This window comes from Tasmannia lanceolata, unplaced genomic scaffold (assembly GCF_043159265.1).
Source record: "Tasmannia lanceolata isolate RefF3 unplaced genomic scaffold, GAP_Taslan_0.1 ptg000006l, whole genome shotgun sequence".
Taxonomy (NCBI): domain Eukaryota; kingdom Viridiplantae; phylum Streptophyta; class Magnoliopsida; order Canellales; family Winteraceae; genus Tasmannia; species Tasmannia lanceolata.
Genome location: NW_027518683.1, coordinates 31358211 through 31488280, shown reverse-complemented (window position 1 = coordinate 31488280; position 130070 = coordinate 31358211). Strand labels below are relative to the sequence as shown.

The window sequence follows — 130070 nt, the reverse complement described above, 5'->3', positions numbered from 1 at the left end:
CAAACAACAAACTTTGGAATTTAGTACCTTATAAATAAAGCAAAAAGCTTTAGAATAAATCAAAATGAAATAAATATCACATACACACATTCAAAAGCATCAATAGAACCAAATTTGAACTGATGAATTAAGTGTGTGAAAACGGCATGACATGAAATTCACAAAACCCAAAAGGAAAAGGAAAGAAAAAGGAAAGACAAAGAAAGAGTAACAAATGGTTCACTGGAAATTTTTTGATAGCATTAAAATAAATATCCATTAAAATGAAGTGTTAAATGCAATAAGTTCTCCTCCCCCCCCCCCCCTCCAACACACACACACACACACACACACACACAAAAACCCAAAAGTGTAAATTCCTGGCTCCGCCCCTGAATGTAATCTACATGAAGTGGAGGGCCTGTGGGTTTTCCATTTTGCGATTTTGGAGCAGTGAACCAAATGACGATGAGTCTCTAGGAAATTGAAAAACTTTCAACTTTCAACAAGTTCAATCACTTCACCAAACATTCTGAGTTTTTCAACGCGTAAAAATTATATATAACTTGAACAATCTGATGTTTCAATTAAGGAATTTAGCCTAGATGAATTTAAATGGATAAGATAAGCTATATGGCCGGTATCATTTGATCTTCTCACCACTAATATGACAACGGCAGTGAAGCTCACTCCCATTACAATGTTCCAAGTGACCCACAACCCAATACCACCAGACTGCAATACATACCACGCACTATGAAGTTGGATATCTAAATGAAGACATTGCCTGAATTCACTACTCAAGGCTATATTACAAATTTTAGTCTGTCTAAGGGGAAAAAACAATGGAAGAAAAGTAACTGCAATGAAGTAGAAATAGAAAGCCTATTACCTGGAAAACTTGGAAACCCATTTTTAGCTATTGCATTACAACCTTGATCAACGGTGGACACAGTGCCTACGGTAAAAGTTAAGGAGGATATACTTTAAGTATGTACAGTAAGGAGATTCTTTGTTTCTTCTCCACTAAATTTCAACTGGAAATCGAAACTAAACTTTTAACATAAGCCAATTACAAAAATTACTCAAAAGTAAGTACTCAACTTACATAAGAGAATTAGAAATTAATAGATTCTGAAAATCAAAAGTAAACCTTTAACAAAATACTTATTATCCATCAACAAAAATGGTGTGTTTAGCATTTTTCTATTTAGTATAGACATGTCAGGCATACCCACCACGGAGGCACATATAGCATTGGGGGGGGGGGGGGGGGCAGCATCGTCCCCCAATGACTTGCAAAATCCCTTTCAAGATGCATGTACAACCCCCAATGACTTGCAAAATCCCTTTAGAGGTGCATGTACAGCCATGGAGGTAGTTTAGTGCCCCCCCCCCCCCCAAAGTGTAAATTCCTGGCTCCACCCCTGCCACCAAACTCAAAACCTAATTGTGCCCAAAATCCGGTAAGAGAAAACACTATAATATGCTTAAACACAGAGAACTGCCTTCGAGGAATCATCTTAGCCAGCAAACACTTTCAAAAAGTACAGAGAGAAACATAAAGATTTCGTTTTCTTTTGTAGGGTAGAAACTGAAAATTCCATGTGCAGTAGTGTAATACTAATGTGAAAACCATGGGTGAAATATGTTTCATTATTAGTTAATTTAAAAACTCTATGACATATTTGGCTTATATGAAAACAAAATGAAAGGGAAAAATTTTCTTTAAAGTTTTCTTCCACAATTTAGAGAAAAAATGAATTTTTAATGGTGATTTAGAGTAAAATGATATGTTTCTAATATAAATTGAACGGTGATGGTGGAACTTAAAATTTTTCTAGAAAATTTTCTCCTGACCATACTTTTTTTTAGAAAAAAACGATTGCAATCCAAATAGGGTTTGACCTCATTGAAACATATATTAGAGGCTTGCATTTTTAATTGATCCAGACGGTCCATTTTTCTTACTCTGGATCTCTCAATAAACACAAAATCCATTTTTCTTACTTTGGATCTCTCAATAACCACAAAATGCATGTCCATCGTGCAAACCAAACATCTACTAATTTTCCTTTTCTATTGTTGAATGTGAACCGTTGATAATATTTGGTTTATGTTGCTACATTAAATTGAGGCGTTTATATTTTGGGAGATGATATATTCACTCCCCTGCATTACGCATGCGCTCCCCTTATAATGTGATTTGACGTGAAAAGTAGGCAACTTTAACGCTTTTTGACGTCAAATCGTGTTCTGAGGGGGGCGCATGCGTAATGCCGGGGGGGGGGGGGGTAAAAATATCATCGCCCTATATTTTTTGTACTTAACTTTATGGCCGGGAGCCAGAACATGAATGTCGCGTCATGAGGGTCCACAACATCAACACTTTCATCGACCATTTTGCATGTGCCAAAAAAACAAAACAAAAATTCTAAACGAAGGTAATTCATTACTTAACCAAGTGTATTCGATCAATTCATTCCTGCATGCTTCTCAAGAGAAGGAAAAATGTAACAAAGTTCATATACAACAAACTCTTGATTGAGATAGGCAAAATGTAACAAAGTTTGTATACATCAAACGCTTGATTGAGATAGGCATTAAGGCTTCTGTGGGGGATTGTCGTTTGAATATCTAAATAGAAGCAAAATAACCCTTAGCATCAAGTGATTTCATAAACAATATCTCATTAGGGAGAGTGATGTTAGCACCATAAATGTATATCCTATACATGGTCAATAAGTGTGACAACCCGTATATGGCAAGTCAAACAACCTTATAGTTCATAAAACAGGTATATATAGAGAAAGAATAGAAATTTTGCAATAATAAGCGTGTTACCGGAGTTGGGAACATTGCCTATTAAATTCGAAATTAAAATTTTAAAAGAGGAGAGATTTTCTGTGTGTGTGTGTGTGTGTGTGTGAGAGAGAGAGAGAGAGAGAGAGAGAGAGATTTTAGGATGAGCTTATTAAGGATATAATAAAAAATTAAACCCAGCTTACAAAGAGAGATATTTCAAAAAGACTTCTTATTCTATCACAAATAGGAGTCTTGGAATTCCCGGATTTGTTTTAAAAGTTATCTTTTTTTCAGAATAACTTCTTAGTTTACCACGAAGATGAGATTTACTTGGAATTTCTAGTATAGTTGAATAGGAAAGGCAATATCCTGTGATGATTTTTTGCTAGTTTTTTGGTTTTTAATTACTCTGTGACTTTTGTTTTAGAGACGTTTTATAAAACTCAATGAATAGAGAGAACCGTAGAAAAGCTTGAAATACACGAGACAACAAATGATATTATGGAGTTTACAAACAGAATAGTATAAGAATCTCGTAGGTTGCATCATACTTCCTGTTTTTTAAAGCATAACACTTTTGGACATTTTTTAGGTGATCCACCCTGTTCATTCGTTGGGTCCTGTGGGGCGCGAGCCGCCACGCTCTCTCTTGGTCTCTCGTACCCATGCGAATGACGTGTGCATTTTAATTGGTTTTAATTCATCTTTTATGTGAACTTGGGATCACTAAGGCAATCCGAATTCCACACAAAAGAGACTGACAGAGTCGCCACCTAGATGTGGGATTTAGGACCCAAAATTAACCAGAAATCTAGACTCGCTACCTGGTTACAAGAATGGAAGGTATGGGGATTTGTCCACCACATGCACCATTCCTGCCCGATAATCGGTCTTCCATTCCAAAAGCTAACTCTTTTAAATTCATTTTAAATGGCTCATTCAACTCTCTGTTAATGTGCGAACTAGGTGACATGCATCCTAATATCTAATTTCAATGTGAATCCTAAATGTGTATCTTGATTTCTTAATTTGTCTGGATTCAATCTAAGTGAACGTTCTCCTAAAATTCTAATTTCAAGGAAATCCTACATATTTTAATTAAGAATTCATAATAAAATAAATATACAAACCCCACATTTGTTGTGGAGCCGACTCGCGGTTGGTATGCCATCAGACATCCAAGCTGCCTACGTACCGAAGCCTCACTGGGATCAGAGTCGACGTAGTTCGGTGCACCTAAGCTAAGCTACATATGCCTAACTCAACTAAGACACCGACCTAGACGGATTTGACTGTTTCAACAGTTTTAAGATGAGTTATTTAATTCAAGTTGAGGATTTTATTATCCTAGGATTTCATCTAAGATGCTATATGATTCTTATCTAAATGCAAGTTGTTCCTTAGACTAATGCAGGTTAGCCTACATCCTAGTTTACTAGGCTTGTCCTAGAGAAAGATGGGGTGACTAGTGTAACTAGACCTATGGCACGGTTGCTATACATAGCAAACGTACGTGATGAGGCTGGACTCCTAACTCTAGGACTCCCTAAAACCTAGGACACGACCTGACAACAGTGTTCCTAAATTGGGCTCTAATGGTTCTTATGACAGAAACCGTGATCCAACGGTTCCGAGAGACACGAGATGAATCGATTTCAGTTCTTGAAGTTAATTAATTTCAGATTTCGAGGATTTTCGGTTTCTGGACATTTAAGGAATACCAATGGTTCTAGGATTCACCAATTTCGGCCCAGAATAGCATCCAAGGAAGGGAATCGTGCGCTCTTTCCTTGCGTAATTTAATACCTAGGTTATAGCATCTTATTGCCTGGCATATCTCAGGATTTCCGTGGACAGTAACCTCGGAGCCAACAACATGCTATAGCTTAAATATTCAAATCGTCAAAGATCGAGTGCAATTGGAATACGATTATGGATGCACTAGCCATTTTTCCAGGGAAATCTAAAGATCTAAGATTTCTATTTTAATAGATTAAGGAGTTAATATGTGACAGAGATTTAAGGTTCTTTAGAGATTTTCAGATGAATTTCAATTAATTTCGATATTTTAATGGATTTTATCAATTTTAAACATATGAGTGATTTTACAAGTGAAACTATTGCAAACGAATTTGAAATGAGTTGAAACTTCTACAGCAGCAAGATATGATGAAATGTAGCTTACTGAAAGATTTTTACAGATTTTTACATTAAGCTCAGATTTAATTTAGATTTAACAATTAATTGATCAGATTGCAAAAATAACACAGAAACTACTAGAAATAGAAATCTAAATTCAATGAAATTTCTACAGTAGTAAGATATAAGTTAAAATAGCATGTTGTAAGATTTTCATGAATTTTAGAAACTATTTACTATCAATTTCGGATTTTTTAATTTTCAAACCATTATGAATTAACACTACATCCCATATGAAACAAGATTTAAATCACTTGAAAATTTTACAGCAACTAGAGATATGGAATATAAGACTACTGTAAAACTTTTGGGAATTTTATCTGTGATTTGATGTCTGTAAAAATTCTCCTAAAATCTGATAATTTTCAAAGAAAGCATAAAATAATATACCAAACCAAACCCAAAAATTCTCAAAAATTCGTGGTAGAATGCATCAGCATTATATTATTTTTCCACGAAATTTCATTAATTTTGAAATTCGTTTAGTATATATTTTATTTTTCTTCGTCGAAAAGATATTTTTGAAGAGTTTTCTATTTTTAAAACACGCTTTTCGAGAACATTACGATTCCGGAAAATGTCCTCCAACCTTGTTCTGATGTGATGAACACAAGAAAAATTTAAAATTCCAAAAAATAGATCATCCTGAGATGGCTATTTTTTCGAATTTCGTAATTTCTCAGCCAATATTTTAAATAAAATTCTACTCTTCACTCAAATTCTAAAAAACCGTTGATCCAATGTCCGATCCGATTCGATAGTTATTTTACTCTATTTAAGTAGAACATCATATTAAATTTTGGGACGAAACGGATTTGAAACACTCATGCAGATCATGATGTTTAGTTCACACATTTAATATTAAATTAAATTTAATTAAATGTTAAAAACCATGCAAAATTCATAAAAAATACCAAACAATCTTGGAAAAATCTGAGAATCGTGTACCTACCTGTAGTCGAGATCCTCGCCGCGTCCAAATGCCGAAAACTCTGAAAATCACGCCGACGGGCAATCCGCTCGCCTTCTTTCTTTCTCTTTTTTTCTCTTTTTTTTTTCTTTTCTTCCCCACTGTGGAGCGAGAGATTGATAGGGAGAGAGTGGGAATGGTGGAGAGTGAGAGAGAGACCGAGAAAGAGTGAGAGAAAGGCCGAGAGAGAGTAAGAGAATTGAGAGAGTCAGAGAGATGGTGAGTGAGAATGAGAGAGTCAGAGAGATGGTGAGTGAGCGTGAGAGAGCAGAGAGGGATGAGTGCAAGAGATGGTGAGTGAGCGTGAGAGAGCAGAGAGGGGTGAATGCGAGAGATGGTGAGTAACAGAGGGAGAGTGGGAAACGACCGAAAAACAGAGGCCGTGAGATGGTTGGTCTGTGTAAACACAGACACTCTGTTTTTTTAAAAAAAATTCCGTTAGAGAGAATATGGGTGAGAGAGGTGAGAAAGTGGAGTGAAAAAGAATAGAGAGATTGAGAGAAAGAGAGAGAGAGATGGAGAGGTGGGTATATAGAGAGGGGAAAAAAGAGGGTGAGGCGATGGGGAGAGAAAGAGAGCCGATGCTCTGCTTTTCGATTTATTTATTTATTTCTGAGCTGTTCTTCTGGGGACAAAACAGAGCCAACGTATATCTTTTTCTAACAGAGAGACGAGAGATGAGAAGGTGAGATGGGAGTCTGGAGAGCTCGAGAGAGAGATGACTTGCTGTAGAGAGGAGAGGGAGAGAGTCGCTGAGGGGTAGAGAGAGAGAGAAGTTCAGAGAGAGCTGACCCCTCCTTCCTCCTCCCCTTCTTTTTTTTCAAACAATTCCCACCCAGCCAATCTCTCCTCCCCCTCTCCTCATGGAAAGGAACCCTTATTCTCTCCTCCTCCTCTGGCGTGCCCAATCTCTTCGCACATATCATCGGCATTTTTCTCTAAAAACAAACCCTTCTAATTCGCACCTCCTAAGCTTCCTTCTGGCTCTTCCTCGTAATAGAATTGTAGCCAAAATATTCTTTCTATCTTTAGAAAACATGCCTTCATTATGGAGAGCTTCCCTGATCTTGTGTTGACTATCCAAGAAAAATTGCCCATATCCCTAACTGCTACTTTTTTGCCAAGAAGAAAACAGCAGCAACACTGGCGAGTTTCTTAAATTCATATTCGGCTGTTGCTTTTTCACTAAAAGCTTTCCAAATCAGCCTCCCTGCTCGGCATTTCCCTCATTAGCCCACGTAGGTCCCATCATCGCAAGCAAGTAATTTAGAAAACACTATTTATTTTAGCCTACGACACGTAAACCACATGGACGCGGACACTACTGCGATAGTCTAAGGCAGACAAGGATCTCAACCACTTAATTGCGAGTGGGTCCTACCCTTTCCAATCCAATATCAGCCCATGACTTTGATATCCATAGCCCATCTTGATTCATATCAGAAACAGCCCGCTACTTCAATTCTAATATTAATAACCTCCTTTAATCGCAACCCATTTTCAATAGACGATCACTACCCACCATCCCCGTTAAATGAATGGTTCGGATCACTCCATAATGCAGACTGCAACATAAATTAGAATGCACCCCTTAAATCATTTCCTAAGGCAGATCAAACCGTTCACTTTATTGGGCCACTATATAAGTGGGTAATCTTATAGATCATTTACAGGATGATCCAAACCATCCATTTCAATGGGCTGCCGTATAAAGGATTCGCGCTCCTCTAATTCATTGTCACAAGCTGATCTCGGCCGTCCAATTTATGGGTCTCAATATGTATGGGATGTGCCCCTCCAAATTAATTTCGCTCGCCGGATGATCCATACCATTAACTTATAAAGTTATGCCCAAAAATCATTTCCGAGAATTATCCGAATAATTTAACTTGATGATCGCAACAAAATTGGTTGTTAGAATGACTTCTCTGAGATCTTGACCGCTCCCTTGATGGACATCCTGTATACACTGGATCGAAGTAGGCTTGAAACTCATTTTTCATTAAACAGTATACGGGCCCCTCCGTTTGATCCGAATCTTAAACAAATGTTCAATGCGGGCCCACCGAATGGGTCCAAATTCTCCCCTGGTTTGAATTCTTCTGAATATCCCCTCTCAATATTTAGCGAAAAGGAAAACGCGGAACATTGCGGAAATGATCGGAAGATCGAGAAAACATACGAGGCGGACACGGGAATAGAAAACACTGAAAAACCGACAGCGGAACACTAACTTCTTTGTTGATTACAGCAGAGCAAAATGGGGTGTCTACAGGTCCAGGCAGATAAGGTGTGTCAAGAAAATCTTCTTCGGCCATAGGATGATCCTAATTATTCCTATTGTAATTGGAAACTCACTAGACGTGTCGTCCTATGAAAATGATTTTTGGGGCACAACCTATTTACATTGTGGCGATGGAGCGAATGCCCCAGATCCGATCCCATCGAATGCTCTAGTTGGAAGGTTAGATTGAAAATAGATCATGACCTAGACTCAGATAGCAGATTATGAAAAGTATGCTAAGAAACAAAATCGGACCCACAAAAGATCCAAACAATCATGATCGAGAGATAAGGAGATCCCATCCAAAATGGGTAGGATGTCCAATATTAAGAGTGTTGTATGTGATTTAAGGGGTTGAAAATGCAAGAAAAATGAGCGTTTTAGGAAGTCTTTAAAATTAGGTAAGGTGCACAGAAGTTGCGTGTAAATCGTTCTAGTATACATGGGATAAGTTTATAAAGATTATCTTTAAGTGCCAAAATAATCTCTTCCAAAATGTGAGTAACAAATTCGGTGGAAATAGGATTGCCACGTGGCAGCACCACGTTGTGCAACATTCAGTTTTACTTATATATAATAAAATAATAATTAAATTAGATTAGATTAGATTAGATAAGAGGAATAGGATTAGCATAGGAAACTTATGAAATGTTTTGTATAAATATATATTGGGAGAGGTATTAGGGAGAGAGGGGAGAGAATATAGGGATAGTCGATTGAGTAAACTAATGAAAGTTTTATGGGAGAGAAATTGTCGGAAATGTTTGAGTCTTTTGTACTTATCACTTTATCGTGGCATGATTATAAATGCTACATGCATCTTCTAATTTGCTAAGTCTACTTTTTTTTTCATGTTTTTTTTCACATTGGCCACTTACAGAATGCTTCTTCTATATCTCGCTTTAGCATTTTTTGTTACAAATTTTCTTGAAGCTTCATCTCCATCCCCATCTCCTTTACCTCAATCTTCATTCAATGGAGCTCCTACTCCGTCAATATCACCCTCTTTAGCTCATTCTCCATCAATCTCACTTCTCAATCTCCTTCTCCATCACCATCACCATCACCATATCAGAACTATACTAATTACGTTTGCAATCCACAGCATTTTGCTGACTTATGTTTAGCTATTTCATCTTTCGCACTCTGCGACAAGTCACTTTCCTATGATATTAGGGTGAAAGACTTGATCAATAGAATGACAGTATTAGAGAAGGTGACACAACTTGGTGATAGGTCATATGGGGTGCCTAGACTAGGGATTCCCAAGTACAATTGGTGGTCGGAGGCTTTGCACGGTGTTTCCGACATGGGTCATGGTACTTTTTTTAATGTTAGCAACTCGCATGCCACCAGCTTCCTGAATATTATTCTTACGGCTGCTCTATGGAAAGCAATTGGAGAGGTAAGATTTTGATTCCTACAATTTTTTTTTACTTTTATCTTATATTATATCTATAAATATTGATTTTGATTCATACAAACTTTTCTTTATCTTGTATTATATTTATAAATATTGATTCTGGCATCATATCGAAAAAGAGGAAAAGATTTTGATTCAAACAACTTTTCTTTTATCTTGTATTATATCTATAAATCGAGCTTGTATTATATCTATATAAATCGAGAAATTATATCACCCTTGGTATCTCCCTTATGTTTCATCCAACAGCAGCCTCTTAAAAAGTGAGCGGCCCTTTATCAAACATCAAGGCTGTCAAGGGACTTGACTTCACCATATAAAAACTCTTATATTCTTACCTCTTTTTAAAATTTTACAAGATAGTAACAAAATAGAGATAAAAAGAGTCAGCTAAATAGGCTTATTTATATAGTCCCACCTCTTAATGTGGTGAAGATAAAGCTTTTAGCAGCAGTTAGTTTTGACGTCGGTATAGTTTTGCTTTTAGGGGCGGTTAATAACTATGCTTTGCCGTTTCTTTTTTTATTGTTTTTTTAATACCCATGGTTCCGAGTTCTGACTGCCCTTAAAAGCAAGAATAGATTTAATAAAAAAAAACTAATAACTATGTTTTTTATGGCTGCTCTAATTACTGGTATTTTAAGTTACTTACTTATAAAAGCAAATTGGACGCCACTAAAAGCGAAAATATATTTTTAATAGTGAAAACATATTCTTTTATTTTTCTATTCCTTCGGTCTCAATGGATATTTCAAAAAAAATTATTTGCTCATATAATCTATTATACAAATTGTTGTGAAGGTATATATATGATATTTTGCAAACAATGATGATAATATATAGTTATATAAATAAATTTTTTTATGGTGCCTGATTCGGCATGCTGGTGCAAATGGCACCACCCTCGATATTTGATCCAACAACAGCCGCCTTTTTCATCTTTTCAAGGGGCTGTTGTTGGATCAAATATAAAGGGCAGCACTCTTTTACAGGAGCATGCCAGATTGGGCACCATATAACTTCTCATATAAATAATATAATCCATATCTTTTGAAGAATACTTTGTTTTAACCACCTATTCACAATTTATTTTATTTATTAATATTTCTTTCTTTTTTGTAGGCTGTTTCTGTTGGGTTTAAGTCCAGCCCAATAAGGGCTTATTTGGAATTTGTTTTAACTAAAGGGACAATATGGTCTTTCTATACCTAAAGCATATCTCTAAGTGTAGTCATAATCTTTGGCAACTAGAAAAAGGAGGAGAAATTCGCAGGAATAGGGTTTATGCGCCGCAGTGATCAAACCGATGATCGAAGGTCGATCCGTAGTCCGATTGAGCTGATTTATGGATAGCAGGTTTGTGACATCTTGATCTACATTGTAAACGGTTGGATTGTGATTTAGAATTCTCTAAATCAGGTTTCTGGGTCGTTTACGGACAGCATATTTTGGGTGAGATCTTCACCATTTTCTTCACCTTTTTTCTTCTTGTTTGGAGTTGATATTGTTGCTCTATCTTCGCTCGTATTTGTGGATTCCATTATTGTTGGAATGGGGGATGTTTATCTCATTGATGATGTTGAGAATTAGGTTTTGTACCTAAAGTATTATAGTGGAGATTTGGGTGGACTCCGAGAAAGGTCCCATGGTTTTTATCCTTCACGTTGAAGGAGTTTTCCACGTAAAAATTCTCATGTTGATTGTGGTTGTTTGTTGACATTTTTTGTGGTTAGCATACTTCCATTGTTTGTGTTCAATCGTTTTCTCACAAGTTCGATGAACGCGGGAAAGGGTTTTTTCCCAACATAGTGATATCAGAGCATTCGGGTTGTTTGCACACAAAGTATTTGTGATATTGCTTGAGAAAAGCAAGGTTGTTATTGACTTTGATTGAACGATGGAAATGAATTTGAATAGAATGATCAGCTTGAATGAAAGGAATTATCATGTTTCGAGGGGTAAAATGGAAGACCTTCTATATGTGAAGCGTTGGCATCTACCAGTGTTCGGCGATACAAAACCTGACAACATGACCGATGCCGATTGGACTCTTGAGCATAAAGTTGTGTGCGGGTTCATTCGACAATATGTGTATGATAATGTTTTGAATCACATCAGTAAAGAATCACATGCCAAGACTCTATGGAGCAAGCTTGAGTCGTTGTATGCGTGAAAGACCGGCAACAACAAGATGTACTTGATAAAGCAATTTATGGGGTTGAAATATAGAGATGGACAATCTATATCCGATCACTTGAACGAGTTTTAAGGAGTGATAGACCAACTTTCAGCCATGAATATTAAATTTGAAGATGAGGTACAAGGGCTTTGGTTGCTTGGTACTCTACCGGACTCTTGAGAGACATTTCGTATGTCGTTGAGTAATTCTGCTCCAGATGGTATTGTCACCATGGACTTTGTTAAGAGTGGCATTTTAAATGAGGAAATGAGGAAATGAGAAGAAAAACTCAAGGTTCTTCGTCCCACTCTGAAGCTTTGGTTGCCGAAAGCAGGGAGAGAAGTCAAAGTAGAGGTCCAAAAGGTAAACACAAGAGCCGAAGTAAGTCACGTTCATGGCAAAAGGATGTAGAGTGCTATGAGTGTGGCAAGAAGGGCCATATTAGGAGAAATTGCTTCCAGCTGAAAAGAGAAAAGAAAATAGTAGCGACAACAATGAGAAGAAGGATCATAATGATAATGATCGGGTCTCCACCGCCACTGAGGAACTTGTCATTGTATGTTATGATGATAATGTTAATTTTGCATGCAATGAGACGAGTTGGATCATTGATAGTGGAGCTTCGCTTCATATCACACCAAAGAAGGAGTCCTTTACTTCCTATACGCCAGGGAACTTTGGCACATTGAAGATGGGTAATGATGGCTTGGCCAAAGTTGTAGGTGTGGGAGATGTGTGTTTGGAGGCAAATAATGGAACAAAGCTGGTTCTCAGAGATGTCAGACATGTACCAGATATTCGTTTAAATTTGATTTCAACTGGAAAACTTGATGAAGAAGGGTTTTGCAATACCTTTAATAATGGACAGTGGAAACTCACAAGAGACTCATTAGTTGTGGCTGGAAGAAAGAAGGAGTCTTCTTTATATTTGTTGCAGGCCAAGATTTCCAAGGATATATGTAATGTCGTGGGAGATGGGAATGCAACTGAGTTGTGGCACAAGCGACTGAGTCATATGAGTGAGAAAGGTATGGGCTTATTGGCTATGAAGAATTTACTCTCTGGAGTGAAGAGTGCAACACTTGAGAAATGTGCACATTGCTTAGCTAGGAAACAGAGAAGAGTTTCATTTCAAAGTCACCCTCCTTTGAGAAAAGCAGGTTTATTAGAATTGGTACATTCAGATGTTTGTGGTCCAATAAAACCTGTAACACTTGGTAGTGCTGCTTATTTTGTTACCTACTTTGTTACCCTCATTGATGACCATTCCAGGAAACTTTGGGTTTATGCCTTAAAGACGAAGGACCAAGTGTTAGATGTATTCAAGCAGTTTCAGACTTCAGTAGAGAGACAGACAGGAAAGAAGTTGAAATGCATCCGGTCAGACAATGGTGGTGAGTACATCGGACCATTTGATGAGGACTGCAGACAGCAGGGTATTCGACATCAGAAGACACCTCCTAAAACACCTCAATTGAATGGCATAGCAGAAAGAATGAACAGAACATTGGTTGAGAGAGTCAGATGTCTGATTTCATATGCCAAATTGCCAAAATCCTTTTGGGGTGAGGCTTTAAGTACAGTGGCACATGCTATTAATTTATCCCCCACTGTTGCTTTAGATGGTGATGTGCCTGACAGAGTTTGGTTTGGTAAGGATGTCTCTTATAACCATCTAAGAGTATTTGGTTGCAAAGCATTTGTCCATGTTTCGAGGGATGAGAGGTCCAAGTTGGACATCAAGACGCGACAATGCATCTTTCTTGGTTATGGTTCTGATGAGTTCGGCTACAGACTTTACGATCCAGTTGAGAAGAAAATTGTGAGGAGTCGAGATGTTGTTTTTGTTGAGAATCAGACCATAATGGATATTGAGAAGATAGAGAAGATAGTATCCAGCGATTCTGATATGTGGGTTGATGTTGACTCAGCCCCATCCATCGAGATACAGATGTAGTTGCAAGGTCAGGATGACGTCGATACTCAGTATGATGTTCAGGATCAGATTCCATATCAGGTTCAGGATCAAACTCAGAATGACCAGCAGAGTGCAGATGATAGTAATGCTCAGGCAGATGGTGTTGTTGATGTTCAGCAGCATGCACCTACAGTTCCACCAACTACTGGTTTGAGGAGGTCTACTAGAGACCGACATCCATCCATTAGATACTCTCCTGAGGACTATGTGCTACTAACAGATGCAGGTGAGCCTGAAAGGTTTGAAGAAGCAATGGAGGATGCGAACAAGAAAGAATGGGTTGATGCGATGCAAGATGAGTTGAAATCGTTGCATGACAATCGCACCTTTGAGTTGGTGACATTGCCTAAGGGCAAGAGAGCTTTGAAGAATCGATGGATTTATAGGTTGAAGGATGATGGGAATTCTTCACATCCTCGATACAAAGCTAGGCTGGTCGTTAAGGGTTTCAGTCAGAAAAAGGGAATTGACTATGATGAGATCTTCTCGCCCGTAGTGAAAATATCTTCAATCCGGGTTGTCTTGGGTTTGGCAGCTAGTCTTGATCTTGAGGTTGAGCAAATGGATGTGAAGACCTCTTTCCTTCATGGTGATTTGGAGGAAGATATATACATGGAGCAGCCAGAGGGTTTCAAAGTGAAAGGTAAAGAGAACTATGTTTGCAAGCTAAAGAAGAGCTTATATGGGGTGAAGCAAGCGTCGAGACAATGGTACAAAAAGTTTGAGTCTTTTATGGGGGAGCAAGCCTATAAGAAGACAACTTACGATCATTGTGTCTTTGTGAAGAAGTTCTCAGAAAATGACTTCATCATTTTACTGCTCTATGTGGATGACATGCTTATACTTGGCCAGAATGCTTCAAGGATTGAAAAGTTGAAGCGAGATTTGAGTAAGTCGTTTCAATGAAAGACTTGGGGCCAACTAAGCAAATTCTTTGTATGGGGATCAGTCGTGACAGAAAGGCCAAGAGGATATGGTTGTCTCAAGAGAAGTACATAGAGAAAGTACTTCAAAGATTCACAATGGATAAAGCTAAAGTGGTGAACACGCCACTTGCTACACCCTTCAAGCTTAGTAGAAAACAATGTCCATCGAGTAAGAAAGAGGTGAAAGACATGGAAAGAGTTCCTTATGCATCCGCCGTGGGTAGTTTGATGTATGCAATGGTTTGCACAAGGCCAGACATAGCTCATGCGGTTGGAGTAGTTAGTCGGTTTACTTCAAATCCAGGAAGAGAGCATTGGAATGCAGTGAAGTGGATCCTACGATATCTCCGAGGCACTTCTAGTTTGAAACTTTCATTTGGAAGTGAGCAGCCGATTGTTGTTGGATATACTGATTCAGACATGGCAGGGGATGTTGACACCAGGAAATCTACTTCAGGCTATTTGGTCAATTTTGTAGGGGGAGCTGTGGCTTGGCAGTCAAGATTGCAGAAATGTATTGCCTTGTCTACAACAGAGGCAGAATTTATCGCAGCAACTGAAGCTTGTATGGAGTTGCTTTGGATGAAAGGGCTTACAGAGGAACTTGGTCTCACTCAAGAAAGGTATGTGCTACTTTGTGATAGTCAAAGTGCTATCCACCTCGCAAAAAATTCCACTTTTCATGCGAGGTCGAAACATATTGATGTAAGGTATCATTGGATACGAGACATCTTAAAGTCCAAAGAGTTGGAACTACAGAAAGTACATACTGAAGCCAATGGTTCAGATATGATGACAAAGGCACTTCCGAGAGAGAAGTTTGATTTTTACCGGCATCTTGCCGACATGGATTTCACTTGAGGAGTCAGTGTTGGAATCTCCCTCATTGGGTTGGAGGGGGAGATTTGTTGGGTTTAAGTCCAGCCCAATAAGGGCTTATTTGGAATTTGTTTTAACTAAAGGGACAATATGGTCTTTCTATACCTAAAGCATATCTCTAAGTGTAGCCCTAATATTTGGCAACTAGAGAGAACAACACAAAATAGAAGAAAAAAGAGGAGAAATTCGCAGGAAATAGGGTTTCTGCGAGGTAGTGATCAAACCGACGATCGGAGGTCGATCCGTAGTTCGATTGAGCTGATTTTTGGACAGCAGGTTCATGACATCTTGATCTACATTCTGAACGGTTGGATTGTGATTTAGAATTCTCTAAATCAGGTTTCTGGATCGTTTACGGACATCAGATTTTAGGTGAGATCTTCACCATTTTCATCACCTTTTTTCTTCTTGTTTGGAGTTGATATTGTTGCTCTATCTTCACTCATATTTGTGGATTCCATTGTTGTTGGAATGGGGGATGTTTATCCCATTGATGATGTTGAGAATTAGGTTTTGTACCTAAAGTATTATTAGTGGAGATTTGGGTGGACTCCGAGAAAGGTCCCGTGGTTTTTATCCTTCATGTTGAAGGAGTTTTCCACTTAAAAATTCTCTTGTGCTGATTGTGGTTGTTTGTTGACATTTTTTGTGGTTAGTATTTTGTTTGTGTTCAATCGTTTTCTCACAGGTTCGATCAAAGCGGGAAATGATTTTTTCCCAACAGTTTCTACAGAAGCTAGGGCTATGTACTACTTAGGATTTGCAGGGTTGACATTTTGGAGTCCTGATATCAATGTTGTAAGGGATCCAAGATGGGGGAGAATTCTTGAGACGCCTGGTGAAGACCCGTTCGTCGTCGGTCGCTATGCTGTTAATTATGTCAAGGGTTTGCAAGATGTTGTTGGCTACGAAAATACGGAAGATTTAAATTCAAGGCCTCTAAAAGTCTCTGCTTGTTGCAAGCATTATGTTGCTTGATCTTGACAGTTGGCTAGGCATTGATCGCAAACATTTTGATGCTAGGGTAATTACTAATATTTAAATTTTTTTCTTATTTTCTGATTTATATCAAAAAATAAAATATTTTAAATTATAAAAGGATCAAATTTACGAACAAGATAATTTATGGATTACAATAGTTTGTCCGGATCCTCTTTTTCTTCCGAACAAAATGAAGGGTCTTCTTTGGTGGATCCTCTTGTTCCATGTTTGGTCCCCTTCATTTCGGAAGTTAATTTTGTGAATTTATCAGGATATTTTTGTTATTTAATGAATCTATCACAAAAATCACAAAATGTTGTGATATTTTCGAAAATGTTTATTAGTTTATATTATTGAAGGTAAAGGTGATATTATTCTTTCTTTTTATTAATCATTGGAGGTTACGGAGCAAGACATGGTGGAGACATTCCAATGCCCCTTTGAGATGTGTGTTAAGGAAGGTGATGTTAGCAGTGTGATGTGCTCTTTCAATGAAGTCAATGGCATTCCCTTATGTGCGGATCACAAGCTTTTAACACAAATATTTAGAAAGGAATGGGATCTTCATGGGTAATGATTTTTTTTCTCTAAAATTATGTATCAGAACTTTTACATGATAATAGTTTAAAAAGGCATATTTAACATTGAATTTTTGTCACATGTATATTGTTTCTGATTGTGATTCGATTGAAATCATGTTGCATGACCATAAATGGCTTGACGACATCGAAGAGGACGCAGTTGCACTAGTTCTCAAAGCTGGTATGATCTTAAACTCATTAAACTCATTAATTGGCATGCATTTTTTATTGTTTTTTTAATCAGAAGAAAATAGTTTTCTTTACTCGATTTAATTTTAATTTTGAAAATAATTAGGAATGGGTTTGGATTGTGGAACTTACTACACCAACTTCACTGAGTCGGCCATCAAGAAGGGAAAAATCCGAGAGAGCGAAGTGGACAATGCACTCATGAATTTATACAAGGTTCTGATGCGAAGTGGACAATGCACTCGACGCTGGGAAAAGATGATATCTGTTTGGAATCAAGTATTGATTTGGCAACTGAGGCAGCAAGGGAAGGAATTGTACTGCTCAAAAACAAGAATAACACATTGCCTTTGAGCTCCCATAAGTATCAGAAGCTAGCTGTGGTGGGCCCGCATACTAATGCCACCAAAGTCATGATTGGAAACTATGCACGTAAGACCTGACCAAAGTTCCATCCCTAGTCTCAAGAAACTACTAATTAGATGATCTAATACTGCATTATGTATTATTTTCTTGTTTATTTACTTAATTGATCTAATAGTGCATTATGTAAAATTTTCTTATTTATTTACTGAATTGCGGACATTTCATGCAAAAATGAAACATTCATTTATCAGGCCGTTCAAAATGCAAATGACGAAGATGTTCCATTTATTTTTGCAGGGATTGATTTGTCCTGAGAGAGAGAAGAATATGATCGGACGAACCTCCTCCTCCCAGGTTATCAAACTCAATTGATTACAGAAATTGCGAATGCTGCTACTACTCCCGTTGTCCTCGTAATCTTTTATGGTGGCTTTCTTGACATTTCTTTTGCTAAGAACCATCCAAACATTGATTCCATCATCTGGGCTGGTTACCCTGGTGCCAAAGGAGGTCATGCCATCGTGGATGTTGTTTTCGGACTTTACAATCCAGGTTAGTGTAGATTATTTTTAATTTTATTTGTGTACCTTAGTCAATCATGATTAGTAGCTTTTATTATAACATTTATTTTTGTAAAACTATTTTTCAATATTTTAATTATATATATATATATATATATATATATATATATATATATATATATATATAGAGGAAAAGGATTGTGAGCTTGAAGCTCATATAGCTTATATGAGCTTGAGGGCCCAAACACATGGGTCCCACATTTTTTGTGGTGATCCAAACCATTCATTTGCAAGGCCCCATCACAGATAGGGTGTGTACCAAAAATCAGCTCCATTGGATCATCCTAACCCCTCCAAAAGCAGAGGGCAAAAATGGGCAGATTTGTGGCAAACGGTGTCTGTCCATTTTGCCCTCTACTTTTGGATGGGTTAGGAGGATCCTATGAAGCTGATTTTTTGTACACACCCTATCTTTGTAAGGGCCTTTCAAATGAATGCTTTGGACCATCCTAACAATATAGGCCCACATGTGTTTGGGGCCTCAAGCTCATATAAGCTATATGAGCTTCAAGCTCACAATCCTTTTCCTCATATATATATATATATATATATGAGAAAACTGTTGGTGAGCTTAAGTGCACCATTTTTTTTGGTGAGCTTAAGCGCACCATTTTTTTGGTGCGCTTAAGTTGTTATAACGCCTCCCATTAGTGCGTTTAAGCGGGACCCAAACATTTAAACAAATGGGAGGCGTTATAACAACTTAAGCGCACCAAAAAACTGGTGAGCTTAAGCGCACCAAAAAACTGGTGAGCTTAAGCCACCAACATTTTTCTCTCTCTCTCTCTCTCTCTATATATATATATATATATATATATATATATATATATATGAGAAAACATTTCCTACACACTTGTGTAGGTAAGTTACCTACACACTAGCTTAAAATACAGTGGGGGCCCACATTGTTTGGGTGATCCAAACCATTCATTTGAATGGTCCTCACAGAGATAGGGTGTTCACAAAAAATCATATCCATAGGATCATCCCAACCCTACGATTTGTGGAGGTAAAATGGACGTGTATAAACCTTCACAAATTAGTCCATTTTTTGCCTCCATAGTTTGAATGGTTGGGATGATCCTATGGATCTGATTTTTTGTGGACACCCTATCTATGTGAGAACCATTCAAATGAATGGTTTGGATCACCCAAACAATGTGGGGCCCCACTGTATTTTAAGCTAGTGTGTAGGTAACTTACCTACACAAGTGTGTAGGAAATGTTTTTTTCTCTCTCTCTCTCTCTCTATATATATATATATATATATATATATATATATAGAAAACGGTTCCTACACATATGTGTAGAGAGTTCTCTACACACTAGCTTAAAATACAGTGGGGGCCCACATTGTTTGGGTGATCCAAGCCATCCATTTTAAAGGCCCTCACATAGATAGGGTGTCTACAAAAAATCAGATCAATAGGATCATCCCAACCCTACGATTTGTGGAGGTAAAATGGATGTCTTTAAACCTTCACAAATTAGTTCAATTTTTGCCTCCACAGTTCGAATGGTTAGGATGATCCTCTGGATCTGATTTTTTGTGGATACCCTATCTATGTGAGGGCCTTAAAAATGAATGGTTTGGATCACCCAAATAATGGGGCCCCCACTGTATTTTAAGCTAGTGTGTAGATAACTTATCTACACATGTGTGTAGGAACCGTTTTCTCATATATATATATATATATATATGGGAATGATTTTAGCACTCCACTTTTTTTATAGGTCGCGAAAGCTTCTTGAATTTTAGTGTTTATAGGGCTGTCAAAAGGTTATTTACAGTTCCCAAAAAAGATCTGACAATGCCAATTAAAAACAAGAAAACATCCTACTTTCGCGACCTATAAAAAAGTGGAGTGCTAAAATTATTTCACTATATATAATAATTAAAATAGTCTATTCTCTTTTCTAAGTTTTTAACTATTTTACTTAGGCAAATGACATAGGCACAATCATGTTTTGATAATAGGCACGAACTACATCCATATGTTTAACTAGCTGTCAAAGGCTGCTGACAGCATTTTGGGAACTGGAGAAGGAAATGCTATGTTTGCCCTCTTTTCTTACCCCCCTAGTGTATTTATGACTACCCTTTTACATCATAATGGGCTTGCCCAAGGAAGAAAAATGTGCGAATGTATCATTTCCTATTGTAAAATGTGGTTAGGATAGGAATGGATGAGTACACGCTTATTATAAAAACAAAACATGATTGTGCTGATATCATGATGCCGTGAATCCTCTTGAAAGAGAGGGGTGCCTTCCTTTTATTTATAGAATCAATTAGTTTGTTTTTATTTATTTTCTAGATTACACTACTCAAAAGAGAAATCATTTTACTTCTTTTTACTAGAGTTTGTTTTTATATATTCTAGATTACACTACTCAAAGGAGAATTCATTTTACTTCTTTTTACTAGGGGGACGGCTACCACTTACATGGTACAAAGCGGATTACGTAACCCAGTTGCCGATGACATCCATGCCATTGAGGCTTGTTGACGAATTGGGTTATCCAGGGAGAGCTTATAAGTTCTTCAATGGCTCTACAGTTTACCCACTCAGTTACGGGCTAAGCTACACTCAGTTCAATTACACTTTGAATTCGGCTTCCAGGTTTTTCACCATAAAGTTTCATTCTCGTCAGCATTGCTGCCAGATGGATTACTTGCCCGATACATTTGTGCCACCATGTCAAGCTATTCGTATCGACGAAGAATCATGTGATGATGTGATTGACTTCGAGATTGAAGTCTTCAATTCTGGAGAAGTTGATGGAAGTGAGGTTGTTATAGTCTACTCAAGTCCTCCAAAGGGACTTTCTAAAGTTCCAATTAAACAAGTGGTTGGGTTCCAAAGGGTGTTTGTCTAGGCAGGAGCGAGCGAGAATGTGAAGTTTTCACTAAACGCATGCAAGAGCTTAGGCTTGGTGGATGAAGCTGGGAACAGTGTCTTACCATCAGGGGAGCATACTATCACAATTGGGGATGGATCCCTTTCATTTCCTATTAATGTTAATTTTGATTTTTAGGAGATGTTAGGAGATGAAATAGGAGAGAGAAGTTAGGAACTTTTGAGCATTTTTATTGTGAAGAATAGAAGGATTTCACTAGCTAGTAGTTCTTAGTTTTGGAGGACATAATTTCTTCTAAATTATAACTTCAGTTCTTGCTTTTGAGGACATGATTTCTTTAATGAATTTTGCAATTCATACTTATTGGTTTTATAAGTAATCTCTCTCTCCATATGTTGGTTCAGTTGGATGCTCAACTCCCATTAAAACTCTACTTAGTGTTTTAGAAGCTAAATCCTATTAATATCTTCTAGATAAATAAAAGACTCTGCATGAATAAAGTGCATGTAATTCCACAGAGGAGCATAGGAAAGCAAGTCCTAGGATTTGTGATATTGTAAATGCTTATATGGCCATTCATTAAGATGGTGGGTGAGTTTTCAATGTTGGCCTCGGTGAACTCGTGACCTTTCTTTCTTTAGTTCGCATTCCATTTGTGATATTGTAAATGCTTATTTGACCAATATGCACCTAAAAGCTACTAAAATACCCTCAAATTGGATCAACCTTAAGGGGAAAGTTAAAAATGAGAAGTTATCATAGGAAAACCACAAAAATAGAGGGTTTTTAAGATCGCTTCTTTTGGTGGGTGATATCAAACAGGATCACTTGGAATCCCCTGAAAATGCCTTCGACACACAAAATTTCCAAAACAAGTAAAATCCATGAGAAATTCTAAATTTAGTAGGTTTTTCAAAATTAATGAAATGACTTAAGATTTATCAGACCCAACCCGGGGGTCAAATGAAACACTTTGGAAATGACCAAATTACCCCTGTGGTGAAAAAATTGATAAAATTAGGAAAAACCCTGAGAAATTCCCAAAATAGCAGCTTTCTTAAAACACTTGAAATAATTCATGATTCCTTAGACATACTCTCGGGATCAAATGTGACACACTGAAAATGACCAAAATGCCCCTGAGATGCGGAAAATGAGGAAAATCCTGAGAGATTCTAAAAATAACAGGTTTCCGAAAATACTTGAAATCATTCATGACTCCTCAGACATACTTTCGGGATAATCTCAGACACATGGGAAATGATCAAAATACCACTGAGGTGCAAAAATAGAGGAAACCTTAAGAAACTCCAAAAGTAGCAGGTTTTCTCACTTGATTGGAAACTTGAATTCTCATCTTCCGGTAATCAATAGAACCCTCTAGAGACATTCGGGATTGCGAATCAACTTTAAGACACCTAAAATGAGGTGAAATTTACCTTAAAATGTAAGAATGCATAACCTAATGCAGATGACTGACACAGACTAAACAAACCTTTTGCTTTTTAAAGCGTAGCAAAATGGGGGTGTCTACGGATGTCCCTCTTTGGTAGAGATTACGTAGTCATCGAATACCAAAGCAAAAATGATAAAGCCATTTTGCGTCGCTTTAATCAACCAAAGATTCACTACACATAATGCAACCTAAATGCAAACATATACTACCTAATGAAAGATCTTATATGAAGTCCTAGAATTAGAATGTAATCAAAAAATATTTATTCTTAATACCATGAGCTGGTAGTTCAGAATAATGGAGAACAGAATTCAATCTAAGAGCGGAAATCACGCAACTTAGAATGAAAGATAATCATGATGCAGTGCTGTTCTTAAATGGGCAATGAGGAAATGAGACACCACCTTCCAGTCGATTCTGAAGAGTAAAGAACAAACATTGTTCTTAAACGGAGATTAAAAGAGATGAGACACCGTTGCCGAACGGGCTCAAAGGAATGAAGCACCATATTCATATGGAAGACTACGAATGAGATATCATTTTTTCGAATAGGCTAAAGAGGATAAGAGACCATTCCCAAATGGACTCAGAAAATGAGACACTGTTCCCAAACAGGCTCAAAAGAGAATAAGAGACCATTCCCAAATAGACTTAGAAAATGAGACACCGTTCCCAAACAGGCTCAAAAGAGGATAAGAGACCATTCCCAAATGAACTCAAAAAATGAGACACTGGTCCAAAACGGGCTCAAAGAAATGAGACAACTTCGATTGAGATGAATTGATGAATTCGACAATGAAGAATTTAGAGATTTTTCATGAACTTGAATTTGATGTGAAGTTGAATTTGATGAACTTTAGTTTCTTGAAATCAATGAAGGATGAAATCAGTGACAACATTGACATTAGGACTTTGACGAATGACGAGAAAATAAACATTAGGAATGATGAACTAGGACTAACGAGAACGGTTTAGGAATGTTTTCAGGAAGCTTCAACAAGATTTTTTCTGCAAAAAAACTATTGGTCTGGCTGGGGATTTTGATAACCGAAACCTTGATTTGAATACCTGAAACAAGTACTCTAGAACAACGGCTCTTTTGGATACTGAAATTGGAAAATGGGATTTTCCTCTGACAAGTGTTTAGATCAACATTTCTTGACCAGGATAGTATTCAACTATATGGAAGGAAGTTCAGAATTTTAATGGTTCATCTTTCTGAGAATCTGGCTTAACCACCATTGTATCCAAGGCTCTTGTAAGCTTTTAGATGTCTTTCTGGGGCATGGTCTTCTTATAGAAACTGCACTTTCCGACGCTTCTACTTCTGAATGCTTCTGAGCTGATCTTCTTTGAAATGAAGCTCCTTGACTAGATTCTCGAAGTCTGTCCTTCAGGATTAACTTGGCTCAGGTACCATCGCAGGGAAATGACGGCACTGGGCCTCTTTTGCCGAGACAGTTGCATCATTTGGACACAAGGACGGCAGTTGACTCTTCTTAAAGAGAAAATTTGGGTAAAGGACACTATTCAAAGGATTGAGGAATTCTGAAACAGTGAACTTAGAATGACAAAGATTGACTGACTAAACTGACAAACACAGTGATGCTTTTGACTTAATTAATATTTTGTTTGGTAATTCTACCTTTTCAAAGAGTAGTTTCTCAATTGATAAACACTGGACTTCTTCTTTAACATAGTAAGGCCTCAAGGATTTGGTTACCATTCCTAAGATTGCTTGGTTTCAATGCCCCCAATTTCTAGGATGACACTTGAACTCGCTTGAACTTCTTTTCGCTTCGTCAATCTTTATAGTAGGTGTAGCCTTCTTACAATGACTCTCTTACCTTGACCAAGTCACCTCTTTAGGAATTTTAACTTGGCGAACCGTGTTAACCTTAACTTTTGCCTGAACTTGACGATCCAGCAGGCTATCCCCTTAGTTTTTGCCTAAGCCGCCTTTCGTGTGTTCAACTTAGCAGGAGAATGATCTTAGATTTTGCCTAGACCGCCCTTTCAGGTTTTCAGTCTAGCAGATCTTCAAACTCCGTTCTTTTTTCCTTTTTATTTTTTTAAGGCCTAGATCCTTGATTCTGAACATCGGAAGTACTATATAGGTAGGATAGGGCTTTTCAAAGAATGGCTTAAGGTTCAACAAAGATTTTGACCGAACCTGTGAACAGGTTGCCTACGTATCCCAGGGTAGGAATCAGGTCGTGCGTAGTTCAGGGCGAATGCCCCTAGTTTGAAGTAAATGGAATTTTCTTCTTTTTTTTTCTTTCTTGATTGACTTTCTTTTTCTCTCATTGATTGACTTTCTTCTTTTTTTTCTTGGAATGATTGACTTCTTTTTCTCTTGAAATGATTGAATTTTTTCTTTTGAAACGACCGAACTCGGTTGACCGAGCTGCCTACGTATCCTTGTGTAAGGATAAGGTTTCACGTAGTTCGGGGCAGATGCCCCTAGTTTGATGGGTTTTTAAAGGAATTTTTTTCAGTCTCAAAGGGTTTGCAAACGGGTATTCTTTTTGACACTGGGTCATGGATTTAAGATTTGTTCGGCCAAAGGAGGCCTTCCAATGTTCAAGTGTTCAAGTTTGGAATTGATGTAGGTTGACGAATTCTCTTTATTGTATATTATTTTTTTCGCAGAGGTTGACGGCATTTCCAGGTAAGCGATAATGGGTCATCTTCCTTCAAGATTCGGATATGCGCATTTGATTTGGATGGAGCGAAACTTGTTCTTTGACATCCATCATCTATAAACCGGTAACCAAGGTTTAAAATTTCGGTTTCGGACCCTGAAATCTTGAAATTTCGGTCGAATTCCAGTACAAAAATTGAAACCAATATTTTATTCAATATTAAATTTCGGTCGAAATTTAGGTGAAATATTAAATTAATTTAAAAAAAACAGTTTTTTTGGGTCAAATTTCGGCCGAAATAAATGACCGTTTCAGTTTTTTGTGGTTTCGGTGTCGATCACCGAAATTTCGGTCAAAATTTAAAATCATGCCGGTAACTCTTGATATTTAACTATCGCTTTTTTATGTTTGCTCTTAAACTTTTTTATCTTGAATTTCTCGGCTTCCATTGCTACATGATGAATTTGGGAACTAAAGACATCGACTGAAACATGAAAGTTGCTTCCAATCCATGCCCCTTATATAGCACGTGATGCTCACTTCCTTTATTATTTTGAGCTTTTCATCCTGGCCCTGCCCCTAGTATTGGTTGTAGCGCTTCTAGACGATCCACTTGTCCTCAAAATAGGTTTATTAATTCTTCGCGCTCTTTAGTAGGGTAATGTATTTCCAATTGACATTTACTGAATCAAAGTTTTTAGTGCCCATGTTTATCATTTCAATTTCTTCCTTGAAAGGTTGGGATCGGCGCTCCTCCTTTTGTTCAAGCAATTGCTGTGAATCAAGTGGAGTTTCTCGATCTCTTCCTCATTTGAGGAGGGAGTCTTATTTTTATTATTATTATGATCATAAGCATACTTGAGAAACAAACACAGAGAAGCTATTGGAGCTTAAATTTTATTTAAAGAAAAGGCTATTACATCACATGACCTATCCTGAACATGCTCAGGATTCACAACTCTCAAAAATAAGAAGAAAAGAAGAAGATAACTAGCCTGGACTAGGCATTGACCTTGAACTGTACGACCTGTCTTATTAGCTGGACTGACCATAATGACTTGAATAAACAAAAACATAGTAAAGGACAAAAACTATAACTGCTGCAACTGTCTGGCTTTGGAGGCTTGGAGATGGCTTGCTCATAACTGGTATTTCCAACTTCTGATTCTTTTCATTGCCGCCAGACCTGTGCTTCTTTGAACCCTGTGTTGTCTAAGCATTGAGATTTCCTGGTGGTGGTACTGCGTGAGTCGACACAAGATTATTGACAGTATTGGTCCTCTGTTGAAATACCAACACTACATTATCAATCAGCTTTTGAATTACATACTTCAAAGCTATGCATCGATCAGTGATGTGGCCCGGACTCCGGTGGTAATCACAGTGGTCCTGAGTTCTCCAATTTTGAGGCGATGGATTGGGAGGAGGTTTAATGGGAGGTAGGGTGATACAGCTTGAGGCAATACATTCTTTTAACACTTCAGATGTTGGAAGAGGGAGGGGAGTGAACTCTCTCACGGGCTTCTGTTGTGGCGCAGCCACGGGTTGGTCATAATCCACGACAATGGGATTCTGAGGTTTTGGAGGCTGAGGCTTGGAACGGGAAAGACTACTAATCTCGGCTGGTTGAGACTTTTTGATATCTTTTGAAGCAAAATTGCCCCTGTTATAAGCCCCATATGCTGTGGCCTCTTTGATTTCTTGACCTGTGGTGATCAGGCTCTATATATTCTGACCCATCAAAGTGCATTGCTGGTCGTGATTATTGTAAGATTTCCTCTTCATATCCTCAACTGGCTCAAACCATGGTTGGTAGTCATCAGGAAGGAATGGGATTCCGCAGCTGGATAAAAGATTCTGAGGGTCAAGGAGCTTCAGGTCTATAAGGCCTTGTATGTCATGTTTCAAATTGAAGCATTTGTCAGTAGCATGACCAGAACGTAAATGGTAATAACAAAATTTTTTCATTTGGAAGGACCTGGGAAGAGGATTAGGAATATGCTCTGGTCCCAACAGTGTTATCATTCTTTCCTTCAGCAACCATTTAAGATCATCAGATCGCTAGATCGACAAGTCAGTGAACTCTCTTCTTGGAGCCTCAGACAGTTGCTTTTAATCATATTCAAGAATTAATGGCCCAACAGGATTCTGATGATTCCAAAAGATAAAGTTCCGGGCAACAACCTTCTGGACTTTGTTATTTTTATTAGTTAAATGTTCAGAATTTTAGGACTGACAATAACAGGTTTGCATTTGTTGCTTCATTTGATGAGCTTCTTCTGTTAGCACAACGATTTGTCTAGAGAGATTCACAATTAGTTCTTCAGAACCCATAACCATTGGATTCCAAGAACACTCATTCGCCAAGGGGAAGGTAAGACCTTTGCCATTAGAAGCAACAATGGTTGGACTAAATTTCTCAGTCGGTTGAACTTCGAAGGATCGATTTTCTTCCTTCAGTTCCTTCATCTGTTGGACAAGTAGGGTCAAGGCTTCCATGATGTAAGAGAGCTGTGAATTTTTCACAGAGTCTGCCATGAGGATGGAAAGAGGGGATCAGAGACGCTTCCAAAGAAAATGGGGAATTAGCTTCCTTATTAACTGCGAATAGTTTCATATCCAAAGAACTTTCCTGGATTTTCAGTGGTGAACAGTCCTGACATGGAAATAATGAAAATGGTATATGAGCTTGACATACAATGAGTGTTTCTTCTCAATGACTGAAAATGATTATGAAATAAACATGTAATGGGGATAATAGGATGAATTCTAAATGGCCGAGACATAACAATGATGATACAAGTGCGCAAGGGAATGCCCCTAGTTTAAGGATCATGAGAATGAACTCCGAGGGGCTTAGCAAAGTAATATTGAAAAAGGTTACCCCTAGAGTAGGAAGAGACCAAGGATACGAGTATGATTAGATCATCAGGATCAAGTCAGATCATTAGGATTGCATAATCAAAGGATTGAGACTATGTTCCTGCCAATTAAGAGAAGGAATGAAGACATGATTGAATCTCATAAGAGAAAGACAATGGACACATGATCAAAAGATTAGAAGAGATTGCACAAAATTGCTTGGATAGGTCAAGAAGAGACTAGTCCTATAAGATCTTGGGAAAGATGGGATTTATATCATAATCTCAAAGGAAAAACTTTAATCTTCTTACATCTTATCAAGTGTTACCTGAAGGCATCACATCCAAATCCTAATCTAGCGCAGTGGAGAGGGGATCTCGACTCATGACTTTGTTTGTGTACCTAAACCCGATCGTAGCCATTGGAAGATGGATCACGGCCTAATCTAGATACAAAGGGGGTAGGATATCCTAATCTAGGCTCACACACGTGTTGCATGCATGTTCGTACTATATGCATGTGTGGGGTAATCTAGGGGTAAGGCCAAGGGCTCCCTTAACGCAAATCCGTGTTCGATATACTGTACCAATGTCCTGCGTATCAGTACGTGAACAAACAGATCCGTTTACGCTCCATAAAGGTACTAGGCTAAGAGTGTAATGCTTCTCTAACACAGATGCACCAGGTCATGACTGTGGGACCCGATCCCGTGAGAGAGGTGGGGTGCGAGCCGCCACGCTCTCTCTTGGTCTCTCGTACCCACGCGAATGATGTGTGCTTTTTATTATTGATTTTAATTACCCAACCAAGCAGGCAGCAACCAAGCCATAGGGTGCAAACAAACGTGCAACCCAGTACCCATAAGGGCAGGGATAAGCCGCCGAGCCTAGCAAGGTGTGATTTAATTTATCTTTTCCGTGAACTTGGGATCACTAAGGCAATCTGAATTCCACGCAAAAGAGAGTGACAAAGTCGCCACCTAGATGAGGGATCTAGGACCCATAATTGATCAGAAATCTAGACTCGTTACCTGGTTACGAGAATGGAAGGTATGGGGAGTTACCACCACATGCACCATTCTTGCCCGATAATCGGTCTTCAATTCCAAAAGTTAACTCTTTTGAATTTCTTTTAAATGGCTTATTTAACTCTGTATTAATGTGCGAACTACATGACATGCATCCTAAGATCTAATTTCAGTGTAATTCCTAAATATGTATCTTGATTTTCTTAATTTGTTTGAATTCAATCTAAGTGAAAGTTCTCCTAAAATTCTAATTTCATGGAAAGTCCTAAATGATTTAATTATTTTTAATTTAAGGATTAATGTAAAAAACCCCACCACTTATGTGTGGAGCCAACTCGGGCTTGGTATGCCACTCAAGTATCCAAGTTGCCTACGTATCCCAGCCTCACTGGAATCAGAGTCGATCGTAGTTCGGTGCACCTGAACTAAGCTACTTATGCCTAATTCATCTAGGACACCGATCTAGACTGGATTTACTGTTTTAACAGTTTAAGAGAAATTATTTAGTTCAAGTTGAAGATTTTATTATCCTAGGACTTCATCTAAGATGCTATATGGTCCTATCTAAGTGCAAGACACCCCTTAGACTAATGCAGGTGAACCTACATCCTAGGTAACTAGGCTTGTCCCATGAGAAAAGAGGGTAACTAGTGTAACTAGATCTATGGCACGGTTGCTATCAGTAGCAAACGGCCGTGATGAGGCTGGACTCCTAACTCTAGGACTCCCTAAAACCTAGGACACGACATGACGTAAGTGTTCCTAAGGGGGCCCTAAAGGTTCGTACAATGGGAAGCCGTAATCCAATGGTTCCAAAGACATGGAGTGAGCTAGTTCAAATTGTTGAACTTGATGATTTTTTATTTCAAGGATTTTCGATTCCTAAACCTCTAAGGAATACCAAAGGCTCTATGGTTCGCAAGTTTCGGCCTCGAATCACAACCATGGAAGGGAATCGTGCTCTCAACCCTTGTATAATTTAGCACTTAAGTTATAGTATCTTATTGCCTGGCATATTTCTCAGGATTTCTGTGGACAGTGGACCTCGGAGCCAATAACATACTATAATTTACGCACTCCAATTATGCTGGATCGATCGCAATAAGTATACGATTATGGTTACGATCTTGGCATCTAAGTTATCCTAGCATGTTATTTTACAAAGGAAATCTAATACTCGGGATTGAATACATGATGAAAAGTTAGAGTTCTCTGAAAATTTTCAAGGTGCTTTGAATTAATTTGGATTTTTAAATGAATTTATCACAATTGGATCAGATTAATGATTTTACAAAGAAGCCTATAGCTAATTAAGTTATCTATTCCAGAAACTTTAAGATGTGATGTTTTCTTGAAAAAAATATTCTGCTTGAATTTTTCATGATTTTAAAGATTGAAATTCGATTTTTAATTGATTTTCCACTTTCGGGTCAAATTGATGACATTTCACTACAAATATAGCAAATTAATTCCAAATCCAACCAAACGTTTACTAGACCATTCTCGGACACATATAAAATTATGAGAAAACTTTCAGACATTATTTCGATAAGTTTCTATGTTTAACAGATATATTTATGTTTTGGTCAGAGCAATAAAAAATCAATAACAAATATTAAAATATGGCCACAATTCCTGAGAAATTCACAATATGATTTTGATTGGTAAATTCATCTTGCTACCAAATTTCATCTTTTAAAGAGTTTGTTTAATGATATGTTCTTCATATACATGAAAATCAGTGATTTTACCAAAACAATTCTAGTAAAAATAATAAATAAACTCCAAATCTTTTGAAAATTTTTATATGATATTCAAACATTAAAAATATTCTGACGACCAAATTTCAATCAATTTTGAAATATTTTGTTATATGAACGATTGTTAGAACCATCAAAATCCTATTTCCGGGTGTTATTTAAACGAATTTTTGAGCCATCAAAACAATAAAATCTACCAAAATTTTTAGATTTTTGGTGTTCTTTTAACCTCATTAAGACTCAGAAAACATTGCTTCGCAAAAAACCCTTGGTTTTAAAATACTCACTTTGTAAAACGATTCAAAAGTCACTAGATATCCCAATCGGTTAAACACCCAATTTTCTCATATAACGATTCATTTTTTTACCAAAATTGATAATCAAATAAACTGACCCACCAAAATCATATTAGATCATGCATGGTAGCTTTTACGAAAATCATGAAGAAAACAAAGAAGAAACGGCCCTAAGCATGCTATTCTACTTTTGATATTATAAAAATGGAGGAACTTACCGTTGATCGCGCTCCTTGTCTCTAGAGTGCGTAAATCCGAGGTATACGCTTTGTCGCACTCTTTTATATGCTTTAGAAAACCCCTTTGATGAAGTTGTGGACTGAAGCTATGTGCGACGACCCGCAGAAAGATGGCTGACTCGGCACAATGAAGAGATAACAGCACCAAGAGAGAATGAGTGAATCTCTTTTTTCCTTTAGTCACCAAATAATAGAGAAGGTTGCACTTATGAGAGGATTCAAGAGGAGAGAGAGAGAGAGAGAGAGAGAGAGAGAGAGAGAGAGAATGGGGTAGTAGAATTTGGAGAAAGATCCCACCCAAAAAAAACAAAAAATAAATGGACGTCCCTTCTTTCTTTTTCCTTTTTTATCCTTGGGGTGATATTGAGTTGCCCAAAATAAGGATAAGAGAATCCATCTTTCCAAAATATCACATGACCTAATATAGGGTTTTGTTGCCCCTTTTTTTTTCTTTTTAAATTTAGAAGCTAATTTGGACGACTCTCACTTGCTTGCTATTTTCCAAAGCTCCCTAGAATGTCCTCTTCCCTGTATTATCAATCCTTCCTTGCTGATCTTATATATGGTGAAAGAGAAAGAAATAAAAGTTGATTGAATTAGAGACCAATAAAAAAAACAACATGCCTGTTACCCAAAAATCCCGAGACAACCCAAATTGGTATCTTTTGTTCTTTCTTTTTTTCTATAAAGGACAGAGAAACGTCAGTTGAGTCAAGATTACCACAAGTGAGCTGCTTGCCTTAAATAAAATGAAGAGAGAGGAAGATGAAGCATGTTTCCAAAGAGAGTAGTGGTGGTTTTCAAAGTTACCTATAAAGTGAAGTTGTTGCCATTTTTGCTTAGAGAGAAAGTGAGGATAACAATGTTTAATAACTTTGCAAAGTTACCAATTAAAAGCAAATCTCTCGACAACTTTGAGAACTCCCAGTTTCCCACCATTCGAACCATGTTAGAATGGCAACACGCCATATGAAGTTGATGGAATTGGAAATAGTCCAAAGCTAATTCACACTAGCTTAATTCTTTTATTAAAATTTCCAATTATACTTTACTATGTGCTGTCCCAAGATTGGACATAAGAATAGAAATAGCAGCTCTTCACGTGATTTCATGATGCTCTCAGCACACATGCAATATACCAATGTTTAATTGGTATTTGCCTCCACTAGTGAGCCCCATGTGTAATCAAAATTTTTTATATGATCATGGATTCACGTCAACAGAACCTTCCCAACAATGAGCGCCCATAACTTTGTAAATGACCATATTACCATCCACCTCACACATGCCCTCTTCAAACAGTTCATATAATTGCCCCTCTAATTAGTTTCCATAGGATGATCTCACGTCTAAAAAAATGTAAGTTTAGCGGCGCTCCCTTTATCCAATTCCGCAAGATGATCCGAACCTCCCGTTGATGGTCCACATTGTCCCAACAATGGCGATCCCCTAGATGGATCCAAACCGTACATTTTATGGGTGACAATTGATAATCCTGACCGTCCATGAGATGATCCAAATTATCCAATTGGGTGGGGCCCTACTATAGATAAATTGTTCTCTAAAAATTATTCCCGTAGGATAATCTGGACCGCCCATTTGATGGGTGTAGACACCCCATTTTGACGGGACCCTAAAGTCCCCAAAATTGAATAAGAACTTCAAAATTCCAATAGAATTCCCAAATTCTGAGTCCCAAAATATTTCAAAATTAATCTCAAAAATTCCTGAGGGACTGGGCCCAAAATGAGAAGAAGGCTCGGGTTTTGGGCATCTTATTGTGCGTATTCCTGGGTACAAATTCCACAGGTGGTCGTTAGTATTCTCAAAGATACCCCTGTAAAATTTCATGGCAATCGGGCGAAAAATGAAAAATAAGGCAAGCCGAGTGTGTGCCATTATCAAAACTGGCTGTGCTCATATCATTTCCCTCGTTTGATACAAAATGAGGGTGCGTTATGGAGGCTAGAGGGTGCCCATGTCGGCCCGCTGGTCAATCAGTGTAAAAAAAAATCGGAACAGGTTAGTGCAGCTATCAAAGCAGGGTAGTGTTGATGTTATCTCTCTTTATTGCAGAAGAGGGGGGTAAAACAATCAAGTGAAGGTGCTCATTGATGAAAAGAAAATCAAATAGGGCATAATGGCAATAGGGTAAAATCGCCTTATCCTTGGGACATTTAATAAGGTGGGCATTACTTTCCCTACAAGCAATGATCATGGGCCATTGGATAAGAAGGGTGAGATGTAGGGCTGAGATAATCCAGGGCATTAAAAAAATAAAAAAATAAAAGCAGGTGGAATTAGTAAAAGAGGGGATCAATGGTTGAGAACAGCCAAGGAAAGAAGATGCCACATAGATGGTTAGGATCAGACTTAGGGATTTAACCCTAAGTATAAAACCAAGAGAGCTCTTGCGTGAAAGAGGGGAGGCTCATTTTTTTTTGCAAGAAAAATCAAGAAGCAAAGAGAGGGAGAAGAAGGAGCCGCCAGCCACCACCTTCCCACCGGCCAGCCCAAGCATCTCCGGCCGGCCATCTCCACCTTCCTCTTCATTTTCGCCCGAACCACCTACCTCCATCATTTTCCCTTTTCTTTATCACTCAAACCCATCAACTACCACCACCTTCCTAGCAGCCACCTCTGCAACTCCGACCATTCTCCACCTCCATTAAACCCCCTCAGCCATCCTCTCTCGAACCCCCATTTTCTCCACCTCTTCTTCCTCCATTTTCTCCATCACCTCCCCCATCTTCACCCTCTTCACCACCACCGCCAGCCGGAATCCGGCGAGGCCAAACCCATCTCCGGCTAGCAACCCATCGGAATCCGAGCCACCATCTCCCCCCATTCTATCCCCTCTATTTTCACCTCCAAACCCCTCTCTACCCCCATCTATACCCAAAACCCATTTTAAAACCCACATCTGTGAAACCCTTTTTTTTTTAAAAAAAACCTCCCGCCTCCTCTCCCAACTCCGGCCAATTCACCCACCACCACCTCCTCTGTCCATCTCCAACTTCATCTTCTCTACTCCATCTCCCCCATCACACCCACATCGTTTCCCATAAGCTTGCTCTTAAAAACCCAACGGCCATCGCCCAACCACCATCGCCCATCCTCACCATTTCCTTAGCCGAATCTCCAACCTCCACCTTCATACCCCTTTTCCAATCCACCACCGCACCTTCTTCTCAGATTTTGGGTTATTCAGTAAAATTAAAAAGAAAAGAAAAGAAAAGAAAAGAAAGTGGAGGAAAATACAGAGAGAGAAAGAAACAGAGAGATGAGGGAAGAAATTGTAGAGGGGATTTGGGTCTCCTTCTCCGGCAATCTCGCCGGTGCCGGCCATCCACCATTACTTCCGGCAATCTCCTCCCATTTTCAACTTCCACCTCTTTGAACCTCTTCCTTTGAACCCAAAAACCCAGTTCAAAACACATCTAAACCCACCATAAATCATCAATCCCACTTCAAATCTAGCTCAAACCCCTTTCTCAAGTCCCCATTAAGTCCTCTTTAATCCTCCACAGAACCCATCTTCCATTAAACCCATTTCTTCAAATCCATCTTTGTTCGAGAAGAAAAGCAAGCCGCTGGTTCGAGGATTTGCGGGGAGAAGAAGAAGAAGATTGAAGGAAGAAATACTCAGATTGCTTTCCCTCTTCCTCTGTAAGTGCCCTTTGAATTTATCTTTTCTTACTTCCTGTGTGCAACTCTCTTTTGAGATGCTTCACTTATAAGTTGGGAATGAATCAATTGCCTGGTTTACTTGATTTCTTAAAAAACCCATGTATTTCAAATTACTTTGAATTAATTGCAGGAGGTTTTGATTGTTGGGTTTGATTTGCTTGTTCTTAATTCCGGTCTTTATTCAGCCAACATCGGAACAAATTGAGCAGGAATGAGTAGATTCTCTTTTAAATGGGTTTCGTTTAATTCTGGGTGGTTATAGGTTCCCATTTCAAAAGGAAAAAAATGGTGATAATTTCGGTATTAGTCCAATATTTGCCATGAAATATGTCTTAGAAGTGATAATCTCGGTCCAAGGTACCCATATTGCAATACTTTTCACTTGATCAGAGAGTTGATTTTATTGATCTTTCATGTCAGATATCTATTGCTAAGACTGAAATTTATATGTGGGCCTATTTCTCCTTGTATCTGTGTGTAAAATGGTGGTTCAAACATTTGGGTTTGTTCAATGCTTCACCGCTAAAATCATAAGAATTGCCAAAGTTATGACTTCCTTTTTGGTTTCATTTTTTCGGATCCCGAAATTCCTTACGTGCATTCTTATGACTTGAGGACAGGATTCATTCCTTGCTCGCAATTTTCATTTAAATAGCTTTAGTCGCTAATGTGAGTATGGGCTTGAAGATGGGTAATTACTCCTCAAATTTCCCGGTACTCTTTGATTGTGGATGTATGTGTTTGAACCAATGAGATCTATGTGAAATAAACAGGAGGGGGGGTGAATTGATTTTAACACTAAATTAGGCCTTTTGAATATTTAATTAGTGACCCTAATTTGAATTTTCTTCTCTAGATTAGATTTTTGGTTAGATCAAGTAAGATTAGAAACAAATGAAATACCAAACCAAATGACAAGAATGAAAGTGCAAGAAGAGGAAAGAACACACCGATATATAGTGGTTCGGGCAAAGCCCTATTCCACTCTTCTTAAGATTGTCCTTAAGGTTTTCCACTATGCGAGACCTCCACGATGCCCGGCTCCGAGGTGATTACACTTCCAAGGAATATTAAATAAGGATGCCCTTACACCTTTACACCGACTCTCCTTCTTCGGCGAGTTCTAAGCTATTGCTCTCTAGGGTATTACAATAGGATGCCCTAGCCACCTTTACAAGAATAGAAGAGAAATAGCTTGGCTTCTTCTTGAAAGCTTGATGCTCTTTGTAGTCCCTTGATTGCTCTTCAATAGTGGTTGCAAGTGAAAGCTCTAAATCCCAACTCAATAGATTTGCAAGTGCATGGCAAGTTTGGGGAGAAAAATAAAATCCAAAGCTCAAATGGGTTGCAAGTTTTCTTGAATGCTTAAGAAAGTTTTTCAATTGTTCAAGAGAGAGGAAAATAATCCTCTTGATGTTGTATATATAGCATTTGACAAAATATGACCGTTTGGGGGTGTTGATAACAAAAACCACAAATTAATTCAAATCCCAACGGCTATATTTTGGTCTGTCGCGAGGTTCTCGGAGCTCCGAGAAATTCTCGGAGCTCCGAGAAATATTCTCGGAGTTCCGAGAGAACGACCAGAAGATGGAATTTTTCTACTGGACCATTTCTTGGAGTTCCGAGAAAATGGCCAGAAGCTACTGGACCATTTCTCGGAGTTCCGAGGGAACTCTCGGAGTTCCGAGCTCGAAGCTCCGAGAAAAATCTCAGAGTTCCGAGAAGCCTAAAAATCAGCAGATTTTGTGTTTTTATTGTTTGTTTGATTTTTGGCTTTTGGAACTCAAACCCTATGATAATTTTGGAATGTTTATGAGGGTCCCAACATGTTGGTCCACCACATAACCATTCACTAATTTATTTTAAGTTCTTAAGTGTGTTTGAAAAATTCTTTTAAAAAACACTTTGCCTTGTCTTGGAAATCTAAAGAGAAATGATGTACAATGATACCTATGCAACCTTCAACTTCTCTTTAGTCTTGGTCTTCAATTGATCTTCCATCTTTTGTATGCTTGCTTGAGAGATGATGTGAGCTCCACTTAGCTCTTTTGAACCTTGTGTTGGTACATCTTCAAGCATGACCATATAGTGTGTTGGTTTCTTCAGGAATCAATCCTATCTTAAACACAACACTTTAAGGCAAATTGATTAGTATTCAATAACACAATCAATTATGTTTAGAATCATCAAAACAAGATAGGAGAGTAGACCCTTGGGCTTACAATCACCCCCTTTTTGATGATGACAAACAAAATTGATTATGAGGTGTGTGTGGAGTGACATAGTAGGCAAGTGAATGCTGGAACTCCCCCTCAATATATGCACATGGATAAATTATAACAATTAAAAACATATGGTGCATATAGTCAATTGAATAGATAATCAATTTCAAACTTCTCCCCCTTTTGTCATCGACAGAAAGGGTGAACTAAAATGTAAAGCAATTGAGGAGTAAATGAAGATTGAGTTAGGTACTCCCCCTAAATCAATGCTTATGGTATAAAAAATATTTAGCCAAGTAATGCACATAGACCTGTTCATGATCGAGATGTTGACAAATGTCAAATTGTTAGGTATTTTTAATTAAAGTGAAGGTACCTCTCCATCTTAGAGAACTAGGAAGGCTAAGAGTACCAATTGAGTAATTTTTAAGATTAATATTTGACATCTCATTCATGCAGATTCTACCAAACAAAGATGATATATATAAATACTATATAGATAAGCTGGTGAAAAGCACAAAGTATTTATTTGGCAATTTCTTTGACTTGATCCGCACTCCAAATGTTTAAGGCACTTCGGATATAGCAAATTCTATTATCACTAAGGGGTTTTGTAAAGATATCCGCGATCCTCAGTGTTGATATATTTTAAGCAAATATCCTCTTTTTGTGAGTGATCTCTAATGAAGTGGTGCCTAATCTCAATATGTTTTGTTCTAGAGTGTTGTATGGGGTTTTTTTGTCAAACTTATAGCACTAGTATTGTCACATTGGATGAGAATATTTTCCATTTTAATTGCATAGTCCATCAATGTGCTTTTCATCCATAGGACTTGTGCACAGCAAGCTCCAGCTGCCACATATTCTGCTTTTGTTGTGGACAGAGCTACTGAATTTTGTTTCTTGCTAAACCATGAAACAAGTGATTTTCCCAAGAATTGACAAGTCCCACTAGTGCTTTTCCTATCCACTCTACATCCAGCAAAGTCTGCATCTGAATATCCAATGAGAGTGAAGGAGTTGATCTTTCATACCATAGTCCCAGACTTTCGGTTCCTCTTAAGTACTTGAAGATCTTCTTGACTGCCGATAGGTGAGACTCTTTTGGATCCGATTGAAATGGAGCACAGAGACAGACAGTAAACATAATGTCTGGTCTGCTGGTTGTCAAATAGAGTAAGCTACCTATCATACCCCTATACATCTTTTGATCTATAGATTTGCCAAATTCATCATTTTGTAGCTTAGCAGTTGTACTCATGGGAATTCTTGATGTCTTACTGCTATCCATGCCATACTTCTTTAGTAACTCCATTGTATATTTTTCTTGATTTATAAATATCCCATTTTGGTATTCTTTAATTTGGAGTCCTAAGAAGTAGGTTAACTCACCCATCATGCTCATTTCAAATTCATTTTTCATTAGAGTTGCAAATTCATCACACATTTTGTGATTAGTTGAGCCACAGATGATGTCATCTACATAGATTTGTACAAGGAGGATATCTTGATTTTCTCTTTTGAAAAATAAAGTTTTATCCACCTTTCCCATCTCAAATTCTTTTTCCACCAGGAAAGTGCAAAGCCTCTCATACCAAGCTCTAGGAGCCTGCTTTAATCCATATAAAGCTTTATCAAGCCTGAAGACATGATTTGGATGTTTGTAGTCCTCAAAACCTAGAGGTTGCTCAACATACACTTCTTCTTGGATATAGCCATTTAGGAAGGTACTTTTGACATCCATTTGATATAGTTTAAATCCTTTATGAGATGCATATGCCAAGAGTATCCTAATAGCTTCCATACGGGCAACATGAGCAAATGTCTCATCATAGTCTATTCCTTCCTCCTGATTGTATCCTTGGGCTACAAGCCTAGCTTTATTTCTAGTGATAATTCTATTTTCATCCAATTTGTTTCTATACACCCATCCGTGCCAATGACTGGATGATCACTAGGTCTAGGTACTAGCCTTCACACCTTGTTCCTTTCGAATTGACTTAACTCTTCTTGCATAGCCATCAACCAATATTCATCCTTTTCGGCTTCCTTTATGGACTTAGGCTCTAATTCGGATAGGAACGCCAAGTTATTGCTCACACTACGATAGTATGATCTAGTTCTTACCGGCGATGTGGCATCACCTAAGATTTGGGATTCAGGATGATCTACCAATATTCTCCTATCCCTAGGGAATGAGTCATTATCTACATTCTCTACTTCCTTACTAGGCAATGTATTACTTGTAGATGCATGGGAAGGAACATTTGTCTTAGGTAATAGATGTTCAATAGGTTCATCCTCATCATGTGGCATTTCTTGAGGTGTTGGCTCTCTCTCATCAAATGTCACATGCATGGATTCTTCTACAACTAGAGTTCTTCTATTAAATACTCTATATGCCTTGCTATGTGAAGAATACCCTAAGAATATGCCATCATCCGACTTCTTATCAAATTTGTGTAAATTATCTTTAATGTTCAAGATGAAGCATTTACAACCAAACACTCTAAAATAGCTTATATTTGGTTTCAAGTTTTTTCAAAGCTCATAAGGTGTTTTCTTAGAAATTGGCCTTATATATACCCTATTTATGATATGGCAAGCGGTGCTAACCGCCTCTGCTCAAAAGTATCTAGGGAGATCATTTTCATGCAACATAGTTCTAGCCATTTCTTGGAGGGTTCGGTTCTTTCTTTTTACAACCCCATTTTGTTGAGGTGTCCTAAGTGCCGAAAAATTGTGTTTGATGCCATGTTCATTACAATAAGTGTCAAAATGTACATTTTCAAATTCCGTTCCAAGGTCACTTCTAATGTAAGATATGGCAATACCTTTTTCATTTTGTATTTGATTACACAATTTAAGGAAATTTTCATAGGTTTCATCTTTATGTGCTAAAAATATGACCCATGTAAATCGTGAGTAGTCATCCACGATGACAAACACGTACCTCTTTCCACCTAAGCTACTTGTCTTCATTGGTCCAAAAAGGTCCATATGAAGTAGTTGCAAGGGGTAGGTGGTTGAAATCATATTTTTAGGGGCAAATGAGCTTTTTAATTGTTTTCCTAATTGACAAGTTCTACAAATGTGATCTTTGGTGTATTTGAACTTAGGCAATCCTCTAACAATTTCTTTTGAGGAGAGGGTCGAAATGAGATCTATTCCGGCATGACCCAACCTCCTATGCCACAACCAAGAATCTTCACTAATGGCATTAAGACAAGTCACATTTGGGAGTCTAAGATCATCTAGTCCAATAGTGTAAATGTTATTGTCTCTAGAACCTATGAATTTCACTTCTCCATCTATCTTATTTTTAACAATACATTTGTTGGGGTTGAAGACTATTTCAAAACCATTATCACATAATTGACTAATGCTAATAAGATTATGGGATAAGCCATCAACATAAAGCACATCATGTATGGGAGAGGTAGAGTTACCTATGGTGCCTTCTCCTTTGACTTTTCCTTTCTTGTCATCTCCAGAGGTAACATCTCCACCATCCTTGAGTGATAGGGATGCAAATTGAGTGAGGTCTCCGGTCATATGTCTAGAGCATCCACTATCAAGGTACCATGTGTTCTCCTTGTTATGGCTTTTAAGGCATACCTACATATGAATAGGCAAGTGAGATCCTTTAGGTACCCAAATCTTTCTAATCTTGCTATGTTCATTTATTTTCACTTTAGAGTTCAATTTGATTTTATCTTGTTTAGCATGCATGCAAGCAACTTTATAATGACCTTCTAAACCACAATAAAAGTAAGTTTTGGTACTACTAGAAGAAGCCTTTACAAGTTTGTTTTTATAGTTGGATATTGTAGTATTCCATTTGTGTCCAAGTCCACTTTTATTATGTGGCATTCTTTGAATGTTAACAAGCCTATCCAATTTCAATGAACTATGTTCAAAATTTTCAAATAGTTTCTTTAGTTCTTCATATTCAAAAGATAGTTTACTATTTTCATGCTTTAGCTTGTTGTTTTCAATAGAAATTTCTTGACGATTTTCATTTAAGATTTTGATAAAAGCATTTAAATCATGAATTTCAACTTTGTATTTTTCATTTTCATGCTCTAAAAATTCATGGTCTTTCTTTAACCAACCAAATTCTTTTGTCATGTTAGAGAGAGAATTTTCAAGTGATGCATTTTTATCAAATTCAATCTTAAGTTCATCATGTGCATTTTGCAAGGAATCTAGAACTTCTTTTAAAACAATGACATTATTTAAAGTATTTACCTCTTGATTGTCGTTTGTTGAGGCCATGAAGCAAACGTTTCTTGCAATCAAGCAATCTTCTCCATCGTTTTGTTCGCTTTCACTTTCAATTTCCTCATCCCATGTGGCGGTCATTCCTTTCTTGCCTTCTCTTCTCTTGAAACGGTTGTTTGAAGAAGGCTCATTGTTGAGTGGACAATCCGGGCGAATGTGTCCAAGCTTCTTGCATCCATAGCATCGGGGTTGAGACGATCCATCACCGAGCTCTTCTTTCTTCTTGAATGGAGGATTGGTCCTTCTATTTTTCATGCCTCCCATGTTCCTTTGCAAGAATTTGATCCTTCTTGTTAAGAGGGCAACTTCATCTTCCATGTCTTCCTTTGCATCTTCATTGTCACCTACATTACAAGCAAAAGCAACTCCTTTTCCTTTTTCAATTTTAGTTTCAATTTCTGTTGCTTTTGTTTTGAAAATTATTTCATGGGTTATCAAGGACCCTATTAGTTCATCTAGGTTCAATGTATTCATGTCCTTGGCTTCGGTGATTGCGGAGGTTTTGGATTCCCATGACAAAGGCAGGGATCTAAGGATTTTGGTCACTAAATCTCTATTTGAAAATTGCTTTCTAAGTCCCCTTAATCCATTTACAAGGTTCGTGAATCTTGTGTACATGTCGGCAATAGTTTCATCGGGTGTCATATTGCCTAAATAAGTGCTTCATTTTAGATTCTTTGACTTGGTTGGTTCCCTCATGGGTGACTTCTAAGGTGTCCCAAATTTCCTTAGCCGAATTCAAATTTGACACTCTATTGAATTATCCGGGAGACAAAGCACAAATTAGGGAATTCATGACTTTGGCGTTGTAGTTTGAGGCTTGTTGTTCGGCTTCGGTCCAATCATTTAGATTTCTAGTGGGTAATATATATTCATTATTAATTGCTCTCCACATTTGGTAATCTTGGGTTAAAAAGATTTTCATTTTGGTTTTCCAAAATCCATAGTTTGTTCCATCAAAGTAGGGTGGCCTAGTGTTTGAGTAACCTTCATGGTGTTGAGGATGATTTGCCATTTTTAGAATCTTTACTCTAGACCGGTTAGGATTTTAAAAATTAGAGACGAGGCTCTGATACCAATTGAAATAAACAAGAGGGGGGTGAATTGATTTTAACACTAAATTAGGCCTTTTGCAAATTTAATTAGTGACCCTAATTTGAATTTTCTTCTCTAGATTAGATTTTTGGTTAGATCAAGTAAGATTAGAAAGAAATGAAATACCAAACCAAATGACAAGAATGAAAGTGCAAGAAGAGGAAAGAACACACCGATATATAGTGGTTCGGGCAAAGCCCTAGTCCACTCTTCTTAAGATCGTCCTTAAGGTTTTCCACTATGCGAGACCTCCACGATGCCCGGCTCCGAGGCGATTACACTTCCAAGGAATATTAAATAAGGATGCCTTTACACCTTTACACCGACTCTCCTTCTTCGCTGAGTTCTAAGCGATTGCTCTCTAGGGTATTACAATAGGATGCCCTAGCCACCTTTACAAGAATAGAAGAGAAATAGCTTGGCTTCTTCTTGAAAGCTTGATGCTCTTTGTAGTCCCTTGATTGCTCTTCAATAGTGGTTGCAAGTGAAAGCTCTAAATCCCAACTCAATAGATTTGCAAGTGCAAGGCAAGTTTGGGGAGAAAAACAAAATCCAAAGCTCAAATGGGTTGCAAGTTTTCTTGAATGCTTAAGGAAGTTTTTCAATTGTTCAAGAGAGAGGAAAATAATCCTCTTGATGTTGTATATATAGCATTTGACAAAATATGACCGTTTGGGGGTGTTGATAACAAAAACCACAAATTAATTCAAATCCCAACGGCTATATTTTGGTCTGTCGCGAGGTTCTCGGAGCTCCGAGAAATTCTCGGACTTCCGAGAAATTCTCGGACTTCCGAGAAATATTCTCGGAGTTCCGAGAGAACGGCCAGAAGATGAAATTTTTCTACTGGACCATTTCTCGGAGTTCCGAGAAAATGGCCAGAAGCTACTGGACCATTTCTCGGAGTTCCGAGCTCGGAGCTCCGAGAAGCCTAAAAATCAGCAGATTTTGTGTTTTTATTGCTTGTTAGATTTTTGGCTTTTGGAACTCAAACCCTATTATAATTTTGGAATATTATGAGGGTCCCAACATGTTGGTCCACCACATAACCATTCACTAATCTATTTTAAGTTCTTAAGTGTGTTTGAAAAACTCTTAAAAAACACTTTGCCTTGTCTTGGAAATCTAAAGAGAAAGGATGTACAATGATACCTATGCAACCTTCAACTTCTCTTTAGTCTTGGTCCTCAATTGATCTTCCATCTTTTGTATGCTTGCTTGAGAGATGATGTGAGCTCCACTTAGCTCTTTTGAACCTTGTGTTGGTACGTCTTCAAGCATGACCATATAGTGTGTTGGTTTCTTCAGTAATCAATCATATCTTAAACACAACACTTTAAGGCAAATTGATTAGTATTAAATAACACAATCAATTATGTTTAGAATCATCAAAACAAGATAGGAGAGTAGACCCTTGCGCTTACACTAAGATTAGGCCTCTACATTTGATTTCCTTGGGAAGCTGCCTTCGATTCTGGCCCTTACTGGGAACCCCTATTGTTTCTTCTCCTTTGTTACTTTCATGATTCCAGGCTAATGATTAGGCCTTGTTCACTAGCCTTAGGGATTTCTTCCTGTTTGAAAACCTTCATTAAGGTTTGAGATTAGCACCTGTGCTCAATTTGTTTATTCATTCTAGGGAATTTTCCTCTCGAGTTCAGGCTATGATGGAATGCTTCTTGAGCCAACCCTTTCCCTTCCTGCCTTATAATTTTCGCAGGTTAAGGGATTTCTTCCTTTTTAGAGTCTGTCATAGAGAGTTTAGGAGTCTGTCCTTCCATCTTTCAGAGTCAGTCTTCAGCATAGGAGTCAGTTCTTCAGTCTTTCAGGAGTCTGTCCTATCATCATAGGGGTTAGGATTCTGTCCATCCTCTCATCAAGTCATGTGATTTTTATCCGCTCCTGCAAGGTATAGGATGCTGTCCAACCCTTGCAGAGTCGTGATTCTGTCCAATTCTCCCGCAAAGCATACGATGCTGTCCAACCTTTGCGGGATATCAGGAGTCTGTCCTACCCTTATGATGGTAAGATTCTATCCTCTTGAGTAAAAAACATTAAAAACGTCTGAAAACCAAAAAATCTCAAAAATCTCGAGTCATTAGGAGTAGTTAGGAAAATCTGGTCCGAACTACGGATGACTTGATCCCTAGCTGAGGGGTACGTTGGCAGCTCAGGCTTGCAGCTGGCATCCTGAGTTCAGTCACAACTTTCACAACTTCAAAACCTTTCAAACCTTCTAAAAATACAAAAATTCTTCAAAATAACCTTGCAAGCCATTTTTAAAAGATCTTCCCATAGAGTTAGGAGTCTGTCTTGTTTGTGTTGATATGCTGAGTCTTGTCGTGTGAGTGTCCTCAGAGTTAGGAGGCCTCGAGTCGTGGTCGGTTAGACACTTAGTCGAGCCGATGGCTAGACTAGAACGCACTTAGATAGCCCATGGTTTTCCTTAGGACGCACAGCCTAGTCACACATAGGGTGTAGGGTCCATTTCCATTAGTCAGGGCATATAGGGAGTCCTAAAAATTACCATTCACTTGAACTTAAGTAATGGGGCAAGAAGCTTTAAAAAAGTAGTCAGGTCTAGTTGATCGAGTCTAGGATAGCGATCCTAGAGGGTTAGGCATTGTAGTTTAGCATAGGTCGCTGAACTACGTTGACTCTGATTCTTTCCGAGGCCGGGATACGTAGTGCAGTCAGGATGGATGGCTATCTTGGTCCGAGTCAAGTATCGCATTAGAGTCTAGGGTTTGTCATATTGTATGTTTTGCTGTGTTTTCTTACTTTCATGTACAGACCCTATACCTTTAGCTTTAGCATGCATGTGTTTTCCCATCAGAACTTAGACACCAATTAGGCATGACACTCATAACCTAGCTATTCTTAGGTGACATGTCTTTCATTTCTTTTGTGTGTGCTTCTTATTCATCTCCGAGACATGCATGATTAGCTAGAAATTATCTCAGGGATATTCGTTCCCATTTAACATGATTTTCGCCCAAAACTCTTCAAAGTTAATAATAAATGGCATAAGAGACCAGGTGCTTGCACTTGAGTGAATTGGGGGCGCCTAACCCCTTCCCCATTCGTCATCAGGCACGGACCTTTTGTATCTCTGGTTATCTGTTGCGACAGAGCACAGCATGGGATCCAGGGCCTACTTCCTTGGATGTCGACTCTTTCTTTGTTTAAGGTATGCCTCGAATCCGGGCTAGTCCCCGAATCGAGAGGTATCTCACTTTACATCGCCACTCATGCTGTGAGGGGCACTCTTTCAAGAGTTCCTTGGTGGAGCTCTCCTTCACGTGGATGATCTAGAGACTTTCGTGGGGACCCGTCCCCCCGCCTCTCTCGGATCGGGTTCCACAGGATGGCGACTCTGCTGGGGAATTTGTTGAAACATTGCCTAACTCTGTAAAAATGCCATTTTAATTAATTTTGAAGAAATTTGGGTCAAAACCAAGTTAAATGGGAACTTTATCGTTAGAAATCCAGGGGCACCAAGTAGGTGCGTAAATAAAACAAGGGATTCACACACTGCACATCAAATGTTGCCATATTCTTCATTATTTATTTCTTTCATTGTTTTTCACTATCACTGGCTCCACGAAAATAGATATAGTGCGTACCAGACTGGGAGGTCTTTACCCTGGCGGGACTGGTGGATCTATTTTCAAGCTATGCGCCGGTGCTGCAGTCGTAGACTTTGGGCGTACTTTTGTCTACAGCAGCCGATGAGCAATGAAGCATAATATGTATAACATGGGATGTACTTGTGTTATACATATTAAGTATGGTTCATACGCATAGTACCCGATAGATTGAGTCCGGAGCCCTACTTTGTTTTATATATATTATGTATATACTTACTGACTTAGTGAAACTCAACTAGGAAGTACCCGTGTTTATATAAGTATATTGCATTCATATAAGGGTCGAACATGTGTTGCTTACACATGTAAAGCTTAGAGTTAGGAGCTTTGTCCCATTTGTAGACTAGGGTAGCTCATTTTACATGGCTACAGCACGGTCCTAGTACACTAATCAGTCTGTCTTGAGTCGAGACTTCCTTGACTCCGCTAGATTAAGTTTAGGGCTGGTGCCCCTGGTTAGGATATATGTATATGTGTACATACCTATATATTGATTATGTATATTAGGGTTCTCCTCTTAGTTAGAGTTCCTTATTTATTTCAATCGGTGGTACCCATTCCTTACTCAGATCTAGATCTAGTTAGTAGCTTTTGATCGCCATTACCTTGGCCATGATTTGTCCTTTGATCTGTTGATTATAGGAGTTGCTCCGTTGTCATACATTCCCATCTGCAGTCAGTCATTCATTAGATTATCTTTCTCTTGTGACCACGTTTCGTTTACCGATTGTGAGCTTATCTTATTACTGTCAGATGAGTAGTAGCATTCTTACTGAAAGTCTTGTACTACTATTCTTTCCATTTACATACCCTTTGGTTGAGCTGTGGGAATCCTTTGTATAGCCGTTATGCTGTCGGATTTTATCCAGAACATTTTGAGCATGACCGTTATTTCTTAGAGTTAGGAAAATCCTGAGTTCACCTTACTTTCTTGTCTAGTGCCGTTATGCTGCCAGATTTTGTCCAGAGCATTTCGAGCATGACCGCCATTTCTTAGAGTTAGTTAAACCATGAGTTTACCTTATCTGAACTCTCTTGTCTAGCCGTTATGCTGCTGAATTTTTCGTAAAATATTTTTAAGCATGACTGCTATTCTTTAGAGTCAGTTTTCCTTGTCTCGATTCCCATGTATAGCCTTAATTTAGCTTAGAACCCATTTTTAGTGAGAACTTCTAGTTTGATCAATTGTATTTACATCCTTTTAGTCTCACTAGGTTAGTGGCATGTACGTGTCGCTCTTGTGGTCACAATTTATTCGTTACCCTCTGATTGTATATCTAGTCTTTTGTTGTGTCATAGATTCAATTTGTATATCTATTATTCATTAGGATATATGTTTGTTTGTATACCTGTTTCGCCTCGAGATATAGCCGATAGCTTATCGCTGTCCCTATGGCCATGGTCTACCATTCTGATCCTCTTGATCGTAAAGTTATTGGTATTCAGCACCAGATTTAGATCCGGTTTATGACCTACTTCTGTCATCTTATGGCCGTGGTCTATTTTTCTGATCTATTGTTTACCCCTCATCTTTGATGAAAATTCATTGTCTCGGACGGTATCCTTTTCATATAATTGATTGCCGAGTTAGCCTTGTCATTTGTCTGCACACAGTTATTCCTATTCCTTCCTGATCTTTGTCCTATTTGAATGTTAGGTCTGATCATGGCGAATAATTTGTTAGATAAATGGATAGCGGAGACTGTTAAATCTTTTCCGTTAAGATGTGAAGAAAGGAGTGTGGCTGAGCATTTCATCGGCTCATTTACCCATCTGAATAGTCGCGGAATAGATTGGAGGTTTCTTCAAGCAGCTGCTGGTTTTGGGACCCTATTTTCCATGTCTTTCGATTTGGGTCTTTTGAACTTTGTCCTATATTTGAAGATTGGTGTGCCTTGTTAGAGCTTCCTCCTGGGGGACTTTGGATTCGACCTTCGAGCATAGACTCCCCTCATGATCTTTTTTGCAGATTATTCGAAAATAAGATTGTGAAAACTCTGCATTGCTTAACAGAGAAAAATGTGCAATTTCAGACCCTAATTGAGTTGTTTTTCAAAAACGATTTTACTGACTCCCATTTTCAGGAATGTCGACGTAATGCCCTAGTCTTTGCTGTCTTTACACGTCATGTCCTTCGCAGAAACTCTAGTGCCGCCCCTTTCACTTTGTTGACGATAGTAGATCAGATAAATGAGGGGAGAAATCCTATCCCTACAATGCTAGCCGAAACCTTTTATGGCTTAGACCTTATTGCTAGTAAAAAGGTGCATGATAATTTTTTCGGATGTGCTAAGCTGTTATATGTGTGGCTATGTGAGAAACTCACTATTCTTCAGCCACAAAACAGCATTGAGTACACTCTTAAGAGTTTTCATTCTTGGAAGACAAAGATTAAGCAACCCCAGCTTAATGAGTGGCACCATTGGCTGCAGAATGTAGGGGAAGACCAATTTCATTGGGTGAGTCAATCCTGTCCACAAATTATCACCAGCACCTACCCATACTCATTTGTCTATCTTATGGGTTTAGAAAAATCATCTTTCTATACAAAATCACGGAGAGGAGATCTACTTTCGCGTCTAAACTTCGGAAGGGAGGAATATCTAGAGGGCCTGCAAACCGAAAAGCTCGGATTGGTGAGCCATGAGGATTTTCGGCATGAGATTATCATTTCTTTACTGTCTTCATTTGTTTTACTTGAGCATAATCAAAGTCAAAGATTGTAATCCCGGTCTCATTATAGATGAAAATATAAAGAAAAGAGTTTTACTTGATACATGTTATAAACAGTTGGCGATTCAAAGTTTCATCAATTTTTACGTTGCCAATCGCTGTCGTTGTAACTTGTCTTGATATAATCAATGCAAAGTGTGTTTATTTTCTTTTCTCTCTATTTGTGGAAGCTGCCTGATTTCATTTGTCAATCATTTAATCTAGTTTGTTAACTTCCTTTGATTTTGAAAGATAGCAACCATTGCTCCCAAGAAAGTCAATTCAAAATCAGCCTGGTCCCGTCAGTCTTCAGATTCCAGGCGGAGTAGACATTCTTCTTCCCCAGAATCCTTTACTTCTCCTGCGCCGCTTCTCCTTGGTCTTCCAGAAATACTTTCACCAATTCAATTCGCATCTGAATCAATGGAAGAGACCGGAAACAGCAGTCCTGATACAAATGAAATGATGAAGGCTATTCTTCTTCAGCTGAGTGCCATGAAGGATGATATAGCCCTCTTGAAAAATGACCGTCTTTCTACCTCTAAAGAGCCTGCCCATCAGCAGCCTCAATTTTTACCTTCCGTCCCTCTTGTTTCTCCCAGGCCAGCTGTATTGCCTGAATTTGAAGACTTTGATGAGGACCAGTACGCAGAAGAAAACTGTCTTCCTATCCTGGGAAATCCTGATAGAGCAAAAGGATTGGCTGACCAAATTGAGAAGCTGACCCGGGATATGGAAACCATGAAGGGCCAAGGTCCCAAAAAGTTGGATATGTCTGAATTCATGATAGCTCCAGGGGTTGTACTTCCGCCCAAGTTCAAAATGCCAGACTTTGACAAATACGACGGAATGGGGTGCCCTCGCAGCCATCTCAAGTCGGTCCTTCCTCTGTTGCAGCAGCACAATTTATCCCCAGAGCAGATTGCTTTGGTGTTCCCTAGAACCTTGACTGGGACAGCCAAGAAGTGGTTTCTGCATCTGAAGCCAGAAGAAATCAGGACCCTTGAAGGTGTAGCTAACAAATTTGTCCAGCAATTCTCCATGGAAGAGGGGATTGACGTGACAAAAAGGGACCTAAAATCGCTGAAGCAAGGACCCAATGAGATATTTACTTCCTTCATTCGGCGATGGAGGAGAAAGGCAGCGCAAATGACCAACAAGTTACCGGATGAAGATCTTATCAAGATTGCTGTCAAGAATCTTTGCCCTTTTTACTTTCCTCATATGTCAATCCAGTACTTCAATGACTTTGATCACCTGATCAAGACCGGGACGAGAATCGAGGACATACTGGCCAAGGGCGGCTTGAGAGCTAGGACCTCCACCTCAGATGTTAGAGAGGGAAAAAGGTCTATGGCGCCTCCGAAGGAAGTTAACAATGTGAATACTGCTCGTCCAGTTAGGAGAGAAGGTCCCGAAGGAGGTCGTCCGGAGAGGAATGAGCCCAGACAATTCACTCCTTTACCATATTCCCTATCTATAGCTCTCAAAAAGTTGTTGAGGGACAAGAAGATCACTCTGCTAGAACCCTGGGAAGCCCCAAATCCTCTCCCGAAATATTGGAGAAAAGATCAGTACTGCGAATATCACCAGAGTGTTGGGCATTTGACTGACAGATGCATGGCACTAAAGCATAAGATCCAGAATAAGATTGAGGCAAAAGAAATCGCGGTGGAAGCTCTTCCTAATGTCACCAGGAATCCATTGCCAACGGATGCTATGCCTCCTCCGAATGTCTATGCTATTCTTACTGAAGCAGTTGTCCTGGATCATTCTCGTATATGTGCCGTTATTTCTGATAATCCGTATATCTTGAGATGGGAATCCGATGATGAGGAAGTTGAATGCGAAAAGCCTTATGTCTTATCCTCTACTCAAGAGGTTGGGGAATCTTCCGAATGTCCTTATGTCCTCAGATTCGAGGGGGAGGAAGAGAAAAGCGAAGTCCCATATGTCCTTAAGCTTGAGGATGAAGACTTGCTACTATTGAACGATCCCTGTGATGAGGTTCGCCATGTTACCCGTGGTGGACGTGTCTTTAAGCCTCATGAGGTGAGAGCAGAGAATCCCGCTGAGATTGCCAGAGCCGTTGAAGACCAGAATCAGAGGTTGAGTCCTGAAGAAGACGAAGACATTCTGTTCAAACAGCTTAGGAAGACTCAGGCTAATGTTTCCATCTGGGGTCTGCTAATGTCATCTCCTAAGCACCGTCAAGTCATACTTCGTGAATTGAATACGGCACAGGTGTCCGTTGATATAACCCCTGATGAGCTGGTTGGACTCGTATCTATGGCCAGATCAGCTATGACCGTGTCTTTTTCTGATGAAGATCTGACTCCAGAAGGTAAGAATCATACAAAATCTCTCAGAATTACCATCGTGTGCAATAAGAAGAAAGTACCGGAGGTTTTGGTTGACAACGGGTCAGCTCTCTATGTATGTCCTCTGAGCATCGCTACTGCCTTGGGGTTTGGGCCAAATGACTATATTCCGTCAGAGCAGGGGATACTGGCTTACGATGGGACCAGGAGAGACGTCATCAGAACTCTAGTCACCGAAATTGAGATTGGAGGTGAAATGTTTGACGTAGAATTCCAAGTTCTAGATATCAAGACCTCCTTCTTTCTCCTTCTCGGCCGACCTTGGCTTCACAAAGTCGGAGTGGTTCCTTCCACTGTCCATCAGAAGCTTAAGTTCATCAAGAATAACAGAATTATCACAGTTAGAGGGGATCCAGAACCAGAGGTTGGACAGATTTCCCAAGGGCAGATCGGTTCAAGTACCATAGATGTCAGTCTGACTGGGTTTTCGCTTGAAGTTTCGACCATTACTATGGAAGAAGCTATGAGCGAAGAAATTCTGTTTATGTCCAGTGCAAATGCGCAGGTAGCACGAATAATGCACAAATATGGGTATATTCCTGGAACTGGTCTAGGGAGAAATCTGCAAGGTTTAACTGAGTGGCCGGAGCTGAAGGTTACGAACAATCTATTTGGGTTAGGATATGAACCCACCCGAAAAGAGATCAGGGAAAGGAAGCAGTACATGCTGAAGTGGGCAGAGCTGCGTCGTTGGGGCCTAGAGTTGCCTATGGGACCGTTCAGTCTGATGATGAACGGTAATTATAGGAAAGAAGGAGCTGATCGCCTGTTCTATGGTTTCCCCGAGCCGTGGTTTGATGAGTCTGGGAAAGAGCTGCCAGGCTTTGAAATTTTCTTCACTGATGAATTGCCAGATGAGTACTTCTATTGGTAGATTACAACAGTTGAAAAACAGGAATCCGATTGGGCTGAGAACTTAGAGCCGCAGCTTCTAGACTCCCTCTTCGAGGTTGAGGCACCGGTCATTGCCGTGATCGGAGAAGATTCGCGCATCCTGAACCCTAAGGGCCGAATTACCCCAGCTGACGTACTCCTTGATAACTGGACCTCTCAGGTCATTCCTCATTTAGTTCTTCAGTATGGTCATGGTCCTCCAAAAGAGTCTAAAGTTTCTGAAATAATCAAGAGGGGGGGTGAATTGATTTTAACTCAAAATTAAGCCTTTTGAAAATTACCTATGAACCCTAATTGGAATTTTCTTCACTTAATTAAATATTTGGTTAGTGCAAATATAATTGAAAAAACAAAATGAAATGCGAAACCAAACAATAATGGAAATGCAAGAGTGAGAAATGACACACCGATATATAGTGGTTCGGCCAACGGCCTACTCCACTCTACTCAAGGTCGCACTTGAGGGATTCCACTATTGGAGACCTCTACGATGCCCGGCTCCGAGGCGGTTACAATTCCAAGGGGTATTAAACAAGGATGCCCTTACACCTTTACAAAGACTCTCCTTCTCCGCCGAGTTCTAAGCGGTTGCTCTCTAGGGAATTAAAAACGGAATGCCCTAGCCACCTATACAAGATATGAAAGATTGATAGCTTGGCTTCTTCTTGAAAGCTTGATGCCCTTTGTAGTTCCTTGATTGCTCTTCAACAAAGATTTGCAAGTGATAGCTCTAAAATATCCAAACTCAATAGGTTCACAAGTGAAAGGCAAGTTTGGGAAAAACCAAAAATCTTAAGCTTGAAAGGGTTGCAAGTTAGCTTGAGTGCTTAAGAGGGTTTTTCAAAAATCAAGAGAGAGGAAATAATCCTCTAGATGTTGTATAAATAGTCTCTCCTCAAAATATGACCGTTTGGGGGTGTAGATAACAAAAATCAACTTTTAAATCAAAACCCAACGGCTCTTTTTTGAGCTGTCGCAAGGTTCTCGGAGTTCCGAGAATCATTCTCGGAGTTCCGAGAAATATTCTCGGAGTTCCGAGACAACGGCCAGAAGAAATAAAATTTCTACTGGACCATTTCTCGGAGTTCCGAGAAATTTTCTCGGAGTTCCGAGGGAACTCTCGGAGTTCCGAGCTCGGAGCTCCGAGAAAAATCTCGGAGTTCCGAGCTCGGAGCTCTGAGAAAAATCTCGGAGTTCCGAGAAGCCTAAAAATCTTTATATTTTGAGATTTTATTTCTTGTTTGATTTTTGGCTTTTGGAACTCAACTCCTTATGATAATTATAGAATGTTTATGAGGGTCCCAACATGTTGGTCCACCACATAATCATTCACTAACCCGTTAAAGTTCTTTAAGTGTTCTTTGAAAAACATTTTGAAAACACTTTGCCTTGACTTGGAAATCTAAAGAGACAGGATGTACAATGATACCTATGTAGCTTTCGACTTCTCTTTAGTCTTGGTCTTCACTTGATCTTCCATTTTGTGTATGCTTGCTTGAGAGATGAGGTGAGCTCCACTTAGCTCCTTTGACTCTTGTTTGGTACATCTTCAAGCATGACCAAGTTGAGTGTTGGTTTCTTTAATGATCAATCATATCTTAAACACAACACTTCAAAGCAAATTGATTAGTATTCAAAAAACACAATCAATTATGTTTAGAATCATCAAAACAAGATTGAAGAATAGACCCTTGGGCTTACAATCTCCCCCTTTTGGATGATGACAAACAAAATTGATTATGAGGTGTGTGTGGAGTGACATAGTAGGCAAGTGAATACTAGAACTCCCCCTCAATATATGCACACATATAAATGATACAAGTTATAAGCATGTGGTGCATATAGTAAATTTGAATAGATAATCAATTTCAAACCTTCTCCCCCTTTTGTCATCGACAGAAAGGGTGTAAAAACAAATTTAGGAGTAGATAACTCCCCCTAAATCAATGCTTATGGTATAAAAATATATAACCAAGTAATGCACATATACCTGTTCATGATCGAGATGTTGACATATGTCAAAATGTTAGGTATTTTAATTAAAGTGAAGATACCTCTCCAACTTAGAAAACTAAGAAGGCTAAGAATATCAATTGAGTGATTTTTAAGATTAAAAATTTGACATCTCATTCATGCAGATACTACCAAACAAAGATTATATATATAAATACTATATATATAAGCTGGTGAAAGGCACAAAGTATTTATTTTGCAATTTCTTTAATTTGATCCGCACTCCAAATGTTTAAGGCACTTCGGATATAACAAATTCTATCATCACTAAGGGGTTTTGTAAAGATATCCGCTAATTGATCTTCAGTGTTGATGAAAATCCGATATAGGGGGTCCCAAGTTATAATTGAAATGGCAACTATGAGGAGGGAGAATACGGTTGTTTAAGAAAACTAGAATTTACCAATTTGAAAAAACTTAAACCGATTAAGAGATCAAAAACAATATTTTAAGCATACAAGTTAAATCTAATGGTGCAATGCAAATGAAAGAGCAAAGAGATAGAAAGAGTGCACCCGAGATTTAAAGTGGTTCGGTCCTCAAACCCGAGGCCTACTCCACTCCACCAACCAAACCCGTTGATGGCTTCACTATTTGATCTTCTTAACCTTGGCGAAGATCGGTGCCAATTACAATTGCTTTAACCTTGGTGGCAATCCTCACCACGGAGAAAAAAGGGCTCCGCTTCTCCGAATACTCGCCCGAATACAAATCTTGAAAGATGAAAGAAAGAACTAAAAAATCCCTTCACAAGGGTTACAAATGATGTACAATTGAGAGCCTATGATCCAAATCCTAGAGTTGGTGATGAGAGGCACAATTGAAGCTTGATTCACTCTTGGGTATTCAAATGAAGTTTAAGAGTGTTAGGATTGATTGTTTGTATGTTTAGAACACCCATATTTATAGGAAAAACAAAATATGACCGTTCAGTGGCATTACGGTAATTCCAGCAAAATTCCAAACGGCTCTTTTTCAGACCGTTGGAGTGTTCTCGGAGTTCCGAGAATATTTCTCGGAGTTCCGAGAATTCTCGGAGTTCCGAGAAAAAATCTCGGAGTTCCGAGAAGCCACACAGAAATTGGAAAAAGTCTACTGGACCATTTCTCGGAGTTCCGAGAATTCTCGGAGTTCCGAGAAAACCTCTGGGAGTTCCGAGAAGCTATGCAGAGCAGATTTTCAATTCTGTTTTTGGGCTTCCAGTTCTCAACCAAGATGGGATTGCTATGAGGGTTCCAAGGTGTTAGAACTCCACAAATACAATCACTTGTCTATTTAGGGTGTGTGAGATTACTTTAATTATGCCTCTAAAAACCTAATCTAGGTTTGGATCAATTACATTAAAAAATGGTCTTCAATATTAATTTCTTCATGTCTTCAAGTCTTCATGACTTCTTGCTTGATGACTTTGGCCTTCCAATTAGTGGTCCAATGTGGGCTTCTTGGCCTTCAATCCAAGCATCCTTGATCTTACTTTATCAAGATCTACAACTTAGACAAACAAACACATTAGTGATAAATGATCACTTGTGTATTGGAATCATCAAAACAAGATGGGAATGCCAAGGTAAAAACCATTGGGCTTACAGTTGATATATTTTAAGCAAATATCCCCTTTTTGTGAGTGATCTCTGATGAAGTGGTGCCTAATCTCAATGTGTTTTGTTCTTGAGTGTTGTATGGGGTTCTTTGTTAAGCTTATAGCACTAGTATTGTCACATTGGATGAGAATATTTTCCATTTTGATTGCATAGTCCATCAATGTGCTTTTCATCCATAGGACTTGAGCACAGCAAGCTCCAGCTGCCACATATTCTACTTCTGTTGTGGACAGAGCTACTGAATTTTGCTTCTTGCTAAACCATGAAACAAGTGATTTACCCAAGAATTGGCAAGTTCCACTAGTGCTTTTCCTATCTACTCTACATCCAGCAAAGTCTGCATCTGAATATCCGATGAGAGTGAAGGAAGATGATCTTTCATACCACAGTCCTAGACTTTGGGTTCCTCTTAAGTACTTGAAGATCTTCTTAACTGCTGATAGGTGAGATTCTTTAGGATCCGATTGAAATCGAGCACAGAGACAGACAGTAAACATAATGTCTGGTCTGCTGGCTGTCAAATAGAGCAAACTACTTATCATACTCCTATACAATTTCTGATCCACAGATTTGCCAAATTCATCTTTTTCTAGCTTAGCAGTAGTACTCATGGGAATTCTTGATGTCTTACTGCTATCCATGCCATACTTCTTTAATAACTCCTTTGTATATTTTTCTTGATTTAAAAATATTCCATTTTTGTATTGTTTAATTTGGAGTCCTAAGAAGTAGGTTAACTCTCCCATCATGCTCATTTCAAATTCATTTTTCATTAAGGTTGCAAATTCATCACATAATTTTTGATTAGTTGAGCCACAGATGGTATCATCCACATAGATTTGGACAAGGAGGATATCATGATTTTCTCTTTTGATAAACAAGGTTTTATCCACCTTTCCCATCTCGAATCCCTTTTCAACTAAGAAAGTGCAAAGCCTCTCATACCAAGCTCTAGGAGCTTGCTTTAATCCATATAAAGCTTTATCAAGTCTGAAGACATGATTTGGATGTTTGAAGTCTTCAAAACCTGGAGGTTGCTCAACATACACTTCCTCTTGGATATAGCCATTTAGGAAGGCACTTTTGACATCCATTTGATATAGTTTAAATCCTTTATGAGATGCATATGCCAAAAGTATCCTAATAGCCTCCATACGGGCAACAGGAGCAAATGTCTCATCATAATCTATCCCTTCCTCCTGATTGTACCCTTGGGCTACAAGCCTAGCTTTATTCCTAGTGATAATTCCATTTTCATCCAATTTATTTCTATACACCCATCTCGTCCCAATGACTGGATGATCACTAGGTCTAGGCACTAGCCTCCACACTTTGTTCCTTTCGAATTAACTTAGCTCTTCTTGCATGGCCATCAACCAATATTCATCCTTTTAAGCTTCCTTGATGGATTTTGGTTCTAATTCGGATAGGAACGCCAAATTGTTACTCACACTACGATAGTATGATCTAGTTCTTACTGGCAATGTGGCATCACCTAAAATTTGGGATTCAGGATGATCTACCAATGTTCTCCTATCCCTATGCAATGAGTCATCATTTTCATTTTCTACTTCCTCACTAGGTAATGTATGACTTGTTGATGCATGAGGAGGAGCACTCAATTTTGGAAAAAGATGTTCAATGGGTTCATCCTCATCATGTGGCATTTCTTGAGGTGTTGGCTCTCTTTCATCAAATGTCACATGCATGGATTCTTCTACAACTAGGGTTCTTCGATTAAATACTCTATATGCCTTGCTATGTGACGAATACCCTAAGAATACTCCATCATCCGACTTCTTATCAAATTTGTGTAAATTTTCTTTAATGTTTAAAATGAAGCATTTACATCCAAACACTCTAAAATAGCTTATATTTGGTTTCAAGTTTTTCCAAAGCTCATAAGGTGTTTTCTTAGAAATTGGCCTTAAATATACCCTGTTTATAATATAGCAAGCGGTGCTAACCGCTTCCGCCCAAAAATATCTAGGGAGATCATTTTCATGCAACATAGTTCTAGCCATTTCTTGGAGAGTTCGATTCTTTCTTTCTACTACTCCATTTTGTTGAGGTGTTCGAGGTGCGGAAAAATTATGTTTTATGCCATGTTCATTACAATAAGTGTCAAAATGTACATTTTCAAATTTCGTTCCATGATCACTTCTAATGTGGGAGATGGCAATACCTTTTTCATTTTGAATTTGATTGCACAATGTAAGAAAGTTTTCATAAGTTTCATCTTTATGTCCTAGAAATATGACCCATGTGAATCGTGAGTAGTCATCCACAACTACAAACACGTACCTCTTTCCACCTAGGCTACTAGTCTTCATTGGTCCAAAAAGATCCATATGAAGTAGCTCCAAGGGGTAGGAAGTTGAAATCATATTTTTAGGTGCAAATGAGCTTTTCAATTGTTTTCCTAATTGACAAGTTCTACAAATGTGATCTTTGATGAATTTTAACTTAGGCAATCCTCTAACACTTTCTTTTGAGGAGAGGGTCGAAATGAGATCCATTCCGGCATGACCCAACCTCCTATGCCATAGCCAAGAATCCTCACTAATGGCATTAAGACAAGTCACATTTTGAAGTCTAAGATCATCTAGTCCAATTGTGTAAATGTTATTGTCTCTAGAACCTGTGAATTTTACTTCTCCATTTATCTTATTTTTAACAATGCATTTATCAGGATTGAAGACAACTTCAAAACCATTATCACATAGTTGACTAATGCTAATAAGATTATGGGACAAGCCATCAACAAAGAGTACATCATGTATGGGAGAGGTAGAGTTACCTATGGTGCCTTCACCTTTGACTTTTCCTTTCTTGTCATCTCCAAATGTAACTTCTCCACCATCCTTGAGTGATAGTGATGCGAATTGAGTGAGGTCTCCAGTCATGTGTCTAGAGCATCCACTATCAAGGTACCATGTGTTCCTCTTGTTATGGCTTTTAAGGCATACCTACATATGAATAGGCAAGTGAGATCCCTTAGGTACCCAAATCCTCATAATCTTGCTATGTTCAGTTGTTTTTACTTTAGAGTTCAATTTGATTTTATCTTGTTTAGCATGTAGGCAAGCAACCTTATAATGACCTTCTAGACCACAATAAAAAAAAATCTTGGTACCACTAGAAGAAGCCTTTTCAAGTTTGTTTTTATAGTTAGATATGGTAGTATTCCATTTGTGTCCAAGTCCACTTTTATCACTTGACATTCTTTGAATATTAACAAGCCTATCCAATTTTAATGAACTATTTTCAAATTTTTCAAAGAGTTTCTTGAGTTCATCATATTCAAAAGATAGTTTACCGTTTTCATGCTTTAGTTTGTTATTTTCAACAGAAAGATTTTGTCGATTTTCATTCAAAGTCTTAATGGTAGCATTTAGCTCATGAATTTTTACTTTGCATTTTTCATTTTCATCATCTAAAAATTCATGATCCTTTTTTAACCAACCAAATTCTTTTGTTATGTTAGCAAGAGAATTTTCAAGTGATGCAATTTTATCAAATTGAATTTCAAGTTCATCATTTGCATTTTGTAAGGAATCTAGAACTTCTTTTAAGATAATAACATCATTTAAAGTGTTTACCTCATTGTTGTCGTTTGTTGAGGCCATGAAGCATACGTTCCTTGCTATCAAGCAATCTTCGCCATCATTTTGTTCGCCTTCGCTATCAATTTCCTCATCCCATGTGGCGGTCATTCCTTTCTTGCCATCTCTTCTCTTGAAGCGGTTGTTTGAAGTTGGTTCATTGTTGAGTGAACAATCCGGGCGAATGTGTCCAAGCTTCTTGCAACCGTAACATCGTGGTTGAGAAGATCCATCACCGAGTTCTTCTTTCTTCTTGAATGGAGGGTTTGTCCTTCTATTTTTCATCCCTCCCATGTTCCTTTGCAAGAATTTGATCATTCTTGTTAGGAGGGCAACTTCATCTTCCATGTCTTCTTTTGCATCTTCATTTTCACCTACATTACAAGCAAAAGCAATTCCTTTTCCTTTTTCGATTTTAGTTTCGATTTCGGGTGCTTTTGTTTTCAACATCATTTCATGGGTGATCAAGGACCCTATTAGTTCATCTAGGTTCAATGTGTTCATGTCCTTGGCTTCGGTGATTGCGGAGGTTTTGGATTCCCAAGACAAAGGTAGGGACCTAAGGATTTTAGTCACTAAATCTCTATTGGAAAATTATTTTCCAAGACCCCTTAATCCATTTACAAGATTGGTGAATCTAGTGTACATGTCGGCAATTGTTTCATCGGGTGTCATTTGAAAGAGTTCGTATTGCCGAAAAAGATAGTTCATTTTAGATTCTTTTACTTGATTGGTTCCCTCATGGGTGACTTCTAAAGTGTCCCAAATTTCCTTAGCCGAATTCAAATTTGATACTCTATTGAATTCTCCGGGAGATAGAGCACAAATAAGAGAATTCATGGCTTTGGCATTATAATTCGAAGCTTGTTGTTCGGCTTCGGTCCAATCATTTAAATTTCTTGTGGGTAAGATGTATTCATTATTAATTGCTCTCCACATTTGATAGTCTTGGGTTAAAAAGATTTTCATTTTGGTTTTCCCAAAACCATAGTTTGTTCCATCAAAATAGGGTGGCCTAGTGTTTGAATAACCTTCATGGTGTTGAGGGTAGTTTGCCATTTTAGAATCTTTACTCTAGACCGGTTAGGGTTTTCTAAAAATTAGAGACGACGCTCTGATACCAATTGAAATAATTAAGAGGGGGGGTGAATTGATTTTAACTCAAAATTAGGCCTTTTGAAAATTACCTATGAACCCTAATTGGAATTTTCTTCACTTAATTAAATATTTGGTTAGTGCAAATATAATTGAAAAAACAAAATGAAATGCCAAACCAAACAATAATGGAAATGCAAGAGTGAGAAATGACACACCGATATATAGTGGTTCGGCCAACGGCCTACTCCACTCTACTCAAGGTCGCACTTGAGGGATTCCACTATTGGAGACCTCCACGATGCCCGGCTCCGAGGCGGTTACAATTCCAAGGGGTATTAAACAAGGATGCCCTTACACCTTTACAAAGACTCTCCTTCTCCGCCGAGTTCTAAGCGGTTGCTCTCTAGGGAATTAAAAACGGAATGCCCTAGCCACCTATACAAGATATGAAAGATTGATAGCTTGGCTTCTTCTTGAAAGCTTGATGCCCTTTTTAGTTCCTTGATTGCTCTTCAACAAAGATTTGCAAGTGATAGCTCTAAAATATCCAAACTCAATAGGTTCACAAGTGAAAGGCAAGTTTGGGAAAAACCAAAAATCTTAAGCTTGAAAGGGTTGCAAGTTAGCTTGAGTGCTTAAGAGGGTTTTTCAAAAATCAAGAGAGAGGAAATAATCCTCTAGATGTTGTATAAATAGTCTCTCCTCAAAATATGACCGTTTGGGGGTGTAGATAACAAAAATCAACTTTTAAATCAAAACCCAACGGCTCTTTTTTGAGCTGTCACAAGGTTCTCGGAGTTCCGAGAAATATTCTCGGAGTTCCGAGACAACGGCCAGAAGAAATAAAATTTCTACTGGACCATTTCTCGGAGTTCCGAGCTCGGAGCTCCGAGAAAAATCTCGGAGTTCCGAGAAGCCTAAAAATCTTTATATTTTGAGATTTTATTTCTTGTTTGATTTTTGGCTTTTGGAACTCAACTACTTATGATAATTATGGAATGTTTATGAGGGTCCCAACATGTTGGTCCACCACATAATCATTCACTAACCCGTTAAAGTTCTTTAAGTGTTATTTGAAAAACATTTTGAAAACACTTTGCCTTGACTTGGAAATCTAAAGAGACAGGATGTACAATGATACCTATGTAGCTTTCAACTTCTCTTTAGTCTTGGTCTTCACTTGATCTTCCATTTTGTGTATGCTTGCTTGAGAGATGAGGTGAGCTCCACTTAGCTCCTTTGACTCTTGTTTGGTACATCTTCAAGTATGACCAAGTTGAGTGTTGGTTTCTTTAATGATCAATCCTATCTTAAACACAACACTTCAAAGCAAATTGATTAGTATTCAAAAAACACAATCAATTATGTTTAGAATCATCAAAACAAGATTGAAGAATAGACCCTTGGGCTTACAGTTTCTAAGTATGTGTCTGTTTCCGAGTCGAATATAAAATCTGTTATTTCTAACAATTCTTTGGATGCAGGTACCTTAGGAAGGTTAGACATTCCTGGTGTAGACGGCGAGTCCTCCGGTATAGATGCTGTCTATGAAGATGAGTCTGTTATAGAATATACCACAAAGTCTATACATAGTCCAGTTGAGTCAGGTGTCAACATTTCAGTTGACGATACAAACATTTCTTTTGAGCATACTGTAAAGCCTGCTGTGGGCCAATTCATCAACGATGTAATTTTTGATTCTATGAATGAAATAAAGAACTCGTTTCAGTATCTTCCTGTCTCTATTTCTGCTTCTCAAATTGATAAAACTAATAACAATGATCAAAACTCCCCTTCTTATGAGGATGTCGACGAAACTCCCCCTGAGATCAAACACATGATTACTCAGGAGGAGCAGCGTCGAGCTAAACTACTTGAAGAAGAAATTGAAACCGTCAACATAGGTGATGAAACCTTAATCCGGGAAATACGGATTGGCAAAATGTTATCCCCGGAGGAGCGTGAAGTAGTCACTTTGCTTAAGGAATACAAAGAAGTTTTTGCTTGGTCCTATGATGACATGCCGGAATTAAGCGAAGACATCGTCCAGCATCGTCTTCCCCTAATCCCAGGTGTCAAGCCCAAAAATCAAAAACTTCGAAAATTAAAACCAGAATGGGAATTGAAAGTCCATGATAAAGTCAAAAAGCTATTAGATGTGGGCTTCATTCAAGTGGTTGAATATCCAGAATGGCTGGCTAACATAGTACCGGTGCCCAAGAAGGATAGAAAAGTCAGAATGTGCGTGAATTTCAGAGATTTGAACAAAGCGAGTCCCAAGGATGACTTTCCTTTGCCGAGCATCGATCTCCTGGTGGATAATACCGCTGGTCATGCTTTGTTATTCTTTATGGATGGGTTTTCCGGATATAATCAGATCAAGATGGCCCTTGAGGGCATGATAAAAACTGCGTTCACCACTCCATGGGGAATGTATTGCTACAGAGTGATGCCGTTTGGGCTGAAGAATGCTGGGGCAACCTATCAAAGGGCGGCTACCACCTTATTGCATGACATGATTCACAAAGAGGTTGAAGTTTACGTCGATGACATGATTGTTAAATCTAAGACTCGACCAGAGCATGCCGTAGTCCTGAGGAAGTTCTTTGAAAGGATCCGGAAGTATAAGCTTCGCTTGAACCCGAGCAAGTGTGTTTTCAGGGTTACTTCAGGGAAGTTGTTGGGGTTCATGGTTAGCAAAAGAGGAATCGAGGTAGATCCTCAAAAGATCAAAGCAATCCAAGAGATGGAGCCGCCGAGGATCGAAAAGCAGATCCGTGGTTTCCTGGGAAAGGTTCAGTACCTAAGAAGGTTCATAAATCAGTTGACAATGACGTGTGAACCCATCTTCAAGCTGCTAAAGAAAAATTCTCCAAAGAAGTGGAATGATGAGAGTCAGGAAGCATTTGAGAAAGTCAAGCAGTGTCTAACTTTGCCTCCTGTCTTGTCACCAGTTATTCCGGACCAGCCACTGTTGCTGTACCTATCTGTCACTGACACAGCTATGGGTTGCATGTTAGCCCAGCAAGACCCTGAGTCGAAGAAAGAAAAGCCTATCTACTACATTAGCAAGAAGATGCTAGAGTACGAAATGAAATATTCTATCTTGGAAAAGACTTGTCTGGCACTGGTTTGGGCAACTCAGAGGCTTAGGCATTACCTGTTATCGAACAAGGTTCTCTTACTCTCACGGATGGATCCGTTGAAGTACTTGTTCGAGAAGTCCGCCCTCACCGGGAGAACATCCAGATGGTTGCTGCTATTGTCTGAATTCGACATCACCTATGTGACCCAGAAATCAGTTAAAGGGCGTGTGATAGCTGAGCAGTTGGCTGATACGCCTGTAGATGAGAATGCAGTTCTGACGGCGGATTTTCCTGATGAAGAGATCATGGCTGTTGTAAGCCCAAGGGTCTACTCTCCTATCTTGTTTTGATGATTCTAAACATAATTGATTGTGTTTTTGAATACTAATCAATTTGCTTTGAAGTGTTGTGTTTAAGATAGGATTGATCGTTGAAGAAACCAACACTCAACTAGGTCATGCTTAAAGGTGTACCAAACAAGAGCCAAAGGAGCTAAGTGTAGCTCACATCATCACTCAAGCAAGCATCCAAAGATGGAAGATCATTTGAAGACCAAAGCTAAAGAGGGATCGAAGATTGCATAGGTATCATTGTACATCCTTTCTCTTTAGATTTTCAAGTCAAGACAAAACGTTTTCAAAGTGTTTTCAAATTGTTTTTTCAAAGAACACTTAAGAACTTAAAATGGATTAGTGAATGGTTATGTGGTGGAACAACATGTTGGGACCCTCATAAACATTCCAAAATAATCATAGGAGTTGAGTTCCAAAAGCTAAAAATCAAACAAGCAATAAAAATAAAAAACTGCAGATTTTTAGGCTTCTCGGAACTCCGAGAGTTCCCTCGGAACTCCGAGAAAAGGTCCAGTAGCGTCTGGACATTTTCTCGGAACTCCGAGAAAATTTCTCGGAACTCCGAGAAATGGTCCAGTAGAAATTTTATTTCTTCTGGCCGTTGTCTCGGAACTCCGAGAATATTTCTCGGAACTCCGAGAATTCTCGGAACTCCGAGAATTCTCGGAACTCCGAGAATGATTCTCGGAACTCCGAGAACCCTGCGACAGCTCAGAATATAGCCGTTGGGATTTGAATTAATTCTTGTATTTTGATATTTCCACCCCCAAACGGTCATATTCTTTGGAGAGGCTATAAATACAATATGTAGAGAAGTTTTTCTCACTCTCTTGATTATTGAAAAACATCTTTGAGCATCAAAGAAAACTTGCAACCTATTATTGCTTGAGATTTTGTTTTTCCCCAAACTTGCCTTGCAACTTGCAAATCTATTTGAGTTGGGATTTTAGAGCTTTCACTTGCAACCATCATTGAAGAGCAATCAAGGATCTACAAAGAGCATCAAGCTTTCAAGAAGAAGCCAAGCTATTCAATCTTCATATCTTGTATAGGTGGCTAGGGCATTCCTTATTTTAATTCACTAGAGAGCAACCGCTTAGAACTCGGCGGAGAAGGAGAGTCTTTGTAAAGGTGTAAGGGCATCCTTGTTTAATATCCCTTGGAATTGTAACCGCCTCGGAGCTGGGCATCGTGGAGGTCTCCAATAGTGGAATCCCTCAAGTGCGACCTTGAGTAGAGTGGAGTAGGCCGTTGGCCGAACCACTATATATCGGTGTGTCATTTCTCACTCTTGCATTTCCATTATTGTTTGGCTTGGCATTTCACTTTGTTCTTTCAATTATATTTGCACTAACCAAATATTTAATTAAGTGAAGAAAAATTCCAATTAGGGTTCATAGGTAATTTTCAAAAGGCCTAATATTGAGTTAAATTCAATTCACCCCCCCTCTTGAGTATTTCAGCTGTAGACGATGAGGTCCAAAGCACCAGATGGTTGATGTATTTTGATGGTGCTGTGAACAACCGAGGTCAAGGCGTTGGGGCAGTGTTGATATCTCCGAAGAAAGAGTACATCCCCGTATCCATCAAATTGCAGTTCAAGTGTACCAACAATGAGGCCGAGTATGAGGCTTGCATTGCTGGTCTCGAAGCAACCTTGGCTTTGCATATTCAAGATATAGATGTTTTCGGGGATTCAATCTGGATCATTTGTCAGATCAATGGTCAATAGAAAACAAAAGAGGATAGATTGATCTCGTATGACACATATCTGGATTCTCTGGTCAAGAGATTCAAGAATGTTACATTCACTCATCTGTCGAGGACAAGAAATCATTTCACGGACGCTTTGGCTACACTAGCCTCAATGTTAGATATCTCTGCATGAATGGAAGTTCAGCCTCTAGCAGTGCGGTTACAATGGGCTCCAGCGCATGTGAACGCTATAGAGATAGCAGCCCGATGTCCAGATGGAAAGCCCTGGTACACTGATATAAAGAATCTCATTTTAAGCCAAGGGCACCCCCCTGAAGCGTCAGGAAAGGAGCGGAGGTCGCGGCTAACTTCATTATTTGCGGTAATGAGCTCTTCAGGAGGTCATTTGATGGAATCCAGCTTCTTTGTGTAGATGAAGATCGAGCAGCAAATCTCATAGAACAGACGCATGAAGGAGTCTGTGGGCCTCACATGAACGGGAAGATGCTGTCGAGAAAGATCCTGAGACTTGGGTACTACTGGCCAACCATGGAAGCTGACTGCTTAGCATTCGTGAAGAAGTGTTATAAATGTCAGGTTTATGCCAACCTCATCCATGTGCCGCCTTCTGAGTTACATTCTCTGACTTCACCGTGGCCGTTTTCAGTCTGGGGAATCGATATTATTGGAAAGGTGTTTCCGAAATCTTCAAGTGGGCATGAGTACATCCTGGTAGCCATCGATTACTTCACAAAGTGGATCGAAGCCCAATCCTTCGCATCGCTGACTTCAGCCTCAGTTGCCAAATTCATTTGGACAAATATCATCTGCAGATATGGGGTGCCGCATGAGCTGATCTCAGACAATGGATCACACTTCAAGAAAGAAGTGGTGCACCTGTGTGAGGAGTTCAAGATCAAGCATCACAAGTCCTCACCATACAGGCCTCAGACAAATGGGGCCGTCGAAGCTGCAAACAAGAACATCAAAACCATCATCAGCAAGATGACAGAGACGTATAGGGACTGGTCAAATAAGCTACCATATGCTTTGTGGGCTTACAGAACGTCGATCAGGGCCTCTACGGGAGCTACGCCATATTCACTAGTGTATGGGATGGAAGCGGTCCTACCAGTTGAGCTGAGAATTCCTTCGTTAAGGGTAATGATGGAAGCTGATTTGCCAGAATCAGAGTGGGCAAGGGCCCGGTATCAGGAGTTACAGATGGTTGATGAGAAGAGGCTCAGAGCTCTGTATCATGTCCAGGGATATCAGCGTCGAATTGAGAAGGCCTTTAACAAGAAGGTGAAGATTAGAGATCTCCAGAAGGGTGACCTTGTTTTGAAATCCTACAGGGCACCGGTCTATGATCTCCGAGGGAAGTTCAGACCAAACTGGTCAGGTCCTTACATTGTCGATGAAGTCCTGCCTGGAAAAGCCGTCAGACTCCTTGATCAAAATGGTGAAAAACTAACAGAACCCACAAACCTCGATCAACTTAAAAAGTATTATGCCTAAGACACCAGGAGGCCGTCCTTGATCGAACTGAGCTTCAAATCCAAAAATCCAATTGAAAAAAAAGAAGAAGGGGAAAGTCAAAGACCGTTTTGCAAACCCTTTGAGCCAATAAGTAAAATCAAGATTTCTTTGTCACCCTCAAACTAGGGGCATCTTTTATGACTTGCGTCATAAAAGATGCAAGCCTGAACTACGCCATGACCTGATCCCTTTCCACAGGGTACGTAGGCAACTTGACAAAGTCGGGTTCGGTCAAATCTTTCAAAGCTGTTGAAAAGAAAAGAAAAAAAAAGCAAATCCTTCAAATCTATGGAAGAGAGAAAAAGTCAAATCAAAACAATCTCAACCCAAAGTCCCCAATGGGCGAACTACGCGAACCTGATCCTCACTCTTTGGAGGTACGTAGGCTATCTGGAAGGCTCCAGATTCGGTCCAGTCAATTCAAACACCCTGATCCAATTCTTTCAAACCCTAACCCACCTAGAAGTCCTCCTGGTGTGACAAGGCAAAGGTTTGTGGAGAAACAGAAAAAAGAAAAAAATAATGGAGTCTTAGACCTGCTAGACTGAAAACCCTAAAGGGCGGTCTAGGCAAAAGTTAGGGTCATTCACCCGCTAAGCTGAAAACCCGAAAGGGCGGCTTAGGCAAAAATCAGGGTGCAGAGCCTGGTGGATGGAAAACCTGCAAGGGCAGGCAGTCCAGGCAAAAATTAAGGCAAGCGGTCCGCCAGATTGAAAACCCAAAAGGGCAATCTGGTCAAGGCAGTGACTTCTCGTAAAGGACTAAATTTTAGAAGCTAACAAGACTTTCATACCTGTATCGGCATCACTTCCAAGGTCTGAATAGTGCCGGCAAGGCTTTCTTTGATATTCCTCTTAGCTAGGGGTTAAAACCGAGCAATTCAAAGGGTATAATAACCAGGACTAAATACCAGAAAGCGGCGGAATCACCTTAAAACGCGGTATTCAAAGAATTCCAAGAGTGGTAAGCTGTACCATCTTAAAAACAATTATCAAATTAAGGAACAGATTCAGTCTTTCCTGAAAGTCAGTCTTGTAACTCGGTTGTGTACTCACCAAAAGTCCTTTGTCAAGCAGTTGTCAAGGTCATTCTTTGTCAAGTCAAAGTCATGTACTCAGTCGAGTCAGGTGTGTCTCAAAATGACCTGTTTGGTCCAGTATCCTTTCAAGAGCTAGGGTAACAGGTACCAGAAAATGAAGTCGTATCTCCAGAAGACGAAATGAACTATACATGGTCTAGAAGCGCGGCAAGCTCTCAGGCCCATTTGAAATTCCTCCAACAGGCAGGAGGATGAAGATGTGTCGAACAGAATCAGTCTGTTGGGAAGTTGAAAACCATTGTAACCTGAAATTCTGACAGCTGATAGAAAATTGAAAGTGTCTCAGGCAGAATCAGTCTCTTGTGCCTTTGAAAGCCTTTGAGGCCCGAAGCCCTGGTATTGGCATAAAAGCGCCAGACCCTTCAGCAAGAGTCGGTCTCTTGTACCTTCAAAATCTTTGTAACCCAAATTTCATAAAAGAAAGCTTGAATCTGTTCGAGTTTTTTTAGGACTCCTGAATTGGAAACGAAATTATACTAGGGGTATCTTTTATGTCCTGATGAAAGTCAGACCATGAAAGATACCTAGCATGCATTGATGGTTGAGATAGCAGTTTTAACGAATGAGGATTTGAGAAACTTGAACGTATTTTTCAAATCAAATTTTCAGTTTGGGAATGATCCTGATAATTGTCTAATCATTCTGTGTGGTTAATTTGTCAAGATGCCGTCTTCTCAGATCCTAGAGTGGTTTGATCATGATAACTGTCTAATCATTCCGCTTTGTCGATCTGTCAAGATGCTGTCTTCTCAGATCCTAATTTAGGTTTGATCATGATAACTGTCTAATCATTCCGCTTTGTTGATCTGTCAAAATGCTGTCTTCTCAGATCCTAATTTAGGTTTGATCATGATAACTGTCTAATCATTCCGCTTTGTCGATCTGTCAAGATGCCGTCTTCTCAGATCTTAGAGTGGTTTGATCATGATAACTGTCTAATCATTCTGCTTTGTCGATCTGTCAAGATGCTGTCTTCTCAGATCCTAATTTAGGTTTGATCATGATGATTGTCTAATCATTCCGCTTTGTCGATCTGTGGAGATGCTGTCTTCTCAGATCCTAATTTAGGTTTGATCATGATGATTGTCTAATCATTCCGCTTTGTCGATCTGTCAAGATGTCGTCTTCTCAGATCCTAATTTGTGGTTTGATCATGATGATGGTCTAATCATTCCGCTTTGTTGATCTGTCATGATGCCGTCTTCTCAGATCCTAATTTAGGTTTGATCATGATGATGTCTAGTCATTCCGCTTTATTGATCTGTTAAGAAGCCGTCTACTCAGATCCTAGAGTGGCTTGATTAAGATGATTGTCTAATCATTCCGCTTTGTAACCTCCAAATCCCTGAGTGGCTTAATTAGAGGCTGTCTAATCATTCCATTCTGCAATTTGTGAGAGTCTGTCTCACCATTCCATTGAGAGTCTGTCTCAATATTTCAGCGTCTCAGTTTTCTTTACGAGAATCTGTCTCATCAATTCATCTTATCATTTCTTTCTTGGTTGATCCGATGAGAATCTGTCTCGTCAGTCAACCTTATTATCTCCTTGCATCCCTTTTGTTTGAAGCCTTGGGCCAGTCAAAATGTGTTGTCTGCTCGGCTTTGGCTTTCGTGCGACCAGCACACTCTGCCAAAGAGGGGCATCTGTAGACACCCATTTTGACCGGACCCTAAAGTCTCCAAAATTGAATAAGAACTTCAAAAATCCAATAGAATTCCCAAATTCCGAGTCCCAAAATATTCCGAAATTAATCTCAAAAATTCCTGAGGGACTTGGCCCAAAATGAGAAGAAGGCTCAGGTTTTGGGCATCTTATTGTGCGTATTCCTGGGTACAAATTCCCCAGGAGGTCGTTAGTATTCTCAAGGATACCCCTGTAAAATTTCATGGCAATCGGGCGAAAAATGAAAAATAAGGTAAGCCGAGTGTGTGCCATTATCAAAACTGGCTGTGCTCATATCATTTCCCTCGTTTGATACAAAATGAGGGTGCGTTATGGAGGCTAGAGGGTGCCCATGTCGGCCCACTGGTCAATCAGTGTAAAAAAAAATCGGAACAGGTTAGTGCAGCTATCAAAGCAGGGTAGTGTTGATGTTATCTCTCTTTATTGCAGAAGAGGGGGTGAAACAATCAAGGGAGGGTGCTCATTGATGAAAAGAAAATCAAATAGGGCATAATGGCAATAGGGTAAAATCGCCTTATCCTTGGAACATTTAATAAGGTGGGCATTACTTTCCCTACAAGCAGTGATCATGAGCCATTGGATAAGAAGGGTGAGATGTAGGGCTGAGATAATCCAGGGCATTAAAAAAATAAAAAAATAAAAGCAGGTGGAATTAGTAAAAGAGGGGATCAATGGTTGAGAACAGCCAAGGAAAGAAGATGCCACATAGATGGTTAAGATCAGACTTAGGGATTTAACCCTAAGTATAAAACCAAGAGAGCTCTTGCGTGAAACAGGGGAGGCTCATTTTTTTTTGCAAGAAATATCAAGAAGCAGAGAGAGGGAGAAGAAGGAACCGCCGGCTGTAGACACCCCCATTTTGCAACGCTTTAAAAGGCGAAAGATTCAGTAGTATCATCGAGTCTTGAGTCCGTATTCAGCATTAGATTAGGCATCTATGCATTTTAGGGTGGATTTCACCTCATTATGGGAGTTTTGAAGTTGATTCGCGATCCTGAAGGTCTCTATGGGGTTCCTTTGGCCTCTGGAAGATGAAAGTTTAAGTTTCCAAGCAAATAAAAAAACCTGCTATTTTTAGAATTTTCAGGGTTTTCCTCATTTTTGCCTATTTTGCACTGCAGGGGTATTTTGGTCATTCCCGATGTGTCTCATTTGACCCCCGAGTTATATTTGAGAAATCTTGAGTGATTTTACAAATTTTGAAAAAGCTGCTATTTTTAGAAACTCATGGGGCTTCCACATTTTCATCATCTTATAGATATTTCAATCATTTCTCATATGTCCAAAACCATCTCGAGGGTACGACTGATGGATTAAGAGTAATTTCGTAAGATTTGAAAAACCTGCTAAATTTAGATCTCTCAAGATTTTCTCTTAGTCTTGCACTTCGGGGGTATTTTAGACATTTCCAAACATATCATATTTGGTCCCTAAGTTGTGTCTAAGAAATCTTGAGTCCGTTCATAAATTTTAGAAAATCTGCTATTTTTAGAATTTCTCAGGGTTTTCCCTAGTCTCGCCAAATTCTAGCACCTCGGGGTAATTTGGTCTTTTCCTGTGTAATTCTTTTGATCCCCGAAATATGTCTGAGAGATTATGAATGATTTCCTGACTTTTGGAAAACTTGCTAAATTTAGAATTTCTCAGGAGTTTCGCTTAATTTGGAAATTCTACGTGTTGAGGGCATTTTGGGTATTTTCAGGGGATACTAAATGATCTTGTTTAATATTGCTCACCGAAAGGACCCAATTTTAAAAGTTTCTATTTGTGAAGTTTGACCACAAAGACTTTCCATTTTTAATTTTTCCCGTTAGGGGTGAATCAATCTGAGGGTATGTTGGTCGCGTTTGGATGTCTAACGGTCAAATAAGGGCATTTTGGTCCGAAAAGTTATTTTTCAAAAAAAGATGGTCCGATCATGTGTGAGGGATGCATCATAAATGTCAAATGGGTTGGGTCCATATATAGAATGTTGAATTTAGAAAGATTTTATTGATTCTTTACGGAAAAACCCGAAACCCGTGTGAAATTGCCCATTGGGCTAAAGCCCGCAAAGATGGAGCTCATGTGGGTTCACCCATATGGGTCAACCACCATGGTGGGCGGCCCACATGGTTGACTCACATGAGTTGAGCACCCAACCTTGATGATGTCACAATGGTGACATCATATTTGTTAAAAGAAAAATAAAAAGAATAAAAAATGAAAAGAAGGAAAGAAGGAAAAGAAGAATGATTGCTTAAAAAAGTTTTCTTTCAAAGAAGCAATGTGGAATTAGAATAGCATGTCTTGATTGACAAGAAATTAAGATTGGAATCAAATCTAATTTGGAAATAAGAAAGAAAGAAAGCAAGAGGGGAAAATTGGAAAAAAGCCAAAAAGGGAGCTCTCACATTGGAAATTACGATTTCTCTCTTAACCCTAGCTTTTTTTGTATAAAAATCAAAGCAAACAATGCTAAAAAGAAAAAAAAATCCAAATTCGTCCTTTTTCTCTCTCCTCCCTAGAAAAAAAAAAACCTCTTCTCTCATGAGGTGTGATCTCTCTCTCAAGTGTTCTTCACAAAAGCAATTCTTGAATTCCTTCTTCTTCTCCAAGGCATCACACAATTAAAGATTATTGGAGGGTTCTTTGGATTTTTTTTTAGCGTATAAAAGGGTTGGACAAAGCGTATATCTTGGATCACCATCCCTAGAGACAAGGATCGCGATCAACGGTAAGGATTCCTCATCTTTGTGAAGTAGAAAAAGCATGCTAGGGTTTTAATTTTGATGGATCAAATCAACGAGTTTTTCTTTAAAATTCCAGTATGTTATAATATAGATTATGAGTTTTCAAAATCAAAAATTTGATCCAAAAATTAATTTTTCTCCATTTAAAAATGGTTTTCTTTTGTTTTTATTCAATATGGATTTAAATTAGATTATCAAAGCAAGTGTTTGAAAACATGGTTCTTTTTAAAAACTGATATTTTCAAGGTTTTATATAAAATACAAAACTACTGGAAACTTAATTTCCAACCGCGGTTCAGCCGTTTTATTTTCATTCTATTTTTCAAAGAATAACCTCGAAAAAGGTTATTTCTTGATGAATGGAGCCAAAAGTATATCAAATCATATCCAAATTTAGTGAAAGTTTGTTTCCAGTAGTTTTACATGGTTTTTAGATCACCCAAAATTTTTCATATTTTTTGGAGTTTATTTAATCGGATTATTAATTATTTTAAATTTTGGCTATTTTTAATAAATACCAAATCATTTTAAAAATTGATGAAACTTTCCAGAATTAATGCCTAATAATAAATGGAAGTTTCCATTGAAAAATAGTTTAAAACAAATGTGGTTTTTACTGTTTTCTAATCGCTTTCCCGTTTTACGTGCCATAATTCTTTTTCTTATTAAATTAATATATTTTTAAAATTTTTCTTTACAAACCAGTAAATTTGGTTACTAGAATGTTAGGGAAATATTTTCAATTAATTTTGCAAAGATTTGATAAGGTTTTACAATTTATTTTAATAAACGGGTTTTAACGCCTAGGAAACAAATTGATCTCTTATATTTAAAAACCAATTTCATGGAGGAGATTTAAGTTTTAAGTTTTGAAATTTTGATAATAAATTCTATAATATATTATATATCTACTGGAATTTTTCATTTGATTTTGGGATACCATTATGTTTGCTTTTTAAGTAATTCTTTGGTTTCATCTGATTTTGGTGTGAATTTAAATGGGCATCAAATTGTCATAAAAATCGATGAAAGTCATACAGTAGTCTAATCTCATGATTATATTTATACTGTAAGAGTTTAAGTTGATTTGAAATTGATATGCTATAGGTTACTGTGTTAATCTCTAATCTGATTTGAATTTTGACAAATTGGACATTGATATCTAATCTTAATGATAATTCATGCAAATTTTTCAGTAATCTGTAATAATTTATATCTTTATTCTGTAAAATTTTGGAGTAATTTTAAAGTGATATGATATAGGTTGTTGTGTTAATCTATAATCTGATTTGGATTTTGAAAAATCGGGAATTGATATCAAATCTTAATGATAATTCATGAAATGTTTCCAGTAAGCCATAATCATCCATATCTTGTTACTAAAAAAGTTTTAACTGATTTGGAGTTTGATTGCTTAGGATTACTGTGTATTCCTAGCAATCTGGTCTTAATGATATTAAATCACAATTTAATAGCAAATCAATACAAAAGTCAGTAAAAATCGCCAAAAAACCTTAAATTTTCATCATAAATTCAATCCCTAACTTTTTGAAACAGAAACCTTAGGGTTCATAGATTGCCTTCGTAAATTGGCTATCCTGTGACAATTTAACTGCCGAGATCGTAACCATAATCGTATACTAATTGCGATCGATCCAGCATAATTGGAGTGTGTAAATTATAGTATGATATTGGCTCCGAGGTCCACTGTCCACGGAAATCCTGAGAAATATGCCAGGCAATAAGATACTATAATTTACGTGCTAAATTATACAAGGGTTGAGAGCACTATTCCCTTCCATGGTTGTGATTCGAGGCCGAAACATGCGAGCCATAGAGCCTTTGGTATTCCTTAGATGTTTAGGAATCGAAAATCATCAAATTCAACAAACTGAACTAACTCACTCCATGTCTTTCGGAACTGTTGGATTGCGGTTTCCATCGTAGGAACCATTAGAGCCCCATTTAGGAACACTTGTGTCATGTTGTGTCCTAAGTTTTAGGGAGTCCTAGAGTTAGAAGTCCAGCCTCATCACGGGCATTTGATATGGATAGCAATCGTGCCATAGATCTAGTTACACTAGTCACCTCACTTTTTCCCTAGGACAAACCTAGTTACCTAGGATGTAGGTTAACCTACATTAGTCTAAGAGACGTCTTGCACTTAGATAGGACCATATAGCATCTTAGATGAAGTCCTAGGATAATAAAATCTTCAACTTGAATTAAATAATTTCTCTTAAAACTGTTGAAACAGTCAATCCAGTCTAGATCGGTGTCCTAAATGAGTTAGGCATAAGTAGCTTAGTTCAGGTGCACCGAACTACGTCGACTCTGATTCCAGTGAGGCTGGGATACGTAGGCAACTTGGATACTTGAGTGGCATACCAAGCCCGAGTCGGCTCCACACATAAATGGTGGGGTTTTGTACATTAATCCTTAAATTAAAAATAATTAAATCACTTAGGACTTTCTATGAAATTAGAATTTTAGGAGAACTTTCACTTATATTGAATTCAAACAAATTAAGAAAATCAAGATACACATTTAGGAATTACACTGACATTAGATCTTAGGATGCATGTCATGTAGTTCGCACATTAATACAGAGTTAAATGAGCCATTTAAAAGAAATTCAAAAGAGTTAACTTTTGGAATTGAAGACCGATTATCGGGCAGGAATGGTGCATGTGGTGGTAACTCCCCATACCTTCCATTCTCGTCACCAAGTAACGAGTCTAGATTTCTGGTCAATTATGGGTCCTAGATCCCTCATCTAGGTGGCGACTCTATCACTCTCTTTTGCGTGAAATTCGGATTGCATTAGTGATCCCAAGTTCACGGAAAAGATGAATTAAATCACACCTTGCTAGGCTCGGAGGCTTACCCCTGCCCTTTTGGGTACTGGGTTGCACGTTTGTTTGCACCCTATGGCTTGGTTGCTGCATGCTTGGTTGGGTAATTAAAATCAATAATAAAAACCACACGCCATTCGCGTGGGTACGAGAGACCAAGAGAGAGCGTGGCGCCTCGCGCGCTCGCAACCCTCTCACGGGATCGGGTCCCACACCGGCCACCACCTTCCCGCCGGCCAGCCCAAGCATCTTCGGCCGGCCACCTCCACCTTCCTCTTCATTTTCGCCCCAACCACCTACCTCCACCATTTTTCCTTTTCTTTATCACTCAAACCCATCAACCACCACTACGTTCCTAGCAGCCACCTCTGCAACGCCGACCATTCTCCACCTCCATTAAACCCCCTCAGCCATCCTCTCTCGAACCCCCATTTTCTCCACCTCTTCTTCCTCCATTTTCTCCATCACCTCCCCATCTTCACCCTCTTCACCACCACCGCCAGCCGGAATCCGGCTAGGCCAAACCCATCTCCGGCCAGCAACCCACCGGAATTCGAGCCACCATCTCCCCCCATTCTATCCCCTCTATTTTCACCTCCAAACCCCTCTCTACCCCCATCTCTACCCCCATCTCTACCCAAAACCCATTTTAAAACCCACATCTGTGAAACCCTTTTTTTTTAAAAAAAAAAAAACCTCCGGCCGCCTCTCCCAACTCCGGCCAATTCACCCATCACCACCTCCTTTGTCCATCTCCCACTTCATCTTCTCTACTCCATCTCCCCCATCACACCCACATCGTTTCCCATAAGCCTGCTCTTAAAAACCCAACGGCCATTGCCCAACCACCATAGCCCATCCTAACCATCTCCTTAGCCGAATCTCCAACCTCCACCTTCATACCCCTTTTCCAATCCACCACCGCACCTTCTTCTCAGATTTTGGGTTATTCAGAAAAATTTTAAAAAAAGAAAAGAAAAGAAAGTGGAGGAAAATACAGAGAGAGAAAGAAACAGAGAGAGGAGGGAAGAAATTGTAGAGGGGATTTGGGTCTCCTTCTCCGGCAATCTCGCCGGTGCCGGCCATCCACCATTACTTCCGGCAATCTCCTCCCATTTTCAACTTCCACCTCTTTGAACCTCTTCCTTTGAACCCAAAAACCCAGTTCAAAACACATCTAAACCCACCATAAATCATCAATCCCACTTCAAATCTAGCTCAAACCCCTTTCTCAAGTCCCCATTAAGTCGTCTTTAATCCTCCATAGAACCCATCTTCCATTAAACCCATTTCTTCAAATCCATCTTCGTTCGAGAAGAAAAGCAAGCCGCTGGTTCGAGGATTTGCGGGGAGAAGAAGAAGAAGATTGAAGGAAAAAATACTCAGATTGCTTTCCCTCTTCCTCTGTAAGTGCCCTTTGAATTTATCTTTTCTTACTTCCTGTGTGCAACTCTCTTTTGAGATGCTTCACTTATAAGTTGGGAATGAATCAATTGCCTGGTTTACTTGATTTCTTAAAAAACCCATGTATTTCAAATTACTTTGAATTAATTACAGGAGGTTTTGATTGTTGGGTTTGATTTGCTTGTTCTTAATTCCGGTCTTTATTAGGCCAACATCGGAACAAATTGAGCAGGAATGAGTAGATTCTCTTTTAAATGGGTTTTGTTTAATTCTGGGTGGTTATAGGTTCCCATTTCAAAAGGAAAAAATGGTGATAATTTCGGTATTAGTCCAATATTTGCCATGAAATATGTCTTAGAAGTGATAATCTCGGTCCAAGGTACCCATATTGCAATACTTTTCACTTGATCAGAGAGTTGATTTTATTGATCTTTCATGTCAGATATCTATTGCTAAGACTGAAATTTATATGTGGGCCTATTTCTCCTTGTATCTGTGTGTAAAATGGTGGTTCAAACATTTGGGTTTGTTCAATGCTTCACCGCTAAAATCATAAGAATTGCCGAAGTTATGACTTCCTTTTTGGTTTCATTTTTTCGGATCCCGAAATTCCTTACGCGCATTCTTATGACTTGAGGACAGGATTCATTCCTTGCTCGCAATTTTCATTTAAATAGCTTTAGTCGCTAATGTGAGTATGGGCTTGAAGATGGGTAATTACTCCTCAAATTTCCCGGTACTCTTTGACTGTGGATGTATGTGTTTGAACCAATGAGATCTAAGATTAGGCCTCGGCATTTGATTTCCTTGGGAAGCTGCCTTCGATTCTGGCCCTTACTGGGAACCCCTATTGTTTCTTCTCCTTTGTTACTTTCATGATTCCAGGCTAATGATTAGGCCTTGTTCACTAGCCTTAGGGATTTCTTCCTGTTTGAAAACCTTCATTAAGGTTTGGGATTAGCACCTGTGCTCAATTTGTTTATTCATTCTAGGGAATTTTCCTCTCGAGTTCAGGCTATGACGGAATGCTTCTTGAGCCAACCCTTTCCCTTCCTGCCTTAGAATTTTTGAAGGTCAAGGGATTTCTTCCTTTTTAGAGTCTGTCATAGAGAGTTTAAGAGTCTGTCCTTCCATCTTTCAGAGTCAGTCTTCAGCATAGGAGTCAGTTCTTCAGTCTTTCAGGAGTCTGTCCTATCATCATAGGGGTTAGGATTCTGTCCATCTTCTCATCAAGTCATGTGATTTTTATCCGCTCCTGCAAGGTATAGGATGCTGTCCAACCCTTGCAGAGTCGTGATTCTGTCCAATTCCCCCGCAAAGCATAGGATGCTGTCCAACCTTTGCGGGATATCAGGAGTCTGTCCTACCCTTATGATGGTAAGATTCTATCCTCTTGTGTCAAAAACATTAAAAACATCTGAAAAACCAAAAAATCTCAAAAATCTCGAGTCATTAGGAGTAGTTAGGAAAATCTGGTCCGAACTACGGATGGCTTGATCCCTAGCTGAGGGGTACGTAGGCAGCTCAGGCTTGTAGCTGACATCCTGAGTTCAGTCACAACTTTCACAACTTCAAAACCTTTCAAACCTTCTAAAAAAACAAAAATTCTTCAAAATAACCTTGCAAGCCATTTTTAAAAGATCTTCCCATAGAGTTAGGAGTCTGTCCTGTTTGTGTTGATATTGAAATACTCAAGAGGGGGGGTGAATTGAATTTAACTCAATATTAGGCCTTTTGAGAATTATCTATAAACCCTAATTGGAATTTTTCTTCACTTAATTAAATATTTGGTTAGTGCAAATATAATTGAAAGAACAAAGTGAAATGCCAAACCAAAACAATAATGGAAATGCAAGAGTGAGAAATGACACACCGATATATAGTGGTTCGGCCAACGGCCTACTCCACTCTACTCAAGGTCGCACTTGAGGGATTCCACTATTGGAGACCTCCACGATACCCGGCTTCGAGGCGGTTACAATTCCAAGGGATATTAAACAAGGATGCCCTTACACCTTTACAAAGACTCTCCTTCTCCGACGAGTTCTAAGCGGTTGCTCTCTAGGGAATTAAAAAAGGAATGCCCTAGCCACCTATACAAGATATGGAAGATTTGATAGCTTGGCTTCTTCTTGAAAGCTTGATGCCCTTTGTAGTTCCTTGATTGCTCTTCAACAAAGATTGCAAGTGATAGCTCTAAATCCAAACTCAATAGGTTCACAAGTGAAAGGCAAGTTTGGGAAAAACCAAAAATCTTAAGCTTGAAAGGGTTGCAAGTTTGCTTGAGTGCTTAAGAGGGTTTTTCAAAAATCAAGAGAGAGGAAATAATCCTCTAGATATTGTATAAATAGTCTCTCCTCAAAATATGACCGTTTGGGGGTGTAGATAACAAAAAACAAATTTTAATTCAAAACCCAACGGCTCTTTTTTGAGCTGTCGCAAGGTTCTCGGAGTTCCGAGAAATATTCTCGGAGTTCCGAGAAATATTCTCGGAGTTCCGAGAAATATTCTCGGAGTTCCGAGACAACGGCCAGAAGAAATAAAATTTCTACTGGACCATTTCTCGGAGTTCCGAGAAATTTTCTCGGAGTTCCGAGAAAATGTCCAGATGCTACTGGACCTTTTCTCGGAGTTCCGAGCTCGGAGCTCCGAGAAAAATTCTCGGAGTTCCGAGCTCGGAGCTCCGAGAAAAATTCTCGGAGTTCCGAGCTCGGAGCTCCGAGAAAAATTCTCGGAGTTCCGAGAAGCCTAAAAATCCGCAGTTTTTGATTTTTATTGCTTGTTTGATTTTTAGCTTTTGGAACTCAACTCCTATGGTTATTTTGGAATGTTTATGAGGGTCCCAACATGTTGGTCCACCACATAACCATTCACTAATGCATTTTAAGTTCTTAAGTGTTCTTTGAAAACCAAGTTGAAAACACTTTGAAAAACGTTTTGCCTTGACTTGAAAATTTAAAGAGAAAGGATGTACAATGATACCTATGAGGCTTTCAACTTCTTTTTAGTCTTGGTCTTCAATTGATCTTCCATCTTGTGTTTGCTTGCTTGAGAGATGAGGTGAGCTTCACTTAGCTCCTTTGACTCTTGTATGGGATATCTCCAAGCATGACCATGTTGTGTGTTGGTTTCTTCAATGATCAATCCTATCTCAAACACAACACTTCAAAGAAAATTGATTAGTATTCAAAAACACAATCAATTATGTTTAGAATCATCAAAACAAGATAGGAGAGTAGACCCTTGGGCTTACAATCTCCCCCTTTTTGATGATGACAAACAAAATTGATTATGAGGTGTGTGTGGAGTGACATAGTAGGCAAGTGAATACTGGAACTCCCCCTCAATATATGCACACATATAAATGATACAAGTTATAAGCAAGTGGTGCATATAGTCAATTGAATAGATAATCAATTTCAAACTTCTCCCCCTTTTGTCATCGACAGAAAGGGTGTAAAAAAAATTAGGAGTGGATAACTCCCCCTAAATCAATGCTTATGGTATAAAAATATATAACCAAGTAATGCACATATACCTGTTCATGATCGAGATGTTGACATATGTCAAGATGTTAGGTATTTTAATTAAAGTGAAGATACCTCTCCAACTTAGAAAAACTAAGAAGGCTAAGAATATCAATTGAGTGATTTTTAAGATTAAAAATTTGACATCTCATTCATGCAGATACTACCAAACAAAGATTATATATATAAATACTATATAGATAAGCTGGTTAAAGGCACAAATTATTTATTTGGCAATTTCTTTGATTTGATCCGCACTCCATATGTTTAAGGCACTTCGGATATAGCAAATTCTATCATCACTAAGGGGTTTTGTAAAGATATCCGCTAATTGTTCTTCAGTGTTGATATATTTTAAGCAAATATCCCCTTTTTGTGAGTGATCTCTAATGAAGTGGTGCCTGATCTCAATATGTTTTGTTCTTGAGTGTTGTATGGGGTTCTTTGTTAAGCTTATAGCACTAGTGTTGTCACATTGGATGAGAATATTGTCCATTTTAATTGCATAGTCCATCAATGTGCTTTTCATCCATAGGACTTGAGCACAGCAAGCTCCAGCTGCCACATATTCTGCTTCTGTTGTGGACAGAGCTACTGAATTTTGCTTCTTGCTAAACCATGAAACAAGTGATTTACCCAAGAATTGGCAAGTCCCACTAGTGCTTTTCCTATCTACTCTACATCCAGCAAAGTCTGCATCTGAATATCCGATGAGAGTGAAGGAAGATGATCTTTCATACCACAGTCCTAGACTTTGGGTTCCTCTTAAGTACTTGAAGATCTTCTTAACTGCTGATAGGTGAGATTCTTTAGGATCCGATTGAAATCGAGCACAGAGACAGACAGTAAACATAATGTCTGGTCTGCTGGCTGTCAAATAGAGCAAACTACCTATCATACCCCTATACAATTTCTGATCCACAGATTTGCCAAATTCATCTTTTTCTAGCTTAGCAGAAGTACTCATGGGAATTCTTGATGTCTTACTGCTATCCATGCCATACTTCTTTAATAACTCCTTTGTATATTTTTCTTGATTTAAAAATATTCCATTTTTGTATTGTTTAATTTGGAGTCCTAAGAAGTAGGTTAACTCTCCCATCATGCTCATTTCAAATTCATTTTTCATTAAGGTTGCAAATTCATCACACAATTTTTGATTAGTTGAGCCACAGATGGTATCATCCACATAGATTTGGACAAGGAGGATATCATGATTTTCTCTTTTGATAAAGAAGGTTTTATCCACCTTTCCCATCTCGAATCCCTTTTCAACTAAGAAAGTGCAAAGCCTCTCATACCAAGCTCTAGGAGCTTGCTTTAATCCATATAAAGCTTTATCAAGCTTGAAGACATGATTTGGATGTTTGAAGTCTTCAAAACCTGGAGGTTGCTCAACATACACTTCCTCTTGGATATAGCCATTTAGGAAGGCACTTTTGACATCCATTTGATATAGTTTAAATCCTTTATGAGATGCATATGCCAATAGTATCCTAATAGCCTCCATACGGGCAACAGGAGCAAATGTCTCATCATAATCTATCCCTTCCTCCTGATTGTACCCTTGGGCTACAAGCCTAGCTTTATTCCTAGTGATAATTCCATTTTCATCCAATTTATTTCTATACACCCATCTCGTGCCAATGACTGGATGATCACTAGGTCTAGGCACTAGCCTCCACACTTTGTTCCTTTCGAATTGACTTAGCTCTTCTTGCATAGCCATCAACCAATATTCATCCTTTTCAGCTTCCTTGATGGATTTTGGTTCTAATTCGAATAGGAACGCCAAATTGTTACTCACACTACGATAGTATGATCTAGTTCTTACTGGCAATGTGGCATCACCTAAAATTTGGGATTCAGGATGATCTACCAATGTTCTCCTATCCCTAGGTAATGAGTCATCATTTTCATTTTCTATTTCCTCACTAGGTAATGTATGGCTTGTTGATGCATGAGGAGGAGGACTCAATTTTGGAAAAAGATGTTCAATGGGTTCATCCTCATCATGTGGCATTTCTTGTGGTGTTGGCTCTCTTTCATCAAATGTCACATGCATGGATTCTTCTACTACTAGGGTTCTCCTATTAAATACTCTATATGCCTTACTATGAGAAGAATACCCTAAGAATATTCCATCATCCGATTTCCTATCAAATTTGTGTAAATTATCTTTAATGTTCAAAATGAAGCATTTACATCCAAACACTCTAAAATAGCTTATATTTGGTTTCAAGTTTTTCCAAAGCTCATAAGGTGTTTTCTTACAAATTGGCCTTAGATATACCCTGTTTATGATATAGCAAGCGGTGCTAACCGCTTCGGCCCAAAAATATCTAGGGAGATCATTTTCATGCAACATAGTTCTAGCCATTTCTTGGAGAGTTCGATTCTTTCTTTCTTCTACTCCATTTTGTTGAGGTGTTCTAGGTGCGGAAAAATTATGTTTTATGCCATGTTCATTACAATAAGTGTCAAAATGTACATTTTCAAATTCAGTTCCATGATCACTTCTAATGTGGGAGATGGCAATACCTTTTTCATTTTGAATTTGATTGCACAATGTAAGAAAGTTTTCATAAGTTTCATCTTTATGTCCTAGAAATATGACCCATGTGAATCGTGAGTAGTCATCAACAACTACAAACACGTACCTCTTTCCACCTAGGCTACTAGTCTTCATTGGTCCAAAAAGATCCATATGAAGTAGCTCCAAGGGGTAGGAAGTTGAAATCATATTTTTAGGTGCAAAAGAGCTTTTCAATTGTTTTCCTAATTGACAAGTTCTACAAATGTGATCCTTGATGAATTTGAACTTAGGCAATCCTCTAACACTTTCTTTTGAGGAGAGGGTCGAAATGAGATCCATTCCGGCATGACCCAACCTCCTATGCCATAGCCAAGAATCCTCACTAATGGCATTTAGACAAGTCACATTTTGGAGTCTAAGATCATCTAGTCCAATTGTATAAATGTTATTGTCTCTAGACCCTATGAATTTTACTTCTCCATTTATCTTATTTTTAACAATGCATTTATCGGGATTGAAGACAACTTCAAAACCATTATCACATAATTGACTAATGCTAATAAGATTATGGGACAAGCCATCAACAAATAGTACATCATGTATGGGAGAGGTAGAGTTACCTATGGTGCCTTCACCTTTGACTTTTCCTTTCTTATCATCTCCAAAGGTAACGTCTCCACCATCCTTGAGCGATAGGGATGCGAATTGAGTAAGGTCTCCGGTCATATGTCTAGAGCATCCACTATCAAGGTACCATGTGTTCTTCTTGTTATGGCTTTTAAGGCATACCTACATATGAATAGGCAAGTGAGATCCCTTAGGTACCCAAATCTTCCTAATCTTGCTATGTTCATTTGTTTTCACATTAGAGTTCAACTTAATCTTATCTTGTTTAGCATGTAAGCAAGCAACCTTGTAATGACCTTCTAGACCACAATAAAAGCAAATTTTGGTACCGCTAGAAGAAACCTTTTCAAGTTTAGTTTTATAGTTGGATATTGTGGTGTTCCATTTATGTCCAAGTCCACTTTTGTCACTTGACATTCTTTGAAGATTTACAAGCCTATCCAATTTTAATGAACTATTTTCAAATCTTTCAAAAAGTTTCTTTAGTTCATCATACTCAAAAGATAATCTACCATTTTCATGCTTTAGATTGTTGTTTTCATTTGAGAGTTCTTGTCGGTTTTTATTTAAGATTTTGATAGAAGCATTTAACTCATGAATTTCTACTTTGTATTTTTCATTCTTATCATCTAAAAATTCATGATCCTTTTTCAACCAACCAAATTCTTTTGTCATGTTAGCAAGAGAATTTTCAAGAGATGCAATTTTATCAAATTGAATTTCAAGTTCATCATTTGCATTTTATAGGGAATCAAGAACTTCTTTTAAAACAATAACATCATTTAAAGTGTTTACCTCATTGTTGTCGTTTGTTGAGGCCATGAAGCATACGTTCCTTGCTATCAAGCAATCTTCGCCATCATTTTGTTCGCCTTCGCTTTCAATTTCTTCATCCCACGTGGCGGTCATTCCTTTCTTGCCTTCTCTTCTCTTGAAGCGGTTGTTTGAAGTGGGTTCATTGTTGAGTGGACAATCCGGGCGAATGTGTCCAAGCTTCTTGCAACCGTAACATCGTGGTTGAGAAGATCCATCACCGAGTTCTTCTTTCTTCTTGAATGGAGGGTTTGTCCTTCTATTTCTCATCCCTCTCATGTTCCTTTGCAAGAATTTGATCCTTCTTGTTAGGAGGGCAACTTCATCTTCCATGTCTTCTTTTGCATCCTCATTTTCACCTACATTACAAGCAAAAGCAATTCCTTTTCCTTTTTCGATTTTAGTTTCGATTTCGGGTGCTTTTGTTTTGAAAATCATTTCATGGGTGATCAAGGACCCTATTAGTTCATCTAGGTTCAATGTGTTCATGTCCTTGGCTTCGGTGATTGCGGAGGTTTTGGATTCCCAAGACAAAGGTAAGGACCTAAGGATTTTAGTCACTAAATCTCTATTGGAAAATTATTTTCCAAGACCCCTTAATCCATTTACAAGATTGGTGAATCTAGTGTACATGTCGGCAATTGTTTCATCGGATGTCATTTGAAAGAGTTCGTATTGCCGAAAGAGATGGTTCATTTTAGATTCTTTTACTTGATTGGTTCCCTCATGGGTGACTTCTAAAGTGTCCCAAATTTCCTTAGCCGAATTCAAATTTGATACTCTATTGAATTCTCCGGGAGATAGAGCACAAATAAGAGAATTCATGGCTTTGGCATTATAATTCGAAGCTTGTTGTTCGGCTTCGGTCCAATCATTTAAATTTCTTGTGGGTAAGATGTATTCATTATTAATTGCTCTCCACATTTGATAGTCTTGGGTTAAAAAGATTTTCATTTTGGTTTTCCAAAAACCATAGTTTGTTCCATCAAAATAGGGTGGCCTAGTGTTTGAATAACCTTCATGGTGTTGAGGGTAGTTTGCCATTTTAGAATCTTTACTCTAGACCGGTTAGGGTTTTCTAAAAATTAGAGACGAGGCTCTGATACCAATTGAAATACTCAAGAGGGGGGGTGAATTGAATTTAACTCAATATTAGGCCTTTTGAGAATTATCTATAAACCCTAATTGGAATTTTTCTTTACTTAATTAAATATTTGGTTAGTGCAAATATAATTGAAAGAACAAAGTGAAATGCCAAACCAAAACAATAATGGAAATGCAAGAGTGAGAAATGACACACCGATATATAGTGGTTCGGCCAACGGCCTACTCCACTCTACTCAAGGTCGCACTTGAGGGATTCCACTATTGGAGACCTCCACGATGCCCGGCTCCGAGGCGGTTACAATTCCAAGGGATATTAAACAAGGATGCCCTTACACCTTTACAAAGACTCTCCTTCTCCGCCGAGTTCTAAGCGGTTGCTCTCTAGGGAATTAAAAAAGGAATGCCCTAGCCACCTATACAAGATATGGAAGATTTGATAGCTTGGCTTCTTCTTGAAAGCTTGATGCCCTTTGTAGTTCCTTGATTGCTCTTCAACAAAGATTGCAAGTGATAGCTCTAAATCCAAACTCAATAGGTTCACAAGTGAAAGGCAAGTTTGGGAAAAACCAAAAATCTTAAGCTTGAAAGGGTTGCAAGTTTGCTTGAGTGCTTAAGAGGGTTTTTCAAAAATCAAGAGAGAGGAAATAATCCTCTAGATATTGTATAAATAGTCTCTCCTCAAAATATGACCGTTTGGGGGTGTAGATAACAAAAAACAAATTTTAATTCAAAACCCAACGGCTCTTTTTTGAGCTGTCGCAAGGTTCTCGGAGTTCCGAGAACCATTCTCGGAGTTCCGAGAATTCTCGGAGTTCCGAGACAACGGCCAGAAGAAATAAAATTTCTACTGGACCATTTCTCGGAGTTCCGAGAAATTTTCTCGGAGTTCCGAGAAAATGTCCAGATGCTACTGGACCTTTTCTCGGAGTTCCGAGGGAACTCTCGGAGTTCCGAGGGAATTCTCGGAGTTCCGAGCTCGGAGCTCCGAGAAAAATTCTCGGAGTTCCGAGAAGCCTAAAAATCCGCAGTTTTTGATTTTTATTGCTTGTTTGATTTTTAGCTTTTGGAACTCAACTCCTATGGTTATTTTGGAATGTTTATGAGGGTCCCAACATGTTGGTCCACCACATAACCATTCACTAATGCATTTTAAGTTCTTAAGTGTTCTTTGAAAACCAAGTTGAAAACACTTTGAAAAACGTTTTGCCTTGACTTGAAAATCTAAAGAGAAAGGATGTACAATGATACCTATGTAGCTTTCAACTTCTTTTTAGTCTTGGTCTTCAATTGATCTTCCATCTTGTGTTTGCTTGCTTGAGAGATGAGGTGAGCTTCACTTAGCTCCTTTGACTCTTGTATGGGATATCTCCAAGCATGACCATGTTGTGTGTTGGTTTCTTCAATGATCAATCCTATCTCAAACACAACACTTCAAAGCAAATTGATTAGTATTCAAAAACACAATCAATTATGTTTAGAATCATCAAAACAAGATAGGAGAGTAGACCCTTGGGCTTACAGATATGCTGAGTCTTGTCGTGTGAGTGTCCTCAGAGTTAGGAGGCCTCGAGTCGTGGTCGGTTAGACACTTAGTCGAGCCGATGGCTAGACTAGAACGCACTTAGATAGCCCATGGTTTTCCTTAGGACGCACAGCCTAGTCACACATAGGGTGTAGGGTCCACTTGCATTAGTCAGGGCATATAGGGAGTCCTAAAAATTACCATTCACTTGAACTTAAGTAATGGGGCAAGAAGCTTTAAAAAACTAGTCAGGTCTAGTTGATCGAGTCTAGGATAGCGGTACTAGAGGGTTAGGCATTGTAGTTTAGCATAGGTCGCCGAACTACGTTGACTCTGATTCTTCCTGAGGCCGGGATACGTAGTGCAGCCAGGATGGATGGCCATCTTGGTCCTAGTCAAGTATCGCATTAGAGTCTAGGGTTTGTCATATGGTATGTTTTGCTGTGTTTTCTTACTTTCATGTACAGACCCTATACCTTTAGCTTTAGCATGCATGTGTTTGCCCATCATAACTTAGACACCAATTAGGCATGACACTCATAACCTAGCTATTCTTAGGTGACATGTCTTTCATTTCTTTTGTGTGCGCTTCTTATTTATCTCCGAGACATGCATGATTAGCTAGACGTTATCTCTGGGATATTCATTCCCATTTCGCATGATTTTCGCCCAAAACTCTTCAAAGTTAATAATAAATGGCATAAGAGACCAGGTGCTTGCACTTAGGCGAATTGGGGGCGCCTAACCCCTTCCCCATTCGTCATCAGGCACGGACCTTTTGTATCTCTGGTTATCTGTTGCGACAGAGCACAGCATGGGATCCAGGGCCTACTTCCTTGGATGGCGACTCTTTCTTTGTTTAAGGTACGCCTCGAATCCAGGCTAGTCCCCGAATCGAGAGGTATCTCACTTTACATCATCACTCGTTCTGTGAGGGGCACTATTTCGAGAGTTCCTTGGTGGAGCTCTCCTTCACGTGGATGATCTAGAAACTTTCGTGGGGAGCCGTCCCCCCGCCTCTCTCGGATCGGGGTCCACAATGGGTCACACTATAAATAGGGTGGCGCCCCAAATCATTTCCATGTAATGATCCAAACTATCCATTTGCTAGGCCATGGGGTAGATTGGTTACACATCCAAAGCCATTTCCATAGGCTGATTTGAACCATTCACTTTGACGGGCCATGGTGCACAATCAGCCACGCCCCCCTAATCATCTCCCTAGAACGATCGAAACTGTTCGATTAAGGGGCTACAATGTGATTTAGTTGCGCCCTCTAAATCCCCCTTTATAGGACGATCCTAGCTGTCCAATTAGACGAGCCACGACGTGAATTGGCTGTGTACCATAAATCATCTCCGTAGAACAATCCGAACTGTCCGTTTTATGGGCTGCGGCATAAATGGATTGTGCTCCCCAAATCATTTTTGTAGGCTGATCCGAGCCACCTAATTAATTGGCCTCAATGTACATCAGTCAAAATTCTCACCCTTTGGAATTTCACTTATAGCACTATGCAAATCGATATCGGCACCACAATGCTAGATTTACACCATGTAATAAATCATTGTGGGTCCACCATCATGGTCAAATTCTATGAAATGATTTAGTGAGCCTCACATGTGATTGTCGAATGGTGGTTTCTACTCATTGACCAAAGCCCAAGAAAATCCAATGCTTGATCATTTTAAAGCGGGTCCTCTCCCATTGCTAGATTTCATTGAAAACATAACTCTCCGCTGCAAACAATGTGTGGACCCTCTTGTTTGAATTCTTGCGAATAACCCTTCCCAACACTAAGCGGAAAAATGCAAAATACGACGGAAACGACCGAAAAGATTTGAGAAAATGTAAGAGATGGACACAAAGATGGAAAATACTGAAAAACCAATAGGAAAATACTAACTTCTTTGTTGATTAAAGCGGAGCAAAATGAGGGTGTCTACAATGACCTCCTAGTCAACCATGCTAGATAACACTCCGGGTTCCTAAATAGGACGTGTGTGCATGTGATATGCAAGAATTTGGATGTAAGTGTGTGCAATAAGTTCTCGCAATCTATGATGCCTTCAGGTTTTGTTAGATTTAGTTTGCAGTATAGTGTGATAAGAAAATAGAGCAAAACATACAAACTAATCTATCAAAAAGTGACATAAGCATATAAAATAGAGTTTTTATGAGCCAATTAAAATAAATCCAAATGAGTTATCCTTTGAAATCTTAATGAAGTTAGGTGGTCCCCAGGAGAGTCGCCAGTCTATTGAACCCGATCTCGCAAGTGGGGCGCGACCCACCTCCCTCTCTTGGTCTCTCGTACCCATGCGAATGGCGTGTGCCTTTTATTATTGATATAAATCATCTTTTCTGTGAACTTGGGATTACTAAAGCAATCTGAATTTCACACAAAAGAGAAAAAACAGAGTCGCCACCTAGGTAAGAGACCTAGGACCCATAAGTAACACTGCAATGCTCTGCAATCCCAGAAGTCTAGATTATTTACCTGATTACGATAATGGAAGGTATGTGGAATTACCATCACATGCACCATTCTTGCCTGATAATCCGGTCTTCAATTCCAAATGTTAACTCTCTTGAATTTTTTTTTAAATGCTCATTTAAACTCTTTTGATGTGATCTACGTGACATGCACCCTAAAATTTAATCTCGATGTGATTCCTAGATCCGTCTTTTGATTCTCTTAGAATGATTTGATTCAATATATGTGAAAATTCTCCTAGAATCTAATTTTGAGGAAATCCTAAGTATTTTAATCAATTTAATTTAGGGTTTGAAAAATGATAAAGTAAACAAAATAAAACCCTAAAAACCCTACTGAAGTGTGTGTAGGGTCGACTCGTGCTTGGTGATGAGCACATTTATGTGTGAATTGTAGGTAGGAAAAGATTATCTTTTTACTTTTAGAGCAGTGCTATTTGATGTGTTTTCCTTATTTTTGATGTTTCAGGGATATTCTCGAATTTCACGAAAAATAGAGCTAAAAAGATGAAAGTTCAAAGGAAAACTCAAGTGTGAGAACAACCATAGGATTAGCACCATTGTTGACCATCATTTGAAGGGTTTGGATTATTTTATAGCCCATCAATTGGTTGGTTCGGATTGGCCTTTGGAAATGCTTTGAAAGTACAATTCATTCACATTTGTTGACCGTCGATTGAGTGGTTCAAATCAGCCCATAGAAATCAATATGGTAGGGCCACGACCAATTCACACAGGGGTCTAATAATTTGATGGTTTAGATCCTCCTATGAAAATGGTTTTGGGGCAGCACCTATTTGCTTGGTAATGCATAAAATGGATGATTGAGATTATTTTGTAAGATGACCCATCATTTGAACGATTTGGATCAACCCAATAATTGGATCGTATGGATCATCCTAGGGAAAGATTGGGAGGTACAACCCATTTACACTAAGGCTAATCAATTGATCGGTTTGGATCATTCCAACCTATAGTGGGGCCCACTGATTTGATGGTTCGGCCCTACATGAGGTCTCTACATAGTGACTCATTGAATAGAGAAGTGCAATAGAAAGTGGAACGGAACCAGCTATTACCAATTTAGAAAGTTATGGGCTGTTATTATCAATTAAAATGGATGGGCAGCTTTGTCAATTGTGCTTGAATGGGCCCAAGATGTGATGGTCTACCCACCAAATTGGACAGTTAGAATTATTCCATGGAAATGACACAACTTATATTTATACCATGGTCCATCAATTGAACGGCTTAGATTAATCCACGAAAGTGATTTAAAGAGTGGGTCCCATCTATATAAGGCCACCCATTTTGGCGTGAATGATATGATTACAACTACTTTACATAGATCGGATGATAAAATAGAAAGCCAACACACATGTGCATGCATGGTGGTAATCCATATTACTTACATGTGCATGCATCTTGCTAGTTGGATGGTAATCGGATGATAAAAGTGGGTCCCATCTTTGTATTGCCATAGAAATAGAATGCTATAATGGAAAGTGACAACAAGGATTTTTTTTTGGAATTGAAAGTTTAACTTATATGGCAACAGTCCATATTGGAGCCACATACAACAAGAATGTCCTCTACTCGGATTTCCTATTTTGTTAGAAAATATTATTTTCTAATCCAAGCAATAGGAAGTGGGACCCACATGGACTTATTATAAAAGCATGCAAGTTTTTGGATACCCAAAGTAGCCCACGTTTTTCTTTGGAGAAGAATAGCATTTTCTAATTTTGTAATGCATACACATGCATTTGTGGGACCCACTTGAAGTTTCAAAATAGCATCCCACGGTTTTGAATTCAAAAATAGCATGTATTATATATATTATATAATGCAAATGGGACCCACTTACTAACTTGTTTTACTTGTTTGCACATTTAATATAGGTGGGGCACACCATGAAGGAGAGAAAGTTTCCAAAATCCCACCCATTTCTACGTAAGAGAAGAGGAAAAAGTCAACAAAAATGGCCCAAATTACCAAGACAAGGTACAAAGTTGTTGAAATTGTAAGGAGAAGAGTAAAAGTTGCTGAAAATTACAAAGTTAAGCTAGAAGTTGCTGAAATTATACATACGAGGTGGAAGTTGCTAAAATTTCAAAGATGCCAAGTTATTTTTGTGAACTTCCTTGGGGCTTGTAAATAGATAGAGATTCCCTCCATATATTAGTGTAAAGAATAACAAAGAGTTCTCGACATTCTCTAATTCTCCTTCTCTCTTTCTCTCTACCACTCTCAAGCTCTCTCTCTCTCTCTCTTAGGTTTTCTTGTTTTTTTTCATGCTCTTTTTTTTTCTACTCTCAACCAAGGATCAATCATCCACCGTTCATTCCAAGGTGACACTAAAGCTTGAAGAGGAGGATTTGGCCAAAGTTGGAGGAGAAAAAGACTAAGTTCTATTTAATTTTTGTTATTTATTTTAAGTTCAATTTGATGTAATTTTGTTTCAATTCAAGTTAGTGAAGAAGTAATTTGCTTTTGTTTCATTTCCTTTTAAGTTCTATATGGCAATTCTTCTCCCATCTATCTCTTTTATTTTATTTTTTTCACTTCTTCATGAATAGCTAAATCCTAATTACTTAGGGTTTAGTTGAAGCCATGGAGAAGGAGAAATATTTATAATTAAATCAATCTACTCAATTGAAAAATTGTGTAGGATTTTGTGTTTGAAAAATCCTAATCATTCATGCCATTGGCTTTCCTCTTTCGTATGAATGATTGTTGATTAACAAATGTAAAGTTCTATATAATCAATGTAAATTGGAGAGTGGATTTGATTAATTACTTATAAGGAATGACATCCCTTTGATCTTATTCTTTATTGACTAGCTAATCGAAATTTCAACCCAATTCAAGAGTTGTTTAAATTAATCAATCTAATCCAAACCCAAGGTGGATTCTAACCCTAAGTAATCTTTTATATTGGATTAAGGTTTTTACACTATTCCAAATTATTTTTGCAATTTTCCAATTAACTTAGGCTCTTAGAATTTTGGTTTTCTAATTAAATTAGATAAGTAGTTAAAAGAGATCATTAGAACCTTGGTACACTTTGCCTAAATTAGGATTTTAAATAAAAAAGATCTTAGTTAAATTTGATTCTTAGATTGATTAGAATCTACGCTTATATATAGTGTTGGCTCCGAGGTCAAGTCCACGAAAATCCTGAGTCCATTCCAGGCAACATTATATCATAGCTAGTATTCTAATCGGTACAAGAATATGATTGACAACTAGATTTCTCTTCCCTGAGTTCGACCCGTATTTACACGATCCGTGCACTTGCGGTTATTTAATAAATCTGACACTTGGAATGCCATCCAAACACCCAAGTTGGCTACGTACCCAAGCCTCACTGGGATCAGATTCGACGTAGATCGGTGGCCTAAACTAAGCTACATGCATAAGACATCTAGGACACCAATCTAGACTTGATAGACCGTTTCAACAGTTCTAGAGAAATTATTTATTTCAAGTTGGGTAGATTTTATAATCCTAGGACTCCATCTAAGATGCTATATGGTCCTATCTAAGTACAAAACATCTCCTAGACTAATGCAATTAGACCCTATATCCTAGGTTAACTAGGCTTGTCCTATAGGGAAAAAGGGATTGACCAGTGAAACTAATCTAAGGCTTAGTTGCTATCAATAACAAAAGGTCATGATGAGGCTGGACTCCTAACTCTAGGACACCCTAAGACCTACAACATAATGTGACATAAGTGTTCCTAAAGGAGCTCTAAGGGTTCCTACGAGGTGGGACCGTGAAATCCAAGTAGTGACTTAGTTTGGCAACCTAGAGGGGGGCTGAATAGGATGTTTACAAAAACTTTTGCCTTTTAAAAACTTTTCATAAGATTTCACCAAAGACTTATCCCTTGTTAAATTAAGTTTAAAATAGTTGAACTTAAATAATATTATAAATTTATATAAGTTCAAAAACCCTTTTGATTTAGCAAACTTAATTAGGTGATTAATAGCCTAGTTAGCAAGGTACAAATATTGAATCAAAACCAAAGTGCTAACTACTCACTCAATTCTAACTATGTAAAAATGCAAGTACAAATAACAGAGTGAGAGGGTGAGAGAGGAAGGGAAATACCAACACAAGTGACACTATGATTTATAGTGGTTCGGCCAAAGGCCTACTCCACTCTACTCAAGGTCACACTTGAGGATTTCTACTATTGAGACCTCCACGACACCCGGCTCTTAGGCTTTTACACTCCAAGGAAATTAAATGAGGATGCCCTTCCACCTTTACAATGTCTCGCCTACACTGCCGAGAACTAAGCCTTTCACCCAAGGGAATTAACACGAGATTCCCTTCCACCTTTCTTTGTCTCTCCTACACCGCCAAGATCTAAGCGCTTTTCGAAGATGATAAGCTTTGCCTCTAAGTAGGCTACAATGCACAATAAAGCTCCAAGGGTGCTCTCAAAGATAAACAAGTTTAAGCCTAAACCAATCTCAAATGATTTTTACAAATCAAGGCACAATGAGTTTGGTTGGTGAGATAAATTAACCCAAAATAGTTACAAGTGTGTTTCCAGGGTTTAATTAGAGTTGGAAATGTTCTCCTAGATGTTTTGAAACTATACGACATGTATATATAGGTTCCCAACTCAATATTGCCGTTTCAGGGGCAAACTGGTAATTTTAGGGCCAAAAAGTCCACTAGCCGTTGTAGCTGCAACGGCTATATTTTTTTGTCCCTGGTTGTTTTCTCGGTGTTCTAAGAATAATTCTTGGAATTCGGAGACTGGTTTTCCAGCAATGTGCTTCCAACTTGTAAAACTCATATCTCCCTCATTTCTCGTCGGATTTTGACGTTCTTGTACTCTACGGATATGAGAAAAATGAGAGCTATCTGTTAAAAATATTTTCAAAAATATTTGAAAATAATTTAAACAATTTTTGATAGGATTTAGTTGCTGGTCCAGGTTGTTTCTTCGGAACTCTGTTTTGTTCAATGTTGTGTTGAATGCCATATGGGCCCCAACATGTTGGTACACCACCATGGTCTTTCACTTATCCATTTAAGTCCTTAAAGGGTGTGTTAGTCTCTTTGAAAAATATATTTTTAGGATCTTAAGATGTGCCTTGATCAAGAGAAAACACAAGAGAGAAAGGTGATACATACTATCATTCTAAGTACTCTCTTGAACTTCTCTTGAGCCAATCTTCATTTGATCTTCAATGTGGTGCTTGGCTTGCTTTGGGATCTTCAAAGTTAAGCTTCTTTATTTGACACCTTCCAAGGATGATGCCACCATTTGGTTCAAGCTCCTTTGTCCTTTGCATTGCTTGTTGATCCTCCTGCTTTGGCCTTCATTGATTTTTCCTAATTGTCCAAATGCTTGATGTGGATGATGTTGGGCTTCTCCTTGGTAGATCCTTCAAGGTATGGTTTGTCCAAGTGTGCTCTAGCTCCTTTGTCTATTGGTTGGTTCATCTTCAAGCATAGGCCATCAATGGTGTGTTGGTGCTAGCCTGAATTGACCTGTGACTTTCCTATCCATAGCACAACACTCAAAGCAAACTATTAGTCCATAAAGAACTAATCAATTTGAATTTGTTAATCATCAAAACAAGGTAAGAGGGTGAACCCTTGGGCTTACAGTCTCCCCCTTTTTGATGATGACAAATCAAATTGATTAGAGTGGTGGGAGGATCCTCTTATGAGGATAGATAAGGAAGATAATAGTGACCACTCCCCCTCAACATATGCATAAGTTATATTTAACAAGTTATAGTTCAAAAATGCATATGATAATGGATCTAATCAATTATACAAATTCTTCCCCTTTTCGCATTAGCAAAAAGGAAGGATTAAGCATTTAAGCACAGAATATAAAGCATCAAGATATACAATGAGAATATGATGCTCCCCCCTAACTGCTTATCATGAGTTACCAATTAAAATTAAAGTATAATCCGAAGTATATTTGCATGATAAGAGCATATCAACATAGGAAACGAATAAACCAATATAAATCAAGCCTATGTTGGAAAAACAAAGAGACATTCCAATTTTAGCTCAAATTTTTAGGGTATATCCTAGTATATGTATAAATCCAATATTAATCTACTCTATGACCCATAATATAATAATAGATTTGTAAGTTAAAGCTTATATTTTACTTATCATGATAGAAAAACAAGCAAGTTTAAAGTTTAGCATGATAAGCCCCATTTTTTTGAAATTCTTATTAGAATCTTATCATGAGGTGATGTGTAGTTATAGACTCATCATGATAAGCAAGAATATATATATTTCAAGTTAAAAATATTATCTTAAATTATCATGCATGAAAATGGACATTTGATCATAATATGACTAACTATTAGGATATATGGCATGACAGTGAGCTCTATCATGGATATATGGATAGCCAAGTGGAAATACACATGATAAGTACTCAAATTCATAGAGATTAAGATTAGCAAGAATAATTTTCTCCTATAAATGTAGATCTAGAAAAATATGTAAGTCTTAACTTTTGTTTAAAATGATAGATCATTTAAACTCCTTTATTTTTTTAAAATCTAATGATATGCAATTTTTAGCATAATCAGTGAGGAAATGTTTGAACGGATAATGTAAGCATCTTACAATGATCCATATAAACATAAAGATAGCAACAATTAGCTCTCCCCCTTAGTATTTTTCATTGGCCTTAGATAAACCTAAGATTTAAGGCATGACAAGACATAATAGGCCAAAGATATGACAATGGAATACTTGGCCACCAAAACTTATTCTTGGAATATATGATATCATATTAGACCATCCAAGATAAGTCAAAAAGCCTAGAAGAGTATGTCACTAAGACCTAGGCTATGAGCTTCTTGTCTTAAACTCTAAAACACACATAAAAGCACAAGACAAGCCCGAACAACCCATATGGAGCAATCATGCTCCAAATGAGTGTACTTATCATTGAGGTGATAACCACATTAGGAATCATATGATAAGTAACTAAGGACAAATTTACCTTTAAGCTTTCCCTTTGAAAATGAATCATGCAATGAATGAATCCAAAGGGATGTCCTTGCATAGACTCCAAAGGTTTTTGGATATATTTTCCAAAAGATGACATGTTAGACTCAACCATTGGGCTACAATGACACTTACTCTCCAAATGTCGGTTTATCATGATAAAATGATAGCCACAGTCTAGCTCATCATGATAAACAAGCATAGCATAAATGATTCACAATTTTTTAACACATGCTCCCCCTAAGTGTGATATTATATTTTACCATTTCAAATTTTGCTTCCCCTAAGTATATATTAGATAGGAAGATCACACAAACATATATCTTTCCATGTTGAGATGTTGGCATAAGACCACATAGTTAAGTGTTTTAATTAAGGTGAATGTACTATCTCCATCTTAGAAACTAAGAAGTCTAAGGGCACCAATTGAGTGACTTTTAAGATAAAGGTTTAACATCTCATACGTGTAGATATTATCAAACAAGGGGTGATAACTATAGAATACATACATATAAACCAATTTGAGTTCAATTCCATAGGACTACGACATAGTAAGAATGGTTAATAAAATACCACGTCTTAGTGAAATCCCACTAGGTAACCCAAAAGGGGGGTGAATTGGGTGTCTTTAAAAACATTTATCCTCTTTAAAAAATTTTGTAAGATTAGTTTCAAAATCTTAAATGAATATCCTCTCTTAGAACTTTTGTCAAACACTTGTTAGATGGCTTTTGAAAATCCTAGTTAATTATTCCTTTTTTAATCTTTCTATGAAAATACTTGGTGGTTGATTAAAGATTGTAAATCTCACAGCAAGGTAAAGGAATTAGATGAATGGTTTCTTTTAGGCCTTTTATCAAACACTTGGTGGAAGACTCATGCAAACTTAATTAACAAGATTAAATGGGCTAATTACCAAGGTACTAGATAAGCAAGTTAATTATCATTGCTAACTACTCACTCAATTCTAAGTGTATAAATGCAAGCACAAATAAGAGTGAGGGTGAGAGAGATAAATACCACACAAGAGACGCGAAGATTTATAGTGGTTCGGTCTTAACCCCAAGACCTACTCCACTCTTCTCAAGTTTTGTCTCCTTGAGGAATCCACTATCTTCCAAGGAACTTAAATATGACGTTCCTTTGGCCTTGTACAATCCGAGCGTCCAAGCTCCAAGGGTCTTAAATACGTCGCCCTTTGTTGCCAAGTTTACAATGAAGAAGAAGATTGAAGCACACTCTTTAGCCTCTTGAAGGCTTGATACAATGTAAAGCTCACAAGAGTCTCTCAAAGATAATTACAAAGATAAGCCTACGTCTAATCCCTTTAGATATTCTCAAATTGAGGCACAAGGGTGTTTTCCACTCTCTAATATGTTTATAACAAGTTTAGGAATGAGAGAGATTGGTTCACATGCTTAGGGAACCCATATATATAGAGACAATCCTAAACTAGCTGTTATAAGGGCATTTCTGTAATTCTGGGCAACTTCCCAACGGATCTATTTCAGGGCATTTTTGACATTTTTCAGATTTTAGACTCGGTTTTGTAAGATTCATATCTCACTCATTTCGCGTCGGATTTCGACGTTCTTATACTCGATTTGAACGGAAATGATGAGCGCTTTCTGTTACAAATATTTTCAAAAATATTTAAAAATGTTTAAGATCAGTTATTATAGGATTTATGACCTGATCTCAAAATTCAAGTGCTAAGTGTGCCGATTTGAATTTTTTACAATTCTAAGCTCTCTATTGCACTAGGGCTTTCGTCCACGGGTCTTTTCCTTATATTCTAATATTGTTTGGGACCTTATTGGTGACTTGATTATGCCTCAACAAGGGATACCTAAGTGGGATTAAATTATACAATCTAACACAAGACTCATTACTCACATCTTCAACTCTAAAGTTCATCTTCAAGTCTTGGTCTCTTGCATGGATCACTCCTTCAAGTTGTTTATCTCCAAGCCTTGGCCTTCATCGATATTTCTTTGTTTGTTCAATGCTTTGTGATGACTAATGTTGAGCTTCTCCTTGGTTGATCCTCCAAGGTATGATTGATCCTTTCTATGCTCTAACTCATTTGACACGTGTTTGGTTCATCTTCAAGCATAGGCCATCATGGTGTGTGCTAGCATGGATTAACCTGTGAATTTTCTGTCCATACCACAACACTCAAGGCAAACAATTAGTCCATAAAAGACTAATCAATTTGCGTTTGTTAATCATCAAAATAAGGTGATTGAATGAACCCATGGGGAACCCTTGGGCTAACAATCTCCCACTTTTTGATGATAACAAACCAAATTGATTAGAGAGGTGGGAGGATCCTCTTATGAGGATTAGATAAGAAAGATGAGTGTGACTACTCCCCCTCAACATATGCATAAGATAAATTTAACAAGTTTTAGCATACATGCATATGGATTATGAACAATCTAATCAATTTTATATTTCTCCCCCTTTTGGCATAAGCAAAAAGGAAGGATACACAATTAAGTACAAAAGTAATGCATCAAAGATTTTTAATCAAACTAGATGCTTCCCTAACTTCTTATCATGATTTACCAACATAAGAGATGAATAAACTGATACAAATCAAGCCTATGTTAGAAAAACAAAGAGACATACCAATTTAGCACAAATTTTAGGATATATCTTGGTATATATATAAATCCAATATAAATCTACCCTATGACCCATAATACAATATTAGATTAGCAAGTTATCATGAAAGAAAAATAGCAAGATTTAGATCTAGCATGATAAGCCCCCGAATTTTTTGAATTCCTATTAGAATCTTATCATGAAGAGATGGATGTAATAATGTTGAACCCATCATGATAAGCAAGAATAGATATTTTCAAGTTAAAAACGTTCTCTGAAATTGACATGCATAGAAATGAGCATTTGATCATAATATAGCATGACAGACAAACTTATCATGAAGTGAAATGACACATGATAAGCAATCAAATCCATAGGAACTAAGATTAGCAATTTCAGTTCACTCCTATGAATGAATATCTAAAATGATATGCAATTCTTAGCTCAATTAGAGGGGATATGTTTGAATGGATAATGTGAGCATCTCACAATGACCCATATAAACATGAAGATAGCAAAGATTAGCTCTCCCCTAGGTCTATGTCATTGGCCTTAGGTGAAACCTATATGGCAAGGCATGATATGACACAATAGGCCTAAGGAATGAAAGTGAGTACATGGCCAACAAAACTTATCATTCGAATAGATGATAGCACATTCGATTATCCATAATAAGTATAAAGCCTAATAGGATATGACCTTAAAATCTAGGCAATAGGCTTACTTTTCTTAAACTCAAAATACATATACAAGCACAAGACAATGCCAAAACAACCCATATGGAGCAACCATGCTCCAAATGAGTGCACCTATCATATGTAATGAAGTATACATATTAAACAACATATGATAAGATGAGAAGGACATATATTACATATATAGTACCCCATTTGTTAGAGACTCATACAAAGTATGAATCCAAAGGGCTGTCCAATACATAGTTACCAAGGGTTTTTGGATATATTTTTCAAAAGATACCAAGTTAGACTCAACCCTTGGGCTACAATGACACTTACTCTCTAAGTGTCGGTTTATCATGATCAAAATGATAGCCATAGTCTAGCTCATCATGATAAACAAGCATAGCACAAAAGATTTACAATTTTTGGCTCATGCTCCCCCTAAGTGTGATATTATTTTCTACAATTTTAAATTTTCTTCCCTAAGTATATAGCATACAAACAAGTTAAGGAGATCACACAAATACATATACCTATTCATGATTGAGATGGTGGCACAAGGCCAATTGATTAAGTATTTTAATTATTGTGAAGGTACCGACTCCCCCTTTGGTGAAAGTGGGCTATGGGCTCCAATTGAGTAGCTTTTAAGGTTAAGATTTGACATCTCAATTATGTAGATACTACCAACCAGGGGTGATAACTATAGATTATTTAAATATACCAATTTGGATCAATTCTATAGGATTTAGACATAGAAGAATGGACAATAAAGTACAATGTCTAAGAGAGACATCCATGGCTCATGAGTGAGAGTATACCACTATCGGTAATCATGAGGAAGATATAATTTATATCAAAACATGGATGGATAGTCTACCATGTTTGGACATAAAAAACATGACATATAAGGTGCATGGTCCAAATATTTGCATTTACATCCACAAACCACCAATATAAAGACAAGGTATTAGGCACAAAGTGCATAAGCCCATAGGAAAATCAAAATGCGTGGGAGACACATGTTCCCATCACAAGGTATAGGGTATCAACCACCAAGGTGAAATATGCCAAAATAAGATACTAGATTCACAAGATGTTTTCAATTTTACTTAAATACATTGAATCTAGACCATTTTTAATTTTCCCTACAAAATATATTCTATAAGATTCTAGGGATGGATCCAAGGACTCTAAGGATAAATATCAAGTTAATACCTTGGACATATGCATTCCAAAAAGGATTTTCAAGACTATATGAATAATTTATATTACTTGTAAAGAGCAAGATTCACATTAGTCATGAAAAAATATCCAATTAAAACCTTTGAAAATACATATACTTACAACTCATCAAAGACTTTACATATAATGATAACCATTTAGGTATAATAGGAAAGTCTAGTGATAGTGTAAAGGATAACTAGGTGCACAAAGATTTTCAAATACATTTTCTCACCTAGGGCATAAAAAGTTGTCTAAGAAAGGATTTGAAATAATTTTCCTAGACATGACATTTAAGCACATAATTTTGCTAGAAGAAATAAATAAATCAATTCCAGTATATACTAATCTAGCAAATGCCATTTTTATCCAAATTAGAGTTCAAATATGAAAGATTTACTCTTGTAAGTTTAACTTTAACTCATAGGCAATGAAGAGGTTGATATTCATATAAGATCAATTATGGTTTTCACATTAACTGCTCTGTTGCGGTTTTACATGTGGATGACTACTAAGTGAAAAATGATCTAAGTCTTAATGAGTGCACTTAGAGTAGTATATATAGATACACAAGAATCAAGCAATATAAGTCTAATGTATCGATAAGTTATTTCTTTAAAAAAAATGTGATCTTTAAAACACATATGAGGCTAGATGCAAGAAAATATTAATGTGACATCTAGTACCCAAATAAACTCAAGGGATATGGCATTTAAGCTCAAGATTAACCAGATATATGGGAATCAAGCATATTGTATCTAGAAGTATACATTCCATGGGAAATGACAATTTTAGCTCAAACATAAACTATACATCAAGTGAGATATCTAGGGAACCTTTTCCAATAGATATAACAATTTAGTGCAATGTGTCAAAGTCTAATACAATCAAGTTTTAAGCATATAGACTTTGGATTTTTAAAAAGATAAACATTTAAGCACAAAATATGGATACATGGCATTCATGCAAGATAGACATTTTTGTATCCAAACAACTATTTTCATATGATATAAACATTGAAGCACATCCTTACATCTACTAAGTCATAAATAGATCAAGTAGGGAGTTTTGGAACCCAAACCATCTTGGGTCCATGCAAGTTTGTTCTATGAAATAGATCATCTTTTCTAATCCACACATACTTGCAAGATTTCACAAACCTAAGTCTACACATAGATTTGTGATGACCTAATCTACCACAATAATCACATGAATCATAAGAATAGGTAGATGAGGATCTAGATGAACAATTACAAAAATGCATAGGCACACAAACATGTTTAGCATTCATTTCTTGTAGGAATTTGTTTTCCAACTCAAGATTTTTATTTTTCAATCTCATTTCTTCAATTTCCATTTTCAAGTGATTTATTTCATGAGATAGGGATGTTTTTACTTCATCTTCTTTTTCCATCAAGATTTTGAGTTCCTCCATTAATTCAAAATTTTTCTTTTCAAGAATATTGTTATCTTTAATCAACTTCTTTTCTTCATTTAGCAAATTTTGATAGTGTAGACACCCCATTTTGACCGGACCATTTTTCCCAAAATCGAATAAATTCTCGAAATCGAATAAAATCCCAATCCCGAAGTTGAGTCGAGATCCCGAACCGAATTCCGAAATTCCTGAAGAGGTGGGCCCCAAGTGCAGAAAAAAGAACTTCAAAATGGTACCCGTCCATTGCAGTGCAAAATCCCTAAGAGGCTGCTAATATCCCTAGGAGTGCATTTATCAAAGTGTGCGTGTGTTAAATCACTTTCCCATGTTAAGCAGGAGGGGAGTGAATTAGCCAGCTTGGGGTTGCTTGGAGAAGAGAGAGGAAATAATACGCCATTCCCTTTAAGAGAAGAAAAGCCAAATAGGGTATAGTGGCAAGAGGGTAAAATTGCCTTCTCCTTGGGGTATTTAGTAAAATGGACATTACTTTCTTTGCAAGCAACAGGCATAGGCCATTGGATTAAAGAGATGAGGTGTAGGGCTTAGATCAACTAGACACTCTAGGTTTTTAGGGTTTCTAGGATAGAATTAGGGCAAGAGGGATAAGGAATCAAGGGCTGACAGCAACCAAAAAAAGGAATCTGATAAATGGAGGGCTGAGATTAGCTTGGGAAAATGGCTGGCTATAAAGCATGAAGAAAATTAGAGAAAAAGGAGGTCGACCATTTTAAAAAAGATTTTCTGCACAGAAAAGAAAAAAAGGGGTTTTGGGTCTTCTTCTCCGGCCAAACCGTCGCCATTCCCACCATCGTCCTCAACTTCTCCACCCTTCACTATCTACCCCCTCTCTTCACCTCCACCTCCACCAACAGCAGCCACCAAGGGAGAGACCACCATCTCCATTGATTCCGGCAAGCCTGCCGGAATCCGACCAAACCAACCCAAACCCTCTTCCTCTTCCACCCAATCACCACCACCACCGTCATCCACCACCACCATCCTCAACTCCACCATCACCACCATCCTACATCTCAGCCACCCTTAAACCCTTTTTCCTCTTCATCTAAAAAAACAGAGAGAAAATCTAGAGAGAGAGAGAGAGAGGAAGGCCGATCATCTTCCCCAACCTCCCCATCGCCTCCACCCGGAATCCGGCAGGCCAATCTTCACCCTCACCTCCTATTGCTACCTCCTCCTCCACCTACGCCATCACCATTTTCCTACCCAAAACCCATCAAACCCTCTCCACTACCACCATAACCACCTCTGTTTCAGCCACCATTTCCACCTCCTCCATTTTCACCAAACCCATTTCATTTTTCCCATCTCCTCTTCTCCGACCATCTTCCTCAACCTCCTCCATTAATTCCGGCACCATCCCTCTGCAACCCACCCTCATTTGCACCTCCATCTCCACCATTAACCCATCTCAGCCATCCTCTATTCCCCATGACCATTTCAGATTTTTTTAAACCCTCCTCACTATCTCTTACCATTTCCAAACCATAGATCCAAACCCACCATCTCCATTGATTCCGGCAAGCTTGCCGGAATCTGACCGAACTGACCCTACCCAAAATCCGTCCAATACCCTCTCTGCAAGCCCTCTTTTAAAATTAAATCAAGAAAATCTATATACCCTGTTTCTTTCTCTTTCTCTATTAAAGCCCATCCCATTCCATTTCCACCTCCTATCTCCACCACCGACCACCATCCTCCACTAACAGCAGCCACATCCATTTCTTCTATCTCTTTCACTAATATTCCCACCGTTTCTAACCCAAAACCCATATCAGTGACCGTAGCCACCATTAAACCTTCTTCCATTACCACCATTTCCACCTCAACCTCCGGCAATCGTCATCTATTCCGGCAATCCCCTTTTCCATTCCATCGTTTCTGCAACCCCTTCTCGCAAGATCCCAAAACATATTTTCGAGAGAAGCAGGGAAGCCTCCCTAATTTTGTTGAAGAATACCAACAGAGAGAGAGAGAGAGAGAGAGAGAGAGAGAGGAGATCAGCATAGAACATTTGTCATCTCTGAAAACGAAGAGCTGGTTCGGTTTCGGAGCACGGCAAGCATCTAAATCCAAAGTCAGAGTCTATTTTGTCCTAAATTTCAGGTAATTCCATTTTCTTAATTTCTTGTTTCGTATATAGAGTGTGCCTGTTATACTTGTTTGATTTCTGAGGCTATTCTTTCCAGCATATTGATTTTTATTCATGGAGTCTGCTTCAATTTCCATTCAGTTTCTCATGCTAATCTTCTTGGGTTGCTCAATGTTCCACTCTTCTCTGGATTTCTTAGGATTTCTCGTTTGTTTTTGCTGATTTCTTTAGAAAAGCGTATATGAGAGCTACTCCTAAATCCATGGGCCTCGTTAGGAAAGGGATATAGATATGGGCATATTTTTGATTCGATGATTGCTTTGAGCTGGAGCTACTCTTATTTTGTCTCCTTTAAATTAGATCAAATTAGATCAATCATGTACAAAGAACTGAAATTATTCTCAGGTGACTAAGTGCAAAATAAGGAGTGAAATGATTTTCATCGTAATGGTAATGTGGTTCTCCTTGGAACTCCATCATTTAACATTGTTAGTTGTGCTTATTGCCTGTAACTAGTTGATTCTGTCAATTGTCTTCCTTTGGATCATGTGGGAAGTCAGGATAGCTTTGGAACCATGAATGTCCAACTCTCTATATCTACATTACTAGATGCTAGCAGTGCCATTGATCTTATCTGTGCTTCTCATTACTTTGACGATTTCGGGATCCCCATCGATTTTGGGAACACTCTCGTCGGGTTTAGGCGATGACGGACGACAACCTCTTGAGCCAATCAAAAGGGATAAAAATACATAAAAATCAAATAACAAAAATCCAAAAAACATAAAAAAACACTCAAAGCGTATTTCAAAATGTTGTTTCGAACTACGTTGGCTTGATCCCTTTTCACAGGGTACGTAGGCAGCTTGGGATTCTCGTCCCAAGTTCAGTCAAACTTTTCAATAAAATCATTTAAACCCTTCGAAAAAATCTTTTCAGCATCTAAAAATATCTTTCAAGCTTTTCCTAAAAATACAAAAACCAAAATAGGCAAGGATGGTGATTGCCAGGTCACTCGGAGCCTTCTTTTCATTTCATTTCCGATTTTGATCGTGGTTTGCCGGTTTTATCGGTTTTTCGACGTTTTATCGGGTTTTGGGATGGGCGGCGACGTAGCGTGGCCCCTTTACAGGAATTGTCCTCGCTGAGCCCAACGATAGGTTATGACGATCGAGAGACTTGTCCGATCTTTAGCGGATCAGGATCACTGAGCTCGATTCCTTTAGAATTGCTCCCTGAGTCTATCTATGTCCCATTTTTCTTTTCCCTGGCATTTTGGGTTTGCGCATACCGTCTATTTTCGGATTCCTTTCTTTCCTCGCATCTTTTAGCTTATCGTGTGTTTGTCTTTGGTTCCTTGTGTGTTTACTTTCAGCTTGCTTATTCCTTGTGCGTTTAGTTTCACATGCTTATTTACATGCTTAGCTGTGACATTTATTTGCTTACTTATCTTGATCATATGCTTAGCTGTAGATATTTACTGCTTTTCTGCTTATCATATCTGCTATTACTTGCTTAGCTGTAGCTATGCTTTCCTAGATGTGATAGGTTAGGAGTAGATGCGGTGAGTTAGGATTTTGATGTTTATTTTCTTTTGCCCATCACCGGGTCATGCATGCTTAGATGGACGTTTCTTCGGGGGTACTCATTCCCATTTCACATGATTTTAGCCCAAAACTCTTCAAAATTAATTGAAAATGGCATAAGAGACCAGGTGCTTGCACTTGGGCGAATTGGGGGCGCTTAACACCTTCCCCATTCGTCATCAAGCACGGACTTTTGTATCTCTGGTTATCCGTTGCAACAGAGTATTTCATGGGATCTAGGGCCTACTTCCCTGGATGGTGACTCTTCTTTGTTATAGGTACATCTTGGTTCCGGGCCAGTCCTTGAATCGAGAGGTATCTCATTTATATCGCCACCCATGCTGTGAGTGGGACAATTTCGAGAGTTCCTTGGTAGAGCTCTCCTTCACATTGTGAAGATCTTAGAGGACTGACGAGGGATCTCGTGTCCCTCGCCATTCGTCATTGGGATCGGGGTCCACAGGCTGGCGACTCTGCTGGGGAATTCTTGGAACATTGCCTAACTCTGTAAAAATGCCACTTTTACTAATTTTGGAAGAAATTTGAACTAAAATAATTTTACATGGGAACCTTTTCCGTTAGAATGCCAGGGGCACCAAATAGGTGCGTAAATTAAAACAAGGGATTCACACACTGCACAACATGCATTATCATATTCTTTATTTCTTTCATTATATTCTATTTCTTTCGTTGTTTTTATTGTTGGCTGGATGTCATTACCCTATGGGCTGTTGAATCTATTTCCAAGCTATGCGCCAGTGCTGCAGTCGTAAACACTAGGCGTACTTGTGTTTACAGCAGCCGATGATCAATGAAGCATACTATGTATAACATTGGGCGTACTTTTGTTATAAATATTAAGTATGGTTCATACGCATAGTGCCCGATAGATTGAGTCAGGAGCCCTACTTTGTTTTATATATTAGGTATATACTTACTGACTTAGTGAAACCCAACTAGGAAGTGCTCGTGTTTATATATATATATATATATATTGTATTCATATGGGGATGAACATGTGTTGCTTACACATGTGGAGCCTAGAGTTAGGAGCCTTGACCCATGTATAGACTAGGGTAGTTCACCTCATGTGGCTACAAATGCGGTCCTAGTACACTCACTTGTCTGTCATGAGTCGAGACTTCCTTGACTCCGCAAGATTAGACTAGGATTGGTGCCCCTGGTTAGGATGTATATATATGTATATATATTTATTTACTATATTAGGGTCTGCTTAGTTAGATTTTCTTCCGTAATCTAATCCATTCTCCCTATCTATCCATCTTTTGGATTATGATCAGTTCATTGGTTTCACCTCATTATCTTTCTAGCCATGATTTATCTTCCCTGAGCCGGACCCTTTGATTGATCCTGATCAGGCGTTTCGCATGCCAATTATGAGTCTACTTTGCCATTATCACTACCAGAGTGTGTGTTCTTGCTGAGAGCCCTGTTTCATCTTGACCTTGTCGGCATATTCTTTATGCTTGGTTGTCGAGACCCTCCTTGTATAGTCGTTATGCTGCCGGATTTTCTCCAAAAACCTTAAGCGTAACCATTATCCTTTAGGGTTATTGATAAACCATGTGCTTACCGTACCATATCTCCTACTACAGCTGTCATGCTGCCGAATTTTCTCTAAATGTCATGAGTGTGGTCATCATCTTTTTAGGCTTGTTGCTAAACCATGTACTCACCTTACCACATCTCTTTGTACAGTCGTTATGCTGCCGGATTTTACCCAGAATCTATTGAGTGGGACCGCTATTCTTTAGGGTTATTGATGAACCATGAGCTTACCTTACCATGATCCTTCTATGGGGCCGTCATGCTGCCGGATTTTATTTAAAACCTTCTGAGTATGGCCCTATTCTTTAGTGTTAGTGATAAACCAGGAGTTTACCATGCCATGATCCTTTTGTAAGGCCGTTATGTTGCCAGATTTTTATCTGAAACACCCTAAGTAATGGTTATTCGTTTAGGTTTGATGGGCCGTCATGACCCTTCTTACAATTGTTGTACTGCTGGTTCTTACCCAAGGGAGAGATGTGTTTGTATTATCTCTTGTTTCAATTTGTATATAGCATTCTTTCTGATTATCTTAATTTAAATTAGTGTTCTTACTTCCATTTCAGGAGTCTGAGTTAAGCAATAGCCATTGCTTCGAAAAAAGTTACCATTTCACAGCCTACTTGGTCCCGACAATCTTCTATGTCGAGACTAAGTCGTAGATCTTCTTCACGTATCTCACCAGCTTTATTTTCGCTTGTCTCCCCTAGTCTTAACCAAATGGCCGAGTCAAATGAGATGTTGGCTGAAATGAGAGACATGATGAGGAACTTTACAAGAGAGGTATCTTCCCTAAAGGAAGAGGTTACTCAGTTGAAGAGCGAGAAAGCCGCTACCTCAAAAGCACCTGTCGTCCAAAATCCTACTAATGTGATTCCAGGCTTTAATCGGTCTGTCACCTCCCCTGAAGATGATTTCTATGACGAGCAGTATGTAGAGGAGAATTGTCTTCCGCAATCAGCTAAGCCAGGCAAAGAGAAGGAATTGGTTGATAGAGTTGAAAAGTTGACCCAACAAGTTGAAAGCATGCAAGTTAAGGGCCCAAAGAAGGTCAATATGTCTGATTTTTCTCTTTTCCCTGGTGTCACCCTTCCTCCAAAATTCAGAATGCCAGACTTTGATAAATATGATGGAACGGGGTGCCCGTGGAGTCATCTAAGGTCGTTCATTTCAAATTTAGAAGGGTATGGGCTGTGTCCAGAGCAGATCGCCAAGGTGTTTCCGATGTCTCTAACAGGAGTAGCTAAGAAGTGGTTCCTTCATCTGAAACCCGAAGAACTCGGAACTTTAGACGAAATTGCTAACAAGTTCGTTGAGCAATTTTCGATGGAAGAAGGGATAGAGGTTACGAAGAGGGATCTGAAAGCGATCAAACAAGGACCCCAGGAAACATTTACGTCTTTTGTAAGAAGATGGAGGAGGAAAGCGGCCCAGATGACTAACCGCCCTTCTGAAGAAGATCAGATCAAGATTGTGGTCAAGAATTTGTCTCTGCAGTACTACCACTTCATGGCGACGCAATATTACTCTGATTTCAATCACTTGATCAAGACATGAACCATAACTGAAGATGCATTGCTGAAGGGTTCTCTGGCGAAGTCATCTTTTGATCCAAGGAATGGAAAGAAACCAATGGTAGCTTCAAAGCTAGAAGTTAACAATGTGATTGTTGCACGCCCTATGAGAAGAGTTGTAGCAAAGACAGAACAGCCAGCGAGGAAAGTGCCAAGGCAGTTTGATCTGCTACCTTACCCTTTATCTGTCGCTCTCAAGAAGCTACTAAGAGACAAAAAGATCACTCTCTTAGAACCGAGACTTCCACCACCTATTCTCCCCAGATATTGGCGTGAAGATCAGCATTGTGCATATCATCAAGGAACAGGGCACCTAACAGATAACTGTATGGCCTTGAGGCATAAAATTCAGGATATGATAGAAGCGAAAAAAATTGCTGTATTTATGCCAAACACTACCCGGAATCCATTACCAGCTCATGCTGCGCGCCCTCCACCTACAGTTGGAGCGGTTTTTACTGAAGAGCCTATTCTTGACCCTGCTTCCCTGATTTGTGTTATCGCTTCCGATTCACCGACTGTCTTGGCATTTGGCGAGGAAGTTGAAGAAGTAGAGGAAGAGAAGCCCTATGTGCTTGGTGGAGATGAAGATGATTATGCTGAGTCTTCTGCTGGTCCCTACATCCTTCAATGCGATGAAGAGGAAGTCCAAGATGTTGCTCCATATGTTTTTAGCTTTGATGATGATGACTTTGATTTTTTGAACGATCGATGTGACGAAGTCCGCCATGTTACTCGAGGTGGGCGAATTTTCAAACCCGCCGAGTTAAGAGCTGAGAACCCAGCTGAAGTTGTAAGGGCTGCAGAAGCGCAGAAACAGAACAAGCCGAGTTGCGAAGAAGAGGATGAGAATATTTTATGTCAACGTAAAAAGACCCAGGCTAATATTTCAATTTGGGGTTTGCTTATGGCTTCCCCAAAGCACCGTCAAGTTGTACTAAGAGAGTTGAATGCTGCACAGGTATCTGTAGACATTACATCTGATGAGCTGGTTGGTTTGGTAGCGATGGCTAGGATCTCCAAGACTCTTTCTTTCACTGATGAAGATCTGACATCTGAGGGTCACAATCATACGCGTCCACTGAAGATCACTGTTATCTGTAACGGGAAGAAGGTCCCAGATGTATTAGTTGACAACGGGTCCGCACTGAACGTATGTCTGTTAGCCACCGCTACTGTCCTGGGATTTGGGCCGAATGACTTCATCCCTTCTGAACAAGGAATTTTTGCGTATGACGGTACCAGACGCGATGTTATCGGAACGCTAGCAACTGAAATTCTGATAGGAGGAGAAATCTTTGAAGTAGAGTTCCAAGTGCTCGATATCAGAGCATCTTTCCTTCTCTTGCTTGGCCGACCTTGGCTCCATAAGGTTGGAGTTATCCCTTCTTCACTGCACCAGAAACTGAAGTTCATCAGAAACAACAGGGTGATAACAGTCAAGGGTGATCCTGATTTGGAGGTAGGCCAAATTTTGCAAGAGGGTACCTCAGAAAAGAAAGGTGATGTTAGTCTGACCGGGTTCTCTGTAGAAGTCACAGCCATATCATTCGAAAAAGCAAAGAATGAAGAGATTTTGTTCCTCACCAGCACTAATCCCCGGGTTGTAAAGATGATGCGTAGACAGGGGTACCTTCCCGGTGCAGGTCTGGGTCGCAATCATCAGGGGATGGTCGAATGGCCTGTAATGAGAAAGAATGAAGGGTTGTTCAGACTCGGATATGAACCTTCTCGTGATGAGATTAGAGAAATGAGAAATTACATGCGGAAATGGTCCGAGCTCCGTCGCCATGGTCTAGAGCTGCCGATGAAATCATTTAGTCTGATCAGAAATGGTAAGTACCGCAGAGAGGGAGATGACTTTGCATTCTGTGGGTTCGCAGAGCCGTGGGTTGATGAGTTAACAGGGCAAGAGCTGCCGGGGTTTGAGATATTTTTCGATATGGAGGTGCCAGACGAGTACCCGAGTTTGCAGATTCATGAGATCGAACCAGAGGTTGATTGGGATGATATCCTTGAGCCGTGTCTTCTGAATTCCCTGTTCCAGGTTGAGTTACCGATTGTAGCCATGATCGGAGGAGATGCTCTGATCCTTGATCCTGAAAGCCTTATCACCCTAGCCGAGGGACCTCTCACGAACTGGAGTTCCCAGGTCATACCCCAAGTCATCATCCAATACAGTCCTGTTTCTATCAAATAGTCCTTTGTCTCTAGCTATATGTCCATTTCAGAGTCAAAAATAGAGTTTGCTATATCTGATATTTCTCTTGATGCAGGTACAATTGTGATCGAGCCTGTTGATGAGGAGTTTCCTGATGCCGTTGTTCAGTCCGATGCAGAGTCCGTTGCATCTTCTGTTGAGTCTACCGAGTCTGTCAAGTCTGTTCATACGATAGTCCAATCTGATGATGAGTCTGTAAAGATTTCTAAAGATTTCAATACTGAGCCCATTGAAGGCGCGTCAACAGATGTAACTTCAATTTCTTTGAATGAAATAAAAGACTCTTCTTTTTATTCGCCTGTCTCTACTTCAATTTCTGCTTCTTTATCTGATCAAATTGATAATAATAATAATCAAGACTCCCCCTCTAATGAGGATGCCGACGAAACTTCTCCTGAAATCAAACACATGATTAGGCAGGAGGAGCAGCGTCGAGCAAAACCATTCGAAGAGGAAATCGAGACCATCAATATTGGTGATGAAACCCTAATTCGAGAAATTCGAATTGGCAAAACATTAACTCCAGAAGAGCGTGCGGAAATAATTGCCCTATTAAAGGAATTCAAAGAAGTTTTCGCTTGGTCCTATGATGACATGCCGGGATTAAGTGACGACATTGTTCAACATAGACTTCCCCTAATCCCGGGTGCCAGGCCGAAAAAGCAAAAACTCCGAAAAATGAAACCAGAGTGGGACTTGCTAGTCAGAGATGAAGTTCAGAAACAATTGGATGTTGGCTTCATACAAGTTGTTGAATACCCTGAATGGCTAGCCAACATAGTACCGGTGCCCAAGAAGGACAGAAAAGTCGGAATGTGTGTGGATTTCAGAGATCTGAACAAAGCAAGTCCAAAAGATGATTTCCCTCTGCCACACATTGACATCTTGGTGGACAACACAGCAGGCCATGCTCTCCTTTCATTTATGGATGGATTCTCAGGATACAATCAGATCAAGATGGCTCCTGAAGACATGATCAAGACGGCCTTCATCACTCAATGGGGGACATTTTGTTATAGAGTTATGCCATTTGGACTCAAAAATGCTGGGGCAACATATCAGAGGGCTGCTACCACTTTACTGCATGACATGATACACAAAGAGGTCGAAGTATATGTTGATGACATGATCGTTAAAGCGAAGACCAGGGAAGAGCATGCAGGGGCATTGAGAAAGTTCTTCCAGCGAATCCAAAAGTTCAAGCTCCGTCTCAACCCAAATAAGTGTGTATTTGGGGTTACATTAGGAAAACTGCTGGGATTCTTGGTCAGCGAGAGAGGGATTGAAGTAGATCAGCAGAAAATCAAAGCTATCCAGGAAATGGCGACTCTTCTTTGTTATAGGTATATCTTGGTTCCGGGCTAGTCCTTGAATCGAGAGGTATCTCATTTATATCGCCACCCATGCTGTGAGTGGCACCATTTCGAGAGTTCCTTGGTAGAGCTCTCCTTCACATTGTGGAGATCTTAGAGGACTGACGAGGGATCTCGTGTCCCTCGCCATTCGTCCTTGGGATCGGGGTCCACAGGCTGGCGACTCTGCTGGGGAATAGATCCGTGGGTTTTCTTAGGCAAGGTCCGTGGGTTTTCACAAGTCATTTTCAAGGTTCTCAAATCTTTAGAAATTGAGTTGAGAGAGTTTTTAAGTTTTTGATTCTTGGAGACTTCAAGATTTAAGGCGTTATTTAGTTTCTCACATCCATCAAGAAGTTCTTCAATTGTAAGAGGCTCATCAATATCAAAATCATTATTTTCTTCATTGTTGTTTTCTAATGCCATAAAATATTTAACATTAAAAATATTTTCAAGTAAGGTCCATATTTTTTTGGCATTTTTACAACTAGCTATTTTCTCAAACATATGAGAAGATAAGGCACAACATATGCCATTCATAGCTTTTGAGTTCAAGCAATATAATCTTTTATTATTTCACTAATTCTCTTAGATTTGGAGTTTAAGACAAAACCATTTTCAATCACTTTCAATAATTCACTATCTAGACTCTTGAGATAACACCTCATATGGATCGACTAAGGTCCATAGTTGGTTCCATCAAAACAAGGAAGTCTAGAAGCCATTAGGTTACCAATATAGATCTTTTATCTTGAAGAATTTTGAAACTTCAAAAATCTATATAAGAGCCTTTAGCTTTGATACCAAGTGAAATCCCACTAGGCAACCCAAGAAGGGGGTGAATTGGGTGTCTTTAAAAAAATTTATCCTTTTTAAAATTTTTTGTAAGATTAGTTTTAAAATCTTAAATGAATATCCTCTCTTAGACCTTTTGTCAAACACTTGTTAGATGGCTTTTGAAAACCCTAATTGATTATTCCCTTTTTAATCTTTCTATGAAAATATTTGGTGGTTGATTAAATATTGTAAATTCCACAACAAGGTAAAGGAATTAGATGAATGGTTTCTTTTAAGCCTTTTATCAAACACTTGGTGGAAGGCTCATGCAAACTTAATTAACAAGATTAAATGGGCTAATTAGCAAGGTACTAGATAAGCAAGTTAATTACCATTGCTAACTACTCACTCAATTCTAAGTGTATAAATGCAAGCACAAATAAGAGTGAGAGTGAGAGAGATAAATACCACACAAGAGACGCGAAGATTTATAGTGGTTCGGTCTTAACCCCAAGACCTACCCACTCTTCTCAAGTTTTGTCTCCTTGAGGAATCCACTATCTTCCAAGGAACTTAAATATGGCGTTCCTTTCGCCTTGTACAATCCGAGCATCCAAGCTCCAAGGGTCTTAAATACGGCGCCCTTTGTTGCCAAGTTTACAATGAATAAAAAGATTGAAGCACACTCTTTAGCCTCTTGAAGGCTTGATACAATGTAAAGCTCACAAGAGTCTCTCAAAGATAATTACAAAGATAAGCCTAGGTCTAATCCCTTTAGATATTCTCAAATTGAGGCACAAGGGTGTTTTCCACTCTCTAATATGTTTACAACAAGTTTTGGAATGAGAGAGATTGGTTCACATGCTTAGGGAACCCATATATATAGAGAAAACCCAAAACTAGCCGTTACAAGGGTATTTCTGTAATTCTGGACAACTTCCCAACGGATCTATTTCAGGGCATTTTTGACATTTTCAAGATTTCAGACTCGGTTTTGTAAAATTCATATCTCACTCGTTTCGCGTCGGATTTCGACATTCTTATAAAAGACTAATCAATTTGCGTTTGTTAATCATCAAAATAAGGTGATTGAATGAACCCATGGGGAACCCTTGGGCTAACACTTAGAGAGACATCCATGATTCATGAAGGTGAGAGTATACCTTATGAGAAAGATATGATCCATATCAAGACCTTCATGGATAGTCAATCATGTTTGGACAAGGTGAACATGACAAATGAAGTACAAAGTTCAAACATTTACTTCCTACATTCACATACCACATATGTAAAGATAAGGCATTAAGCACATAGTGCATAAGCCTATAGAAAAACCAAAATGTGTGGGAGACACATGTTCCCATCACAAGGTATAGGGGTATCAACCACCAAGGTGAAATATGCCCAAATAAGATACTAGATTCACAAGATGTTTTTCAATTTTACTTGAATACATTGAATCTAGACCATTTTCAATTTCCCTAACTAATGTATTCTTATGTGAGTTTAGGAAATGATCCAAGGATTTAGAGAATATTCAACAAGTGGTAACACCTTGGACAAATATATTTCAAAAAGAACCTTCATGACTACTTGAAGAAAACACTTAGTCATGAGATTATCTAATTAAAGTCTTTGAAAATACATTTGATTATGACCCATCTATGATTCTTATTACATTTGATGTCAATCATAAAGCATGTAATAGAATTGGCTTGAAGGACAACTAGGTGCTAGGTCATTTGAAATGTTTGCTCACCTAGGGCACAAGAAATGTCTAAGAAAAGATTTGATGTATTTTTCTTAGACATGACATTTAATATTTTAGTTTTGCTAGAAATAATATTTTAAAACAATTTAAGTCCCCAATTATCTAGCAAGTGTCATATTTGTTCAAAATAGAGTTTAAAGAATGATACTTTGACTTTTTCTTAAATTTAGCTCAAGTATTATTTTATGCCAATAATCTATTCAAGTTCACGTCTTTAAACTATCTTCTCTTTTTGGTTTTGCTAGAATGATGTGATCATTTATCTTAACTCATACCAACTACCACAATAATGTTCAAATTTGAGGATATACTTGTAAGTACAATTTGAACACATGGGCAAATGATGAGGTTGAATATTCTATAAGCACAATTTATGGTTTTAACTTTAAATGCTCTTTGTGGTTTTCTTTTATGTGGATGAATGACATATTCTAAGTACATGATGATTTTTAAGTATAAGTGGGCACTTAGACTAGGAAACTTAAAATGATATTCAATTAGGCTCATCATATCAAAGTGTCATATTAACTACATTTAAACAAATAGACTTTGAATTATAAGAAGATATAAAGATACATGTTATTCAAACAAAGATAGGCATATAGTATCTATACACTCATATTTTGAAAGAATTTTCAAATTAAGCACATTAAATATTAATACAAAAAGGTTAACTAACCAACCATAAGCATACTGTATCAAAAATTCATTTTCAATTGATATTTCATTTTAAGCTCATTACCTCTAAATCTACTAATCATATGATGTGATTCAAGTAGGGGATTTTGGAACCCAAACCATGTTGGTTCCAAGCAAGTTTGTTCTAGTTGATGTATCTTTTCTAACCCAAACAAATTTACTACTTTTTATAAATCTAAACTTGCATTTAGATTTGTAATGTCCAAATCTACCACAAAAATCACAAGACATATATGAGTAGGTAGATGGACGGGATGAACAAGTTGATTTACAAGAATGACTATGATGAAAACTATGTTTTGCACTTTCTTCTAAATAATTATTTTCCAACATTAATGTTTCATTCTTGATTTTTAAGTCATTGATTTCCGTTTTAAAATTTATTAATTGAAGAGATGAAAACATTTTGATTTTCTCTTATTCTTCTTTAAGGAGTTAATTTTCCTCTCTTAGTGAAGCAATGGTATCACTTAGTTCAATAAAATTATTTTTAAAAAATTCATTTTCTTTACTAAGATGTTCATGATCTATTTTTAGTGACCTAAACTCCTTGTGAATATTAGCTAAATTATTTTTCAAGTTTGAATTCGTAGCTAGTTGATCCTCAAGTTTCTTATTCAAATCTTGAAAAGCACAATGTAGTTCTTCAAATGTGAAATCAATATTTTTCAAAGCATTTTCATTTGATTTCTCAACTATTTCATTTAAACATAGGATTTCACTTTGACTAGATTTTTCAAGTTTGTTCAAAATCTCTTTAGCATTAGTACATGAGGATACTTTTTCATAAATGTGTGGTGGTAAGGAGCAACATATAGCAATAAGGGCTTTAGTGTTTAGTAAATATAATTTTTTGTTATATTCATTTAAGTTTTTAGATTTAGCATTTTGAATAAAATCATTTTCTATTATCTTTACTATATCTTTATCTAGACCTTTTAAGTATATCTTCATATGGATCAACCATGATCCATAATCCGAACCATCCAAAATAGGTAGTCTAGATCCCATCTTTTAAGTTGCCAAAAATTTGACCTTTTTAACTCTTAACCGGTTAGGGTCTTAATCAAGAGCCCAAGCTTTGATACCAATTGAAATCCAAGTAGTGACTTGGTTTGCAACCTAGAGGGGGGTGAATAGGATGTTTACAAAAACTTTTGCCTTTTAAAAACTTTTCCTAAGATTTCACCCAAGACTTATCCCTTGTTAAATTAAGTTTAAAATAGTTGAACTTAAACAATATTATAAATTTATATAAGTTCAAAAATCCTTTTGATTTAGCAAACTTAATTAGGTGATTAATAGCCTAGTTAGCAAGGTACAAATATTGAATCAAAACCAAAGTGCTAACTACTCACTCAATTCTAACTATGTAAAAATGCAAGTACAAATAACAGAGTTAGAGGGTGAGAGAGGAAGGAAAATACCAACACAAGTGACACAAGGATTTATAGTAGTTTGGCCAAAGGCCTACTCCACTCTACTCAAGGTCACAATTGAGGATTTCCACTATTGAGACCTCCACGACGCTCGGCTCTGAGGCTTTTACACTTCAAGGGAATTAAATGAGGATGCCCTTCCACCTTTACAATGTCTCGCCTACAAGGCCGAGAACTAAGCCTTTCACCCAAGGGAATTAACACGGGATGCCCTTCCACCTTTCTTTGTCTCTCCTAAACCGCCGAGATCTAAGCGCTTTTCGAAGATGATAAGCTTTGCCTCTAAGTAGGCTACAATGCACAATGAAGCTCCAAGGATGCTCTCAAAGATAAACAAGTGTAAGCCTAAACCAATCTCAAATGATTTTAAATAAGTTTTGATAGGATTTAGTTGCTGGTCCAGGTTGTTTCTTCGAAACTCTGTTTTGTTCAATGTTGTGTTGAATGCCATATGGGTCCCAATATGTTGGTACACCACCATGGCCATTCACGTATCCATTTAAGTCCTTAAAGGGTGTGTTAGTCTCTTCCAAAAATATATTTTAGGGGTTTTAAGATGTGCCTTAATCAAGAGAAAACAAAAGAGAGAAATGTGATATATACTATCATTCTAAGTACTCTCTTGAACTTCTCTTAAGCCAATCTTCATTTGATCTTCAATGTGGTGCTTGGCTTACTTTGGGATCTTCAAAGTTAAGCTTCTTTCTTTGACACCTTCCAAGGATAATGTCACCATTTGGTTGAAGCTCCTTTGTCCTTTGCATTGCTTGTTGATCCTCCAGCTTTGGCCTTCATTGATTTTTCCTAATTGTTGAAATGCTTGATGTGGATGATTTTGGGCTTCTCCATGGTAGATCCTTCAAGGTATCGTTTGTCCAAGTGTGCTCTAGCTCCTTTGTCCATTGGTTGGTTCATCTTCAAGCATAGGCCATCAATGATGTGTTGGTGCTAGCCTGGATTGACTTGTGACTTTCCTATCGATAGCACAACACTCAAGGCAAACTATTAGTCCATAAAGAACTAATCAATTTGGATTTGTTAATCATCAAAACAGGGTAAGAGGGTGAGCCCTTGGGCTTACAGACCGCAATCCAACGGTTCCAAGATCAACTTGAACTTGGGTTTGCCCAACCCAAATTTATTATTAAGTTAATAATTTTTCTGTTTTTAAGGGTTCCTAACACCTAAAATTTAGGGAAAGTCTAAAGCTCTAAAGGTTAAGAAGTTTCATGCATAGTTCGAATTCATGGAAGGGAATCGTGCTTTCTACCCTTAGCTTTTCAGCAAATGAACTATGATATATTGTCGCCTGGCATTTTTCTTAGAATTTTCGTGGACAAAGACCTCGGAGCCAACAACATATTTAGTTTAGATGATAAAAAGGTTAGGGTTGACCGCAAAGAGGAAACAATTATGAATTCAACCCTCGCATCTAACATAAATAGCAAGTTTACAAAGGAACTTATAGATTTTTAGGGTTTCTGTTTAAGTAGCTTAAGGATTAGATGCATATTGGAAAATTAAAGTATTTTCAAAATTTTCATGGTGTTTAGAATTAAATTGAATTTTTAAATGATTTTATCAAAATTAGACCAGATTACTGATTTTAGAAAGCAACATATAGATTTTTAGGGTTTCTGTCTCAAAAACTCAAGGATTAGATGCATTATGGAAAATTACGATCTTTTACAATTTTGCATGATTTTTAGAATTGAATTCAATAGTAAATGATTTTATCAGAATTAGACCAGATTAATGACTTTACAAATTAACACATATCAACCGTATTTTAAATTAGTTCAAAATTTTGCAGTAATATAATAATCATGAGAAAAACATACTGTAAAATTTCATCAATTTTTATTACGATTTGCTATCTATTCCAAACCTATTAATAACTGGTTATTTCGAATGAAAAGATCATAAAGCACATCTACTATAATCTTAAAATCATGAAAAAAATCATAGTAGATCAAATATGAACCATATTATTTTAGTTTCAAATTTCGGCACTCGAAAATAAGTATATCTCTAGAAACTCAATTTTTATTGAAAAATTAACGGTTTCCTTAAAGTTTCAAAGCCGTTTTATCATAAGAAATTCGAAATTCATATCAAAACATTTTCAAAATCTATGAAAATTTTCTACAACATACCAGTGACATATGTAACTGGTTTGAAGAGAAAAATTTTAAAAAAATATTAGTTTTAATATGAAAAACCTTTATCGCACGTAAAGCAATACTCCGAATATAAAACCATATAGGAAAATAATTTTAAAAAATTTTATTACACAAAAAAATTTAAATACATTTAAACTAATTATCTGGAAAGTTTCTTGGCTTTTCAAATCCGTTTGATATTTATGAAGGTTTAATGAATTTTAAAATAATTAAAAATAGGGTTAGATTAATTTAAAAAATCATGGAATTTTTTGATGATCTGAAAATATGGAAAAACGATTGGAAACCAAATTCCAACCAATTTTGACTTGTTTTGCTATATATTGGATTTTATTCTTCGAACAATACTCATTTTCTTGGTTATTGTTCGAAGAACGAAATCTATGTCAAAACGAATCAAACTTGACTGAAAATTTGGGTTTACAGAAGTTTTTTAATATATTTAAATCTCTGAAAAAATCAAATTTAGAAAAACGCCATGATTCAAACTACTTGCTTTGAAAATCGAGTTTAAACCCATATCGAAAGAGATTTGAAAGAAAATCAATTTTTAATTATAGAAAATTAATTTTTCAGCAAAAATCTGGATTTAAGAATAAAATGGTTCATACTTCATCATATCAAAATTTTAATAAAAAATACATCCATATGCATCATGTACGAAAAAAAACCCAAAATTTTAATACTAATCGTTGATCGCTCTCTTTTTCTCTAGGGTGTGTATATCCGAGATATACGCTTTGACACATCCTTATAAACGCGATAGAAAATCCTAAGATCGATCGAATATACTCTAATATAGCGTGCATTGAAGAAGAAGAAGAAATCTGATGGCTTTTGATAAAAAACACAATATGGATGATGATCAAGTGCTCCAAGAAAAGTAAACATTTTCTCTTGGAAGGGGAGAATATGGGACTTTTTTTTATCCCTCCCTCGGTTTGTGTTGTGGTGGTTTAAATAGTAAAAGAGTTAGGGTTCGAAAAGGAGTGATAGTTTTCTTTGTGAAGACTCCCAATTTTAGTGTTCCTAATCCATTCTTGTTAGTAATGGTTCTTCGTTCCTAAGGTTTGCCATTTCATCATTCGTCAAAGTCCTAGTTTCCAATATCTTTGTCGGGCACGATCTATAATATCCCCGATTTCATTGAGTTCAAAAAATCAAAAATTCATCAAATCCAATCTTACGTCAAATTCAAGTTCATGAAAAATCTCTAAATTCTTCGTTGTTGAATTCATCAATCAAAGCTATCTCGTTTCTTTGAGCCCGTTTGGGAACAGTGGTGCCTCTTTTCTCGAGTCCATTTGTGAATGGTCTCGTCTTCTCCTTGAACCCGTTTGTGAACGGTGTCTCTTTTCCTCGAGTCCATTTGTGAATGGTCTCATGTCCTCCTTGAGCCCGTTTGTGAACGGTGCCTCATTTCTCGAGTCCATTTGTGAATGGTCTCATATCCTCCTTGAGGCCGTTTGTGAACGGTGCCTCATTGTCTGAGTCCATTTGAAAATGGTCTTTTCTCTTTGAACATCATATAAATGTGATGTCTCATTCCTTGGAATTCGTATAAATACGATATTCCATTGTCCCTGAGTTATCCTTGAGCATCATATGAATATGGTGTCTCGTTTTCTAGAAATCCGTATAAGTACGTCATTTCATTCTCCCTGAGTCAATTTGAAAATGGTCTTTTCTCTTTGAACATCATATAAATGTGATGTCTCATTCCTTGGAATTCGTATAAATGCGATATTCCATTGTCCTTGAGTTATCTTTGAGCATCATATGAATATGGTGTCTCGTTTTCTGGAAATCCGTATAAATACGTCATTTCATTCTCCCTGAGTCCATTTGAAAATGGTCTTTTCTCTTTGAACATCATATAAATGTGATATCTCATTCCTTGGAATTCGTATAAATACGATATTCCATTGTCCCTGAGTTATCTTTGAGCATCATATGAATATGGTGTCTCGTTTTCTGGAAATCCGTATAAATAAGTCATTTCATTCTCCATGAGTCCATTTGAAAGTGGTCTTTTCTCTTTAAACATCATAAAAATATGATGTCTCTTTTCCTTGGAATTCGTATAAATACGATATTCCATTATCTCTGAGTTATCTTTGAGTATCATATGAATATGGTGTCTCATTTTCCTTGGCATTCGTATGTGGGACATGATCCCGCGAGAGGGGCGTGGGGCGAGCCGCCGCGCGCTCTCTCTTGGTCTCTCGTTCCCACGCGATTGGCGTGTGCATTTTATTTGTTGATTTGAATTCGTCTTTCCTGTGGACTTGGGATCACTAAGGCAATCCGAATTCCACACGAAAGAGACTGACAGAGTCGCCACCTAGATGTGGGATCTAGGACCCGTAATTAACCAGAAATCTAGACTCGCTACCTGGTTACGAGAATGGAAGGTATGGGGAGTTATCCGCCACATGCACCATTCCTGCCCGATAATCGGTCTTCGATTCCAAAAGTTAACTCTTTTAAATTTATTTTAAATGGCTCATTCAACTCTATGTTAATGTGCGAACTAAGTGACATGCATCCTAGAATTTAATTTCAATGTGAATCCTAGATGTGTATCTTGATTTATTAATTTGTCTGGATTCATTCTAAGTGAAAGTTCTCCTAGAATTCTAATTTCATGGAAAACCCTAACTGATTTGATTAAGTATTTACAAGAAAATTAATATACAAAACACCACAATTTGTTGTGGTGCCGACTCGCGGGTGGTATGCCGTCAGACATCCAAGCTGCCTACGTACCCAAGCCTCACTGGGATCAGAGTCGACGTAGTTCGGTGCACCTAAGCTAAGCTACATATGCCTAACTCAACTAAGACACCGACCTAGACGGGATTGACTGTTTCAACAGTTTTAAGAGAAGTTGTTTAATTCAAGTTGAGGATTTTATTATCTTAGGATTTCATCGAAGATGCTATATGATTCTTATCTAAATGCAAGTTGTCCCTTAGACTAATGCAGGTTAGCCTACATCCTAGTCTACTAGGCATGTCTTAGGGAAAGATGAGGTGACTAGTGTAACTAGACCTATGGTACGGTTGCTATACATAGCAAGCGTCCGTGATGAGGCTGGACTCCTAACTCTAGGACTCCCTAAAACTTAGGACACGACACAACACTAGTGTTCCTAAATTGGGCTCTAATGGTTCTTAGATTGGAAACCATAATCCAATGGTTCCGGAAGACTCGAGACAAATCAATTCAAATTCTTGAAGTTAATTAATTTCAGATTTCATGGATTTTCGATTTATGGACACTTGAGGATTACCAATGGTTCTAGGGTTCACCAATTTCGGCCCAGAATAGCATCCAAGGAAGGGAATCGTGCGTTCTTTCTTTGTGCAATTTAGTACTTAGGTTATGGCATCTTATTGCCTGGCAAATCTCAGGATTTCCGTGGACAGTAACCTCGGAGCCAACAACATGCTATAGCTTAAATATTCAAATTGTCAAAGATCGGTTGCAATTGGGATACGATTATGGATGCACTGGCCATTTTTCCAGGAAAATCTAAAGATCCTAAAATTTCTGTTTCAATGGATTAAGGAGTGAACATGTGACAGAATTTAAAAGTTCTTTAGGAATTTTTACAATAATTTTTAATTAATTTCGAATTTTCAATGGATTTTAACAATTTTAAGCCTATGAGTGGTTTTACAAGTGAAATTGTTGAAAATAAATTCGAAATGATTTGAAATTTCAACAGCAGCAAGATGGGAATGTATGTAGCTTACTGGATGAGTTTTATAGATTTTTATGTTAAATTCATATTTAATCTTGATTTATCAATTCAATGACCAGATTGCAAATTAACACAGAAACTACAAGAAATAGAAATTTAAATTCTATGAAATTTCTACAGATATAAGATATGAATAGACATAGCATGCTGTGAGAATTTCATAAATTTTAAAGGCTATTTACTACCAATTTCGGATTTTACAAGTTTCAGACCAGATTGTGAATTAACACTACATCCCATATGAAAACAGATCCAAAGAACTTGAAACTTTTACAGAAACAAGGAATATGGAATATATGACTACTGTAAAAATTGGAAGAATTTTAATGGTGATCTAGTGTCAGTAACAATTCTCACAAAATCTGATAATTTTCAAAGAAAGTATTAAATAATATACCAAATAAACTCCAAAAATCGTTACAAATTCATGGTAGAATGTGTCAGTATCATAGTATTTTTCCACGAAATTGCATTAATTTTGGAGTCTGTTTAGTATATAATTTATGTTTCTTTGTCAAAAGATGTTTTTTTTTTGAAGAGTTTTCTATTTTTAAAACACGATTTGCGGAAAAATTCGGAAAAATTCGAAAAACAATGTACCTACCTGTGGTGAAGATCTCCGCCCAATCCAAGAGTTAAGAACAATCGCCGCCGCCGATCCGCTCCGCCGTCTTTCGCTTTCTCTTTCTTCTTTTTTATTTTTTTTATTTTTTTGTTTCCCTCACTGTTGATAGAGGAAGTGATTGGAAGAAGGATTTTTATGAGATGAGCCACCTTGGTCCTCTTTTCTTCCTCTCCTCCCCTCTTCCTCTCCTCTCTTTATATAGTGAAAAACTTAGTGGGAGAAGATGGAGAGGTGGAAAATAAAAAATGAGAATGGTGGGTATGGTGGAGAATATATAATGGTAATGGTGGGAATGGTGGTGGGAATAATGGAATATATAATGGAATAGTGGGAATGGTGGTGGGAATAATGGAATAGATAATGGAATAGTGGGAATGGTGGTGGGAATAATGGAATAGATAATGAGAATGGTGGGAATGGTGATGGAAATAATGGAATATATAATGGGATGGTGGGAATGGTGGTGGGAATAATGGGATATATAATGGAATGGTGGGAATGGTGGTGGGAATCATGGAATATATAATGGTAATGGAGATAATGGTGTTATTTTAAAAGGGAAAAATAAAGTTAGTGGAAATGGTAGAGAAAGTTAAGTCATGCTAATGGTGAGTCCCACTTTGGGGGTTCCGCACAAGCGGGTCCCACATCAGCGGGCCCTACACAAGCGGGTCCCACATCAGCGGGTCCCACACAAACGGGTCCCACACTAGCAGGTCCCACACTAGCAGGTCCCACACCAGCGGGTCCCACACAAACGGGTCCCACACTAGCAGGTCCCACACTAGCAGGTCCCACACTAGCAGGTACAAATTCTCCCTAGTTTAGATTTTTCTGAATAATCCTTCTCAACATTTAGCGGGAAAATGCGAAACACGACGGAAATGACCAAAAATATTTAGAAATGTAACAAACGGATGCGGGAAAGAAAGACATTGGAAAACCGACGGAAAACAAACCCTAATTTCTTTATCGATTAAGGTAGAGCAAAATGGGGTGTCTACAGATGCCCCTCTTTGGTAGAGATGACGTAGTCATCGAATACCAAAGTCAAAATGACAGAGCCATTTTGCGTAGCTTTAATCGACAAAAGACTCTACACAAAACGGAACTTAGACGCAAACATTTACTACCTAATGCAAGGCCCTAAATGAAATCCTAGAATTAGAACATAATAAGAAATCCTGATGCGGTGCCGTTTACAAACGAGCAACGAGAGAATGAGATACCACTTTCGAATGGATTCCGAAGAGAAAGAACAAAGATCGTTCTCAAGCGGTTTTTTTTTTTTTTTTTTTTTTTTTTTTTTTTTTTTTTTTTTAAAGAAAATGAGACATCTTTCACAAGCGGGCTCAAGGAGGATAAGAGACCATTCACAAATGGACTCAGACAATGAGGTACCATTCACAAACGGACTCAAGGAGGATATGAGACCATTCACAAATGGACTCAGAAAATGAGGTACCGTTCACAAACGGGCTTAAGAAGAAGATGAGACCATTCACAAATGGACTCAGAAAATGAGGTACCGTTCACAAACGGGCTTAAGGAGAGGACGAGACCATTCACAAATGGACTCAGAAAATGAGGTACCGTTCACAAACGGGCTCAAGGAGAAGATGAGACCATTCTCAAATGGACTCGAGAAACGAGGCACCGTTCACAAACGTGCTCAAGGAGAACATGAGACCATTCACAAATAGACTCAGAAAATGAGGTACTGTTCACAAACGGGCTTAAGGAGAAGACGAGACCATTCACAAATGGACTCGAGAAATGAGGCACCGTTCACAAACGGGCTCAAGGAGAATAAGAGACCATTCACAAATGGACTCAGAAAATGAGGCACCGTTCACAAACGGGCTCAAGGAGAACATGAGACCATTCATAAATAGACTCGAGAAATGAGGCACCGTTCACAAACGGGCTCAATGAGAAGACGAGACCATTCACAAATGGACTCGAGAAACGAGGCACCGTTCACAAACGGGCTCAAGGAAAACATGAGACCATTCATAAATGGACTCGAGAAATGAGGCAACGTTCACAAACGGGCTCAAAGAAACAAGATAGCTTCAACAACGAAGAATTTAGAGATTTTTCATGAACTTGAATTTGACGTAGGATTGGATTTGATGAATTTTTGATTTTTCAGAAATAAGGCACCGTCCACAAACGGGCTCAAGGAGGACATAAGACCATTCACAAATAGACTCAGAAAATGAGGTACCCTTCACAAACGGGCTTAAGGAGAAGACGAGACCATTCACAAATGGACTCGAGAAACGAGGCACCGTTCACAAACGGGCTCAAAGAAACAAGATAGCTTTGATTGATGAATTCAACAACGAAGAATTTAGAGTTTTTCATGAACTTGAATTTGACATAGGATTGGATTTGATGAATTTTTGATTTTTCAGAAATAAGGCACCGTCCACAAACGGGCTTAAGGAGGACATGAGACCATAAATGGACTCAGAAAAATGAGACACCGTTCACAAACGGGTTCAAGGAGAAGACGAGATCATTTACAAATGGACTCGAGAAAAGAGGCACCATTCACAAACGGGCTCAAAGAAACAAGATAGCTTTGATTGATGAATTCAACAACGAAGAATTTAGAGATTTTTCATGAACTTGAATTTGACATAGGATTGGATTTGATGAATTTTTGATTTTTTGAACTTAATGAAATCGGGGATGTTATAGATCGTGCCTGACAAAGATATCGGAAACTAGGACTTTGACGAATGATGAAACGGCAAACCGAAGAACCATTACTAACAAGAATGGAGTAGAAACACTTTTATGAAACTTCAACAAGATTTTTCTCAAAGAGACTGCTGGTCTTGTCTTTGGGGATTTGGATGACTGAAACCTTGAACAAGACACTTGAAATTGGTAATCTAGAACAACGGCTCTCTTGGATATAATCAAACTAACTGGAAGGAAATTCTGAATTTTAACGGTTCATCTTTGTGAGAAATTGGCTCGACCATCATTGCATCTGAGGCTCTTCCAAGCTTAAGATGCCTTCCTGAGGTATGATCTTTTTAAGGAAGCTGGGCTTTCTGATGTTTCTACTTCTGAACTCTTCTGAGTTGATCTTCTTTGAAATGTAGCTGTTTGACTAGATTCTCGAACTCTTTCAGGTACAATCGCAGGGAGTTGACGAGGTCGGGCCTCCTTCACCGAGACAGTTGCATCATTTTGGACACAAGGACGACGATTGACTCTTTTTAAAGAGAAAACTTAGATAAAAGACACTACTCAAAGGATTGAGGATCTCTGAAGGAGTGAACATAGAATAACAACGATTGATTAACTACACTGACAGACACAGTAATGCTTCTGACTTAGTTAATATTTTATTTGGTAAGTCTATCCTTTCAAGGAATATTTTTTTTTAATTGGTAAACACTGGACTTTTCCCTTAAACAGTAATGCCTCAATGATTTAATTACAACTCCTAGGATTGCTTAGCTCCAATGCCCCCAGTTTTGAGGATGTCACTTGAATTTGCTTGAACTTCAGTTGATCTTCAGTCCTGATACCGGCTGTAGCCTTCTTACAATGATTCTCTTACCATGACCAAGTCACCTCTTCAAGGTTTTTAACTTGGCGGACCGTGCTAGCCTTAACTTTTGCCTGAACCGCCTTTCTAGGTTTTCGATTCAGCAGGCTATCCCCTTAGCTTTTGCCTAAGCCGCCCTTTCGGGTTTTCAACTTAGCAGGGGAATGATCTTAAATTTTGCCTAAACCGTCCTTTCAGGTTTTCAGTCTAGCAGATCTTCAAACTCCATTTCATCATCAATTTTTTTTTTGTTTCGGGACCTAGATCATTAGTTCTGAACACCGGAAGGACTTTATAGGTAGGATAGGGCTTTTCAAAGAATGGCTTAAGGTTCAACAAAGATTTCGACCGAACCTGTGAACATGTTGCCTACATGTCCCAAGGTAGGAATCAGGTCGTGTGTAGTTCAGGGCGAATGCCCCTAGTTTGAAGATAAATTGTTCGAAGGTTTATTGATTTTTTTTTTCTTTCTGGAATAATTGACTTCTCTTCTTTAGGAACTTGTCCCTCTTTTTTCTGAAAGGATTGAATTTCTTTTTTTTTGATTGATTGAATTGCTTTTCTTTTTTGAATCGACCGAACTCAGTTTAACCGAGCTGCCTACGTACCCCAGTGTAGGGATCAGGTATCGCGTAGTTCGGGGCGAATGCCCCTAGTTTGATGGGTTTTCAAGAAAATTTCATTCAGGCTCAAAAGGGTTTGCAAACATGTATTTGTTTTGACATTGGGTTCTGATTTTGGGATTTATTCGGCCAAAGAAGGCCTTCCGATGTTTAGATTGGGAGTCGATCTAGTTTACTAGAGTCCCTCTGGTACTGATTATTTATTTTTATTTTTTATTTTTTTTTACGGAGTTTGACGGCATTTCCAGGTAAGAGATAATAGATCTTCTTCTTTCAAGATTCTAAAACGCGCCTTCGACTTTCATAGAGCGAAACTTGTTCTTCGACATCCTCCATCTATGGATTTGTAACTCTTGATATCTGATGATCACTTTTCAATGCTTGCTCTTGAACTTCTTATCTCGAATTTGATGGCTTCATGTTATGAATTTGAGAACCAAGGTCATTCATTGGAAATATGAAAGTTGTTTCCACTCCATGCCCCTTGCATAGCATATGATATTCACTTCATTCTTTCTTGAACCTTCTATCTGGGTCTTTCTCCTGGCATTAATGGTAACGCTTACCGGACCATCTTTTTATCCTCAAAATGGGTTTACCAATTCTTCACACTCTTCAGAGGGTAATGTATTTTCAATCGGCATTTACTGGATCAAGGTTTCAGTGCCAGTGTTTACCACTTCAATTTCATCTTTGAAAGGCTGGGATTGGCGCTCCTCCTCTTGTTCAAGTAATTGTTGTGACCCAAGTGAAGTTTCATCAATTTTGTCCTCATTTGAGGAGGGAGTCTTATTTTAAGATCAGAAGCACACTTAAGAAACGGACACAAGTGAATTATTGGGACTCAAATTTTATTTAAAGAGAAAGTTCTTACATCTGACAACCTATCCTGAACATGCTCAGGATTCACAACTCTCAATCAAAAGAAAAGCAAAAGATAACTTGCCTGGACTAGCCATTGACCTTGAACTGTAAGACCGGACTCAACAATTGTCCTGACCATGATGACTGACTCAATCATAAAATAGGAAATGACAAAACTTTAACTGCTGCAACTGTCTGGTTTCGGAGGCTCGGCGAAAGCTGGCTCATAAATGGTACTTTCAACTTCTGATTCTTTTCATTGCAACCGGACCTGTGCCCCTTTGAACCTTCAGTTATTTAAGCATTGCGAACGGCTGGCGGCAGTACTGCATGATTTGATAATGGGTTATTGGTAGCAACGGGACTTGGCTCAAACACAAGGCTTTTATTGTCGAGCAACCTCTGGATTCTGAATTTTAGGGCAATGCAATTATCAGTGAGATGGCCAGAATTTCTATGGTATTCGCAGTGTTGATCTGTTCGCCAATTTGCTGGTAAATGATTAGGAAGAGCCCTAATGTCGGGCAGGATTATGCGACCTGAGGCTAGACACTCCTTGAGTATCACAGAT

The 130070-nt window shown here is 38.3% G+C and overlaps 1 protein-coding gene across 1 annotated transcript; it reads left to right on the top strand.

Annotated features, from left to right (window-relative positions):
* The first annotated feature begins 49972 nt into the window (after nucleotides 1-49972).
* On the top strand, nucleotides 49973-90328 carry LOC143878919 (uncharacterized). Its single transcript, XM_077381135.1, has 5 exons — nucleotides 49973-51695; nucleotides 51846-52099; nucleotides 52379-52592; nucleotides 62200-62322; nucleotides 90261-90328. Exons 1-5 carry the CDS (start codon nucleotides 49973-49975, stop codon nucleotides 90326-90328), a joined length of 2382 nt encoding a protein of 793 aa, XP_077237250.1.
* The last annotated feature ends 39742 nt before the right edge of the window (nucleotides 90329-130070 follow it).

Bases quoted from the DNA above. Each gene is read 5' to 3' on its own strand.
- LOC143878919 (XM_077381135.1), top strand. From the start codon at position 49,973: ATGGGGTGCCCTCGCAGCCATCTCAAGTCGGTCCTTCCTCTGTTGCAG. The intron at 51,696-51,845 runs GTGAAATGTTTG...GAATTATCACAG, and splicing joins CACCGAAATTGAGATTGGAG to TTAGAGGGGATCCAGAACCA. The intron at 52,100-52,378 runs GTTACGAACAAT...TTCTATTGGTAG, and splicing joins CTGAGTGGCCGGAGCTGAAG to ATTACAACAGTTGAAAAACA.